Consider the following 144179-nt stretch of genomic DNA (forward strand, 5'->3'; position numbering starts at 1 on the left):
TTCAAGTGATGGTGAGCACGTCGAAGATCAAGGGGGTACAAGTAAAAAAAGCTTGCAAACATGGTAGGAATCTAGAAGTTGTAAATAACTTGCTAATGTTATGAATACCATCCAGAAGATGACACCTCTAATCCTCTTTGCCATTAAGCTCTTGACTGCTTCTGCACAAAGTTCAGCTAAAGGTTTTGGCTTATTTGAGCCAAATTTGAGTTTGATGAAAAAAATCTCCTTTTTTGATCTGGTCCATTGTAAACTACCATACAAGTTATGCTGTGTACTAGCCATTTATGTACCTCATGTTATGTTTTCATTAGGGTCCATGGGTGGCACGGAGGAGCAGTGGGTACCACTGTTGCCTCACAGCAAGAAGGTCCTGGGTTCGATTCTGGCCTGGGCCTGTGTGGAGTTTGCATTTTCTCCCCCTGTCTGCTAATTGGAGACTCTAAATTGCCCATAGGTATGAGTGGGTGAGTGAATGGTGTGTGTGCCCTGCGATTGATTGGCAGCCTGTCCAGGGTATATTCCTGCCTCTGTGTGCATTCAATGCCTGCTGGGATAGGCTCCAGCACCCCCTCTGACCCTGCCCAGGATAAGCTGGTATAGATAATAGATGGACGGACTATGGTCCATATATTTCGTTATATTTTTTTGTGTTCATATTTTTATTTACGACATATTGAACCTCCATATTCCAAAGAGCACATTGGTATTCAGTAATAAATCCCCAGTCTGCACTTTAAGGTTTATATATTTCATTGATTTATTGAGGAAAATGTGAGGTACTCTTAAGAGCTGCTGTTATGCAGAGATGGGAAGTGCCAGTGGGAACAAGGCTTTGCTGAAGGTAGGAAATGTTTGCAAGTTGATCTCATATCGTAAAATAGCACGATGTATTGAACAAAGAGAGCTGATTATTGACCGAGGTGTACAATCAGGGCTGGGGCTCTCTATGCTAATCGAGTAAACTAATCAGGAGGAGGAGTGAGCACGTGCACCTTCTGGCTCCATGAGAACCTTGGTTTTTGTGCAAATCATGGTAATGTGCTCCATTCGGCTGCTTGACTGCATGTTTGCTCTTTATCGTTCTGACTCACCAACAAGGTATTGCTCATTATCAAAAAATGAGGTTATCATAATGACAAGTTTCAAGAAAGTCAATCGCTGCCAAGGTAAACACACACTTTTAATTGCATAAGGAATGACAGTGGGAGAATGGATAATGTCAAAATGTCAGATTTAACACTGACGTGGGATCCTCAGCAACAGGGTAATCAAGTTAGCGGTGCTTCAGAAAAATAAATAAATAAATAGTTAATGGGAGCCCAGTAAGGGACAAAAGATCTTCAACAGTGCCCCCTAGTGATAAGCAAAAAGAAAACACGCAACTAAAGGCCATGACAGTCAGAGCACAGATGTTGTATGGATTCTGAATTTTAAATAACAAAGTTGACCAGTGATACTTTTTGTTTTTGTGTGTTAATGCTCCTCAGAATACGATCTCGACAAGTCTTGTGTGGGAAATTCTGAGTTCCTACAGATGGAGGTGATTCTGTTTAATCCGTCTATTGTGTTACTTCACTGTTTTCACGGTCACTGAAATATTTTGTGAAGTAGATAAGACAAATGAATGCTTTCCAGAAGAAAAATATCACTCCACTGTATCACAAATTTTGGAACCTACACTTTCTGCTGCTATAAGATTCATCTATTAAATATGTATGGAAGCAAATAACCTCTTATGCAGAAAAATAGTTTAGCCTATAAAACAATATGTTAATTTACATTTATATTAAATTAACACAGTTTTTACAGAATACTAGAATCCATCTGCTGTGTTGAAGGAATTATCTTGTCTCTTATTTTGAACTATTTTTATTCAGTACAATCAATATCAGGAACTAATGGAGCAGTAACTGAGGGAATTTAAGCCCACTTTACTTCAGTCATGTACCACTGCAGCAGACTTCCATTCACAGTCAGCTGAAAACAAGGCCGAGGCTAACTTGTGACTATAGGACCCAGACTTGTGATGGACGCTCAGACTGAGCTACTTAAGAGCATTCAGACTTTTTAATGAACACAAAATATTGGCCAATATTGTTCCACATGAGTAATCTTCCATGGGAATGTCAATGTGAGAGTGAGGGTGTGAGTTTGACTGTGAATAAGTGTGAGTGTGTGTATGTGAAAGTAAATGTTAGAGTGAATGTGAGTGCACCAGTGTGAGTATGAATGTGAGTATGAATATGAATGTGTGTGACTGTGCGTGTGAGTTAGAAGCAGATACAGAGGGACAGCCACTTCAAGCTCGAAGCAGGTTTACCCTGAGGGAGAGTGTAAAGTGCCACAGTTCAGTTTATAAGAAGTTTATAATGGCGTGGCGTTGCTGAGGGTGGCAAATACAGCGTGAAGGATTATCCAGCCTGTCGGGATGCACACCCGTCCCTTTGTAATCCTGCAAAATTTCTCATGTAAAGCGCAATGATGAGTGATAGAACGATGCAAATTTATTGCAGGGTGCTCCTGAGTAATAAAATGGGCGAAGCAGCAATAAAGCAACTCTGGATCGATCCGGCAAAAGCCGGGGACGGTGCCTGCCGAAACGACAGGCAGGAGACAGACGGCTCTCTGAGCTTCACTCAATCAAACAGCAAAACAGGACAGCGCCTTCCACAAGCATTTCCTCGTCCTGTGAATCAGCTGATCCCCACATCCGTTTAGCATTATCCGAAAGCCCAACACAATTACAGCAGAGCCCTGAAGATTACAAGGCTGTGGATGTATGCTCTGGTGTGGAGAAGCTGAAGAGATCCCTATGATTTCTTAAAATCTCTTAACATGGGTAGCTCCTATTGTGGATTTAGGAAAATTGATTTCCCCCCCCCCTTTGTTCGCAGTATGAATTCCTTTTTTATGTGGGCTCAGGCAAGCGAAAATGGTTTCCCTGACTTCATGAACCACAACATGGGTGGAGCTACCGTGTGTTATAAATTTGACCCAATCATAACCTATTCCTATGGAGAGAACAGCTCTTTGTTCGATTGGAACTAGAATTGACTGACAGCACAAGGCAGCTCCACACATTACGGGGTTAATGATGCCCCCTTCTGCTTAAGAGCTACCTGTGGAATCTGTACGTTTAAACAGGAGCCTCTACTGTAAGACATGATGCAGTGAAGAACTATTCATTTAATTTATGTTCAAAAACAAAACACTCAAAATGATCTTATCTTCAAATAGGGAGGACAATGAGACATCCCGTATTCACAGAAGAGAGTTGGCCTTTCCATTTTAATGTCAATTCATTCTACAAAGATAAGGACTATCCAGCAACGCAAACAAAAACAATGGCCGTCATGCAGAACCTTTACGAGAATCTGCCGTGTGCTTCCCCTGTGAGTCCTTTGGGGATTTAATACATCGGCTCTCTATAAATAGCTTCATCATTTAGGGAACGGCAGGGCTACAGTGTGTGGCACAGAAGATAATTAGCATTAGACCCGAGGAGGAGAGTATCTATTGTGATTAACATAAGTAAATATAAATTGGGTTGTGGGCGCATTAGATGGACATACCCCTTGGGAGAAAACTTGTGGGTGCTAGTATTTGTAAATGATTCATTGTTAACACATAAAAAATAAATAAAATTTAATTATGTCAGCATTTCATGTCAGTAATGCATGCGGATGTCAGATCACACTGTGCTTTATAAACCAGTAAAAGTATCTTAAAATCAATTCTAGAACTAACAGGCAACCGGTGCACGGCTGAGAGGATAGGGGAAATGTGGGCGCTCGCTTTTGTTTTTGTCAGCATTCTGGCTGCTCTTGCAGCCGATCGATAGTGTGCTTGGGAATTCCGCAGAGCAGTGCATTGCAATAATGTCGCCTACTTGCAACAAAAGAATGCAGCATCTGCCTCTGTGAGAAAAATGTAAACCTTACGTTAGAAATATTTATTAAATGAAAGTGCACTTTGTTCACATTATTAACATGAGCTTGAAAGTTCAATTCAGAATCTAGAAGAACACCCACATTTATGACTTGAGATTTACTACTAGAAACCAGAGACCCAATTTACAGAGTTAACTGTCCTTGTGCATTTTGTAACCAATGACCAAAACCTCAATTAATGAAAAGTTTTAGATATCCAAAGCCCGTGAGGCACCTTTATAAAGAGCTGACAGCACCGTTTTCACCAGGTAAGACAGAGATACACAAGTGGGTGTCATCAGCATAACTGTTTAAGGTAACACCATGTTAAAATTAACTGACCCAGGGAAAACACGTACTGGGCAACATATCTCGATGCATGAGGTCAACTGGAGAAAATGTCACTTTTACGAGCAACGCTATCAAACCTGTGTGTGTGTGTGTGTGTGTACTTCCGTTTGTTTAAAATTCAGTGATTTGTTTCACATCACAAGTGTGAAGCTTCTTAATCCAATTGTAAAGCTGACGCACATGTATGTGTTGAGGACTTACGTAACAATGAGGTATTGTCTAACAAGTTGTTTTTGTCCTCACGATCGAGATGGCTCTGTGCAAACCAGGTGTGTTCAACTGTGGCAGGATGCTCTTTGATTACGGTAGGGTCTGTCGCTTTAACAACAACACGTTCGCACCCATGTAGCACGTCTCATTAATTTGTCTGAGTGTACGAAGGGACAATGGAGCCTCTTCAAAACAACAGCTAGATAGCACTCCAAATTAACCTGTTTATACCTCCAGGGAATGAAAAGCGGTGTTTGCTAACACACCATATAGAGATTAACGTGTAACGGAGTCATAAACCCTGCTTAAAATAATGCTGGTAAGCTTATCGACAATGTGTATCCTTACAAACTCGGTGTGGACTATATACTGCATTGAGGGCTGTTTTTCAAATTGTATACAGTATGTTTCATTGGCATTTCAAATGTTTCATTGCATCTTTTTCCTTCAAATTTTTCTTTCACTTCAGATTGCAATACATGTTGCAAATATACAATGAGCTTATGGAGGTCTGGTTAGTCTATAACTCTGGTGCTCTTAAATGCTCCCCACTTAGAATCATTGTTTAGATGAAACCACTCCAATGTCTGAAAACCTATTTCAACCTGACCGCAATGCATTTGTCCTTAAAATTTAAATTTAAAACACATTCCTATGACTCAAAATTATTTTTCAATAGCCTCTTAAGCATTAAGTATAACCAACACCACTTCGAGTAGTCAGAACAATGGCTACACTCTAGCTGTGCTGTAATTTCATACTTTTTTGGTCAACACACATCGTAACAGCCTCTCACAAGCAATGCCTTGCCCACAGTTCTGCACCGTGGTTCTATTTTTTTATATCACTTGCTATGCATTACGACAATTCAAACTGCCCTCGCTGAGTCAGCAGTCAGAAATAACTGACTATCCATTCCCAAACAATGGACGATCGAAGATAAAAAAAAATAATGTCCCATTAAAAGCCTCTCCTCCTTGTCAAGCAAAATAACTTATTATGAATGGATTTCATCTCGGCCTGAATTATCACCAAGACTGTGCGGCAAAATAATTTATTAGTAATTTTTTTTTTAATGCTTGAGATCAATTGGCTTTCAGCACGAGCATTCATATATCGTCTTGTCCCCTGTAGTAACCCCTCTGCACCTCGACACTCCACACTCAAGCTTCAGCAGGGATGATCTAAAAACAAATGGAATGTCGCAATGGCGGAACTGTCAAGCGCGTCTTGCCGTTGTATGCGGCGTAAGCACACTACATCATCCCATTTGGCGGAGAAGTGAGAAGAAACAAAAGAATGTTCTCTGACATTTTTTTGGCTGGACCGCAACAGCGGGGCCAGCCCTACAAGCGCGAATGTCTGTGAATGACTGACTGACTGAGTGATGAAGTTACACCATTGGTCGGCCGAGTTATGAAGTTACACCATTGGTCGGCCGGATCACGTGTGTTAGGTCCAGCCATATACTAGGTTTTAACCTGGTCTTGTTTTTCATTAGCCGAGGCAAGGCGCTGAAGTGGCAGAATGCAGCTTGATGGACGATCCTTCCCCGCAATGTAAAATGGCAGTGTTTTAGCCGCCCACTCAGTTGCGGAGTGGGACGATGTCAAAACCCAGGACACCTATAAACGATCTCCCGACTGTGAACAGAATATATGCGTCTGTGCCTTAACCATTAAATCACAAAAGATCCCTTGTGCAGAGAATATGGGGCTGCATACAGTTAAATGCAAAAGTATTGGGACAGTCATGCCAAAATGATTGTTTTTCCTCCACTACTGAAATTAGTATTTCAAACCAAACAACGGCTAGGAGGCTAAATTCACGTGTCTGCATTTATTTCATGTGGTTTTTTAAACAGAAATTGAACAATATTATAATAATGGCATTCAATTAGCCAAGTTCAATGAGCATAAGTATTGGCACAAATGACCGTCAGCTGTTTCAGATTCTACACGTTTACCATATTACGCTAATTATTTATAATTGGAAAGCTGTGAGTGTCAGGGCATTGGTTACATCCTTTGGAAGCATCTGTAGAGTCCACAAGTTTGATCTCTTGGATTGCTCTCACCACAATTCTTGACAGTTAACATAACAATTTCCTTAAAAAACTAAAAACAAACTGGCTACTGAAATTTACAAAGTACTTATATGTCTGCTAGTGAAATGACAGTTTGTTGATCTGATTAATGCACAGGCTATAATTTCAGCTCTCTAATGACTCTTAAGCGTTGACTTTACAAACACTGCTTTCACTGTGAAAGTAATGTAGAATAATGGCAATAACCTATTATTTAACAGCCATTCCATAAATTAACAAGATTTCTACAGGGTTTTCCCTTCATAAAATGGTTTCTCATGGTTTGCAACATTGACTTTGTGTCATGGTTCCATATTCCGTTTGCTACTCGGCGTCGTGGTTTGTGCTAATCGACACCTTTTCGTGCTAATCGGCTACTCAGTATCCCTGTAGAGGAAACTGAGTGCTTATTCAGGGAATTGAGTGTGGTAATCTTCAGGACCACCTGAGGGCACTCCGTGATTGCTTTTGGTTATGACCGATTGTTTGCACCTGATTGAGAGAGCTTATATACGCTCATATGAGATCTGTTCTTCGCTTTAGTGTTTACTCACATTACACGAAAGCCGGTAACAGTGAAAAGCTCTCTTAGAGAAAAGTGTGGTAAGGAAAAAGGTATAGGATTTTGAATATAGCTTTTTGTTTTGACTAGTAGTAAGACTTTGGTCCTACTAGTCACTTAGCTTTATTCCTTATTTTCCTTAATACACCTTTTTGCCTTCCTCGTTAAGAGGCACCTTTTCTTTTGCTTTTCTCCAGACTGCAATGCAGTCTTTATTCAATTCTACTCACTCCTTACACATTAGTTTCATTCTCCTGCTGAGACATTTACTTTGTGTTGGGATATTCTCCCTTAGGAGTCGAGTCTTTTCTTTTCGTTATCCCCTCCTTAAGTCTCTTACTGAGATCTAGTGGTTTCCACTTCGGGGGTTAACTTAAAGAAACCCCCTTTTAAATTCACTGTAGTTGCGTGTGGTCATTAACACTTCCCCACCCTCACACTTTGTTGGCAGTCTTTTCACCGTTTTCACAGGACATTTCTTTACAGTGGTTTGAAAGCCCTGATTTTGATTCATATTATAACTGTGTCACCATTTATATTAAAAACTAATATTTTTCCATTCACTCATTAATTATCAAATAAATTAAAAAGACAATTTGTTTCAAATATTACATAAAATTCTCCTTGCAAGAATTTCTGATTAGGCAGCTACATATGGAAAGGCTGACTTGGAAAGCAATTTCCTCACTTCAGTGGCAACACCTTCCCCGAACACTACACCACTGAGCAGATTTAGTGTTGTTTTACAGAAACGGAAGGGTCCAAACAAACAGGGCTTCAGAACATTCTAGATTTAAAATGATTTAAACCAGAAAGGATAGGCCTAAAGGATAGGCCTCCTGTATGAGTGCACAACAGTGCAATAAGCAACTTTCAACAAGTAACATATATAGTGTATGTCAGTCATTAATTATAAACATATAACTGTGTATCAATGATGGATTATAAAAGGAAAATATTTGCAGTATTGATTACTGACTCATAAGAGTCGGTTTTGAATGACTGTTCCAAAAGCACATTATAACTTGTTTTCTTAAAATGAACCTTTTAATGTAACCACAAATGAAATCTAAAAGTAAAATGTATTATTTTAGACAGCATACATGCACTATATATTAGATACAATTATAGCTGGATGCAGATAATGGCATAGATAACACACAAAAATGAGTTTTGTGTCTAAAGTAACACACCAGCTAACTACATTAGTCTAACAGGAAAACTGTGTGTAGATGCCCTTCTGTTCTTTTGACAGAATGTACTGTGAGGAAAAGGCTATATTCTCAGAATGTAATTAAAGCTACAGTAATTAAACAATGTCAATCAAAATACTGCATGAATCCTGAATGAGCCCATAAATGGCTGCCAAATGAAGAAGCGTATTAACCTCAGATGATTTCGAGGAGCACGCCAGTGTCACTCCATGACCTCATTTTGAGGTTTTTAACAACGTAAAGACTCTCCAGATTTTAAACTGACTGAAAGCAAATGTGTCTGGTGGTAGCCAGCGCGCAATACTGAACAAACGTAGCATTAAGCAACTATAGTAGTGCTTTATTAGCATTTTTCATTCTTGAAAACTAAAGCCGGTCAGTAACAGAAACGCTGATTTCTCTCATGTTCATCATGCCTCCACCTACCCTCTACAGCACATTGTCACCAGTCTCAGCCACAAGGCCTGTTACTGTAAGGTATGTGAAGTATCCAAACCCACTTGTTTCTTGTATTTAAGAAAACCACTGAAACAAAGATGTAACACAGTTAACCAGTTATTTAGCAGGTCTACAGTAAATATACCTGTTGCCATAACTACAATTGGCAACTGCTGCAAGCAGTATTCCAATTTTGTTCTCTTTGTAGCAAAAACTTCAACATACAGCACAGAAAAATATACCTCCAAATGGTTAAACAACAAAAAATGGGCAATGTGACTAATGGCCACCGTTTGAATTACATCTGAGGTTAATCTTCATGTTAAACACCTCAAGTCCCCTTTCTTCAATTTTCACTACAGACAAGTTGATACCATCTACATTATTGAATGTTGTACCAAAATAACAGGCTTAGCTTTTATATAGATTGCGGATTTAGGTATTTGTATTCAGATTCATGCCATATTGAAAGCACAGAACAAACTAGTAAATACAAGTAGCTGGATTAATAGTGTGCGAAAAGGAAGAACAGTACATTCAACAGCTTACTCCGGATGTATCCATGCTAAAAGAGGGCCCAGCTGTACAGTGTGAAATTTATTATGGAGTGAATTGATATGTAATATGAAGGGAATAAAATACATTGGGTGTCCTGCCGAACTGTCTCGGACAAATTTCTTTTGGGAAATGAATTCAGTTCTCTGCCAATAGGAACATTGGGGGAAAAGGTTCACATTGATTTACATGTACCTTTTTCTGTTTCTTCATCTCCTAAATGTCACTGCATATATTTCATTGTTGTTTTTCCAGCAGTACCTGTCCATCAGAGACAATTGTCTTTTTTATTTAAGAAATGTAGCCTACATTTGTAAACAAATAAAGAAAACCTCATGTGTAATAAAACAAAATATTGCAATGTAAACTTGTCGCTTCAAATTAAGGATGAAGTAACATGTAATATAATGCAATATTGGTTAAGCAACACCAGCAGCCAGATTGAACCACTTGTCTCCTTGGGTCACAGGATTGCATTATTCATGATTGCATTGGAGCAATACGGATACTACTTAACCCTCTGAAGAGTAGTTTTTTTTTTTTTTTTTCAAAATTCAAAGTCATTGTTCTACAACTCCATTGCTTTTAATTAACAATAGTGATAGCCACATCAGCACTAGAACATTCAGTTAACATTCTAATCACATAAAAGGGTTAAACACAAATGAGCCCAAGATGGAATCTGCATTTCAAAATGAAAATGTATGTCACAGTACATTTAAACCACATGGTCATCTGCAATGCTGCCTCAAGGTGGCAGCATTACACTATGTGAGATGATATAGCCACTTTTAATAAATTACTGTTCTCACTGGACTCTGCAATACATTGGCAGCCAGTCCAATCTAAACAAGGTGTAAGTTCAAGATGAATCTAAATAATTCACTGCCTCCAATTCCGGCCTCTCACCCAGTGCATGCAGGGATAGGCTCCGGCACCCCCGGCAACGCTGTCCAGGATAAGCAGGTATAGATAATGGATGTTCTCATTGAGCTCAATAAATAAAAACACAAAAGAAGAGTGGGCCTAAAATGATGTGATTAACCTGAAACATCATACACAGTATCCTCAGACATTGGCATATGGTATATATTGGTTATACTTCTTCAGGTTATTCTACTTGCAAGGAACTCATACCACAGGTTACATTCTAGTTATTCTACTCTTGCTAGGTAACAGATATGCTATTCTACTCAGACTAGGTACTCAGCATATTCTGCTTATTCTACTGAAACCAGATTTGTGACATATTTTCTGCTAGTTCTACAACTGCAAGAAAAGCATTGATTATCAGCCCCATTGCTTTTCAGTACATAAGACAAAGGAGGAGGGAAAAATCTGAATACTTCCTATTCATGAGCTCATAAAACAGCAAGAAATAGACAAGCTAGTTTCCCTTCAGACGTACACTACAATGGTCATTTCACATTGGAATTAATTATTTAAAATGGCAGCATGTTTACTTAATCACAGGACTGTTGAGCTCCTGTTCCAGCACTTAGCTTGACAGAGGTTGACACAAAATATGAGTGCCACCAATGTCACTGAAACTAATCATTCTCCTAAGATCCCTGAAATCCCACTCGTGTATACTCCAATGCCCCATGTACTCATAAAAGACAGACATTTAGGACATGATTTTCTTGTCAGTGCTGGGGCCACTTCAATTCTTTAGAGACCACCGCAAACAAGTACACATGTAAAAACATTGTGGTCTATCACAAAAAGGCGCATAACTCCCGAATGGGTTCACAGATTTGCACAAGATTTTTTGGAAAGGTTAGTCATGAACCAAAGAAGAGGGAGTGTGCATGAATGCATGCACGTGTGCGGTCGCAGCTACTGCGGATTCGCGCTTGTTCTTGTTGTTTCCATGTCAACCGCATGCCTGGAAGATGTCACTGCAAAGAGAAGAAAGGGGCCTGAATCAATAGCCTCCTGCTCAAGAATATCGAACATATTTCATATATTTTATCACTGTATTCAATTATTACAATCTTAAGTGGCTCTGACATGGGACACAGTCAATAATGATTTTAAAAGGATGTTTTTCAACTTTACAGTTTCTAGCCATTTCCTTTGCTAACTTATTGATGGTGGAATTACGGGATTAGTTACCTAGGTTTGCAAGTCTTCCAGCTGACAATATACATCTGCAGAGTTTAAGTGTGCTTATCTGAGAATTACTGTCCAAAAGTGTCTATATAAAGAAGCATTAGTGTTTCTTTTGGTTTATCTCTCTTTTTATCCAGTCAACACTGAGACAAATATCCAAGAGTAGGAGCCTTTATATGACTTCAAGCATCGTTCTAATGCTCTCATCCTTCGAGAGCTCAAGCTAGTTACTGCTGTTGTATCTTGCATGTATTTCAGGGAACAAATTATTGCAATACATAACATTTTATGTTCTTTCATCTATTTCTTGCATTCAAGCTAATTCTGGTGACACGTATGACTAGGCTCAAATGGGTGTAGTAGTATATAATGTTACAGTGCAATTTGCGTGCAAGTTATTACAATATTATACCAAGTTTGCGAACTACACCATGTGAAAAACTAGTATGCCAATAGTACCTTAAGTACACTACACTATTTAACTAACATATACGTAACGTAGCTATAATGAAAGTAAATACTTAAAGTTTATAGAATTAAAATTCTGTAACGTTAGCTAGTTAGCCAACGTTAGCTAACATCAACATGGTCTGTACTCATTTGGACAAGAACATTAACAGTTAATGATTAACTTGCCCAGCTTTCTTATGGCTGTTGGACGTAGTCGTAAATCGGAAAAATCGTTTGTTGAATAGCGAGCTGCCACGAGTTCGCTACCCAGCTTTCCGACTTTTGTCAAGTTACTTGACATAGATAGCTATCTATCTAGTGAAACCTACTTTAAATGTAGTTAAGAGTTCATTCACAAGCTTTTTTTTTTTTTTTTTTTTTAGACAAGTCGTTTTTATATTTCTTTCCCCTGCAAAGTCTGGCAGTAGAGGTGGTTGGCTTAGTAAATGGTAGTTTGTCACCAAGATACGCTGGTTGAACACAGATGACAGCATAGTAGCTAGCTGGCCAGTATATTACGCTCAAAATGGCGCCAAAGTTTTCAGTTAATCTGGCTATTGCAGGTCACAGCGTAGTCCATATAACAAGCAGTTCACGATTCTGATATGTGCATGTAAATTAGGCCTATTACGTTTTAAAATTTTATTTTTTTGCTTTTGTTATAACTAGTTTAAATATATAAACAGTATAGCCTAAAATGCAAGCAAAGTAACATGGGTTGGGAAGTATAAGGTTGTGCTATTTGGTATAACTTAGCTACCTTAAAACTGACTTCGATTAGGAAGAAGAACACAATAGCTCCATCCATTTCAACCAAATCTGCAGTCCAATGACTGCTACATTTTTCAAATCAAACTTCCTGCAGAAACGTTCGATAATCCGTTGTATCAGCTCACAACAGACAACGTGCAGGTAGGCTAAGCGCTGTAATACTAGAACTAGGCTTAATGAATGTGTTATGATTGATTGAGGGTATTTTAGCTATCTTACTGTCATCCTCTTTTGATATTTTTTATTTATTTATTTTTTGTATAAAACAAACTATAAATGAATAGCTTGTTATAAAGCATTAATGCTTATGTGAACCATTGTAACGCTACATGTTTTGTTAGTCGTTCTTCTGCTTTTATATTTCCATCTTAAAACGAAAAGTTTAGTGCGATACGACCTGTTAGCTATCATAGCTATGTACTACACACTCCCATTGTGTAATTTAAAGGTCATTAAGCGCTTTTGCGGAGCTTGATCGAATCCTGTATCATAGCCGGCTGATTGCTGTTGCATGGAATGCAATCAGAATGCATGGTGACGGCGTAGGCCTGCCTAATTTATGACTGTCATATTTTAAATGTAATGTAGTCCTGAGATATTTCCACCAATGCTACATTATTTTAAACTAGATTTAGAGTTTAAGACGAAATTGAATTGGCATGCGATTGCACTTGCCATGTATAATGTGATTTGTATTAATGGGTCCTGTGTGTACTGTATAATCGGAAGAAAAACACGTTTTCAGCTAACAAAAATGCCAAGGTACTCACACATACTAAGCACTGCTAATAAGTCATTAATTAAAACTTGCAAAATCTAGGCCTGGCATTGAAAGTACTGACATTAAAATTGGGCCAAGTTACAAAAGACAATATTTTGCTATCTTAGCTCACACAAATTAAACAACCTGGCTGTATTCCAAGCAGTGCTACGCAATGTTTCCTAAATTATTTCAAGTAACTTGGCCCTGTTTTTTCATCTTACCATCTGAAGAGAATGTGGTCATTAAAATGAGTAAAATGCATTATTATTATTGCTGTTAAGAACATTGTGTTCACAAATATTATTTTTAAAATTATTTTTCATTATAAAATAAACTGTACTATTGTACTTATATGGCTAAACTTTATTTGACTCTCAAGCATACAGTACCGTGGCATACCTTTGGCCTATTGTTGGCTTTATCTTGTTGCTATGGCGCAATGTCAGTTTTTGGTGGTGAAAGAATATTTTTATGAACTCGCAGATGGACGCTATTGTCCAGTGTGTCATTTGTGGTGTTGTAGTTACAGGTGAGACTGCAGGGAGGGGGTGCTTGTTAAATGGACAAACTACATGACAATGTTGACACTTAGAAACTCTGTATTTGGGGTAGTCGTCGTGTATCATCTAGGCCTACTATTAAATCTCGAACACAGAGTGTTATTCCATTAATAGTTGGTTGCAAGAGCTCTGAATTTTTGAGTTGAGCAATCTCAGGATACCGGCATTCCCAGCCACTAGAGGGCTTGTGTCAAATCATACATTCTGACAGCTAATATGCCAAACTAAGATTGCATATTTGTTCAGAGAATCGAAAATTGTATGCAGACACAAAAAGGGGTAGGGAAATGTTTCTTTGTTAATTTCACTGCCCGTGATGACATGACTTACAAAGAAAATAAATAAAAGATATAAAGAAGATTCCTTTCATATAGGCTACATAAATGTCTAGGTTGGGAAATTATATTTGGTAACTCCCATAACAACGTAACAGTATAATTTTGAAATTCTTATAATGTTGTAGTTTGTGTGTAAAATCATATTTGTTGGGTGTGGGTGCGAAAGCAACCAGTCCTGAAAGCTTTACAGATGGGGCATGCCACTTGAATAACTTGTAGTTGTGCAGTTTTCCTGACACTTCAATACGAAGATGACAAAATAGTGTCCTTAGATTTGGAAATATTTCAAGTTTTTATTTTTATTTTAAAAAATATATTATTTCAGTTTTACTGTATGTAGGCCTAATTGATTGGCCCAGACAGTTTTTGTGTGCGAAGAAGGATTTTTTTTATATATGAAAGTTTCTCAGGGAATGCCAGTTTCACAATGGCTGGTGTGCTGGCATCAATGGGTTTGTGATTTTAACTGCACTTAAAGTAAATCCAAAACTTTTTGTACAGTGACATTTGGTTTCTTAAAATTACATTTAATCTCAACTTTGTTTGAAAATCTTTCCTATAACGCATACGGCCTGAGACTGCCGCATTCGGTGGGAAAAGTTGCATAGCTTCCTGTTTCACAAGAACCACTTCAAAGCAGGAACTCAACAGGACTGAATTATTCTAGTGTATGGTGGGAACATGACAAAAAGTTCTTCATGTCAGATCTCTTGAAAATTTCAAGCAGGATGTCAATACGTGATTTAACCTTTGTTCTGTCTAGCACGATATTTGCTGCTACGCCACATCCGTTCATTGAGACTCAAAGCAAAAACAAATTCCAGGCTCAAAGCAATAACAAATGTCAGTGTAACTGAAACTCTTCTCGTTCATAGTCAGACAGAATTGTAATATTTCTGCTATCTAAACCATGCCTCTGTGGTCTTTGGGAGTGAAGAGTTCGCATTTTTAACTGAAGGAAAGATGTACTGGCGCAAAACAAACTGGTATATATATATATATATATATATATATATATAATATTGAAGCATAACATTGCTGGACAAGTTCCTTGGAGTTACTTAAAGTGTATGCATTGGTACCACTGCAACAGGCATTGTGGAGATGGCAAAATGTCTAAAAGTGTAAAATGTCCTTTATCACACACAGAACAGGCCAATAAAAAACAGAAAACAATGTATTAATATACAAAGCTGTATATTAATACATACCCCCCTCGCCCCCACCTCCATATTGTTTTATATGAGTTGTTGCCCACTAAATAGAACCTTTTGTCTCATATTTATCCAATAGAGAATGAATGAACTGAATTCAGCTGGATTGGACTCTGGAGTGAAGGGCCAGCAACATGAGGAGAAATGCGACGGCCTGAGGTCCAGCTTCCAGAAATTAGTGTCCTCAAAGCTGAGTGACGAGGCCCTGAGTGGCTACCGAAGGAAGCTGGAAACCCTGAAAAAGTGCTCCTTTTATGTCAAGATTACCTGCAAAGACCCGCCTCAGAGCGACCAGGGCTCCACCTTTTCTGTCCAGAATCTGATCGACCGTGGTAAGTTCCAGCAGCTGAAGAAATTTGGCAACGGCCAGGCAAAGATCCAGCTGTGCCTACTGGAGGAGCTCTTGGAGCAAGTCTCGAGAGAGAAGGACGAGGTCGTCGCCATCATAGACACCTACGATGAGGCCGCTTTCACTCGGGAGCATGACACCGTTCAGAAGAAGCTGGCTCAGGTTAACGCGGCCCTCCTGGACTTCAACTCGGCGCTCGATCCTGGGCCTCTGCACTTCAAGCACCGGCTCATCATGGAGCCGGCCAGCACCCTGGCTCTGCAGATCCAGCTGGACCTCGTCACCAGAATGCCGGTGTTTTTCGACCGGTCCACCTCGGTGGCGCTGACAAAGACCGTCCGACTCTACTGGCACGTGGCGGGACCAGAGCGGTGCGAGGTTGGGGTGAAGTATGAGGTCCACTACAAGCTCTGCCCAGATGAAGCGGCGGACACTCCAGCATGCGAAGATGAGCATCAGCCAGACGAGGAGCCGGGCATGTCCCCCGGGGAAGTTTCCGGAGGACCTATCATTTCAGAAGAGGCCCGCCAGCTGGTAATTATCACTTGCTCAAATAGCGTTAAGATCAACGGCTTGCTTCCAGACAGGAGCTATGAGTTTACTGTCAAAAGAGCCGATTCCTTCTGCTGGGTATATGGCTCATGGAGAGATACCATTGTCCTCAAGACTTTACCTCGTCCTGCGGGTTCTACCAATCATAAAAAAAAGAGGTGGGTTTACTACTTCTAAATAAAAATTACATTTATAATAAAATAATAATGAACTGCATTTATATTAATTTTCATCTGTTTGAAGGACCTCTAAAATCATTGTATAGTGTAAGTGAGATTGAGATTGTAAAAACACACAATGAACCCAGAGTTTTTTTTTTTTTTTCTTCCTTTGTAAAACTGGCATATATGTTTTCTGAGGAGAACCCCCCTATTGCATTACATGGAACGAAACATTTGATATTGCCTCCATGATAAATACATACAGTACTATTGAGAGGCCCAGAGTGTGTTTATTGATAAAACGAGTGGAGAAAAGTATTCGGTTTGGTCTTTTATGCATTTCAAATTATGCTGGTGAGGAACGTTGACTTGTCATCCTGGAGGATTTAGCTCTATAGTTTCCCTGGGGTTAATTACGCAAGATGGTACAGCACTGTGAAGGAAGGCCACACACTCATTGTGTAAATTCATAAATACCCACGCATGCCAAGTCCCAATACTTACTAAGGCTTAGTCCTGGGTGAAAGATCAATCTTCATTGCTGACGTGAATGCTCCCATGTAGTAGGGTAAACATTTTTTTGAGCAGATAAACAGAGTAATTCCCTTTCCATTCCATTTGTCTAGCGTTGTAATAGTGCAGCAGCATTTTTATTTTATTTTATTTGCTTTAAATTTTGTTTGTAGCACAAATGTGGCATAAGCAAGCTGTCATTACATCACGCTTTGTCCAAATAAGCTTTTTGGATTCAAATCCACACCACAGCTGTCCTGCCTGTTTGCATTTTTGTTAGCTTCCATGGAAATACCCTTCTGACTTTACAACCCGTTGTTACTTACCTTATTACCTTCACACCCATTTTACAATCAACGTTTGCCCCTACCATAAATTCTTTGGTCAGATATTATCACACATTCAAATTCAGTCATCTAGATGCAGCAATAGTTTTTCTTTTCATTCTTTCAAAACATGAATTTCTAACATAATCTTGAACTTTTTTCAGAAACTGAAGAACACATGCTACTACAGACTTACTGAAGGAAAGTCACACTTATTTGGAGTTGTTTGTGAAAGTGTTCACTAAAAGAATGTGCTGGGCTCCCTCAACACCATTCACAGTTGAGCCCCTATATGTTGCCCAGCACCAGTTTCTAGACAGTCTTAGCTTCCATGATTCATGTTATAGTAAAATAGGGAGGTGACTGCAATCTTTACTGGTCATATACACCTACATGTAGGTGGTTTCAGAACTTGTTCAGAGTCGTGAGTAACATGGGGTTAGGTTTCTGGGAAATAGGCTTTTTCAAGAAACGTATCAGCATCCACCATTTCCTTCTAATTATTCCAGTTTCCTGTTTTCTACAGGTGCAGATTCCAGTCTACCCTAATGTAAAATGAAAGTTCATTGTGAAGCTTATCTTGATAATTTTTTATGATCATCAATCATAAAGTCTGCATGAGGTGTTGTTTTGAACTGTAGATATGAAAAATAGTATACCGATAACAAGTATAATGGGGACATTTTCTCATTTTAAGAATGTACTGCAATAGCCCCCTGTCCCCAGAAAATGTTTTATTTGTGTTCTTTCATTAACTGGAAATCTTATGTGCTTTGTATATTACACATTTTAGCACATTCACTTCCATAGACAATAAAGGGACAGCTGATTCAGTTGCATTCAGCTGTATTGTGGAGTCATTGAGCACAATGGTCCATTCTTGCCAAATCAGTTATTTCCTTGTACTTACCATGGACATAGGTGGAGCATTCTGCAATGGGAGTGGCTGCAGGACTTCAGAACAGAGTGACAGGTCATGTAATACACATACTTAGGAAACAGCTGCCTAGGGCAACTTGCATACCAACACAAGTACCCAGCTTCCTGACCGTAAAACACTGCGCTTACAAACCAGATAGGAGTTTATTTTTGGTACATGTTCAATAAGCTGTCCATTATGGCATGTGCATAGTGTATAAAAGCCGCTGTTACAGATTAATCATTGGCTTTCATAAGTCCTCTCACTCTCACTGAAGTTTTGCAAACTTGTCTGAACAAAGGTCACCTGCTTAAGCACTGAGATCTTTTAGCACACCACCTGGCCTCGACAGTTTGTTTACTAAAAGATACTGAAGCTTGCTTAAGTGTCTTTGATGCGATACCGCAACACATTACATTGATATGGAGCAAAAAACATGTCATGATATAGGCATGCCTCTGGGGCATACAGCAAAGTAGTCTTAGAAATGCCAAAGCTGTAGTTTATTGATGATTTAGCACAGGTTTAACACAAGTTCCACATCACGTAAACATGTCATGCTATATGTACAGTTGACTTGAATAAATACTGGTATGTTAGTGGATGGAACAATGATGTTACAGTCAGTGTTGGGCAGTAGCGTCGCTACAAGTAGCGGCGGTACTAGTTTAACTACATTTCTCAGTAGCGTGGTGTTTTCTGAATCAAATAGCTTTTCAGTAGTGAAGCTCTTTTATTGATCAAGTAGTGTGGTAGCGTCCACACAAGCTACATTTCCCCAAGCATTTCTGAAGCTCAAGCACAGCGGCGCTTTCTGCTATGGAAGGTCATTTGAGCAAATAACGAAACGTTCTTCCATACTTGCTGTGGTCTGAAATAAAACTGCTAAGGATCAGTAAATGACGCCACCGCCATACACGGACCTTTATGTGTAGCCGACAGAAGCACTTCTGTATGACGGTGACATCACGTACCAGTCCTTGGGCTGATGCCTGGAATACAGACACATGCGAGCTTGAGTTTACTTGATGGAAAGATAGGTATGTAGCTAGGTAAGTTGTTTATTAGGGGTCCAAGCAGCGAAGCTGGTGGAACCCTATTGTATCTGTTAGAATTATTATTATTTTTCGCCGCTAAAAGTGTCTGAGGCTCAGCAACCATTAGTCCTAGAGCAACCAAATTTGGTAGGTGGATTCCTATGGCCCCCACTACTCAGGCACTACAAATCACCTATGCCGGCCAGATAGTGGTGCTATAACAAAGGGTCATACTTTAAAAGGCCATAACTCCCATACCATAAGTCAGATCAACACAAAACTTCATCGACCGATGCATCTGAATGTGCTCTACTTTGCTGTTGGGACCACCTATGTCCGCGATATTGTTTGCCCGCCATTTAGACTTTTTTATTAGTTGCAGTGCGAAAGAGCTGTAGCTCAGCATCTAAAGTGTTGCGACATATAGTAAACTCCTTTACGGCAAGCAGCAAGAAGACATCCATGGCGACGCAACTAAGTAATCCGACACCGTCGGGTCTAGTTTTTATCAGTGAGAGGAGGGTCTGAACTTCATAATGGACAATATTATCTATCTGGACATTCATAAAAATATTCTTTCACCACTCAAAAATCGTATTCCGTCATAGCAACAAGATAAACCCGACAATAGCCCTAAGATACGCTAATTCGGCAGTGAAAACGCTGCTCACTGAATAACGAAATAAACGAGACAAAGTTTTCAGAAATGATACCATGTCATTCTACAGTCAATATCTGGGACTAAATGTTGAATAAATATACAACCTTCCCATTGGTTTTATGCGTAGAGATGTCCCTTTTGAGACTGAGTGGTCATATTGTCTTGGACAATCCGTTTGTGAAATACACGTGCATTTGTGATGCCTGGGTACCTTCCAAAATAGCTGTGTGTAATACCACACCTGTTGTTTACGGCGTTGTCACCCTTTTTAGTACAGTCTGTTTTGATTGACAATTAATTTATTCAGTAGGTGAGAGTATAAGAGCTAAAACTAGAATAGAGACTAGAGAACCATAACCGTAACTATATATATATATATATATATATATATATATATATATATATATATATACTATTTGCTGAGGATACACGGTTCAATTATGTTAATATTAGGTGGAAGTCAGGTGGATATTGCTATGGTAGTAAGGTACATGATTGTCCATGGATGTTAGAATTAAGTGTGCATTGATACTTGAATTAGACAATATACTAAATTGTAGAATTTTATTTATTTTGTAGAGGATCCACCCAACTAAAATGGCCTCCTTGGAATTAAGTTGGTTCAATTTAAAAAAATAAATAAATAAATAGCTTTGATGTAGTAAACTACATTTGCTATGTTGCTGTAGCTTAGCTTGCTACATTTCTCTGGGGGGTAGCTTCAGTGTAGTGAAGCTTCATTTAATGTAGAGTAACTGGTAGCTTAGCTCACTACGCTTTCCAAGTAGCTTGCCCAACACTGGGTACAATGATGAACATTCTGTTTACAGCCAGGAAAGCTGTTTGAACAATCGACTATCCATTTAGAAATACATTAAGTGTCTAGATCTGTCTAAATCAATATGGTAACACAATGACTAAAATATGTAATTTTTATTAATCAGAGTATTATCTGAGATCCACAGATCTTTCATGTACAGTCAGAGGCTGGCATTAATTTTTACTCTTTCTTTTACACGAATGCATGTACAGTCTGGGATCTGATGGGAGGTTTGGACCAGGCAAAATGTGTTAAGGGATTTTCTCAGCGGCCTGTGAATGTATCAGTTGGTTGAGATATGCCCTGCCTGGGAGTGAGGAAAGCCCAGTGAGCTTTTGGGAACAAAATACCAGCTGATATTTTCAATTGTGATACTTCAGTGTCCAAAAAGACATGTGGACAGAAGCACATCTTTCTTTACCTAATGAGCAGTGTTGAAATTACTATGAAACCTTTCCTTTATATCTAGAACAGTAATCATTTTAAATTTACGTATCAGAGCCTGCCTTTATGATAACCTAATATTTGTAACTGACAATAAAAAGCATTAAAAATTTGCTCATATTGTAATTAATCAGTGTAAGTATATGGCACTTTTTTTTTTTTAAATAAATTTGTTTTGTGAAACTAAATATTAGTTGTTTTGATTTAAGTGTTCCTTTAATATGCAAAATGAATTTCACTTACTGTACTGAAAGAGAACCTACACTGTAAAATTGTTACAGTAACTGGTTGCCAGTAAATTACAGTGAATTAATTTACAGTGGTATTACTGTCATGTGAAACACAGTAACCACTACTGTAACTACAAAAAGAGTATAACACTAATGGCTCATTGTAAAACACAAGACTACTGTAAAATCTGCGTAACAACCAAGGACCTAACAAGGCTCAAACTGAGGTCTCCCAGGTGAAAGGCAGCCATGCTAACCACTGCGCTAGAGACAAATTCAGGTAGGTGGTTTGGTAGGAAAGTTTCTTCTGGACTTTCTGTCCGGTCCAATAGCTTGATATGGGCCTTTGAGAAACACTTCTTCAGTCAGTTTTTCAGTTTTCTTTTTTTTTTTTTTTTTTTTTGTCGGTTTTTCGCAGTTCACCAACATTTGCTATGAATGGTTTCACAGTACAACCAATAGTATTGTGTCCCATGCAGAGACTGTAAAAAATATGGACAAAGCTACTGTGACGTCACCCATTGACACTCCGAGGGTCTCTAAAACACGTTTTGAAGCTCAATGGCAGACGCAGCCATGTTGTTGATTTGGAGCCAAAACCATAGAGTTAAGCGGTCTTGTGATTTTTACAATGTGATTTACAGTCCGGTGCGGAAAAGCCCATCAACCTGAACGAACTTGAGGCTGGCTGACTGTCTGCCGTTATGTTTTAAAATATATGCCATGTATACAAAGTAGTTGCCCATAATGCATTGCCATTCACAGTAGTAAACCGTAAAATTATTTCACTTTATACAACGGCTTGCTGAATACTCGATTCTGTCCAAAGCCAAGGGTGTGCATTATTTTTCAGTAAAGGGACACATCAGGCCTTTTAACAGTTATAAACTCAACGTGCTACAAAATTCAGCATTCTAAAGCAGTTAAAACAGCAACATTATTCTTTCGATTTTCAATTGTTGTTACGTCCCGTCCCCTTTTCAGTGTCCAATTTCGCAATTGATGGCAACGTTGAATCATGGTTCTAGTTGCTGGCTTCATTTAGGAATGCCAACAATCCGGCAAAATACGGAATCGTCCCTTATTTTGACAGTAGAATAGGCATTCCATATTTAAGTCATGGCTACGGGGCGCATTTTCATCCGTATCTTTGTAAACGATCACATTAAGGGCGACATAGCTCAGGAGGTAAGACCGATTGTCTGGCAGTCGGAGGGTTGCCGGTTCAAACCCCGCCCTGGGCATGTCGAAGTGTCCTTGAGCAAGACACCTAACCCCTAACTGCTCTGGCGAATGAGAGGCATCAATTGTAAAGCGCTTTGGATAAAAGCGCTATATAAATGCAGTCCATTTACCATTTACCATTTACATTTGTAGTAACCGCTGTTATGAATACAGTTCAATAGTTAGCTAGCTAGCTAGCTATCTGGGATAACAAGCATGCTGTGAGATCATTCTGACCTAAAACCCAGAATTTTAATATTGGCTAGGTGACAGGTGACGGCGAACCTATCATAAAGTTAACTGGCATTCAAACCCGGTTTCAGAGTGTCTTGGAAAAACGAATGTCTACACTGCAAGACCGCAACATTTTAAAAAGCAAGACAGAGCTAGGAAGATAAATTTGATTGAGTTATGGTTTCATGTGGTTTTCTTAAATAATGTAATGACAAAAATGACCAACATTGATGCTAATTGTAGGCTATGGTATGAAACGAGAAGGAACTATTTCTCGATGGAATCGTTGTTTTCGTAGAATTAACGACCAGAGGTTTTTGCTTAACAACGGTGCAAATAGAACTAGCCTACCAACTAGAGTTTTGCTTGACAACGGTAAAATAATATGCCCAAACGGCCGCGGAAGAATATTTCACTTTCAGCCGATTAAGTCGATAAAAATCAATAAATATTAAAGTCACCATATATAGTTATTGTTGGCAACCCGTTGTATAAGTGGAATAAACCCCTCCGGGCTGTCCCGTTATTGGAAAATAATGTACTTCGGTGCTGGTTAAGCGACCCTCGGCTTCGCCTCGGGCGCATCACCACCCCAGTAGTAGCATACATTATTTTCCAATAACGGGACAGCACGTCATGGTTTATTCCTTAGCCTACGTATCATATACTGCCCAATATAATGTTAAACACTGTGCCATTTACAAAAATTGCTTACCGTGTAGAATTCTCCTCTGAAAATGGAAACTGCCTTGCAAGTGTTTGGGTGGACATTATAAGCATTTAAAACCGGCTTTGGTGATGTCATCTGTTTGGCACATCCATCCACCCCTTGGGTTTAATATCAATCACTGCTAGGTTTTTGGAAATTTGTTCAGAAATCACAAATTTTAGGAAATATTTTGCCCGGATTGCATAATCCACACTGAACGTTTTACAGTTAATGTCACATTAAGCATGTCAGGATTATAACCACCGTAAGAAAAATATGATTTACTTTTTCTAGGCCATAAAAAAGTCAAACTGATAAGTATTTATTTGTACAAGGAATTCAGTGGCATATGAATGAAACAATAGCAAAAATTAGATGTCTTTCAATAGAATTTTCTCTTATAAATCAGACTGGTGTGCCAAATGATGTACATGAATGTTTTAATAGTCAGAAATTGCCTAATAAATTTATGACTATGTCAACACTTATACAGAAATACACCCTCATCAAAGAGCTAACATGCACTTCACCAACTAAATTTATTTTAGAAAATAGAAATAAGCATTTATATTACAAAGGCCTGAAGACAGCAGAAGCTTAAGCCAGCAGAGACAACTGAAAAAGGACATTTTTCCTTTTAACAAACAACTGACAGGCAAACAATTTCCAAGCACTTATTAGATGTGTAGCTACTTAAGTAGGCATCCTTGTGTGCTGACTTTGAAAGTAACTTCACTTCAATACTGTGGTTACTCACAATACATATCAATAACAAGCATGGGCTAATACAAGTGCTAATTCCCTTTTTCATTTTTGAGTCCTTCAATAGAATACAAAAAATATTGTACAAACATACATGGGCAAACAATGTGACTTAAAGCAAACAGTTGTTCTTACAAAATCATTACTGCAATTTTACATCAAGTAGCAATCTACCATTATACACAGAGATTGGGTTGGCAGGTATGCCATCCCGCCAAGTTACGCTATACTTAACTATGGTTCACTTATATCATAGTTCCTCTGGAATCCATCGGGATGAAGTCAGGCTCGTTTGGTTTACGGTAGATAATTACACCAGCCATGTGTACAACAGACCTCCTTGCTCGTTTACTGATCTCATGAAAGCGCAGAAGGAAGTCGTCGTTGCCCACTAAATAAATTAGCGGGTTGATGGCGCTGTTCATGCACGCCAGAGCTCGGCTTACTTGGTAGGCGATGTAAATGTCTTTAAATCTTTCATCACATGTTCCCTCGTTTTTTAGTATCCGTGTCTTGAGATTAAGGTTTCTCAAAACGTGGTAAGGGATGAAACAAACGGAAAACAACACAACGAGCATAACTACGAGTTTCTGACACCGCTGCTTCAACAATGCATTGACGTTCGCTTTTGAGGCCAGAACCACAGCTACGTGTCCGTAACACCCCAAGATGATGAGCAAGGGAACGCAAAATCCGGTGAATGTCCAACCAACGCTGTATGGAAGGTAATCCGTGATTAGGTAGTCGGCAGTGGTGTCATAACATTTTTCGGAAGAATTCCCCGAAGTCTTGTCAAAGAACATGTCTGGAAGGATTTGAATGATAACTAAGAGCCAGACAATTATACTTATTACCATGGAATGTCGAGTGTTAATTCGTCCCATAACTTTCAGAGGATGAACAATCCCCAGGTATCTGTAAATGCTAATGCAAGTGAGGAACCCGATGCTGCAGTACAGATTCAGATTGAATAAAAATCTGGTTACCTTGCAAAACGAACGTCCAAAAATCCATTTGCCCTTCGCCGCGTAATAAACAACCAGGAACGGCAGCGTGAATACATACAGCAGGTCGGCAACTCCCAGGTTTAATATAAAAATGTTTATGCTCCCAAGTTTCCTCCAGCTCCGACACACAGACTTTAAACCAAAATAATTTCCAAATAAACCAATTATGAACACCAGAACGTACACCGTTGGCAAGAATATATGCGTAAATTTCGTGTCTATCTTTCCACAGTTGGTGTTGTTCATTGTGGTCGTCCCAGAAAAGGTTTAATGTTTTTCTTCATTTATGGAGCCGTCAGCTAAATGCGTTTAGGCATTACTTCTACTGCTACAGGAAAAAGTCCGTTGGCAATTGCCAGGTATTCGTCAAGACTGTAGCACGACCAACGCCTAACTTCCATGATTAATCTATGAAGCGCTTGCTGATGAAAATGAAATCACACAGTGAATATGCTACGCCCACATCCATAACTTAGAGTGCAGGACCACAGACAGTAAAATATGTTAATTAAATTCTTGCCGAGTACATGTGAGTCCAACCGGGATCATTCGTACACTGTAAGATTTGATTCAACACTGAACATTTTACTGTGTGAGGAAAAGTTACATGTAAAAATCAACAGCTTAACATTTCATATCGGGGTAGTTAAGTTAGCACTGAACATCAGTCTCATAATTGCTAACGGCTGACAACCCACATCCTGTCACTGTTCATTTATGAGCATAGCCTACTTACGGGAGTGAAATAAGTCAATACTTAAACTCGAGTTACAGGATCTGGTCGGATTTCCCAGAAATGCTAACGTAGAGGTCACACCTTAATGTAAAACCGTCGACTGAATTATTGCTCTTTTTCACCTGGTAAAATTCAGTCTAACAGTTCCCCTTCAAGTGACTGTATTTGTGATATTTATGTTTTTAGGAAGAAATACATTGACAATTTGATATTTTATAAGAACAAATTTTTCTTAGGGAAAAATGTCTTTCTTGCGGCAGGTCATTGATATTTTATTGAATCAACAATGGAAAATATCAGCTATCAGTAGGAAAATTGCATATGCTTAAGCATACATTTCATATAAATTGTAAATGTATATTAGGCATATTATTTGTTTATCTAAGCAATATATAATACAATACACTTTATGTGGATATGTAAGCATTTGGAGAGTGACACAATTTTGGCTCCAGCACAGTGGATTTGAAATATAACAATGAATATGAGGTTAAAGTGCAGAATGTCACCTTTAATTGGATGGTATCTCCATTCATATCGGGTGAACCATAGGAATTGCAGTCCTTTTTATGGGACCATAATTCCTATGAGGATCATACCCTCAAAGTAGGGTTCACAGGCTGTGTGTGTCTGGCATGATTGCAAATGTATATACATGTATGCACGGCACACACACACACACACACACATATGTATGTATGTATGTATATATATATATATATATATATACACACACACACACACACACAGTCTGTAACGCTAGCAGACACCGGGAAAAAAAAACAGTACGCCGCTCACACACAAGTGAGTTCAAGAGCGAGCCTGTTGCGTTAGCTCCGCATACCCTCTCTGGCGGACCAACCACTGATGGGTGATGGAAAATGCGTCACTAACTATGCGCCGCTTGTGATTTTTTCCCGGGAATGTCGCCACAGACACCCAGTTCTTTAATCATAAATTATTATAATAATAATAATATTAATTAATATAATAGGCTCAATCACCGTTGTGTTACCTAATTCAGCGATAGATAGTGACTTAACAGACATTTATTTTAATGAAAATCTTTGAGATTATTACTTTAAGTACCTTGCTCAAGGGTACAATGGCAGTGTCTCTCTAAAACATATTAAGTCATTAAAACGTAGGCGTGGGTGTTCAGATTGAAGAAAAAGATTTTTAACTATAATAGTGTAGGAACTTTATGAGGAACTTATTTGGAAACATTATCTTCCATGTAAGTTGGATTTAAAATTAACTGTGCATTTCGAGGTGTTCACTCTTTACAAGGCACTAGTGAATACACTGTAATTCAAAGTTTTTTTCCTATTTGGTTTTTGTTTTTCTTTTACGGTACAGGCATACATGGATGATGTAGTCTAGGGGTGGCCAACTCCGGTCCTGGGGAGCCGCAGGGTCTGCGGGTTTTTGTTTTGACCTTAAATACAACAACCACTTACACAAAATAAACCAGGTGAGATGAGTTAACTATGTAATCAACTGCTTTAATTGATCAATTAAGTGCCGAGTAAAAACAAAAGCCAGCAGACCCTGCGGCTCTCCAGGACCGGAGTTGGCCACCCCTGGACTACATCATCCATGTATGCCTGTACCGTAAAACAAAAACAAAAACCAAATAGAAAGCTTGGTTATAATTTTTCACCTTTTCTCATCTTTAAAAAAAAATCGTTGTAAACATTGAACATGAGTAAAGCTTAAAAACAACAAAACTAGGATGGATCATTTTAATGGTTATTGGTGCACTGTGTTAACTTGTTTTCACTGCTTAAACAGTATTATTTCCTCTCTGGCAGTGTGTATTCAGCTACACAGGAACAATAATAATGCATGTTGAGGTCAAAAGGAGCAAAACAGACATAATTGCTTTGAAGCTCATGTCAGGCCTTTCATTTGAGTCACATATTGATGTCTTATATACTGTAGCATGTAGTGTCCCTATGCTGCATGGAATGTCAGAGAACTGCATTGTTTATTGCCTTAACTTACTAAATGCTAAACGTAGACGTACAGGAATTCACCCATCAATAATTGGTAAATTGTCAGACAAAAGCTTATATGACTACTTAACCATGAAAAAATAAAAACACGTAAAGATTTGAATTTGAACACATTGACAAGTTTGTATTATCATATTATATCATATTGCAAGTTCATATTGTCTGAAATACCAGAAAACATTTACAGAACATTCATGATGTGCTCACCTGCAGGAATGCTTGGCATGTATTAGTTGCTATGAAAATGTTATTCTTCATAACATGTGAGTTAACTTGCATGTTAGTTAACCACATTTTTGTAGCAGCTTTTGTAGCAGCTTATGACTTGTTAGCACCATAGTTAACTTGACACTAAATTATTAAAAGCATTGGCTTTTCAAATAGCCTAGTTCTTCTGCCCTTGCCAGTTCTCCCCTGCAAAAAACTGTAGTTACTCTAACAAGCTTAGTTGCATCAGGATTCACCATTTTCCTTAAGCAAAGAATAGTGTGAAGGAGTGGCCCTTCACTCGCTTACTAATTGTTTCATTGATTTAATTTAATTGTTTAATTGAATTAAATTTCTTAATTTGAGGCAATTGAAACCAGGTGCAATTGATTGGCTCAACCTATTTAAGGACTATCAGTAGGGGCAGAGGAGGGAACGTGAGCCACTATGATCATTTGTTCTGCTGGTGCTTTTTAAAATCAATTATTAGTCTTTTTCAAGTCCTTGGTTTTCTCAGTTGTTTTTAAGCCTTTTTACAAAAAGAATGACTAATACCAATATGTATTTTTGACAGTTTCCACATATGACACAACAGTCATATGCAGGCAGTATATTTGAAAACAGACACTTCCTCTTGTAATGTCACATTCTAAAAATGCACAGAACATTAAAACCAGTCAGTAGAATTTATGAACAGTGCTTATTTTAAAATGTAGGCCTATTTGCTAAGACAAATACAACTACTAGACTGTCTATAAAACCTACTGGATATGCATAATCACTGGATGGGCTGTAGGGCCTAAGATATGCTTGACCCAGGACTCGTGATTAGTGTATCCATTTCATGTGAGATCAGGAAAATGGAATAGTATTCTATACATGAATGAATGTAGTAAACTCTGTCACACCAAATGGAAGCTTCAAGTGAAATACTTTGAGCAACATGGTCAGTTGCCTCAAGTCCTATATCTTCAGGGCCCATAAGGACTTTCCCCCAGGTTTATTCACTTATGTTGCTTTACATATTTTCTTTCAGGAGAAGTTTTACAAAGATGGTTATCTTCTTGGAGTATTTTATGCAAGGCAGTTTGCTGAGACATTCCGGTTCTGCAACCTGGTTCTGCCACCCATGCTATGGTCTACTCCTGAACTTCTTTCCTGGAGCCTGAACTTCTTACTTCTAACTCTTTTTCCCTCGCATTGTTTCCGAGTGTCTGCAAAATCCCATTTATTGACCCTGGCAGTCTGACAAGGGGCTTCCGAGACCAGGGGGTAAGACCCTTTATGGAAGGTGCCTTGTGTCTGGAGACCAGGGCTGTGGTAGGACCTTTTGAAGGAAGCACTCCTGTGTTTGGGGATGAGCAGCAGGGGTTTAACCCTGTGTTGTTAAGGGACCTCCTTTGTCGAGGGACCGGGGCCCTCTAAAACGGTTGTGTGGGGCCCCTGGGGGCTACGCGAGCCGGGGTGTATGGACGGGGGCAGTTGTAGCGGCAGGCGCAGGACTCGATTGCCATAACCGATTGGGCAACGGAAGGCCACCGGGATGGTGTGGGTTCGGCGGGGGCTGCAGCAGCGCCCGTCAGGGCAGTGGCCGCAGTACCGGGGCCTGTACAAACGCGCGCTCAAGCAGCCCTGGTGCTCCAGCCTCACGGGAAAGGCCGCCCGGTAACTAGGCTCACACCAGCCCGAGGCCTGCAACACACAGTTAAAGCTTCTATGTACCTTCACTCAGTTAGAGCTGTCAGTTCATAGTACAGCTTGTTGGGTCATGTTAGCAGAAGCAGAAGGTTGTTTTAGGAGAAGCAGTAAGAATACAGCCTCTTAAAAGTAAAAATGGCATTTCGCTTGAAGGCAATCAGTCTACTTTAATGACATTTTATGTATACATGCTCACCATGAAGGCTATTACATGTAACTTTAATGTTGGAAATGTTATGTTATGTGCATGCATGTAAAGTATTTCAATGAGTCCTGTTTGTTCATAATGTAGAACAAACTCATTTTAAGGACATTAAGGTTTTCTGCTCTATTGAATTCAGAACCAGTCTTGTCCCAGTGCTAGATAATCTCTCAATGGCATGTATAAACAGCCTGTTCTCATCAGCAAAAAATATTATATTGTTCTTAAAGAAGTTCCTATGTTCTTGTGTGGCAGGCATTTCTGTCCAAAGTGACTTCCAAGGCCATTATAGCAAATAAGTGCAAATAAACCAGCATAACTGTAATACTCCACAAGTGTAAAGCTAATCAGGTGCAGTCACTACACAAGTAAAATGTGATAAATCTGCCAGTGCTTGATACAATGTTTATGCATTGCAATTAGGGCTTTTTTATTATAATTGTCATAAGTCATATAAGGTTATGTCAAGTAAGTTCATTTCCTTGATATGTTGAGGCCTGAGCTGTGTTACAGTTCATACCCTCGATAAATTTGTAATGAGGTTGCACCTAATTTTAATATCATGTCAGATGCCTAGGTCCTCAACCAGCTATATTTCAAAATATTCATCATTTATTTTCCCATATTTATTAAAAAGTGCAGAAATGAATAAAGCACATGGGTGTTATTGCACTTTTCATTTAACAGAAAAATAAAAATGAATACTTAGCATCAAACTATACTCAGCTCATGTTATTCAGTTGGCAAATCTTGTGCTTTTGCAATACACTCAATCAAACTCAGATGGGTCCTTCTTTCTCAGTGTCTTCCTTCGGCACTGCTAATGTCTTGCTGAGAAATTACGATTCTGAGCTCCTGCCAGCAAAACTGGGCTGCTGTCTGCCACTGGCACAAAACACTGTGAGAACACAGCCATGTTTGTTTCACGGACACAGTCACTCAACCTCGTATGTTAAACTAGCGCATATGTCAAACGTATTAGCCTCACCCTTTTCTCTCATCTTAAAAAATAATAATCTCAGAAAGTTGTTGGACAGGATTTAGGATGCAGAGGAAGACGTGGTCGCTCACCGTGGGAGTGGCCCGGGACAGGGCATGGCAGACGGGTCTGTGTCTCCAGGCGGAAGGCCGGGTTTCCGTTAGAAACGCGGGTCGAGACCCCCGGGCCGCAGCTGTGAGAGCAGGCGCCCCACAGCAGGTGCTCTGCTGTATGCAGTCAGAACTGGTTCTGATCCATCATCTGCTGTCTATAGGCTGAAGACATGACATGACATGGAGCGAATTCATAAAAAAGTTTTTAAAAATGACTTAGGCTTAGATTCAATTAACGTATTTCCTGAACTTTAACGTATTTAATTAAATGCAAGCCCTAATTATTTTTCCTTCACAAATGCAAGTTCTTTTTGGTAATCGCAGAATTTGCCTATGCTAGTAAAAAACATTTGCATTTATTTGTAAGTCAACCGTTCTACAGTTGGGACATCAGACCCCACATTGTGCCCATAGAGTGCATTATTTCTTCACTGCTTCAGTCAGGGACCTTTATTGTGTTTCAGGAAGTGTGGACAAGTATCTGGAAGCAGCATAGTGCATGACTTGTGAAATCACTTCCTATGAGTCAACAATAATGTGATGGTAATACAATTCCATGCAGGTGAACACAGAGATGCAGATAACGGCAGAGTAAAATGGAAAGTGCTGTATTACTGAAAGCAAATTATTTCCCAACTAAACATTTCACATGATGATGTAGGAGAAAGGCCTGCATTTATTTGGCATCTGTCAAAAGCTCTTAACTCACAATTATAATAAGCAATGTAGCTGCAAGCAGCAATGAAGGGGCCAAGCATTATGATGAACAAGGTCACTGGGTACAGTGGCACCTTTATTATTATTATTATTATTGTTGTTGTTGTTGTTGTTGTTGTTGTTGTTGTTGTTGTTCTCCAGGCTTTGTCATGCATGTAATTTCAAGTTTGACTGATGCAGGATTTATGGAGCCAGAAATACAACTAATTAGGTTTTAACAACTAGATGGATTTACTGAGTTTGCCAAGTTCTGTCTGCACACCCCTAGGGCCTCTAGATAAAGATATACATAACGCTTATTAGTATCATAATAAAATTTTAAGGAATTATTTTTTATTTATTTATTTAACCTTTATTTACCCAGGGTAGGTTCACTGAGCACGGATGCTCTTTTGCAGGAACGCCCTGCTTCACACCTAAATACATGCACAAATTCAGGTGTGAATTCACAACTAAACCTCACTTCCTGTTTGTGCGTCTTCACTTTCTTTGCTGAGAGGAGGAAAACAAGCCATGTTTTATCTCTACAAGCAAAATGAGATAAGAGATTTGGCCATTTGAAAACTGCACATATGTGGCACTATAGAGCACCCCCAGCTGTAAAACTCTAGAGCATGGATCGTGGGGGAACAAGGTAATCTGGTAATCCAGGGGGGGCTGGTTTTTATTTTAATTTTAAAACATATTGCAGATTGCCAACAGGTAATTTTCAACTGTCATTAACAGAACATAGTAAGAGGGTTGATATGCTGTGTTCCCTCTTTTTGTCTTCATTGACAAGGCCAAAGGTTGGGGTGAACTGTCTTTTCTGTTAACTTATTTTCTTCTGTTAATGCTGAGTGTAGTCAGGTTGAGTTGTTTGTTATTTTTATTTAATTGTTAGGATAGTCTCTTTCCTTTCTAGGTATGAATAATTCCAACCATAGCCTGTTGGTGGCACTAGAGGGATTAATGTACTGACCAAATTTGACAAGGTGATACTTTGGACTGTCCTCTGTCTGTATGCCAAATTTCACAAAAATCCACAAAGCAGTTCTAGGGGCTGCCATAGACTTCCAATAATGGAAAAACGGTGCTTGGCCACAAATAATAATTTTACATTTACATTTTATTTTATTTATATGCTGTATAATTAGCAATCACAGTGTTTTACATTTTTTCTCAAGCACAATTTCAACAGGTGAGTTCCATATTCACCAAAAATTAAGGGTAGAAAAATGTACTTTCGATGCAAAACAAATAAAAGCTACAGCTACAATGTTGGCTTTTGTGGTTGGGGTAAGGGGGACAGCATGGGGCTTTGTCAGGAAGTATCACAAGTTAACAACCAAAAGGATCCTCGACTTTTGCTCTTTTCAAATTTGAGTTTTGTCAACACTGCATTGTCAAAATGTGGCTGTGTGGTCTTTGTAAACAGAACTGAACATACATTTCTGTGATATTTCTCTTCCAGCAAGGAGTCCAGAATGTTATTTGCTATAGATCAATCAGTTTATTTTTTGTAGTGACACCAATGTATTTCAGGCATTTTCCAATTACGGGTTTATTTTTCATTTAATGGTTGCATGGCACAAATATTAGCATTTCTGAAAATAAGTAAAATGTAGGAGTGGCATTTGTTTATTCCACGTCAATGATAACTATAACGGTACTGAAAGTAAAATTTGAATGTTTGTGCACATCCAATTACCCCCACAGGTGTTTAAAATCTTTATGACTCATTTTTCAAAACCAACATCCTTTCCGCCCACACAGTTGCCTGGTTACTGCAGACGTGCTTTACTCCTATTTAAACAGATGAATCTGTGCATCCGGTTGAGTAATATTACATGAAGTCACAGCTCAAAGCACTGCTTTATAAAAAATTGACTTGTCTTCAGATACTAACTCCAAGATCACAAATTTACTATGAAAGATAACGACTGCACTCTAGAGTATGTTGTCAAGTTCTTCATTCTTTCTGCAAAATACGTAATCCCTAAAAACAAATTTTTTCATTATATCCCAAAGTGAATGATTTTCCTAACTGAAATTCTTTGCCTTATCAAATCCTAATACACAAGGAGAATACCAAAAGAAAAAGTCTTATGAGCTTATCTTTTCAAATATCACAGTGTAACTTGGCTTGAATATGGAATTGACATAGAAGACAGATTTTTTTTATCTAATTTATTTTGATTGCCTTTTTCTTTTTTGTTATTAAAAATTCTGTGATTTGGTATTTCTTCCCTTCTAATTTTTATATAGTGATGTTTTGTATTGTGCTGAATCCAAAATAATAAAAATTTAAAAAACCAATGGCAATCATTTTGGAAGCAGGAGCATTAGCATATTTCTTATTGGCCACCATGTGAATCTGCAATGGAATGGCACCTCCTATGCCAGCACGTTCACCCCAGAGCAGCGCGATACGAACCCGCCAAAGCGCCGTGTAGCCCTGAGTTTTCACACACCCACTCCTTGCAGCACTTCCCCGCTAGCTGAAGGTAGCGGGGGTTGGGGCAGTCCGGGCTGGGCAGCCTCAGGCCATCGCTACACAGGCGCACGCAGGTCACGCCCCCTCCCGTGCACTGGCACCGGAGGCCGCAGGAGGGCAGGAACACCTGACCCTCCTCGTACGTCACACCGTTCAGCTCGCAGCCCAGCTCGTCTTGGCCTAAGACAGAGACATCTTCAGTGCTTCGTCTCACATCACAGCACACGTATCATAGGTTCCTGGCAGAAGCTGTACAGCAAGTGTGCTGCTGTAAATAGAAACTATGTGGCCAGTTCACACTTCTGTGAACTGCACAGATTGAATCTCGTTACACCTGTTACGGATAGCACATAGCATTATTCTGAAAGGTTGTGGTGAAAAACATTATTTTAGCAATGTTTCTGATGTTTCTTTTTACCCATACCAAACAGCAACATTGTGAATTAGTCTAGGTTATACTCTTTTCCTGTCTGCAAACTAGCATAATGATGAATCCGCAACATTTTCACAACTTTCCACAACCTACAAAAGCACAAAAGGCCGAATATTACTGAATCAGATTTCTAGGCCCCTGCATTTCACAGAATAAATGTGAAGACCTATCCTGTTTGAGGCTCTAGGACGCTTTGGAAACTGACTGCCCAGCTGTCAGTGTTCTTGTTGAGAAGCTCCTGTCCCTACAATCCATCATGTGCACAACATGGAAATGCATCATGGGTATACTCTGTACACTTACTTCAGATTTCAGTTCAAGACCTGCTTTGGCCCATTTAATTCAGAATTGTGCAAGGATTGTTTAGTTTATTTTCGTTGTTTCGTTAAGGAAGTGATTTAAGCACATTTGAATAACTGATACCACAAGAACAACGGAAATAGGGCTTGGTTTCCTGTCAAGGTCCCAACGGCACTTTTCACGTATAGCAGGGTTAGCTGATTTCGCTCGTAGAGCTTTCCTCTGCCGGTTGACTGCAGCAGCGTCGCATGCACGTGCGAGGTACCCACCGACACACTGCCCGGGGCCGCCAGGATAGCTGGCGCTGTGGTCGCACTGCAAACCCCGCCGGGCGTCGCACACCAGCTTCTCACTGCAGGCCTCGCCACGCTGACTGGCACACACCTGGCAGCAGCCACACCCATCCAGGACCCGCGGAACACCCGCGGGACAGCAGGGCGCAGACAATGGGCAGGAGCACGGACCCCCGCACTGCTGGCACAGAGCCTGCAGGGGGCAGCGTTACAACGATAGCACAAAGTGTCCTCGTCATCTTTACAGATGGCAGCATCGCTGGTTCGTTAATCCATTCGGGAATTGTAGAATTACACAGCATTGCGGGTCTGCCACTTCTGTTTCCTTTCAGTTTGCACATTGAATTATCAAGCAGGACAGCTGTGTGATCGGACTTCCTCTGATCACATTCTCTGGCCCTGTGACTTATTAAATTTTAAATAATCAGTACTAGATTTACAGTGCTATGTAAAACTTCATACAACATTCATTATTATGCAATGGTCCATCAGGCCAAGCAAACTTGGTAAACTGAGCAGTTGGCATTAATCAATTCTGAACGTGTAATTAAGGCTTAATTGTCAAAAAAACATTTTTTTTTTGACAAACTAATTGTCTATGGCTGGCTTTGTTTCACCAGTTCTACATTAGACATTACAAAAAAAATATGCCATTTTTATTTATTTCAGGAAATCACTCTGATCTTTGATGTTGTACCTTACATGCTGTGCCAGTAGCAAAATATTCTTAGAATATAATTCATTGTTTTATTTCCCTTTTCCTTTCAATATCTGATGAGGAGTGACATGTAAAGCTTTATTTAGCACATGTAAATAGACAGAACAGCCACCTCTGAATTCTGAGCAGTAAACACACGGCTTACTTCGGCAGAGAGGGAGAGAGAGAGAGAGAGAAAGGAGGCAGCCCTCACCTGTGAGAGCGAGCAGAGCAGCAGAAGGCAGACGGACGCACGCTCTCCCACTCGCCTCTCCATCTGCCGCAGGCCGGCCACCTGTTTCTCCCGCAGGAAGTCTGCCGTTCTGTTAGGTGCGCTGTTGGAAAAACTGCCCGCTGAGTTCATACATTTATAAAGCCTTGAGCTGTGATGTCACTGACAGGCTACTGCAGTGAAAACATCAGTTGGACATGGATGGCAAATGTTTCTAATTTCACATCCACAGTGCCTGTTGCCATTCTCTCCCAGCAATGTTTTTTTTTCCTTTTCCTTTTCATTTGGACTTTTACAAAGACTAAAATTTAAAGCAGTCTTGCATGAAAAGTAAAAAAGAAAGCGGATTAAATATTTATTGCATGTACACAACCCCACAGGGCACCTCAGATCTGCTGCTAGGTTCAGGAGTTGACAGGGATGGAGGAGTTGAGATTTCAGAAATTTTGTGGTCTTCCTCCGACTCATGCCTGTGCAAGCCCGATTTGAGAGCTGCAGTGTGATAGGAAGCGGTGGGTGACATCACATGCTGCACAGTAGAATACGTGCTTGTCTGCACTGCCCTGAACTGAGAGCCGTGGTTGACTCAGAATGCTGATACAATCAGGTATTGCAAATTCAGAAGAAAAGGGAATGGACAGGCATAAAAAATAACAAATTATTCAGGATCACATGATCCTGAATCACATCCATGACTGTGATTACATCCATCTCAGAATATCTATCTTGTTATACATCTATCCAAATATATAAATAATAATGATAGTATAGCAAATTACAGTGAAATCACCACAATTCATTAAGTTCCTTCTGGCAAATCACTATGTACATACCTGTTTGAGAATAATGTAATGTAATATGTAAGGTAATTTATAATGTAAAATTGTATCAGCAAATAAGCAACTGCCATGAATGAACACGATTTTAAATATAAAATATAAGAACCAGTTCATACACAGCTATAGGCACACACTTATATAGGCACACACCCACTCACACATGTGCATGCATGTGAACACATACACACACACATACAGACACATTCATCTGTAAAAAGCCATCTGTACAAAGCCACTAAAAACCTAAAAATAGCTTTCATGTATAGTCTATATTATTGCTTTGGAAACCTATTAATAGATTTCGTAAGTATACAGTTGTTCACCAGATGTGTGTGAATTTACCCTCTGAATTCTCTCTGTGCACAGTTTGCTTAATCACAGGTATGAAGTTCTTTACGTAACGCCAGATTTCTGTGGTTGCCAGTGTGAACTGTACACAGAATTAAACTTTAGCTATAACATTAATTAATGCAGTCAATAAAGATAAATGTTACATTATAAACTGTGACTCAATGTCGTTTAAATGTAGAAAAGCAGAATATTTATAGAATATGCATTGAGGCAAATGTCTAGAAATGTAATACAGAACTAAGTTGCAAGTTATTTTAATTTTTTATGCTAAGACAATAGCTCAATATTGCAGACTGCACATTCATTACTTATAACTGCTTCATGATTTTTCTCCAACTCACCACAAAATTTAGATTTCAAAACTGTAATTACTTAAATTATTTATATCTTCATAAGTAGTAATTAGTCGTATGAATCTTCTTCCAGCACTGTTAGTAAAGTGATGTTGAACAAGCATCTATAATGCTTTGTAGCTTCACTTGCTCATATCAAGTCGTAGCAGTTAAATATATTATTGTATTCTGTAGTATTGCAAACACAGACAGATATAAATTGTTGTAAGCCGCCTGACCCAGGAAAGCCCCGGGCAACTGTGTCGCAATTGAAACATGGCCTACACGTCGGCAGGCAGCGGTGGGGCACTGTTGCCCGGGGTCTGGAGTTTGACCCAGAAAGCTGTTGGTTTTTCTTGCCATTGTGGTGTACGGAATTCAGCTTGTCAGTTGCATCAGCGATTGCATCCAGATTCATTTTGTTAGTAGGTTTTGTGAAAGCGTTCAATTAAAATTTTCATCTTCTCTTTGCTTTGTGATCTGACAGTTTCAAAACAGGATAAATGGACATTACACCCTATCCTCTAATGTATTTGTACCCCAGACTCCCCAGTGTATTATGTGATAAATGTGATACCGCTTGCCCCAGTTTAGATGTTCTTTTCCAAACTAGTGTGCCATATATCTCTAATATGAACAGTTGTTTAACTATATCATGCACTCTTCTGACACCCATTTTAGGTCTACGTATTTGTCTAAATTAGTTAAGCCTAGAATAGGCTGCACCAAATGCTGTGGTTGCCAGTTTGAACTGCCTACAGATGATGTGGCTTGTTCTGGCGTGCTTAATAATAATTCAATAATGCAGTAATTCACTAATTGCCTGTACATTAGTGAATTACTGCATTATTGAATTATTATTAAGCACGCCAGAACAAGCCACATCATCTGTGTAATGATCATCTGTGACAATAATTCAATAATGCAGTAATTCACTAATGTACAGGCATATGGTGCACCATCTTATCCCACTGTTTACTCAAATTTTACTCACAGTGGAGTTTAAAAGCTTTCAGTATGACCAGAATAAACACCACGTATCCTTTCAGTGATAATAGTTCAGTCACCAGTTGTAAATAGCCAAATTCACTTATTTTCTGTTGGAATTAGGCATGGGTGAAAATGGAAGAGAAATTCATGAGTCAAGGGTAACAGTTTTATTGTTAATTGCACATAAATATTTGTGAGCACTTCTGAATTCTAAAAAATGTCTACTAAAACACAGACACACAGTCATACACAGACACAAACACACAAAACAATGATGATTGTCTAGAAATACAGTTAATTCTCTGCAGCCAATTCACTGAATGTTCACCAATAGCTCCCCCCCCCCCCTTTTTTTTTATAACACCAGCAGTTGACATCTGGTAGTTCAAAAATGTGTGCTTTTCCTGCCTCACAAAGAAATAAATCTAAAATACCCATCTGTTCAAGCCAGAATAAACCAGAAACCACAAAACAGGTCAGATTTTATGGAGTTATTCCCTTTCTAAAGCAACATATGATGGTATGACGTATTTCTCTCCCTGGGTGCGTTTTTCACAGGTGATCAAAATCTGAAAAGCAAAGTCTAAACTGTCCACGGATCCTGACAGGTTGAAGAAAAAGTCAGGGAAGAAAAATAAAACTGAAGAAAAAAAGGAAATGCGTATCTGTCTGATGCGTGTTTGCTGACCACAAGCCTGAACATATAGTCCACAATATGTTTTAGTTGATAACCTATTAAATATCATTTTGTCCTTTACAAGTAAAAGAAGATAAGGAACATTGTAGCAAGGTGAGTGCCACCGCTCGCGTATAGAGAGAGAGAGAGACGAGTTTGAAGTAATCACTTCTTTTTATTGTTGCCGAACACCCGGCTTCTCGTTTAACTGGTTACATGGGTTTTACACAGTACTTTCGCCCTGGCGCCGTACTTCCTCCGTCACCAGTTCCCCCGTCTGCCTCGGCGAACGCCTTTTAAAACACCCAGGCTCACTGTCAAGGTAATCAGCACATCGTTAAACAATTAAACATTTAAAGAGCGGTGCTGATTAGCAACCTCTAACAGCTGTGGCACAGAGTCCGAGAGCCGCCCCGCCCACTCTCTCTCTGCAGCCAACGCACAAACCACGCCCCCCCTACCACATACCCCCACCACCCGACTTAGGCTGGGGAGCCATCCGGCCGATGACCGACCCCGCCCCCCCCCCCCCCCCTTTCGGGGCAAGAAAGGAAGTCTGCCACCACCATCTGCGCCCCCGGCCTATGAACCACCTTGAAATGAAAGGGCTGTAGATCCAGATACCAACGGGTGATTCGCGCATTGGCATCCTTCATGCGGTGGAGCCACTGGAGGGGAGCGTGGTCCGAACAGAGGGTGAATGGGCGACCCAGCAGGTAATAGCAGAGGGAACCGACCGCTCACCGGATGGCAAGGCACTCCTTTTCAATTGTGCTGTACCTCGCCTCCCGCTAGGATAATTTCCGGCTGATGTACAGCATCGGGCGATTGACTCCATCCACCTGCTGGGTCAAAACGGCCCCCAGCCCTCTGTCCGAGGCATCGGTCTGCAGGGTAAAAGAAAGAGAGAAATTAGGGGTGAACAAGAGCGGCTCCCGACAGAGGGCTTCCTTTACCCTCTCAAACGCTCGCTGGCATGGCTCTGTCCACTGGACGGGATCTGAGGCACCTTTTCAAGTTAAATCGGTCAAGGGGCTGGTCAGCTGCGAAAACGCCGGAATAAACCACCTATAGTAGCCGGCCAACCCCAAGAACCTCCTCACCTCTTTTTTCGTTTTCGGTCGTGGACAGTTCGCAATCGCTGCTGTTTTATCCACTAGAGGTCGCACCTGTCCACTTCCTAAGTGGTACCCCAGATACCGTACCTCCACTCGGCCAATTGCACACTTCTTTGGGTTAGCCGTGAGCCCCGTCTGCCTCAAGGACTCGAGCACCGCCCCCACCTGCTGCACATGCTGCTCCCAGCTGCTACTGTGAATGATGACATCATCCAAATAGGCAGCAGCATACGCAGCATGCAGACGTGGCACCCGATCCGTCAGCCAGTTTTAGATCTTTTGTAGTTTATATTTCACTTACAGATTTCATCCAGATGTGTAGCACTATTTAAACAGACACACACTAACGCATACACACACAGACACATAAACACACACGCACACACATATAGACACAGACAGACAAACACACGTCAGGAGAAAAGGGCTGCAGAACATGCACGGAACAGTCGATTGGCCTGGGGTGTGGAATTGTGGGAGCAGTGCTGATCTGCAGTGACATGGCGATTGGGACAAATGGAAGGCATTAAAAAGGGTGGGGCACTGGCAGTCTCTGAGGTGAGGAAAGTTTTCTTGTGTGGAGCCAGCTGCAAGAATGCAAGCATGCAGGAACAGCAGCTGGGTTTTGTTGATAATTACATTTTGGATATAATTAAACCAGGCTGGGCCAAGGCTGGTGCCCTAGGCAACTGCCTATGTTGGCTATGCCATGAACCAGCCCTTATTTTATGTGTGAAATTATAATAGCTTACTGGTAATGTGTTGGTTCTCTCTAGGCTGGTGGACACCTGGTATTGTGGATACCAAGTATTTATTGATGAATGTAGTTGACCCACACACACACTAACACACATGTACACAGACAAGCACACACACACACGTGAGCACACACATGCGCACACACACACTTATGCACACACACGTACACAGACAAGCACACACACACTAACACACATGTACACAGGCAAGCACACACACACACACACACACACGTGAGCACACATATGCGCACACACGCACTTATGCACACACACGTACACAGACATTACATTACAGGCATTTAGCAGACGCTCTTATCCAGAGCGACTTACGCAACTTTTTTACATAGCACTTTACATTGTATCCATTTATACAGCTGGATATATACTGAAGCAATGCAGGTTAAGTACCTTGCTCAAGGGTACAACGGCAGTGTCCTCTCCCGGGAATCGAACCTGCGACCTTTCGGTTACAAGCGCAGTTCCTTACCCACTGTGTCCTACAAGCACACACTCTGTCCTACAAGCACACACACACACTAACACACATGTACACAGACAAGCACACACGCACACACACACACGTGAGCACACACATGCGCACACACACACTTTTGCACACACACATGTACACAGACAAGCCGAAACACGTGCGCAAACACGTGTGCAGGCTTGTATGCACACACATGCATGCACGCACACACACACACACACAAGCAAAATACAGCAGTGAACATTTTTATTCAGGAGCAAACAAGATTTGGACTCCGAGTGTTCTGTCTGGGCATGTGAAAACCCTGAAGCCAAGGCTTCTCCATGAAGATGTGTCTCGAGGAGCCTTGAGGGGTTAACTGATGACACTGGGAGAGAGGCATGCACACAACCAACTTCTAAAGAGGTTCTCATAAATTCGAAACACCAACACTGTTACACTGGCCCATTATAATAATATTCATAGTAGCTGTGATAACACTTTGTAGTTGACATGATGTGCATGGTTAACCGACTACTGTTGCTCTCAGATTTGAGAAATTGCAACGTCGTCTTCACTAACACCTTATGCTTTTCTGCATAAAAATGCACTTTTCTGCATTTTTGCAGGATTCTTGAGAAATATAGAAAAGCAGCTGTTCATGAAATGTTTATTGCAAAGATAAAACTGGCCTCCTGCACATTCAGGTAACACCTATAACAGGAAGGCATCTAGTAGGCTAAACTTTTGTTACTCACACTAAAAATAAAAAGGAGAACAAGTCATGCAGAATGCCTCAGAATGCCCTTCCTTACTTATAATGGCCTGCAGCAACGTCACTTGCTGAGGACGCTCTCTCACTCCTAAGCCAAACATTTTTGACACAAAATAACAAACCAAGAGAATCCTCTGTTCCTTAAAAACAACAGAGATTGAAGAGGCATTGTGTGTATAAATAGATACTTTCTTGTCTGTGTTTGCCAGTGAAGAGATTGCCTCTGTCAGACAAAGCAATATTTTATAGGGATGTTTGCATGTGTCTGTCGATCCCAACCTTGACCAGTCCTCAGTTGTGTCTGCAGACACAATCATATCAACTATAAAAGTTTTGGAACCCTGGAATTTGATATTGCCTTCATCAACAACGAATTGCCTTTCCTGTCCACAGTGTGGTTCTCATTTCATTATTCATTATTTTCCAAATGCTTTTCATTGTAAATCCTCCAGTCTTTCTAGTAAATGCTGAATCAGTAGACATCTGTATGGCGATGTCCTGTAAGCAAACCAAAGCTTGTGTTGCCGGTTTTGTCACGGTACGGGTGGTGGGACCCAGGCGCAGAGTGGGGAAAAAAAAAAAACACGAAACTCAAAAAGGGAAAATTAACAAAGACTTTACTAACGACAGGTGAGCAAACAGGGAACAGACAAGGCCACAATGGGCAAAAACACAAACTCAAAAAATAATCTAATGAAACAGAAAACAACAGGAACTCAAAAACACAGGCAGGGCAGAACACGGGAAGGCAGAGCACAAGGGAAGGTCAAACAAAACACAAGTCAGGAACAAAATACAGGCAGGTACATACGGTTTGCAACAAATAGAATTCGGGAACAAACACAAACAGGTAAAAAAAAACACAGGCAGGTATAAATGGTCTGAACATACATCGGAAACAAACACAAGGAACCAGCACCTGAGTCAAGGGGACAAAGAACTTAAATAGACAGGGGGTAACAAGACACAGGTGAACTAAAAAAACAATCAAACCAGAAGGAGGGGATAACAAGACACAGGTGGGAACAATGATGGGATAACGAGACAACCAATAATACAATTAACAGGGGGGAACAGGACACAAAACAGAAGTGCCGCCATCTGGCGGCCCAACAGGGAAAACGCAGACAGGAACACCGGAACATGACAGGTTTGGCATAAGGTTGTAAGTAACCCCATACTGTCTGGAAAAACAGACTGCCTCTCTATCGCGGGATGAGCATACACCACTATTGAAATCTATAGCAGGCTAATTACATGCCAATAAAGGGTTCACACTTTCTCTTAGGAAAGTTTTTAACCCCATTATAGTTTGTCCATTGTAATTTCATATAAAATTATATTTAATTGGGATTTTTTCTACTCCTATTTAAGTAACTATCTATAATATCAAAATGCTATGAAGGATTTAATGTCTTTGACTTTGTATTAAAAACCTGAATCCTGAAAACATGAAAACTTCCAATCAAGGAGCAGAATTTCATGTCTCTACCATTTACCATCTCACGGGAATTTGCGTTCTCACGGTAACATTTCTGAAGAAGATTAATAGTAAACCAGCACAAAAGCAAAAACAATAGGGTTTCAGCCCTTTGAGCTTGAACCCCGAATAATTACCCATTAACACCAAATAGAAGTATGCTACCGATTTTATCCATTGCGACCGGAAGGTGTGCACAGTACAACTCTCTAAGGCACCACGTGAGGGTGCTTTTCTACCAAGAGTGAGCATTTAAAAAGCATACCCCTGGTCGGATAGGCCTGTGTGTAATAACGGGTCGATGGAAGAGGAGGCTGCTAAAGAGCAGGACTTCGGAAGGGAAGCGAGCAGGCAAGTCTTTCGAATTGTACTTGGAGTATTTACGTCGCCCATAAAAATATGGCAGGGAACTGCGTTGAAGTGGCATTTAACAAGCCCAAGGTAAGTAGATTCCAGCTTGTCAGGAACGAGCGGTTTAACGTGGAATTGAATTTACACGCCAAACTTTAGACGTAATCTACATCTTGGCTGAAAACTATAAGCACTTTTCCGATTGGACATTTAGTGCAATGTGTATACATATCGATTTATTAATGGAATTCCTACTGCTCACTAATCATTCCTGATGAAAAAATGACTGACTTGAATGTCATTGCATTCACTGTTCATACTCAATACCTTTTGTGTGTACAGTATGCGTTCCAATTGCAAAAGTATTTTTTTTCTTTTGTACTCTAATGTATTAAAGACTCGTAGCCTACGGCGCCTCCGCGTTGTCGACGTTGAATTGATTCAATTGTACTAAATTAGAACATAAGGACTTGGATGCTGGTTTCACTGTGTAAACTTGGCGGTATTTCCCGAGTGAGTTGGACTATTAGATTAAGTTATTTTCAGATCCCGTGCGACGGCCAGTTTTAATGGTCCTGGTCTTCAGGAAGTAGGCTATCTGTGTCTTAACAAATCAGCCTTTAAACGAATGAGATGTGCCATGCCTTATAGGTATTTGTAATAACTCAAACAACCTGCGAAAATCCTTTCAATCACACGTGCTTTAATGGTGTACAACAGTGGTCGGGTCAACAGCGCTTAATTTGGTGTTTTTAGTGTGTTTATTAAAATAATGTACAGTATGGATTCCCGTCAGCTGCTACTGAACAACTGGCATGAACGTTAAGTTTTAAATGTTTATCAACCAGCACTGAAACTAAAATTCCTCTGCTGCATGGGATGAATGGGTATATTTTGATGCTGCCGTGTCAAGGCATTATTGTGGCCTTTGAGGTCACCAGGAAGGAGACCTGAATGCTTATTAAAGCTGTCCTGTAATTCTGCTATATAAGCGTTGGCCAAGCAGCATTGGCCAAGAGTGCATAGATTCCCTGTGGAGCCTCTGTCAGCACATAATTGACATGCACTGAAGCTAAATAATGGATCGCTGATTAGGTGAAATCGTATAGGCTAGGTATTGTAAAATGAATGTGAATTTGTGAACTCTAGGTCTCAGATGTAAAATTACTGGGATTCCCAAGGTGAGAATGAACTATTCTGAATATTGTTTAACTTATATATTTGAAATGTCACATAGTTCCTCAGTTCGCATAATCCATTTTAGATGGTAGAACATTTATAACATGTCAAAATTGGCTATCTTTATGTTATATGCGACCATCATATCAGATCAGGATTTCCTACTCATTTTCATGTAATTTCTCACTAAGATGGCCACCTAGTGAGGCTGAAAACTCCAGTTCATAAAATGGTTTGTATTTTTATCTAATGCTCAACTGCAAGAGGCAATGCACCTCCCCCACTAATCGACCCATATCAATTTTCCTACCAAGCCAACCGGTCTGTTGAGGATGCAGTCAGCATAGCACTCCACCATGCCCTGCAACACCTGGAATCACCAAACACCTGCACACGCATCCTGTTCATGGACTTTAGTTCCACCTTTGACTCCATCAACCCACTCAAACTCTTTACCATACTCTTGGACATGAACATTGACCCAGCCATATGCCACTGGATTAGGAGCTTCCTGTGGAACAGGCCACAGAGGGTGAAGGTTAACCTAACCTCACACCCTCTTACCCTCAGTACAGGAGCTCCTCAGGGCTGTGTTCTCTCCCCCTGGCTCTTATCACTGTACACCACCCACTTTACATCCAAGGACAGTTATGTAAAAAAACAAATATGCAGACGACACAACCATTGTAGGCTTCATCTCCAAAAATGATGAAACCCAGTACCGCATTGAGGTCACAACAATGACCTCCTGCTTAATGCAGCCAAAACCCAAGAACTCATTGACTTCCGATGCATGCCGAATCCCAAAATACCCATACAAATAAATGGAGACCACGTCACCACCACCAACTCTTTTAAATTCCTCAGAACATACATTAGCAATATCCTGAAGTGGAAAACTAACACTGAGCACTGATCATTGCAAAAGCTCAACAACGACTTTACTTCCTTAGACAGCTTAAAAAATACCGGATCAAGCATCAACTTCTCGTTCTGTTCTACTCAGCCATCATCGAGTCCATCATCACATCCTCTATTACAGTATGGTACGGCAGCACGGACAGTCAAACACGGAAAAAACTACAGCGGATTGTCAACAAGGCATCCAAAATCATAGGCCACCCACTTTCAGGGTGCGTGGGGGGTTAGGACCCAAATGCAGAGGAGGAAAAACTCTAACTCCAAAAGGCAAGAACAAAAGACTTTACTTAACAAAAAGGGAACAAAAGGCCTCGCAGGGCAACTCTTCAAACAACACAAGGAAAATTTCAAAAACACAGGGAACACAGGAAATTCAAAAAATCCAAAAGCGCGTGGAACACAGAACATGGCAGGAACACACAGGGCAGGAACATGAGCGACCAGACACAACCAAGGATCCAGCACCTCAGTCAAGGAAGAAGGAACTTAAATAGAACAGATACTGACGAGACACAGGATGGCACCATGAACAATCAGGCCACAGAGAGGGAAGGGAAAACGAGACAACCAGGAACCAATAATTGAACAATTGAAGACAATCATACAATTACACAGCGTACAAGCTGGACACAACAGAAGTGCCACCATCTGGCGGCCCAACAAGGGAAACACAGACAGGAACACAGAACCATGACACCCACTCCCCTCAGTTGAATCTCTACATACTCACCGAACTGTAAAGCGAGCAAAGAAGATCATCTCCGACCCCTCACATCCTGCTCATCACCTCTTCCAGCTCCTTCCCTCAGGGAGGCGCTACAGGCCATTGTCCACTAGGAGTAAACTCTTCACTAACAGTTTTTTTCCCTTCCCTTATCAGGACTCTAAACTCCTCCCAATAGCCCCCTCTTCACATACTGCTGACATGCATTACCATGCACCTATTATATATGGTTGTGTGTACTGTTTTATTATTATTTTTATTTATTTATTTATTTATTTGTGATATGTTGACTGTACCCCTGTATTGTGTCGTGCTAATATGTGGATTGTCTGCTGTTGTCCATTTATGTATTGTGCTGCAGAGTATAACATAACACACTGTACCGAAAACAAATTCCACCGGCCTTGGCCGTGTGGCTAATAAACTATCTATCTAATCTATCTAATCTATCTAATCTATCTATCTAATGCTGTGGATTGCAATGTATAAATGATTATTTGTTATATTATGGATGTACTGTATATGGGATATGTAGCTGTTAAGAGCAATATGAAATTATAATTTAAATTATCATAATATATAAACTATTACTAAAATGCAAAGTATTTTTTTAAAACTAATAAACAAGAATATGTTACCTAGCATTCTCACTTAAAAGAAACGTTTAAAGGGAAGTAACAGGAATGTACCTACACAGTAAATAATGTAAGACTCCTGAAAAAAATTGATTACAATGTACTTTTTAAATTGGGTTAATTTAGGTTCTTTGGATTACAAATTCTAAACTCTGGTGACAAGATTTTTATGTGGGCACAGCAACTATAAATAAGTTGTATTAACTCGTATTATGCAGTTCTTCTGGCATGACTAATAGGTCCGGTAATATATTTGCAGTTTTGTGAAATAAATTTTATTACTCTGTTCATATACAAAGTCAAAATTGCCAGGTTTGTGTAAGAAAGAATTTTAGACTGGGCCGATCAGGATTCAAACATGCTACCTTCTTGCTGTGAGGTGATGATGCACACAAAATCATCAAAAAAACAACCTTCCACCATTAAAAATTAAGATCACTCCAAGTGTAAATGACACCAAAAATTCTATCCTTTATTTAGCAGAAAGATCCCATTGAGAAGATCTGTTTTGCAAGAGGCCGAGAGTGATCTCATCCTTTTTTTTATTTTGCATTTATTTCGTCAACACGCATATCCAAAGCAATTTACAACATTGTGTACATAAGATTAGATGAACACTAGTACATACATTAATAGGGTTTTAACGATACACTCGGCTCACGATTCGTTACAATACACAATACAGGGTTCACAATTCTATACACTCGTGATTTGAATTGAGATTAATTAGGACTACAGAAGACTCCTTAGTTATTCCTGAGTCATAAAATGTGCACTATTTAAATGTACTTTTTTTGTTTCAAAATAAAAAAACTTATAGTTTTCAAATAATAAAATCTCTTAAATTAAATAAAAAATGAAATATTTTAATTCCAGTGGCCACAAACTCAATTTAACTTAAAAAAAGGAAATCTTAAAATTTTTTAATGATTTGAGACTGATTTTCTGTTTCTAGCCTAGAATAAGAATAATAATAAGATGTCACCACAGAGAGCCTGGGCTCTTTGGTGCTCTGCCATCAAACAGCCAGTTACTGTTAGAATGGAAAGGACATTCGTGGAATATTTTAATGTCTGCATCTTCTTCCTACTGGATAAGCTGAGTGTGTTTTGTGGAATAAAAATGTTTTCTTTCGGGTATACATTTAAGTGTGTGTGTGTGTTTGTGGCTTGGTGTCATTCGTACTGTGCACTCATTGGGGGTTGAAGTAGTCCCAGAGTACTGCATGAATTCTAATGGTCATGTAATTGTCATCTTCATGCCCTCAGGTGGAGCTGCATGTTCACCTTGATGGTACCATTAGGCCAGAAACCATTCTGGATGTTGCAAAGTAAGTGAGTGGAGTGGGTGTGTGTGTTTGTTTGCGTGTGCGTGTATGCGTTACATGTATACAAGATAAATATGCAACGCTTCAGAAGATGACCAGGAGTCACAAAGGCCGCGTCACATTTAATTACGCGTTGTGTGCTCACTAATTTCTCAGCTCTGAAATGGGTTAATGCGTGTATGCCTTCTGTATGACAGTTTGCTGTGTGTGTGTGTGCATGCATGCAGGAAGCGGGGAATGGCACTGCCCACAGACAGCGCTGAGGACCTGGCATGCCTCTGCATGTTGTGCAAGCCCGCCACGCTCACGGAATTCCTCTGCAAGTTTCACCACTTCATGCACGTGATCGCGTGAGTCCCTGCTGTGCATCAAAAATGGCGCTCGTCTTCTTTTGTTTTTTGTCAGTGTTTTTGCTCAGTGGGAAGAGAAATACTAGCGACTAGAAGAAGAAAACCACTGCAGCTAGCACAAACCTTCAGACAATCAAGTCAGTGGCCTTTATTATGTATACTAATGGCATGTGGTTTAGAGCACTTGGCTCTATGTGGGATCATAGGCTAGGTCTCAGGCAGGAGAGTGATATTATATTTATGCACTATAGTGACAATCCGCTTTAATACATTAGTTGCCTAATATATCTGCAGGAAAATGATACAGTTACACCCTAGGCCTGTTACTGTTGGGTTGAGGGAAAATCCACACTTGTCTTGTAATAGAGAGGCAATCCAGTCAGGAACAGACTTGACACTAGATTCAATTATAAGGGCCTTTATTTCTGCAGAAAGAGTACGCCTGCCAACAGAGCCAACATTGTACTAAAGCATTATTCGCATCTTTTATACCAGGCATCTCAAAGTGAAATCCTGGAAGGCCACAGACTCTGTTGGTTTTTGATGTGTTCCTGCATTTAAATGCATAATTTAAGTCATTGAGTGGCTAAAGAGTCACCGTGCCTTGTTTCCAAGACCTGAATCAACCGCTGATTGAGAGGAAATCACAAAAACCAGTGGCCCTTCACGACTGGGTTTTGAGACCCCTGTTTTATACCCTCTACAAGGCTGTGCAAGCCTGTGCATGTATCAGTACAAGGTCAACTGCCTCATAAGGTAGGAAAGTAAAACTTAGTGTACCACCATCCAGCTACATACTCCCTTTTTGCTTTTTGCTCAAGGCCAGTAGGAGTAGACGATTCTGGCCTTGGTGTAAATGTAGGCCAAGATATTCTGGGTGGTCATATGTTTTGATAACAGTAAACTTGGCCCCAAGAAAAGGCAAAACAAGAGCTACTCTTTCCCCTTACGTTATTGTAGTTTGACTGTAAATAAAGGCTCATTGCTCAAGAGCAGATTACAGTAATTTAGGTGAGGTTCTAGGTGAGGCATTATTTAAGTTAGAAAGCCAACCATTTACCAGCATAGCTTTAGTCATGACGGTATGTTTGAACATGCTTGAATAGGAATTAGTAAGTAAGAGGAAGTAAGAACATAAAAATGTTTTTTTTATATTTGTCATTCAATCAGCTAGCTTGTTTGATACTTTCAGCAGCATACTGTATAAATCACCCCAAAGAAACTGCATGAATAGGCCTAATGAATGCTGCATTTGAATATTGACATGAGAAGGGTTGTAAATGTCTGTGAGTGAAGGAAACACAGGTGGTTTGATGTGCCTGGGGTAAAGGATCACTGCTTGAAACCATCCTGAAACTGGTGAACTGCCACTACACATCTTCTTTTGTCTACAGGGGTGACCGGGAGGCAATTAAAAGAGTAGCTTATGAGTTTGTGGAGACAAAAGCCAAAGAAGGAGTACTATATGTGGAGGTTAGGTACAGTCCACACCTTCTGGCTAACACCGAAGTGGACCCTATACCATGGAGCCAAAAAGAGTAAGTTGGATGTTTATTTAAGTGTTTTTCTTTTTGGCACATAATTATCCAAGATGATTGATTGTCCAAGTCCAAGGCAGGGAAGTACATGTTGGAAGTTGACGGATGTATTTAAGTTCAGTGCATGCTGAAGTTTTAAACAGCTTGTAGAAACTGGGAAACAGAGAAGGGAGTGTTATGAAACTGCTGTTGGGAAACTCTGGCAAGTCTGGTCAGGCTGCTGTGTGCTGCTTTCCCTATTGGATTCCTTCCCAAAAAGGCAAATAGAAATTGACAAAAACAAGTTGCTCTGAAAGTATTTTTTAAAATATGATTTTATTATAAATATATATTTATAATTTCTATTGAATGTCCCTTGTAGTGTACAGTGGGTTTTTCAGCAGTAGTAGAATTCACACACACACACACACACACAATTAATTGCCAAGTCTTAGGAGGATATACCCTGCACACACTGTAATGCTTCAAATGAAAATTTACAGGTTGCACAATAGGCATGTTTCATCATGTACTGTCACTCTTCATTAGGTAACACTTGGGAGTGTTAAACGTGTGAGACAGTACAGTATTTCCATTTGAAGTTCTAACTGACAAGCATGACCCTTGACTCCTCCCACAGAGGCGACCTGACTCCAGATGAAGTGGTGGACCTCGTGAACCGGGGCCTAAGAGCGGGAGAGAACACCTTCAGAATAAAAGCCCGGTCCATTCTGTGCTGCATGCGTCACATGCCCAGTAAGTGGGCATGTGACGCATGTGGATTACTGCTGGTTGTCCTCTTCGACATAGGGGCGACATAGCTCAGGAGGTAAGACCGATTGTCTGGCAGTCGGAGGGTTGCCGGTTCAAACCCCACCCTGGGCTTTTCGAAGTGTCCTCTGGCGAATGAGAGGCGTATGTAAAGCGCTTTGGATAAAAGCGCTATATAAATGCAGTCCATTTACCATTTACCATTAAAGCGCTATATAAATGCAGTCCATTTACCATCTTCTGCAATTGGTGTTTTATTGTGTGTGCGTGTGCGCGCGTGTGTGTGTACGTGTTTGTGTGCTATTCAGACTGGTCCATGGAGGTGGTGGAGCTGTGTAAGAAGTATCGGCACAGCGGGGTGGTGGCCATCGACCTGGCAGGAGACGAGTCTCTGAACTGTGAGGCCCACCCGGGGCACAGGAAGGCCTTTGAGGTACTGAGGCTGCTCCAGTTCCACCAGCGTTGGGCCTTTAGAGACCTGCCGCATCACTGCCCTGGACTGGATCAGCATTCATCCTTAAATCTGGGTTGCAATTGCTTTTCGGTTTTCACAAACATAGTTTGGCGAGCTCAGTTTTGTGACTGCAGAAACCTAATGAAAAATGAACGCATTTATCATTGAGTCAAAGTTAAGCACTGTTGAATCCAGATAGGTTGTCTTGCCTGGCTTTATGCAGATGGATAATTCAGTCCTTAAACAGGAGGGCATTCTGGTCTCACTCATTCCTCTTCATTGTGGCTGCAGATGAAATATTGCGGAGTCGTCAAATTTATTTCAGTGACACTTTGCTATAACATTCCTATTTCTACATTAAATGTAGGTATTTTGACAGTTACTTACAAAAGTGCATATGCAAGGTTTTTGGCAGCAAGCCAAGCTGATCCCAACTCCTCAATATTACAGCCAAAAGTAGCCAGTATATACACTTGAAAAATAGCATTAAGAACACAAGAGCAAGACTGAGGCCCAGGTTCTTAAAGTAGCAGATGGGTTTGAAAATACATACGTGTCCTTTCTAGTACTGGAAACCCATTAATTCCCAGAGTTCAGTGGTAGTTCAGCCAGCATGCATTGTAAACGGGTGTGTTTACAGATTGTGATGGAAAATGGCCAGTGGCCTGGCTGTCCTGTCTGCAGTTGAGAGCTCGCCATCTGTGGCCCTGATTCTAATATATAATTACATTTTACCTGATTTTTAAAGGAAGGCTCAATTTTGATACAACTCACAATGTGTTTTGTGCTCTAATAATGCAGTGGGGATTAATCCTTGAATAATTCTATAATTTCTCAAGTTAGTATTTTAAAATCACATTAAAGTAGATTATAAGGAGGGCATTGTCTTATTAATTTACAAAATAATTGTTAACATGATTGCTGAACTTTTATCAAGTAGTATATTGTATTAGGAAAAATTAACAGCACTTTCTTTTGATGTATTTTTATAGAAGCCTGTGCTTCCAGTGTGATAGTATTACCAACATAAAAATGATGTTATGAAAAGGCACATCAGAGTAGCTACTCCTACAGACATCAATCCTGTAAACAAATTATGTGATGGTTGGTCACATGATATGGGGGAGGAACACCTTGCATTGAGTTTGACAGCAAACCTGATTACCTTCCTTTTTAAGATGACCAATGGGTTATAACTTCAACAGCTCCTTGGAAATCAATGTATGAGAGAGTGTTATGTTTCTAACCCACATAAGAGCAACAGCTGCTACAAGGCTGTTTTTAAAATGTTATTCTTGTCAAAGTTTAAGAACCAGAAAAGCCATTTTAGTGGATAACTTCTGAAAAAATTGAGAAAGGTCCCAAAAATTCCATTGCACTGTTGGCATGGGTTTATTTAGCTCTAGACTGTGTATTTGTATTATGTCTAGTACATAGCAACATCTGTTATCATTGCTAGTGTGATGAAGAAAAGTGTAATCCAAAGATTGCAAGGTTTCCATTCCATTCCAAAATGTAACTCTCGGTTTTTTGGTCCATTAATGAGTTGGATGGTTTCAAACTCAAAAGGGTTATAACCCTATCATTTTGATTTGTGATTTGATTTAAAGCTTTATTCATGATCCAACATGTTGAACATGAACATTGAGTACTGGCACACAAATGTGGAAAATCTGAGTTAAAGGGACACAGTGTAACTCTTAATTCATGTCTTACCAGGATCAGGTTGCTTAAAAATAAATGGTCTGAGCCACATTTATTTGGATAACGTTTTAGCTGACATATATGGTTCGTGTAGAAGTACCACTGCATGTAGCACAAACAGAGTTTCCACTGGATTTTATTAGACTTAAAAAAAAATCTTTTGTTTGTAGCCCTTGATGTAAACCAGGAAATAAAGTAGTATTTCATTCTGCTGGAAAGGTGTACCACTAATACTGTTAGCCCCATACAAAAGCAAGGAAAATATGTCTAATTTTAGTAGTGCTTGATAGAGAATGTGCTTTAATGATTAGCTTGTACGGTCACTGTTGTCAACGTGTCGACAGGAAGCGGTCAGAAGTGGGGTGCACAGGACCGTCCATGCAGGAGAAGTGGGCCCAGCGTCAGTGGTGAAGGAGGTGAGAGTCTTCCCCAAAACCGGCTGAATAAATCAGAATCCGAAAATAACAGACAGTGGGAGATAAATAGACAGAGAGAAAAGACAGAGGGAAAAGGCTGGAGGGAGCAATAGGTATAGTAGCCATTAAACTCTTTTTCTTTCACATCAGTGAGGGTTACCTACCCAGACACAATACGACTTATCGGCAGACTTCACCTCGACCCGCATTGCTGCCTAAGGACGACTGAGGTGGAAAGGTGTTGTAAGCACCTGAGTGCATATAAGCTGAGTGGCTGTGTTCTGTGCTTCGATCTTTCAGCGATCACTTTCAGCGATCACATCAGCTTTTGAGCCCCATGAAATCAATGAACCTTCCCCTGGTGTAATTCTAAGCTGGCTCCCTCATGGTTTAAATGGGTCAAGGCCAAAACTTGGGTCTGGGGACACCCAGGGCTCAATGAAGGCGTCCCAGGGGGTATTTGGCATCAAGTGGAAAAATACAAATTTTCAGTCTTAATATTATTTTATGTATAGTTCCATATTTCCTGAATGATGTATTTAAGACTTTCTGATTTTCAGTGGTTGTGTATTTACATTAATATGGTATTAAATGCCTATCCAGTATAGATGGTCCTATTTTTGGCATGTATCCACTTATCGGCGTGAAAAATCACCACTGCAGTGTTGGCTGTGGTTAGTGTTTGATAAAACTGTCTTTTTAGGGGCCCATGTAAACTTTTGTCGGCCTTGGTGTAAGGCACACTTCTTAGAGACCGTTTGTTATGATGAAGCAGCTTTGTGACTATTGGCAGAATAACAGCGCAGAATTCACAAAAGTGAATCCACATTTGTGGGACTGTCTCTGTGATTATAACCAGGCCGTGGAAGTCTTGAAAGCGGAACGCATCGGACATGGCTATCGCACTTTAGAGGACCGGACTCTCTATGAGCAGCTCCTTAAAAAGAATATGCATTTTGAGGTGAGTTATGAGTTATGTCCTGGCTTGTGTTGTGACCTCAATTCCAAGAAAAGTCTGCTCCTCTGATTCATGAGAGCTGTGAACACCCTCTCATTAAGTGAGGTAAGTCTACACCGTATCATTTGTAGTGAATCTGTGTTAGGAGACACCTGATCTCCATTTGCCGCTGCACCCGAGGATAAGCTGCTACCTGAGCTTTGAGGGCTCAAATGCATCGCTAACTCTCTGCACCCTGTATATTTCACTATGATGTAATATTATATGATACATAATAAGATGCGTTTAATGTATTATTTATTAAAGTTCATAAATTATGAAATGGCAAATTACGAATTCCAGTAAGGGGATTACCTGTCTTGATTAGAAGAGTTTTAATCCTGTTGTAACTTCTGAAAAATTATTTTTTAATTTGTACAAAATCTTTTTTTTTTAATTAAAAACATTAGCTTTTGTTGCATGTATTCCTTCTTGATCATGTCATATTTGAGCTCAATGCTCAAGGTATGAAAATCTTGCCAATTGTCAGTTGTGCAGTGACCCCTGGTGGAGTGTTGTTGTTGCATGTTAGCCTCAAAAGGGCAACCGTTTGATGCTAACATACTGTACTTGCTGGGTAAGTGTGACTTGCCTTCATTTAGTTCTATCAATAGAGCAAAACATTTCTAATATAATTCATCTATATTCTTAATGAGTCTCATATTATGCTGCAAATCTGTATTTTTTATTATTTTTGCTATTCCATTTTGTTCAGTTAACATTGCTATATGGATACTATGCTCTTGAAATGCAAATTCTGTGTGCATTGACTGTGTTCAACTGGCCATTGCAGGCCATGTCTGCAGACCACTGATTTGCAGTGCCCTTTGTCACATGATCTGATGTCTGTGTTGGCTTGTAATTATTAATGATTCTTTAACCCAGGTTTGTCCAATGTCCAGCAAATTGACAGGGGCATGTGATCCAGATTTCACTAAACACCCCCTCATTCGGTGAGTTTGGTTCTACATGTCATGGTTTTGGGTGATAACACCATTTCTTTTCCATCCTACATCATTCTTTCATTTATTACCATTGGCCATTGGTTTTTTTCCTGCGCCTTTTCTTCAGTTATTACGACCATTTAGTGTCCTTCATTTCCTTGTTTGAATTATACGCGTGCAAATCCCTTTTTACAATTTGCACCTGTTGGCTTTCTATTTAAACCCCTAGCAAACCAAGAAGCTTTGCTTCAGCGTCAACTTGCATTACACGAAAGCCGGTAACTTTTGTTTTGGTAAGAGGTTTGCTTGTTCAGTACTAGATCAGGCCCTCTTCTGTGTCTTTTGATTTACGAAGACTTACTGCGGAACTGAATTTTGAGGTTATTAGATTTGGGACTACGAAGTTAGCACTAATATCTTTACTCATTTCTACAACTCATGTGGTTCTTTTGACAGTCCTCTATGCGAGGGCTGTTCTCAAAGTTCTCACGTTCACTAATCTGTTCAGACTGTTTTGTTTTAGTATACTCAATACTCCTTAAGCCTTCATTTCTTCACCCTGTACTCGGGTTATTAAAGCTTTTTCTCTGGGATAGTCTCCCATAGGAGTATTGTTTTTCTTTTCTATTTTTCCCCTATCCTTTTATCTCTAATGAGACTTAGTGGTTATTCCGCCCAGGTGGATAACTTAAAGTATCCTGCTCAGTCGCATTTGGTCTCCCTGATTCCCCACTCCCACAAGTTGCACTTTCTGAATTGTTTTAAGGAAACTACCCATAACTAAAATCAGTGTGAGTCCAAAATAGCAGCAGCCTACCTGTGGCGTAAAAACGGCATTCTTTATATTTTAACTGATGTTCTTGCAAATGAGTTTACATTTTAATTTTAAAATAAACTATTGAGCTTAATGAACCATCCATCCATTCATTATCTAACTTGCCTGTTCCTGGTTGAGTGCACAGGTGTTTGGTGTTTTGAACCCTTAGAATTGACTTCCAGGCAACTGCTGCCTGTGAGGCAGGTCCCGCCCTCCAAGAGTATGATCCAATCACCTCAAGGGAGGAGGTGGGGTCATTATTCAATGTATGCCTAGATAACAAGCTTGTATGCCCAAGTGGTGGCCTAAGTGCTCCACAGATTTAGCGCAGCTGTAGTCTCTCCTGCTGGAGACCTGGGGTCCTCTCCAGATCCTTCCCAATATTCTTTATTTCACTCACTTAAAAAAAAAAAAAAACATTAGGCTGCTTGGCAAGAAGTATGATTAGATATGTGGCATAATTATTCAATCAAATGTTAGCCAATTCAGTTCAGGAGAAGATGGTTTGGGGGAAGGCGATCTTAATTTCTTATCTTGTTTTTGTTCATTAATTTTAGTTTCAGGCATGTCCTAGTCTATCAAAATGTAAAAATGGGTTGTTTGCCCAAATGTAATATTCACATCTGTTCATTTGTGTTTTGAGCCCTCAAATAATGTTGAATAATAACTCCACCTTGAGGTGATTGGATCATATCTTGGCGGTTGGGATCTGCCTTACAAGTCCAAGCTGAGGGCTCTTCATCAGCAAGCAGGGTCACTGGAGCCTATCCCAGCATGCATTGGGAAAGAGACAGGAATACACTGGACAGGTGCATCGCAGGGCACCCTCTTACCAACGGGAGATTTAAATTCTTCAATTAGCCTAAGAGGAGGGAGGAACGCGGAGTACCCAGAGGAAACCCACATGGACACAGGGAGAACATGCAAACTCCACGCAGAAAAGCCCTGGTCGGGATTCAAACTTGGGATTCGATGTCTGTTTCTAGGTTTAAAGAGGATAAGGCCAACTACTCTTTGAACACAGATGACCCTTTGATATTCAACACCACTTTAGATGTGGACTATTCGATCACACAGAAATACATGAACTTCACAGAAAAGGAATTCAAGAGGCTGGTAAGAATTGATTTGGATTTTCCTACAATGTCCCCTGTAGATCTGAACAAAATTGTAACTTGTATGCATACAGAAACATCCAGGATCTAGTTTGATAGTGGATTTTTTTCTTTCAATCCATATAGAACATAAATGCTGCCAAGTCCAGTTTTCTGCCAGAGAAAGAGAAGAAGGATCTTCTGAATCGTCTGTTTGATGCCTATGGAATGAAAAAGCCAGCCTTGAAAGGAGGTACTGAAAACAGCAGAGATATCCAACTAATTATGTCCACACACAGTGAGTAGCTCCTTACCTGCAAACAGAAGCACAGACCGGGCAGCCTACATTTCCCACAATTCATCACAGAAGAGAATACTTGCTGCCCATACTGTCAGAAGGATACACACCTGTTCATGCATTTAATGAACTTTGGTAGTGTTTGTGTTTGGAAATGCATATAAATATATTTTCTGCAGCCACATTAAGCGCCACGTGACGCTTAATTCTAAAATGTATTAATGTAGACAGCCAAAGAACCCAAACTCCAAACTCTCGATGCTGCATGATAAAAATATATCACATGTATAACTATATACTAATATAATCAATATGTAATCCAATAAACCTATATCAGTAGTTGCAGCAAAGCTTATGGAAACGCAAGAAACCACAGTATCCACTGTAGAAAAAAAGGCAAACGCAGAAGGCTTAAAAAACCATACTTACTCAGCAGAAAATTATTGCCAAATAGAAGTGCTAGAAGACTAATACTTTACAGTGACCCCTGTGTAACCTGAATACAGTAGAAAAGTACAGGAGGCTATAACTCTGTGAACTTGTATGCGTAATAGAAAAATACAGAAAGCAATGACGTGTATGCATAGTGGAAAAGTATAGAGTAAGGGAAAGTTGGGGTAACTGTCCACTACGATAAGATTACCATAGAACCGAAAATCATTGATACGATAAGATCACCATAGAACCGAAAATCATTGTGGTGCCCAGAAAGTCAGGTTGACCCACGAGCAAGGAAACTGAAAATCCTTACACGGCCAAAAAAAGATCCTTACTGTGCCAAAAAAGACCAGATGGCTGGTATTTTTAGAAATGTGTTAAAGGGGGGTTGTGGGGCACAATTTGTGTATAAAATGTATGCAAAACTGACAATCGAGGTTCAATTCGGCTGAATTGTTCCGGCTTTGTGCACCTGTGCAATAAAGTCTAAACTTTCTGAAGAGCTTGCTGCTGTGGGGTCTTTTCCCTCGTGAAATTGTTTTCTACAGATTGACGATTGGCGTTGAAGTATGTCGGTTCCTAGACACGACAGACTTAGTTATTGCACTCATGCCTACTTAATTATTTCTTGTATTATTTGCATAGACTGCTTTGTTGGTGCTTTTGTTTGTGTTGATCAGATTAACCTACAGGGTCCAAGTACGCGGTTGTTCCCTTCACTTGGTACTGTACTTCCCTCTAGGGTTTTCAACACACTTGTTCCTGGTTATGGTTATACACTTTGTTGTACCTTGCTCTGGATAAGAGTGTCTGCCAAATGCCTGTAATGTGGTGTAATCCAGCACAATATGGGTTGGCTTAATATGGGTTGACAGTAAATTAAGTGAATAAAACCTCTGTTGCCTCATTGTTTATTTGATACAAGTAAGGATCGCTGATTTGTGACATATGATGTTTAACAGTATATTGTATTTAAGTATTCAATATTAATGTTTAATCATAATTCTATGTAGGTATTCAGTATTAATATTTAATTGTTAAAATGCTCACAATATTGCAAAGGATGTGTAAACCAGATAAGCCTAAAGTACTGAAAAATATGAAAGTATGAATGTTGAAAGTGAATTTTGCACCCAATGTGGGGCTGTGCATATCTAATTCTCACCATAATTTTGAATGTCCAATTATCTGCAACTGCAGCAGCTGCCTTAATGTGTGAACCCCATTGCCGATTCGGCAGCGTAGACATCTGCAGTTCTCCTCCCAAACACTTGGTGTCGCCAGCTGCCTCTCTTCATGCACAGACTGCAGCTAAGCTCACACAGCGGCGCCTTTCATATGCAGCTTTAGCATGCAGTCCAGGGGGGCCCAGTCGACCAGTAGATAGTGATGAGACGCAGAGCCCTATCCTGCCATACCATGGGCGACTCAGTTGGTAATCTCGTATCAACCTATGGAGCGACTGGCCACAGTCAGCACTGGCACGGTCTTGATTTGATCCAAGACCGTCTAAACTAAATAGTTTCTTCAAGTACCCCTGGGACTCCTCAAGGGTTTTAAGTCCCGATTTGGAAATCCCAGACCTACGGCATTTAACTGTTTTTTTGCCACTCCCCTCCCATCTTAACTAACCATGTTAAACCATGTTTAACAAGCATTTTACAAATAAAGATACATTATTCAGAGTATCTGTCTTGCTGTATCACTAGTATTGTCATTTACAATACAATTTAGCAATTCCTACAAACTGATATTGCTGAACAGTCTGACTACTTGCATCTCAACAGAAAATTGTGTGAATAATGGCTTCTGTTGTGTTTCATCACAATATTTCCAAAGTGAGGTGAGGTGATATAAACTGAGACCAATTGGACCAATTGCACAGTTGCTCAATACCACATCAAGAAAGCTTAACAATGTTTTCCACAACTGTGACATTTCTCGAAGGCTCCAAACTTTATCAGTACATGTTGATACTTCAATAAATGTATTTAAAGATACTACTCGGGTTTGTTCCCTAAAAAGGCTTCCTAAAATAATGATGTACTAATTATAATGTACTTTCATAGCCTTTTCAGACGTATTGGCTGTATTTTCATTTAAGAATTAAACAAATGTGTTATTTGTACACACACAAAATGAGGATAGGAACCCATTTTTAATTACCTTGATCATCATTAGTGGAGGGATAACAGATATACATGTGTTATACAAGTATGCAGAGACCCAAAGTGATCAATTTTCTTTACTTCACCAAACCACGTAGAGAAAACTTCAGAGGAAAATCAGAGGCAAACAGAATTTCTGTATAGTTTGGCCTCCAAGCTAAATATGCTGGGAGCCCAATACATAGATGTATAAATATAGAAGAAAGGACACATCCTTACTTTGAATGCATAGCTAACATAGCCCTTTGTGCTCTTGTATATGTTCCCCTTTTTGTGTGCCCTTGTACAGCCATGGCACACTTTTCAGATCAACATTTTAATTATTCATTCATTCATTTGTCAGGGAGAGTGCTCAGCCACTCTCCCGACCAGAATTAGCCATCATGCTAAATACAATTTTCCCTGGCAAAATCCAGGTTCAAAAAGGAAAAGTTCTTACCGGTATTTTGTTCCAATCACCTGGAATTGCTAATTAGCACAATCCTTCAGCCAGAAGGGAACTAACTAGTCAAATCAGCCGGCTGATTTCATGGGTGGAAGAAACACATGGCAGTACTTTTACTTTCTGCCGCCTGGACTTTCCAGCTCTGGTCCCTATGCCAGATCAAGGCTGCTGCTGTCCTGTTGGGGTTTAGTACATGAATATAACTAAATATGCTTTACAGTATGGCCTGTACGAGCATGGCATTTGTGTCATTTAGTTCTTTTCTCCCAATTGAAAATGTAGCCGAAACACCACTCAGTTGGAGTGGTGCCATCTGATCACATTATTTTGGAGCTGTCGCTCTACCATCTTGGAGGAATCAAATTTATAAGTAGTACCGTTAAGAAGCCTTGTTATATATTATATACACCACTTTAATAACTGGGTAACCGGTTTTCTGTAATACATATCTTGTTGTCATTTTGGCATACTTTTAAATCACACTGTAGTCCAAGGGTTTTCACACTTGTTCCCGAGGGACCCCTTAAGTTACAAAACCATGACAGTTTCTTTACACAAGGTTTTGATTTCTTTGTTATAAAAATAAATAAAGCTTGATATCTGGTACCATAAAAGGTTAGGAACAACATTAGCAAATGTTACATTTTCATTAAAGTTCTGCATTGAGTTCTCTGCAAGGCAGTGAACAGTGATATGGAGCAGAAGCTGGCTCTTTCCGTGCTTCCTTCAGGGGCGCACATTTTAAGAAGGATCCACACCTATACTGGCCTCCACACTCCCAGAACCATGACCCTCTGGAGTATGAGACATCGTTGAGCTCTCTTCCTCTGAAAGACAAGCACACACACACGCATCAGTTTCAGTCGGCAACATGTCTAAATTCAGAGGTAAGGAGCTACACTGTCTTAAAAGTGTGTAAATACCTGTACATGTGTTTCCACCTGCTGCTTGTGTGTCCATCTGAGCTGTGTCTTTGCTGAATTCGCTAGTGCTGCCAACGTTTCCATCACCTTTGATGTCAGGCACTGCATTCCTGCGACCAGTCCGATCACAGGATGAGAAATCCAAGGGCACAGGCTCCACCTCCATCATCTCACCTGGCCTGAAGCTGTCATTGCACCTGGTGAGGACAAACAGGGTAAGAGAGAGAGAGATGTGCAAGGGGACCGTGCTTAGCTGGATAAGCCTTGCTATCTTCTTCCGTATTCCAGAAACCGTCTGGGTGGTCATACAAGTAAAGCTTTAAATATACTGTTATACTGCACTGCTGTGGTTAAGGCTGCTTTGGGAGGACTGTGAATGCGCAACAGGACTGACAGGCAGATAGGGAAGCCTCCTTGACATGATGAAATTTGGAGTGTCTGTTTTCAGAACCTGGGGCAGTCGGTGATCGTGTTTTTTTTTCTTTCTTACAGCTTTTAATTAATTGATATCTGTCATGATGTGAAGGAAATTTAACGAAATATGAACAAAAGTGTTCTAAAACAAACTTACATACCACACCTTTAATAAGTGTAAACCAACACAAAACAACATTTGGTATTGTTAGCAAAAGGAACCCCACTACACTGCCTATTTATTGTTATATTCAGGGCCACGTGACCAGTAGCTGATAATTTGAAGTTTGAGACTGCATTTATCTTTTTATACTTCTAAATGTTACTGTGAGCTGTTCACCTCCCTTGCAATACAGCATCAGTCCCCTGTGCAGAGAAATCAGAAACATGATGGAATGTTTTGTTTTCCTACTAAACAAGAAAGTTGGCAGCTGTTCTTTTCCCAGTGACACAATGACCCTCCAGACCTAGTTCCCAAACACTCATTTCACATTCCCCAATGTGTCTTCAGCTCTTTCAGACTGGCTTCTATTTGTATGCAAATAAAGTGCCACAGGGCAAAGAAAATGTATACTTCTCAGTTTTTCCCAGTCCTGCTCAACAATCGTCGTTTTTTAAAACTGCAGCTATATTACGAAATAATTAGAAGCTTTTATTCAATCTGATATATTTAATTTTTTTCTAAATTAAAAGAAATATATATTTTCATTGACCCCTGTTTATCATCACCCTGAACTGGATTATTAACACTGGCTGGTTTGTTTACTGATATAAAAATTAAAAAAAATAAAAACCACTGCCTTTGTCTAGTTGACAGGCCAGCCATATTTAAACGGTGTAGAAAAATCCAGCATTGATTAATAAGATCTTCCTGTTTTACTGTTTCAATCTACATCCCCACAGACCAGCTGGTACGGACATACTGCTGCACCACAGAATGGCAAAGAGCAAAAGTTAATTAGAACAAAGTATGGCTGCTTCATCTTACTGGGATGCCTATTCACAATGAACCGCGCCTTGAATTTCTGATGTTCCTTCAAAATATTCTGCAGCAGGAGATTGGCTATTTCAAGTTCTTATTGATTGTAGCAATGAGAAGTATCCATTTCAGAAAGCCAATATCAATTCAGCATGAATCCAGAATGCTGAATGAACTGACACACATACTAGGTGCAAGACTCTATCACAACCGAATTGTAGGAACTGAAAACAGTCCTGTGATTTATCACACGTGCAAGCAGACCCTGTATAACCGTGAAAGCAAAGATAATCTAAGAAGTAAAGACATGCTCATACAATCTCTATATAGCATGAAGGTGTACTACAACTTTATTAGGAGCACAGTGACAGTGCATAAAGCAACTTTATTAGAAGGGCGAAGCATGCTACAACTAGTCGTCTTTAAAGCTTTCTTTGCCATTGTTTATAATTCAAGACACTAAATAAATGACACCTCCATAAATTTGTCACAGCACTGTTCCATTTCAGTGTTAAAGGTAAAGAGTCCATTAATTGTCACAAGGAATGTTCCTGTGTACACAGTTTAATGGGTCTACTATCCATCTTCATAAAGCACGACAAGCAGATTTCTCTTACAAAGGAGAGTGCAGAGTTGCCTCTCTTCAAATGAGGGCATTTTAATCGCACAGAGAAAGACCCTAAAGCCAGTCAGACCATATCCATCCCTGGGTCTCCATTTAGCTGAGAATGTATTATATATTTGGTCTGTATTGCAGCACTTATTTGAATACTGAGTTAGCACTTTTATTCATTACTTACAAATATTGTTGGCACTATTAGTTGCACATGACACTAGTCTATACAAATGGACTTAAATCCATGAAGTAGAGACTTAGTGGCACATAAATTATAGTGCCTTCCATGTTTTGTTTTGTTTTCCCTTTAAATGCATTTCTTTCAGTCCTAATCAGGTTTAAACTGAGAGTGAAGGACTAAGGATGAGTAAAATGAACAATACATACACACAATGTGATAACATTTTACAATAAGGTCACATGAATTGGCATAATTAGTTTAACCATTAACAAATACATAAACTGTTGTTTTAATCCCAATATGAACTGGCATTAACTAATGTATTTGTTAACATGCATTAATGATGTACAAATACATTACTAAGGCTGTACAGATGAACTTTTCAGCAGTTAGTAGTTAACAACTACAGAAGTTAATGGAAATTCATGTGAACTTATTGTAAAATGTTACCAACAATGTTTCCTCGGGGGCTCTGCTTTCAGAGATAATTTAGAGAAAAAAAAGAAAAAAGAAAACATTTTCCTGTCTAGTCATGCTGCATGAGCTCATACCCTGTGAAGGTATAGATAGGCTTATAATGAGAAATCAAATATTTTCTTTACTGCTTGTGATCACTGCACATAATATAGTCATGTTTATCATACAATTCACAGAAGCACACCAGCAACAAAGCATTTAAACTTACCAACATTCAGTTCAAAAACAACTCAATGTGAAGCTGAAAAAAAATCACAGAGAGAGAGAGAGAGAGATGAGAGAGAGAGAGAATAAAGATACAATCTCGGCTACACTGATCAGTGCCTCCTCTCTCCTCCTCCAACTGCAGCCGTAATGAGCTCAACAGAGTAGTCGCATTTGATGTCATCTGCTGCTGGTTTAAACGTTATCCTACTTAAGATAGACAATTCTTTTCTGTCCTAATCTGTACAGCTTAAAAATAATAATCACTGTATATTGAAATCAGGTCAGATTGCCTCAAATACCCAACCTCCCTCTCCCTCTCCTCCCCCACTTTGGACCAGTGCAAACCGAAGCTCTCCAAATAAACACAAAGGCACACAAGACTAATGTTTTGAAATGAATGATGTCTTCCTCATAATCAAGACTTCAGTAAAGACTTATGGAGTTCAATTTAGGCAGAGGCACAGTACATCAACAAATGGTTTGAGTTTGGGGATTTGTTTTGGAACTTGCTGTGTAATTTTACTGCAAACGTTAATGAATGAAGTAGCTTGAATGTAGAAACATTATGAAGTTTAACTATAGTGAAATATTTAATTAACATATTAAATGCATGTCCAAACTGCCTGTGAGTCTATGGGCCCTGTTTTCGCACTCAAGGCGCAATTGTCGAAACACTAGTGGTAACTCAAGGCACTACTGAATTAGTGTGCGTCCAACTCATTTTTTGTCTTTTTCGTGACTCCAGGCATGAGCACAACGTGGCGCAGTTGTAAAAGGGGCTGGTTCTATATGTTTGCACAACTTTTGGTTAATCTATAATGGAGGTTTGGTTTTACTATTGCCACTTGGATCGCCCTATTTCTTCTCCTTTAGAAACAGTGTGTCAATGCAACTCCAACTGCTAATGTCATCATGGTCAGAAGGACACTCTTAACTCCGTACAGATGCATTGCCTAAAGAGTCAGTATTGGACTGCATAACTTAACACAGCTTACATTTCAAATAGTCAAATTGATTTTTTTTAATTCTCGCATTTGTGTTCATACATTCATATGTGAGGCACATTCATAAAGCCACCAAAATGGCACAATGTGCCAGTGTTTCATTAAAACTTGGTCTGAATTGGTTTAACCCCTTCAGATCTGAATTATATTATCAGGATGAGAAAAATAAAACTAAGCACACCAGAAATAAGATTCACTCAAAACATTTAATTGCCAAACTTTTTTGCCACATTCCTGTGGATGCTAGGCCCAAACACTTGTGATATATAAAATTTGATGGACTTGTATTGTTTTGTAATAGATTAACATCTTGGAGCATTAACTTTACTTGTTTTACATAGCATAAGTACATCCTCCCTTTGATGAAAATGACAATCAACTTCCACAAGTCATAAACAAAAAATCCTGGGAAAGAGGATTTTCTTCAAAATTGTTCACTGATTCTCAGATTTTGTTTTTTGAATATAGACTTTACTAGACTTTTTGTAGTTTTGTAGAAAACCAACAAACAATTTAATTTAAATTATTTTTATTAAATTATATTTTATTTCAATACTTTTAATTTTCATTATTTTTTATTTTATTTTACGTATTCTATTTATTTATTTTAATTTGATTATTTTGTTTTATTTTAATAATTTGATTTAATTTTAAACACAAATGCATTTGTCAACACCAGGCTTCCACATTGCTAAATATTTCCATTGACACATCCCTTATTGTGCCACCCATCACATCACATGCAGATGGGTTTGCTGCAGGCCACAAAACTGCAGCAAGCAAAAAATATTCAATTTTCGAGAGACAGAACTACCTATTTCACCTTTGCCCAGGTGCAATTCGGCGTGCGTTGTCACCATTATAGGGCCCTATGATGCAATTTGACTGGTGGTGCAAACTAAGCTCCAGTATTTTCCTTCCCTTAATCACTGCCTGTGTACAATATCCCTACGCACTCTCTCATCTCCGCATTCCAAAAGCCCCATTGGGAACACACTGCTGCAGAACAAGAGGATTTATTTTCCTAATTCATGTTTATGTTTACACTGGGTTTATAATGGAAGAAGCATCCATCTTCATAATACAAGTGCCATGTGAACCCTACATGTTTTCTCAGTACCACATGATATGCACATGGCTTTTTCCATCCGTCTGTAGCTTGAGAACTGACAGAGAGCAATCATGCAGTTGTTGTAGTTGTTGCTATTAATAATAATAATAATAATAATAATAATAATAACAACAACAACAAAGACAACATGAGAAATCTCCCTGTTCTCATGTTAATATAGTACTGAATGCCAGCATGTCAAAAATGATTTTAAAAGGACAAAGTATATTATTATTATTATCATTATATTTGCGACTTGCATTTTACATATCTGTGAACCCAATCTACATATTTGTGAATCCATTCTACATATTTGTGAAACCATTTACATATTTGTGAAATCGCTTTCATATTTCTGAAACAGTTTACATAGTTTGAAACCCCACTTACAGATTTGTGAGACTATTTACATATTTGTGTCTTTTGCTACAAAAATACCTCCATAGATGAAATACCCTAATAATAATTATGATTCATCATTATCAAATATGCATAATCGTAATGAAGGCATTGTACAAGAAGCTCTCTCTAGCAGCAAGAGAGTGCGCTTATAGTGTTATGGTAGAAGATGATAGCCAGACCCAATGGAAAATAAAATATTTCTCTGTGGCATGGGGCTTCTGTGGGTCTCATTCTTTAAATTCTTTAGTATTGCATAACCTTCAGCAGCATTGGCACCCGTTTCTTCTATTTCCACTGAACGAATAAGTAAGTCAAGTAAGTAAATAAGTAAACATGTCCATTGTTGATGGTAATCTTTGTGCAAGCTGTAACTGCTAATAAGGAAGTGCTGCAGTAAGGTGGTTATAAATTCACTGAGAAGAATGTCTAGGATAAAAGCAAATGTTTAAGGCATAACATATTCATAGGATTGGTTTCATTGGTTTCAAAGCTTAGAATACATGTTTTCAGTGAAATCAGTGATCTTCATTTTAAATAGATCCAAAGTAGAGGAATTGCATTTGTTCTTCTGTGCAATACCAAGTGTAAGGTGTCAGGAAAGTGTGGTTGAGAAGAACTTGAGAAGAAGAAAGCTAAAGAAGAGAACAAGCCATAGCCCAGGCCTGTTCAAGCTTTTTTCAGACCAACCCATTTTGAACTACACAAGCTAACTGACAACTGTCAATATGAGGATTGCATGTACATAGCAAAGTAATTTTCAACAAAGTCATTAACTTTGTGATACACAATAATTTTGACTGAACTCTGTTTGTGTATAAACTATGTTCCTTGGTATCCGTTGCACAATGCATCCCATTGTGCACTGTGAACGTTCCATGACATGCATTTAACAAATAACATAATAGCATTTCTCACAATGTCTGTAAGGCTCAGACACTGTAACTGTTCAGCGTAACGACCGCCAGGGGTTGTGCTGCTTAGATGAAACACAGTCCATGTCTGTTTCTGTTCTCTCAAACAACAGTGAAACTCAGCAGGAAACAGGTGACTGCCTAGAATGTAGATATAAAATATGTGTGTATTTTTGGGCTTGCGCACGTGTGTGTGTGTGTCTGTCTGTGTGCGAGTATTTGCATATGTATGTCAGCAGGACCTTGAGCAATGTTTCCTGTTATTAGTTATCAAGGCTATTAAATAAAATTCTATGCAGCAGTTTTATTAGTCTTTTATGTACCAGAGCCTGCTGTAGATAAGAAAAATGGAACATCTGAGGAATGTAACAGGCCTGGTTAGTATAAAGTAGGGTTGCCCAACCCTATTCCTCGAGATCTACAATCCTGTAGGTTTTAACTCGCATCTCATTTGACAACTAGAGATCTTGTGGATCTGCTAGTTAGTAGTATCGGGTGTGCTAAATTATTGTTCTAATGAACACCCACTAGACAGTAAATCTCCAGGAACAGGGCTGGGCAGCCCTGATCTACACTAGAGATCTCATTGAGCTGCAAATTAGTAGAAACAGGTGCACAAAGTTATGGTTGAAATGAAAACCAACAGGAGGATAGATCTCCAGGAACAGGGTTAGATAGCCCTGCACTGAAGAACCATGCCACTAATGGCACCAAGTTTTATTATCTTTAAGCCAAAATTTGTGTTCAAAAGAGCGTCTTAGTCCCTCAAGTGTATCATTTCATCAACTCGTATTTTTGAAATTGGCACACAGATCTTTGTCAAACTTAGAGAAAAGATGTCCATACAGTAGACAGGACATACAGGCATGTGACAAATTAAAGGAAAAACCTAAATGAGTGGAGAACCATAACAAATTTGGATGCTTCCATACAGGTGTACTGCATGATACAGTTAATCAATTAAAATACTATCATGCTCTGTGGCATGTATAATATGCTAAGTAGGCCCAGTTGGCCTTGATCTAATATTTTAACTTAAGGTAAAATATTAGATCAATGAAATATCTACACATAGGCCAGTCAGTTATGTGGGTAGGTTATTATTTGTTGCCCACACATTGTTGCCCAGGCACAATAATATGTTTGTTGTCTTGGACAAGGGCGTGTGCTTGGGAATAAACAAAGCTTTTTAAACTTTTTAATCTCATATGGGAATCCACAGTGAGATTACACAAGTATATGCAGTAGATGGAATAAGTTGTATAGCTGTCAAGTAAACTATGGATATAAATCAACAGGGCTTGTCTTTGTATTATTGCTCTCTCCAATAGATTTTCATGGTCTTAACTGGCTTAGTCAGTGATATAATATATAACAAGGACACACAGGCAGAAATCTCGCAGACATTATTTTCATGACAGAAATACGAGCACAAATAACAAGGTGGAAATGATTGGAAAAGGAGAGAGAAATCATCAGCAACAAAGCAGTGCTGGATTTAGTAGTTAGAGAAGTTAAATAACAGTCTTTTCACAATCCAGTGCAGGAGTCTACTTTAACAGAGTGTCAGCAGGGTGAGGATTAATTGAAATATGTTTATTGAACATCAATTGAAATTAAATATAGAACGCCAGACCTAGATGCAGGACTCACCCACATCCAACTAACTGTTACAAACTTCTTCTCAGGTTGCCCAAAACTGACTTAACTCAAAGTAAGCCGCATGTTTTAACTAGAGAAAAAGTTAAAAGGGGCACATGCTGGGTGTCAAGGAGACAAAAAAGGAAGTTAATGGCCCGTGGCTTGTTTTCAATGGTTACTCCCCTTATTAGTCTGAAAACAACAGACATCACAATCCTGGTCTTACAAAGAAGAGCTGGGAGACTGAAAACCAATAATCCCCGCACACAGTATTCATCCATATAAGTCTCTCCCCCTGCACTGATTAGCAATCAACCTCAGAGGTGGAAAAATCCAGGTTGAGAAAATACAAGTCCTCCCCATCTGGATTTGCTAATTAGCACTATTCTTCAGCCATGAGGTAGTTCATGCGTAGAAGGCAGAACTGTTACTTTACACCTCTGATCAACCTCAGGTTTTGAGCCAGCCAGGTTTTTTGAGGCCAAAGGCAGCTCTGATGGTGGCTGAAGAGGAGTAGGAGGAGGAGGAGGAGGAGGAGTAGGAGGAGGAGGAGGAGGAGGAGCTCTCCTCACCCCTCCCAGTCTCACAGGAAAAATGGGTCCAGTTACTGAAAGAATTGAGTTATTGTCCTGAAACGGTCAGGACTAACTGAAAGTACTTTGCTGACATGGCTACAGAGGAAATAGCCTCCATAAAGGGTGTTAAATTAGACTTCCACTTCAAATTGTTAAGGCCACGGGCATATAGAGGGTGCTCAACAGCGTGTTTAGTAGCAGTGTATTTACCCGGAAAGATTATGAGGTGACTAGCCTGCCGTGTTCAACAGATCCACAAGCCATGAGAACAACAAAATAAACAAGATCAAGAAAAAAGTTTTGGTGTTAAATGGGTGGCCCTGTCTCTTGCACTCCTGACTTTGAAATAGTGTATAACAGTGTACAACATCCAATGATGGAGAATCCTAAAAAATTCAGCATCACTGCCAACTGAGATTAATCAGGGAGGCCCAACTCCCTACATCCCAGACATCCACAGTGAAATACAGCAACTCACACACCAGTGAAGTGCAAATCCATCCTATGCAACAGGTGATATGCTGCATCTCTTGGCAGAGATAGCATGCACACAAACCATAACTTGCCAGAGCACACTGTGTTTAACTGCTGGAGACAACACACCAGAGTTGTCAAGATGATGTCAAAATTCCAAACTAAAGTGATGTAATATGTTTGATAAAGAAGCCAAAATCCATACGTTGCTGAAGAAAAGCCAAGGCCCTCAATAGCATTCAATCTAGGAACAAGATAATACTACCTACAGGCAGAAAAACCTTATAATAAATGTATACGCATGGATTTAACTCCCATACAGCTGTATCAGAAAGGTTAATACAGATACACCAAGCTACATTATTTCAATGGCCCATAGCTTTGTTTCCTTTCAGAAGTTACTCCCCTTCTACAGTTCATAAAACACTACAGAAATGTGGGTCACACCATGGACAGCTTTTCAGATTGAAGAACTTAAGAATTCTTGAAGAATCTCAGCACCCTTGGATGCCACTCATACCGCTCCCACTCAATAAATGGTACTAAAATTAGGCTGTCAGAACGTTTATTTTCACTCACCGCATTCATTTGAAAAAATGAAAAAAATTTGAGCCAAACCACCGTCCAAAAAATGATCTTCTGAATGGTAAGGTATCCACACCGATAACAGACGCAATTCAGTCCCGGTTTTGAATCTAGAGAAAGAGAATCTGCCCGTCTCTATGCTTTTTTCATCTTCCTTAGCTCTCTCTCTCTCTCTCTCTCTCTCTCTCTCTGCACAACAGTCCAGCAGATCCCAGATCTCACAAAGCTGGGTCAGGCCTGTCTCGATCTTAAAGGATGTGGGCGTGATGTCACGTGCTGTGCTCCAAGTCACAGAAAGGAAAAAAAAACACAGTCCCGGGCAAGAAGCATAAACATGAAAAAACATAGTTTGGAAAACTTTTTATTTTTTCGTATGTTTTATAATCAGTATATTTGTTGCTATATTTGGTACAAAATGTTCCATTATTTCTTCTTGTTAGGGATGCAAGCACGGCACCTGGTCCAAAATCGCAAATGTTGCTGTTGAGCGCAAACACTGACTTTTGTTGTTAACTAAAGCAAAATGACATAAAATAAACTGTGTTATCACATGATGTTGATGAGTTTCTCAACAGAGAGCCTATAGAGGAACTTTGTCATGTTTTCCATCACAATCAGAACATTCACAAGATGTCCGGCTGAAGTCATCCAAAAGGTAAATCACACACATATTCCTGTGCCTTCAATGTCCATGTTGACATGTGGAATGGACAGGAAGTCGTACTCCAGCTAATAAATATATAACATTCAATGATATCTTATGTTATAATTATGTTATCTAGTGGAAATATTTAACCAGCGTGATATACATTGCATAAGACTATACACCAAACAAAATCAATTATTTATGTGTGACACCCTATATGCCACTTGCAGTTGCTTTAATTCAGCTGTATACAATCCCAAAAATAGCCATCGAAAATGGGTAAAAACAGGCTATTTTTGCAAACTTGAATACATTTATAAATGCTCAATCAGACTACTGGTTTGATCTCCGCATGACTGCTCCTAAAGAAATCCTCTTACAGCACAGGAAAATTTAACAGTCAATGAGACCCTCTATTCTGCGGTGGCTGTTAAGAACTTCTTCACTGTAATGTCTTTGTGAAGCAAAAATGTGGCTCCTCCCAACCCGCCAACTGATCACAAGCTTGCGTGGGTAACAACTCCATCAGCAAGAGAAGGAAGCGGGAAAAGACCTTTCTCTGTCAACATAGCTCTAGCTTGTGGTTAGCCATCAGTGAGGAGCGAAGGAGCCAGCAAAAAGGAGACATTTAAAACAAACATGTACATCAGACCTGAAACCTTGTCCAAGTTACTTGCTGAAATAAAGCACATTTTAATTATTGATCGATGTATGGATGAAACATATTTCTACATCACGCTGCTTCAGCATTGTCCATGATATCATTACATAATGACATGATATTACATTGTCATTTTATGTCATCACTGCTCAGAGGAGAATTGTACTGTGTAATGTGCGTGTCCAAATAAAATCAATTTTTTAGCTTTGCACCATCCTTGTCTGCCACCTAGTGTTGAATGTGCAACATCATTATTCATATTTGAGAAAACCGGAGTAGTTTCCCATTGACTTCACTCAGTAGCATGTCCTATGTGAGACAAAAGGAGGATATTTAAAAGCTATATTTGCCATATTTAAAGTGGGCCCCGTTGTACACGGAAAGATTCCACACACATAAATCACTGAGATTTTTGGAAAAATTGAACTTTCTGAGTAAGGATAGATTCCAATCTCTGGTTGTGTGGCCACAGGTTTCTCTCTCCAATACAAAAAAAATAAAATAAATGCTATTATGATTTCCTCGTTACGTGGGAATATGTATGTATAAGGTGTTTGCTTGAGTGTTGTTGCATAATTATTTACATTCAAGTTTTATTTTCATCATAAAGTGGTATTATAACGCTACACACACATTGGATTTTTATTATTATTTTAACGTTAAAAGTGTTAAAATCGGGATTATGGATCTGCGGGATTTTATGATATCAGAGGTCAGATCTTTCCTCTGCAATACATAAGGTTGCTAAATATGTCATTTTGTTGTTGTTTTTCGGAACATGTAGGAACGTGTAGCTTTGGGTATACTATCATTATGTCGCGAACTTAAAACACGACCGGACACGACCGGATAAGTTGCAATCAAATTATCAGCAGTGGGTAGTCTAACAACGCGAAGAGGGCAACGGGGGTCAAGACAAACAAACCCACCGAGAATGGTTTGCGAGCTTGCACTGCGCAGTGCACACACTCTCAAACAGCAGCCTCTCGCCTGCCGTCTGAACCAAAGGTTAACCTGCGGCATAAATCGCTCGCGTCGTCGTTGTCTTTGGTGCTCGTGGGGAATGGATGCAAATCCAGCAATTTCCTTGTCACTGTTATACAGGGATGATCCGATTTACTCATTGTGTGCTTCGGACTTGATGACTGCATCTCAAACAGTGAATAATAATTTCATTAAGGAACAGAAGCAACTGATTAAGGTAAGGCTGGTGATTATCAAACATTGAAAACGTTATTTTGATGTAGCTATTCGTAACATTACAATGACACAAATTAAAATTACATTCTAATTTTTTTTTAGACTATCTTTATTTATCTATTTATTTATTTTGTCTTATCTCGTTCTAGTTCTGGCCCGGTAGCCTATGGGTTTTACATTAAAAAATAATCATGGCAAATTTACGACGGGATTGCATTTTGGTCTGGTTTTATTAAGTCTGAAATAAATTATCCATGTTGCTATATTTAGGATAAACTAACTTAAATAGTTTTACCACCTAGAGATAGGACAGAAAAGGAAAACGGTATCCCCCTCAGTTCCCAACTGTGCGCAAACCAAGGAAATAATTACCTAATGACTAACTACTTTGCGAAAGAAAATTCTGTAGAAGGAAGTGCAGAATGAATGTCTTGGTAACACAAATTAAACATAATTCATTAACCATTATACATTTGGTTGAGCTCCTGAATGTTAAGAATGTTCAAGAAAGTACGAAGTACTGCTGTTAAATTATGCTAATAAGCTTACTGATTCAAGGCCTGTGTCTCCCATCAATGGTGTTTGTAAAAGTTTCCATTAAAATGAATAAATACAATGTAATAAAACGATCTTCAACAGATCTTCAAACTTTGTCAAAAATAGCCATCTGATACAGTGAACAAGTGGCAATTGCATTTAAGTCCAAACATTTAACAGATTCAAAGGAATCCAATCTCTCATATTATTCTCATATGCCATGCCTAGTTTAATTGTGTGTAGCAACCCCACTGAACAGTTTAGGAATTCAGCTGTCCTCTACTCTCAAAGGCAGTGTGGCTGCAAGCCATTGTGAAATGACAAAGAGGCGAGGAATGCTCTTTGATTCAGCATCCTTTGTCCTGCGCCGTCCAAGGCAAATGATAAAACATTGATGTGCTGGAAAGATACCAGAACAACAAATGTAGAACTTAGTGTCCATGCCAGGATTTCCAACATTCATTTCTTGATTCATTAAGCTTTTTAGGGCTCATTTTTGTGCCAGCTTGCAATTTACAGTAACACACACACACTCACACACATATTAAAGAAATTCCCATATCTGTTCTTGTGAATGTTCCGAACCCTCTAAATATTTTGTACTTGTCAGCTGACTTGCATTGGATTTAGGCATAACCTTTACAGAACGTATAAAGATCTTGGACTGGAATACAGCCAGCACCGTCAAGTCTGGCCTTATGAAAGGGTTCTAACTTGTCATGTCAATCTGCCCCATAGACACTAAAGAAACTGGAACAACAAAAGCTTCTTCGCATGCGCCAGCTCAATGAAGAGAAGAAGCAATTTGCTGCCCTCATGAGGAGGAAGCTGTCCCAGAGGGGGAGCAGTGCGCAAACAGCCTTTGGCCCATCAGCATTCATGCCAGAATGCTCCAATAGGGCCTCCTCTGCCCCTGTCTGCCACTTCCCTGCCCCCAGCCACAGGGAGAACAGCGCAAAGAACAGCACAATCTCAAAAACCAGCACCTACAGTACTTTGTCAAAATATTCCCCTTCCCCACAGCAACCACTGTCTCTGGATACACAAAGGAGTATTGTGAGTTTGTTTCTTGTGCTGTACTCTTATGCTATACTGTACAGTATCTGGCACTTAAGACACTATTCAGTCTTAGTCCTTTAGTTGTAGTTCAGTAGTCTAAGTATTTTAATTAAGAAAATGCACTGTGTTCACTTGCAGCACACGTTTCATATTTATTGCTTTTATCTGTGTATTGTCATATAAAAGTAAAAAAGTTACATATAAAGTTACTTAAAGTTGACACAATGTTAAGCATAAGCAGTATTGTGAAGACAGTTGTAAATGATAGCTAATTTAAATGTTTGCAGAGTAATTTTTCTGAAAGGTATTGTATAGACTAAAATGTTTTGTCTGCAGTAATATGTCTTTGGTAATTTTCACGTTTCTTTTATATCTAGGGGGTGAAAATGTATGTTAACTCAACAAGAGGTGTTTGTAAATGTGGACACTCCTGTAAGCTGTTAACAAGGAGTGAGAGCTGTCTTCCGGTACTGCAGTAGTACCTTTGCCGTGGGAGAGACCCAGCAAGAATATTATGGAACTTTGGATGCATGGGAGCTTTAGACCAAGCAGCAGAGACATGAACCAACTTCTGCTGCTCTTTGCTTGGGTCTGCTTTAAGGGTATTGTCACTGTCTCACAGATAATATGAAATGTAGGCTAATGTGCATCTATTGTTACCTAAATGGATAATGTAAGGAGAATGTCAATATCTAGCTGATTTGTAGATAATCTGTGAGTTACTAAGGTTTTTTTGTCTCAAACTGCATATATCCTGTTTTGTCTGTGCACTAACCTTTTGGGCTCATGCTGTGTGTGTGTGTAACTTCACCATGCTGTTTGAGGGCAGGTGGGAGGCAGGTAGACAGTACTGAAATTAGAAGGATCACAGTTTCCTCTCAATTAAAATGTAAAAATTCCAATTTGACAGAAAATGGCACGTGCAGCTCAGGACTAATCTGCACACATTAAAGATAGTTACATATTTGACATGAAAATAAACATACATCGTTTTATATTTAATCAAAATGTATATATAGGCTATATATACATATATATTTTAAATGAAGGTCTTAAACTTCAACTCAATGCCATAAATCTTTTCAGGAATGGCTGCAGCACGAGAAGCTGTTTCGCCTACAGTGCGTAATTATAGATGGCATTAACTATCCCTAATTATAATGGTTTTGGTTAGAAAATAAACGGTGTGTGTGTTATTGTGTATGGTCTTGCACAGTACAGTAGGCTAAGTGGTTCGATGACATCATCGTACACATGACGCCGTTAATTTCGCCATGGATTTCATGGGCTGAGGTCCGCTACACTTGCATTGTACCAACAGGTGGACAGTAATGAGATTAGAAGGATCACACAGTTTCCTCCCAATTAAAATTTATAAATTCCAATTTGACAGAAAATGGCACGTGCAACCAGGAGTGCTATCTTCACCTTTTGACGGTAATAAAACAAATGCATGGAGTTAAAGTTAATTATTTTACTATTGAAAGGCAACATACATCGTTTTTCATTAAATCAGAACGTACATACATAATTATTATTTTTTTAAATAAAGGTCTTGCACAGTACAGTAGGCTAAGTGTTTCGATGACATCATCGTACACATGACGCAGTTAATTACTCCATGGATTTCATGGGCTGAGGTGAGGTCCGCTACACTTGCCTTGTACCGACAAAGGGAAGTTAATCACAGTGAAGTTGCAATAGCTAATCGTCAAGGCTGTTGCGTTTCCACAGAATTATGTGAAAATAACAAAGAAACAAAAATCAGGGGACTAAAAAAAATCTCTGAGAAAAACAAACCGCGGAATAGACCGAAGATCGGCAACCTGTTGGGAAAGAAAATAATTTTGAGAGCAGAGTCCTGTCTAGAGGTGAACGATGGGTGCTGTTCTGGGGGCCTTTTCTGTGGCAAACTGGGTAAGCGAATTGGTTCACTAGCTAGATAATGATTGTGTTGCTCTGACAACAATGGCTGTTTCACGTCTAGTTATCAACAGAACTAATTAGACAGCTTCATTATATCTAATTGACATTGCCGGCAACAGTTTTTCAATTTAGATCGTGTCGTGTAGTTTAACCGTATTGACAAACAATTAGCGTAAGACCTGCGTTAGCATCGGAGCTAACGTTAGTACGAGTAATCAACAGGTTTAGAGTGCCAGTGCAGAGAAGCTTACTGCTTATCGATAGTATTCTGCGCAACAGGTAGCCGGGCGCTAGCAAGGTTGCGCTTAGTAATTCGTCGAAGGGTGAAAGAAAACGAAATAAACGATTTGTCTGGGGGTTTCCACATAGCTCACTGAAACCGGTGAGACATTTTCGTGATGTTCTTGCGCTAGCAGTAAACCTATAGCACATGGAAAGAAATTGCGTGCAATCCAGCAGCATGATAATTATAGTAACGTTTGAAAGGAAACGAAACTAACGAGCCCAAGAATGTGGATTTTTATTGTTTCAAGTTCAGACGTTAGCTAGTTAACCGCGATATTTTCTTTTAGCCTTCATTTGTGCTTTCAACTAAATTTAGTAACATACAACTCAGTTGTCCTGTTTTAGCTAGGTAAATAGCAAATTAACGTTATACCATATTAACAATGTGTATTTTGTGCTCAACTATCAAATACAATTATATATTTTAATGCAATATAACTGGTAGCTGGGACATTAACTTCCGTTAATGTTAACTAGCTAATTAGAGGGTTAATCGGATCCCCCTGAACAGTCATTCCTCGTGATCAAATTCGTAACAAAGCAATAGCCAAGTTTAGTCAAAACGATGTCAGCTATAGTTAATGTTAGTCAAGTTTAAAACCTTGCTGTTTTGCAATTTATGCAAAAAAGAAAAAAGGCAGCATGTCTACATTTCCAACACCTAATCGTTAAATAACTATTAAATAACGACAGTTGCTTGTAGTAGTTTATAAATTGGGGTAAAATGTGCCCTTCTTCATGTACACGTATGACACGCATGGATATTGTAATTTTCCCAGTGTTGGAAATTTATTATTATTTTGTAGCTAGTCCAGACCAGAGCTGCCCAACCCTGTTCCTGGAGATCAACCGTGCTGTAGGTTTTCATTTCAACCCTAATTTGGCACACATGATTCTGATAATTAACATCTCAACAAGATCTTTCGCTGCTGAATGGGGTGTGCTTTGTTGGGGTTTTGGGGGGTTTGTCATCCTTGGTCCTGAGGGCCCCGTGTGTATACAGGTTTTCGTTCCAACCACAATTTTACAATCCCATAATTTTAACAAGCTGTTAATTTTTCTTGTCTAGGTAGCCTACTTTTCATGTTTAGTGGGATTATTTACCCTCTTAAGCCACATTATGTCAGAAATAGATAAACATGCCATGAAGAATAAAAGTCCCATGTTCACATTGTGCTATATTGCAAAAAAACTACATAAAAAGAGACCAAAATTGTTTAACTGATCCAATTAAAGACTGAGATGAATCAGTAGTATATAATGAATTCAAAGACAAATGATAACAAGCCCTACATTGTGTTATTAAGTTTAAGATAAATTAAAAAATGAAAGAACGTAAACAGGTGTTCAACAACTTAAGGAGCCTATTGATTCCCTACAGTCCTGAATTTGATCAGTTGAAATTTTTTGTCACCTTTTTTTAATGCAGTTGTTAGCATAGGGCCGGCAGGTGCAGGTTTGTGTTTTAGCTCAGCACAATGACCCTTGATTCAGCTATTTCAATCAAGACCTTGATTTAGAATCAGGTGTATTCGTGCTGGGCTGTTACAAAAACATGCACCCATGGCATCATTTTTATTTTTATTTTTTTGTAGCCCTAGCCCATTGCAATCCATTGCCTTTCACCAGTCAAACAGCAGTTAATAGTTTAAATATTTTTTAAACCTTCAAATTCCAGGACACAGTGACATAAGGATATGCAAAAGATAATCGCACAGAAAGTATGCGTGTGTGTGTATTGTAACACACCACGCACAGATCAGTTTCTTAGTTTCACATCAAGACTTTGCACTGCTTTTCATTGAATGCTTATCTACACAGCAATAGGCTATGGCTGTTTGGTTATTTCAGTAGGGGGCCATTATGTCCGATGACAGCCTGGTACTGATTAACATGTCTGTGCCGAGTCAGACTAACGTTGATTCCTTACCGGTCTATTAAGTTGTTTACAGTGCTCACGTCGGTCTCCTTAAAGGTACAGTGGTGTAGTTCATCTTCCAGTCTGATCATTCCCTAATCCCTTTCCACCAACAGGATGTGGTTTAGGCTAAGCATGGCAAGAAGCATCTTTGTATTGGCTTGTCTATAAGTAGCTGTTAAAAAGCAAAAATTGTGAGTGTCAAAATTAACATTGTAAAACTACTACTTTGCAAAAGTAAGCCTGCGTGTTTTCAGTATTTTCACAAATACTGAAACTGAATGAATCCCAAGTGTCTAGCAGAAGTTTTCCCTCTAGGGGTCAAGTGTTCTCATGCTATTTGAAATCCAGTCATTTTGCATTCTTTTCTTCATGCTGTCCATTTTAATATCTTGGCTATATTTTATATCTCACTCGTGTCTTTAGATTGGTGGCATTCCCTGACATAATCCAATCTATAATCCATGTGAAAATTTGCTGAAATCACTTACACCTGCTATACATTTTTGTCCATAGGCAGAGAATAAAAAACAGCAGTCCATCCACAAAAAATGTGAAGTTGGCCTTTAGGTATTACATTTTTTTTCATGTACCTCCTTCGTGCACTTTCAGAAGCATCCATAATGATGTGGATGGGTGGATTATTTTTAATGTGGATGGGTGGAGCCAGGGGAGAGATATAGCTCAGGCCAGGGGTAGGCAAATCTGATCCTGGAGGGCCGGTGTGTCTGCAGGTTTTTGTTTCCATCAGTTACCCTGGCTAAATGAGCTGACTGGCTACATACACCAACAGTGGTTCACTTGTACATTAGATCACAGTAAAAGGCTTCATATAGGGACAGGAACTCTTGGCTTCTCGTTCATATGCTTATCCAGAAATCTAGTTAAAATGTCAAATGCCATAAATGTTATGGCTAATGAACGAATTAAGGATGGAAGTTGGCTTGAAAACCAGAAACAAATATGGCCTTCATTGCCCTCCTCTGGCTCAAACAGTGGGCACTGAAAAAAAATCTGGGTAGTATTAGGAATGCTGTTCTCAGGCAATTTCAATACGAGCTTGGGAGCCGCACAGAGCTTCAAAGTTCAGCAGAGAATGTTAATCGGCTCAAAGATGGCATGAGACACAGGCAGTTATTGTACAAACTCAAAAACAGGTAATATTTCAATTCTGTTACTCTGGTTGGTCAGGATGTGGCAGACTGGTTACTTGTCAGGTTGCTAGGCAATTATGCCTTGTCCTTTGTTGACATTTTTATATTAAGAACATCTCGTTTGGTGGGAAAAATAAATATTTGCCTTCCATGGCCAGCTCCATCTGTCTCTTGTACTCCCTTTTCCTTTCTGTTCAAGGCCTGGAGGGGGGAAAGATAGCACACAAAGGCCCCTTTAATGCGCAGATGAAGAGAATGAGAGGAAGGGTAGATCGAACAAAGAAGGTCATTAACATAGAACTGCACAAACAGTCCAATTAATACAGTAAAATGAGGCAGCAGTCTGGTTTAGTGTATTAGTAACATTAGTGATGGTTACTATCTTCTGTCGCTCCTTTGCCTGTGCATGAAGGAATGTGTGTGTTATGGCTCAAGGCTGCCGAGTTGCAATAACCAGCAGCCAGCCAAACACGTTTAAAAACACCATGGTGTCCTTTTGCAAAAAAAATGTCCATTTATTAAGAAGATGTGATACAACCAAAAAAAAACGGAGCGGAAACAAAAGGGGAAGGTGAGTCTTCCGGCTGACCTACCCTGACTGAAACTAAAGTCCCCCCCAAAAAGAAACCAACCACTGACCACACTGCCTATCACCAGTGCTAAACGCTTTAAATGAACACAATGATCAGTACAATAAAAACATACAAGGGACAAACGCCATTTTGCCTGAGCATCTGCATGCGTGCTCTTGGCTGGGGAGCCAGACTTGAACTTCGAGAGAGTACCACCGGACCCACCTTGAGAACGGTCTTTCGCGCACTCTCACGGCTTGGGGTTTTCTCAGGGGTGACGAACACGTCTTTACGTGTTAGGACATAGGCTACTCGTCAGCGATCACTGTAGCATCAGCTGCTTTGCTGACTTCACGCTCATTCATATGTAGTGACTTTCTCAGGCAGACAGTTTTTGAACTCCTCTAGTACAACCAAATCACTGAGCTGTTCAAAGACTGTTACGCCCTGTGAGGTACCCCACCGATTAAAGATACTCTTTCTCTCGGAAAAACTCCACATGTGATTGGTTGTCTGGTTTTCGATGATAGCAATATTTGTGCTGATAAGCCTCGGGGACAAGCTCATAAACTTTCAACACAGCAGCTTTCGCTAACTCGTAGTCGAGGGGTTGTTCAGCTGTCAGTGCTGAGTAAGCCTCTTGCACTTTGCCCATAAAATACACTGCCATTGGGCCATTACCAAATAACAAGCCAGTAGATCTATCTCTCTCAGACCAGAACCGATCTGAGCTGTCTAAACAAAGTTATCAGTTAAGTTCTTCTGACCTCACTTACAATGAAGACGGAACTGGAGACAAAAGGGGGAAAAGGGAATGTGAGTCTTGCGACCCACTGTTTGGCCTGCCCTGACTGTCTGAAACTAAAAAGTGCAACAAAAAAAAAAGAAACCAACCACTGACCTCACTGCCTACCACCTGTGTTTTTGTGTGCTTTAAATAAACCACAGTGACCCTGGTATAAATGAAAATGGGTCAAGCAAAACAGGAAAAGGATCAAAAGCACAAACCACAGCGTGCTGCGCTGCGTGCCTGCCGAGTCGGCTGCAGAGTGGCTGCCTCAAATCGCCACCTTGTATAGCACTGTATGCATGAGGCTTGCACCTGCAACCGAACATGTGAGCACACCCGGGAGTACACGCAACACAGAAAGCGCACTCTCACATGACAGAAAGAAAAAGAATTACAGCAAAATTCAGTTGTATAAAATAAATAACTAGGAGCACATACTTGTGGAATATGTTGTGTACTGACCCCATTTCACACTACAGACCATCACCTCTCCTGCTGGTGTTAAGCTTGAGAGTTAAACATCAGAAATCAAGTATTTAAGCATACAGCATTACATGCAGCACCTCTCCACGTGTCTTGTGTGAGCAATCGTGAAAGGTCACTGTGTGTCATTCACATAGACATGCCATGCGATGCCTAATACAAGGACCTGTACATTGGTGGATAGATACAGTCAGCTCCATGATGTTTGGGCCAAAGACATTTTTGCCTTGATTTGTCTCTGTACTCCACAGTTTTGTGTTTGGTAACGATGTCGGCCATTTGCTAACGGCCTCCCTTGGGCCTCCCGTCTCGCAGATCCCGTGCCTGTGCAGCAGTGCCACGTGTCTGCTGTGCAGATGCTGTCCCAGCAGCAAGAACTCCACGGTGACGCGGCTCGTCTACGCCTTCATCCTGCTGCTGGGGACCATCGTGTCCTGCGTCATGCTGTCCCCGGGCATGGAGAAGCAGCTGAAGAAGGTTCGGTCGCACGCTCTGTGCATTTCACTCACCCTCGTTTGGCTCACTTTTATTCTGCAGTTGTATTTATTGAACCACTTTCAGTTCCCAAGCCAATTTTTTTTTAGTTTGCGCAATTTGTGGGGTAGTCTCGAAACTGAAGCGTATTTAGCAGATTCGGGGGAGAGCAGACATGTCCGCTGAGCCGTTTCCTGCCAGCCGTTGTGTGGCTGAGCCGCGTAGTCATTGCGTCTGAGGTGGGCGCTCCGATTGCAGCTAGTACGGGAAAATCGCTGTCGCATGATTTGAACAGAAAAGGCCACTGGTGTGAACCGAGTGGTGTGCACATGTGCGCAAACGCACTGTCTGAATCTCTCCCTCCCCAAGCAATACTCTCCCTCCCCGAGGCAACTACGCCACCCCCTGGGGCAGGACTTGATACTAGAGACTATGGGGCAAATCCAGTTGTGTTGTAGTTTTGTGGCTGCCTTGTTCTCCTGGTGCAGATTCCTGGGTTCTGTGAAGGTGGAGCGGGCTCCTCCATCCCTGGAGTCCACATCGACGTCAACTGCGATATTTTTGTTGGCTACAAAGCTGTGTACCGGGTCTGTTTTGGCATGGGCATCTGCTTCCTCTTCTTCGCCCTGCTCATGATCAACGTGAAGAATAGCCGAGACCCCAGAGCAGCTGTCCATAATGGGTAAGCCCCTCCCTGACCGCATGGCCACACCCATTTTTCTCAGAACGTGATATTCCGTTATATTAAATGTATTGAAATAACTTCTTTGAACAGAGTGCTATGTTCATATATTATTTATGAATGTAGGCCCGACTTGTAGAATATAATAAAATGAAATGTCTAAATACACTTCCCATTTAAGCAAAGTATAAGGCTAGAGGCTTTTTGTATCTGTTCTTCTTTCTGGGGATATCTGGTCATTTATATGTTTTGAATGGGGATCTGATTTTGAAATGCAGGAAAATTTTTGAGCTGTCCTGTGATTGTAACATCGCAAGGAAAGATTACATTGGTATAATATGATATGATACAATGGGCTTTTGTAAGAATGTGTGTTAAAGGGCAGAGCTTTTCACAGCTTAAATGCAACTTCAAAAAGATCTCATATTTGTTCGGAAAAAGTAGTGGCTTTCTTGGAAATGCCAAATGTTCATAAATCAGGTCAACCAAGGCCACTGTGTGGTTGGTACATCCGATGGTACATCAGATAATACGTGTTCCTACAGGGTGAACCTACGGTGTACTGTAATGCTATATAGTAATATTATAATTTGATATTCTAATAATTTTTTTATTAGTAATTCTGGTAAATGCCAAAAAAATAAAAATGAACCACAAGATAGTGTTGTCTTCTCTGTAAGAAATTTCTTTTTTCAGGTTTTGGTTTTTCAAGATAGCGGCCATAATTGCAGTCACAGCCGGTGCCTTTTACATTCCAGAGGGGTCTTTCACCCGCGGTGAGTGACTTGTTGCAGTTTTGTGCGTTTGCAGAGGTGGATAGTCCAGGTTCAGAAAGTGAAAGTCCTCCCCGGTATTTTGTTTCAATGACCTGGATATGCTAGTTAGCACAATTATTCAGCCAGGGGGTAGAACTAACTTGCAAAATCAGCTAGCTGAGTTCATGGGTGGAAGAAACGCATGGCAGGACTTTTACGTCTGACCCCTGGACATTCCACCTCTGTGTATTTGACATTAAAATTTTGTGGCTCACGGTTTTTTAGCCAGTTCCTGACTCCTCTCTCTGCCCCTCCCCAGCCTGGTTTGTTGTGGGCACCGGTGGAGCATTCGTCTTCATCCTGATCCAGCTGGTTCTCCTGGTGGACTTTGCCCACTCCTGGAACGAGGCGTGGGTAGATAAAATGGAGAATGGCAACTCAAAGGCCTGGTATGCCGGTAAGACGTTCCCTCTGTTTGTGGAATTGAGGGCTGTGCAGCTGATGCCATATCTGATTGTGTATTTAAAGATGTGTTGTCCTGCATTGCGTTGCTGTGGCATGAAGCAGCTCAACATTGTCTCTCTTCAAATATGTCCCCCTCTACATGATCAAACAGTGAACCATCAAACAGTGACAAATAGCAACTTAGTATTCACAATTTTTACTGTTCTGTTTAGTGTAAACCTTAGTGTAGTGTAGTGTATCTATGGCAGGCAAAAAGAAAGTGAGATTTATTAACAGGATGATTTTGCTGTGGCTAAAGCATTAGGTTCGTCGATTGCCAGCTGAGATTTTCGCACACCTACATCAATGCGGAGATTGCCTACAACTGGTCTGCGTTGGCCGCGTCCCGCCTCCTCGTCCGATTGGGCGAAGGAACATACTGAACCATCTTCTCTTACTTCTTTACTTTTTTTGTATTGCTAAATACACTAAAGCAGTTTGGAAATTGACGTCCGCCCGTTGAAGTTCCTGCTCCTTTACCACAGCTGCGCTTGGTGCAGCGGGCATTGTCACTTCCGTCTCTCCCGCGGTTCTCAAAACCGCTGAATCTGAGTCTGTGCCTCCCGCTGGAGTGTCACTAAACAGACTGCTCAAAGCCACAGGGAGCACACACATCTGTGTGCCTCGTCAGCCTCCTTATCTTCAGTGTACTCCCTCCTTTCTGTTTCCAGGGAGCACCAGCAATTCATTTTTTTTAGGAAATTGTTACATTTATTGCTGGAGACGCACATGCGGCAACTTCTGGAATAAAACTAGGGTCTAACCTGTTTATATCAAGCAGTCATAACTGAAAGATTCTTGTTTTAACAATCCAGTGATCAAAGAACTATAAGCATAGTTAGCACTTTTTTCTTACAATTCCATAAATCTGAAATGGATGGAAAATTTACTTCCAGAACCATCACGTGACAGAAATAGGTCACTTGGGTACTTTGGACTGTGTTCATTGCCCAACCGTCAGTTGCTATGTTTGTTGCTACATTGATGACGCTGTTCTTTCATTGCATATTGACTTTTAACCAATTTAAAACCAGAATAGAGTTAAGTAAAGTAAAGCTGCCATTTGATTGGTTAGCATGGTTTCCATCAGAAGCCAGGGCAGATGAACAGAAATGATAGTTCATCTGCACTGTTCCCACATTTTATTTTCATTTATTTACAGCTATGTCCGTCTGTCTAGGACAGCGCTCAATTTTATTTCCAAGGTCATACTTTAAGACTTCATCTTGTTTGCAACAAAAAAATTGAGCCCTCTATATCTGCTGCCTGCGTATTGAAATAAAGTATATAATATAAAGTAATATAAAGTAAGATATTGCAATACTATACACAAACAATATGCCACCAAATATGCAAATTATTTCTGCTTTCAGATGTACAGCAATCTGCAGTGAGCTCTATAATCTAAAATTATGGAGTACAGAGCCAAATCAAGAAAAAATATCTTTGTCCCAAACATTATGGAGTGCAGTGTGTATCTGGTTCAGGCCTTCTGGTGTAAGTGCTGAGTCCTACATGGTTGTAATGGGCCTAGTACTTCCAAGGGAAGGAAAGTGGGCCTGGTGGATGGCACAGCAGGGAACTGGAATGTCTTGCGTGCGCAGTCTGTTCTTTTGCTACCATATATGGATATGTAATTTCATAAACTTGCACTGACGCATGTATATATCCCACGCATGCCATGCCGGTGTGAACCTAATTATTTTGGTATGGGGTTAAGGCCTGGTACTTGGGCCGAGGAGTAAGAGGTCATTCTTGGGATTGAATTATAGTTCCTCCTGAGCGTTTGTGAGCTCACTCATCTTTTACTGTCTTGATAACGTTTGGGGAACCAGTGTGTGTCAAGCTTCACCGATTCAAGGCCATGAGGGCAAGTCGACTCAAGGCACGATAGCAGGCACCTGAACATTATGAGGGATGGGGGGAGTGGACCCTGATGAGGTCATCGGTTCCCAGGGAGTAGAGTGAGTGTTAACACAGAGGGCAATAATTGGTTGGTATGTTCTATGGTTGTAATCTCCCATATTGGATTTTACCCAGCTGTTGGTAATAAACAGACTACAGAGCCAAGCTGTAGGATTTTGGCAGCCCTAAACAAGGATGAACCAGAGGGAACCGATTGTGGACCAGGGATGGGGGGTGGGTTGTAACCAATTGCGATTAGGTGGGGGTGGGGGGGGGGGGTTGTTGACAATTGTGGAACCGGGGACCAGCGCAAGAACAATAGCACCATGTGAACACTGTGCAATTAAAATGACATTTAAGAAAACACAAAAACATTTAATACCTGAATTGTGTGGCCCACTGATACAACAATCCTTACATTCCAAAAATACACTGTCCACACATTTACAGTATATTCCATTTCCATACATAATAATGTCCAGCTGTATAAATGCATATTCGAGTCGTACGAATGCTGTGAGGTCTTAGGGTGTCTGCTAAACATGCGCAAACACAGAGTGCTTCTTGTGTTGCAGCGTTGCTGTCAGTGACCGGCCTGTGCTACATCTTCTCCTTGGTTGCCATCATCCTGTTCTTCGTCTTCTACACCCAGCCGGAGGGTTGCGGTGTGAACAAATTCTTCATCAGCTTTAACATGATCCTCTGCATGGTGGTTTCTGTCGTTTCTGTTTTGCCCAAAGTGCAGGTGAGTGTGTGGTCTGCGTGGTCCATTTGCAGTATCAGCGGAACAAGAAACTATGTAGCAGTACGGTCGATAATAAACCAGAAATGCTTTTGCTAAGTTATTTACAGCTCTACTTTTCATCTCTGCCCCAACTGACCTCATTTTACAGGTTGTAGGTTTGTCAGTTATCCTAATAGAAGTAGAGTCAGTTGTAGAAAGCAGCTGATGATTTGCTAAACACAGAAAGGAGTAATTAAGAACTTTAAATGTGTCTAATCAGCTGTAGCAGCAGTTTGTGTGAAACCGCTTAAAAATTGTGAACTGATCCTGATGAGCAGTGGTCATGTTAACACAGGTTTCTGAGTTTTTTATGCAGGGAAAAAAAGGGCCAAAATGCAGGGGAAAAAAATACACTGCGTTCTATGATGATTACAACGGGCGATGACCCAGACTTGAACCATAAGATTACACCTGCTTTCCAATCTTCTTTTGGTGACATTTCTGTTGTTTATTGATCATCATGTTTACACAGACGTTGTTGTGTGTGTGTGTATATCTGGTGTGTGTGTGTGTGTGTGTGTGTGTGTGTGTGTGTATGTGTGTGTAGGAAGCCCAGCCTCGATCAGGTCTTCTTCAGTCCTCCCTCATCACTCTCTACACCATGTACCTGACTTGGTCAGCCATGACCAACGAGCCCGGTGAGAGCCTTATTTTAACCCTACTCAAAGTTTTATTAGAAAAATAACATCTTATTTAGAAATGTCATAACATTTATTGAATAAATGCTAGCAACTGGCAGGTCTAAGAATGATCATTTTAAGAACACCGGCTCTATGTATGTAACATCATATTGAATTTTCATGTTGTTGCGTTTTTTTTGTTTGTTTTTTTTTGTTTGTTTTTTGGGTGGGGTTTGAGAAAGTTTGAGAAATATGATTATACTTTCAATGATCATTTAAGAAATTGATAAATCAACCAAGAAAACATTAAGAGCAAATCACAGTGTGCGCTGTAGAAAGTGCATAGAGTTGTTATATTGTTATATTTAGTGTTTGAAGTGAGCTGGAAAATGACTCCAAGGTGTCAGTCCCTAAGCCCTTTTACATTCAGAACAGTTTCGCTTCCAGATTTCTCTTTAGTTCCCAATTTGAAATACCCAGCGGCGGTTGACGGCGCGTCCGCTCACCGCGTCCGGGTCCGTGGCTAACCGGCGGCGTCCGCACTGTCCCGCAGAGCGCGAGTGCAACCCCAGCCTGCTCAGCATCATCCAGCAGATGGCCGCTCCCACGCCCACCCCGGAGACGGCGGAGAATCAGACCGCCACGGTGATCATCAGCACCGAAGAGCCCGCCCCCACCGCCCCGTACCTGCAGTGGTGGGACGCCCAGAGCATCGTGGGATTGGCCCTTTTTGTCCTCTGCATTCTGTACTCGAGGTAGGACGACACACGGAAGCGCTTGAAGAGAAGGTTTCCATGCTCTTTGAAAATCCACCTCAGCGCTTAAATTGTAAAAGTCGTATCAAGGGCTTGGAAGTTCTGGAAAAAACATGAAGTGTTTTTGAGGTACTTTAAAGAGCCTGAATTTTTTCATCTTGAAGAATGTCTTTTTCACCTTTCATATAAATGACTCCCGTAGAAGTGGATTGTGGATCAGTACCTCACTGTGCTAGAAATCGCTAGTGGTCAGATTGGGTTGAAAAGGCTGTTTTTAAGGGTTAATTTGGCCGGTTTGGTTAGTCCAGGACTTGTGAAGTACTTCAGCTGGTGGCATTGATAAGCATGCAAACCCAGTAAGGACGTAAGTGTTTGGTGTTGAGGACAGGCAGAGTTACTCACACACAGATTACATTTGTACATACTATCCTTAAGCAATTCAGCTGGAGTAGCTGACCTGAAGGTGTGCCAGCACTACACCTTTGTTTTGAACCTGCAACCTCCAAGTTACGGGCCTCTTTCCTTGGCCACCACACTGCACTGCCACCTCATGACAAAAAAACAGCAATTCGGGAATAGAGCCAATTGTTTTCCGTACCCTGTGGTCTCTGTCTGCCAGCATCCGCTCCTCCAGCACCAGCCAAGTGAACAAGCTGACTCTGGCGTCCAAGGACACCGTCATCCTGGAGGAGACCTCGGTGGCGGCCCCGGAGGAGGCGGAGGACGGGGACGGGCCCAGGAGGGTGGAGGACAACGAGAGGGACATGGTGAAGTACAGCTACTCTTTCTTCCATTTCATGCTCTTCCTGGCCTCGCTCTACATCATGATGACGCTCACTAACTGGTACAGGTCAGTGCTGGGTGCGTCCCACCTACCTAAATCATGCTTTTTACAGTTGATGTGATATTTTATGTCTCTTGATTTTCATCTCACTCAGCTTTCTTTCCTGACAGCCCCGATGCTCACTACAACACAATGACCAGCAAGTGGCCCTCGGTGTGGGTGAAGATCTGCTCCAGCTGGGTCTGCCTGGCGCTGTACGCCTGGACTCTGATCGCTCCCGCAGTGCTCACCGGCCGCGACTTCAGCTGAACTCCAGTATGACGCACTCTGCACTTCCTCTCAAAGCCAAAGTTTCTCACATTGCACAGTTCTTACAATGTTCCCACCATCACTGACCATTTTATGAACAATTACCATTTTGCCTGCAGCACATTATACGGGTTTCCCGGTCAAAACTGGAATTGTTATATTTTGTAAAGTTTAAAAAACCTATATTGGTTTGTGCAATTATTTTTGTGGTTAGTTAAACCTAGATAAAAAGGAGCATCAGAAATCACTAGGTGTTGAAATGTTCACTTTGTCAGGGAAAAAATTATTTGAATTATGAAATTATGTTATATATATATGCTGGAATTCAAATTCAAGAATTGGTCATTATGAATAGTTCCTAGCAGTTCTGGCTGCTTTTCTGTAAATATTTCATTTCGGTGTTGCATATAGTGAGAAGTGCTGGTGCAATCTCTCGAAACAGAAAGAAAAATGTTGTCATTTTGATTACACAACGAAAGGCGCAGAGGAACGACTGGTACCTGTGTGACTGAAGATCACAGCTGTCTTTCAGAGATGCGAGCGATAAACAGAAAGATGGAAGATAAACATTTTGCACATACTGCAGAACTACTGAAAATGTAAATACAAATTTAAATGTGTGATTTATTGCAAGCAAAGATCCAATCGCTTGCTTATGCAAGTATAGCCGTAACACTACGATTGTGTCCTGTTTAGCCAACTAGCGATGCACACTGCCATAATTTCATTTTGTTTTTGTTGTTGCATCATATGATATTCTTAGATAAATATGATTGTCATGAATTTTTATATTTTGACTTCATAGGCTTAATTGAATACCATTCCTTATGTTGTGTAGTCTGTTTAGACCTGCACCCATTCCATTATGTTTTACTTCAGTGGTTCTGTTAGATACAGACATTTCAAACTTGACATAAAGTGGCTAAAATGGTTTCCACAGATCTGCGCAAAGCTGAAGGCTTGTGTACATGTGCACTGTAGAAATTAGCCAACAGGTCTGTCAGTCTTTCCTGTATGCTGTATATTAGCTTAAGCAATACGGTCTTGTTTGCTGCTGTTTCAATGTGAAGCTTTACATTGCCAGTCTTATAGTTTAAGTTGCACTAGTCTCAAATGTCCTATTGTGCTAGAATATTTTTTCAAAACATTACATTTCATATAACCGTTATCTATTACAGTATGATGCTGTTCACTGCCTTACATTTTCTATGTGAATTGTGCACTTCACCATCTTAATTTTAAAGCATGGCAAAACTTGAGAGAAAAAATCAATGTGGAGAGATCTGTAAATATTTGAATCGCTGAATTTGAGATGTAGATGCTTTTTGCCAAATATTTCTGAAAGATAGCTTTATAATAGTACATACTGTATTTATGTTTTGAGTGTAATATTATCATAGTTAGTAAATGGTATGAAGCAATGTTATAAGGGTGGATTGGAGATGTTAAAAGTATTGATTTGAATTGAATACCCTAGAAGGCTGGATTACCAAATTAATGACCAATGTTGATTGTTTTAAATGAGCTGATTTGTCAGCTCAGATGTTCCATCACGGAGTACATTTTATTGGCTGCACTGAGTCACATGTTTACCATCTGTATTCCCCATTAATGTAGAGTTAATAAAGAACATGGAATAGTTCATGGGTGTAATGTTACTCTAAATATGGCGGTGCTTTCAATTCGTCCATAGATAGAATTTACACTACGGGGAAAACAGGTTTCTTTAAAAAAAAGAAAAGTTTATATTTGACATGTTGGCTCTGAGAGATCAAAGAACACATTTTGACCACCTGCCAATGGTCATGCACTGGTGTCTGATCCACTTACTATGAATGCTTAGTCTGTACTTTATCCATTCCATGCATGTGTATATATAGATAGATGGAAAATGTATTGGCATCAGCTTGTAAATGTGCTAATGAAGAGGCTAAGCTGTTAGCTGTCAGCAGATTTTCATTCTATGCTTGTGAATCGCAGCCCAAAGAGTTGCTAAACTGTCACAGTGATTTGAGTGCAGTTCACTAGCATCTTCATTCTGTGTACTGATCCATTTTTGGTAGACAGAAAAAGCTCAAATTTTGCTCAGTCATAGCCAAGTGAGATCACTGAAATCTTTCATTTTGCGGACAAATAAGTACGTTGGTAGCTAGAAAACTATACATTTTTGTCAGAAACAAGAACATAAAATCTCAGGTTATCATGATGTGCTGCACTCCTTGAATGCTAAGAGCACATTTAATTTCCTCATACTGCTGAAAAACATCCTCTGAAAAATGTCTTAGGTTTTGTTTGCTAGCTTCCAGGTAAAATTGTAAATTGTATGATTGGTGTGTGAACCATTTGAAAAGTGAAGTATTGCTTGGATATGTATTACTTGGATATCCAGGTAAAATCCAAGCAATTCATGGATATATCTTTGTCTTTAATGAAACTACAAAAACACCTGCAACCACTTCTCAATAATGGCAGCAGTGATAAATTTCCTCTTGCGCTTAGAATAACTTTAGTTCCTGATTGCACATAGCGCTTAAAACGTTTCAGAAAATACTTCCAATGTGATGGAAATAAAGACTAAAATGCTTGATACCAATATTTTGTCTTTGAGTTGTTTTTCTAAAATATTTGTTTTGAGCACCATGCAGCAGCACTGTCAAGGGCTTTGGAGTCATTTATCAAATAATCATAACAGGTTGAGTAAATTTAGTTGTAATTTCCTCTGTAGGCTTTCTATGTCTTTCTTGTACCATGAATCCAGCAATATATTTTTAAGATAAAATGAATTTTCTTTCTGGAACTTGCCACTCAATTTACTCAAACTACAGTCTCCCAAAATTAATAATTTTTTTATTGTGCTCTCAACCACCCAAAAACCACGTATTGGAAAATTGGAAAACACCATCTTACTATATGCATATTTACATGAATAGAAATGTAAATTCAGTTAAAATAATAAAATTCTTAAACAAATGTTAAATATTATTCATAAATATGCAAGAGTAGGATAAAATAACCTGAAAAGTACACAGGGATCTCAAACTCAAATCCTAGAAGGCTGGTGTTTGCTGGTTTTTGATGTGCTTGATTTTAGTCACTGATTGGCTAAAGAGTCTACACACCTTGTTTCCAAGGCCTAAATTGGCTGCTGATTAGAAGGAAATCTCAAAAACCAGAAGAGACTGCAGCCCTGTAGGATTGGACTTCCGGACCCCTGCAATACAGTAATTTATTTGGCGTGAAAATCTGCCACTTGTTATACCTGCTTGTCCACTAGATGGCGATGGTGTAGCAGCCACTTGATTTTTTCAATCAGTCCTTTAAATGCATGGCATGGTTAGAGTGGTAAGAAAAGCATATTTTGTGTCATCAAAAACATTTCTCTACTATTTTCATAATCTGCAGCTGGTGTCATCTTATCTCAATTTTTTTTTATTTCACTATCGATATCAATAAAATCTTCACCTAAGTGTGCAAGAAAATTTACTTTTTATACTTTTATTCGCCTTTCTCGGGATCCTGGAGTGTTGCAGAGAAGTAGCACCAAAGTCATTTAAGAAACACGTTACTGGAACGTTCCATTTGTGTTTGCACGTCTGTTTAGCTGTGGTAGGGCTTGGTGTGAGAGAGGGAATTGGGGTAATCTGGGGCCACACTTACTGAGCAGTCGCACCTGGGCTTAACTTCAGCCTAAATTGACTAAAAGTGTCCTTTTCTCAGGGAGAAAAACTGCAGTCAGTGTCATCTTGTATAATTAAGCTGTTCCTTTTATGTAAAACATGGTTAATAAAAAATGATTAACCATTCATATGATAATATGTTTCAATAAATCAAATCTTCCTTTCAATGTGATGACTAAAAAATGCAGCTTACCTGAATTGGTGTGTACTAGAAATACTCATTGAAAGGGTAAGGCTGGTTATGTAATGCATGGTCACATGAAAACATGGTCTGCATCTGAATGCCATTAAAACTTTACCTGCTTAATACTGAGCATGACCAATCAAATCTTCTGACCAAATGCAGGTTCGTGATGCAACCTGGTTTCACAGGAATCATGTAGAAATTATATATTTGTAATTGCCTGTTTGGATCTGTGGTAGGTGAGAGTTTGTCTGTGGGAGTGAGTTGAGTTTACAGGGCAAGTGCAGTCTTGCCCTGCAGAGATGAGATCTGTGTTTTTTTGTCCTAGAGTGGAGGGGTCACAGCAGGGCACCCAGCCAAATTCTTAACCTGGCACAGGTGTCATTTTCACTCAACATGTTCACATGCCTGCACACACACACACACACACAAACACACACGCACACACGCATACATGTACAAATACACACACGCACACATGCACACACACACACGCACACACATACATATACACACGCACACACATGCACACACATAATCACACACATACATACATACACATATATAGGCATACACACACACACATACACATATACACAGGCACACACACATGCACACACACATATGCACATGCACACACACACACACAATCACACGCACAATCACACGCATGCATACACGTGCACAGTCCGTCCAATCCAAATCTAGTATCCAGTGTGGATTTCATTGATGTAACTCAAAATAATATGAGATTAACTCTTCTTAGTCTCAGAGAATGGACAACTACAACTCAAATACGAACAGACATGCACTCTTCTTTTAGAGGGTAAATTTCTCTGGAAAAAAATGCCACATTTACTTTACAGTTGTCATTTATCACCCTGTCTTAATTTCAGTTAATCTAGTAATCATATGAGAGTGACCTTCTGGAGAAGTGTTTACTTTGGTCTGTGGAATGAAGAATAAATAGTGTCTGAGAGGATTATAAGGAGTATATAAGGAGTTTTTATGTTGATATTTTGCATCTTTTCTCCTCTGTGCAACACAATTGATTGTTTTTCATTTGTGTGTTTAGCTCTCAGAGAATGTCTCTGTTTCGGTAGCATTTTTTGTCCTTATTTGGGCACGTTTTAAGCAAACGGCAGACGAATCCGACTGTTCCAAAGGAAGCGAAGGCACACACTCAGGAAATCTGTTTTAACGTGACAGCTTTATTCCTCCCAGGGTTTAGCGCTGAAATAATATGCCAGGGTCCCTGAAATATTATTCAAGCCATTGGAAGATAACGCGTCTGTTTCTTTTGAACATTCACCAGTCCTCACAGGGAGACATTTTACAGGTCGTTAAGAGGTACTTTTTCTTTTTTCTTTTTCAGACTTTTACCAGTCTGGAAATGATAAATGATACAGATCATGAGGGGGATTATGTGTCTGTGTCTTCTGAACATTTACCAGTCTTGTAATTGAGTTCACAAGTTTGGAGTGCCTTTCCTCTGGGTTGCAGATTTTTAGTTCAGACACACAGCCCTGATAAGGCTTTGGGCGTTTTGTCCAGTAATTTGGTCTGTGCAGATACGTGACTTCATTTTTCTGCTGTTACGTCATTCTTTGTTAGGAAGACTGTAACTTCACCTTTGAACCGATTATCTTTTAGCAAAAACATACGCATTCTTGGCGAAAATTACATAGCCCGAGGCTTAATGAGGTTGAAAAAGAACATTTCTAAAATGAGCTAATTAGTGATTACATAACATAACATAACATAATGACGAGAACAGGCCATTCAGCCCAACAGTGCTCGCCATTTTCCTGACTAAATTAGTGCTCTGATTACCTACAGACTAGATAGTATCTAACACTGTACCAAGCCTCGCCTTGAAAATCCCCAGAGTTTCTGCCTGATGACTAATCCCGGAGCTGTGCTGCCTTACACCCCTCAGTTATAGTTAAGGCAACGCAGTTTCATCCCCCATGATTCAGTTCAAATTTATAATTTTCTGTGATTGTAGTTATTATAGTCATTTTGAGGGTGTCATTAAAACTTACAGGAAAGGATGACCATTGTTATAAGGGATAACAATCACAAGAATCTGCAACTTCAAACATTCATTTTACAATATAACTTTGGACAGTTTGCTCTGTGAGCATTTCTGATTCAGTATTTCCTCATTAGAAGTCTACGGGTAAAATGTTCTACTACTGGTAACTCAGGTGCAGTATTATTGCCACATTAACACGAATCCTGTGGATAAAACTTGAATAATGTTTGTGGCTATTGTGAACCCAAAAGGAATCACATGAAATTAGTAATGGTGTAAAAGCTAAATGAGACGATTCTGATACTGCAGTGGGATAACTGTGCAGGATGTCTGGATAGGTGGTTTCGTGTTTAAACCATTCTCCCTACTTACAGCGATCATGACTGCGCTACAACACCGCAAATCATCATCGCGCTGTCATCGTTACTTTCTTAAGGAGCCCGTCTCTTCATGTGCTGCCTAATGTGCTGCCTGTCTACTTAAATCTGAACTGTGCCAAAAATCCTCTGTGTGCTCTCAGGATTTGAACCACGCTGTTAGCAACAGACACCCACTCACCCCAGCGTATGAGCTTGCCTTTAAAAATGAGTTGTTTTTTAAAATAGAATATCTAAGCCAATGATACAATCTTTCAGATGAAGAACAAAAGTAAATTAAAGTGAAATTTTAAAATGCAATCGGTCACCTCCTGTGCGTTTTGAAACACGATCGCTGTCAGTCTCTCAACTCCAGTGAGCTTCACGCTATAGGAATGGCAAACAACCTTCTTTCAACTTGAGCTCACAAAGTGAATGACGTAGATGGCCAGATGTTTTGTGTTCACAGTTCACGTACGTTCTTTGCGAAAATCAAGCTGCCAACCATTAAAACAATTTGTGAGGAGCAAAGCAATACACTTGACTGCACCTGGCTTTCTTCAATAGCTCAAGCCATTTAGAACGGCTTCACAGAATGGCTGCTGGGGCCTTCACGGTCCGCTGATACAGACACAGAAACACAAAAGGGTAGACTGGCACTTTTCCTGTGTCCTTCGTGGAGACGGGAGATGAACAAACACGGCACTGTTGCCCCCAAACACAAATCGTTTCTACGTTCACTCCAGACCAAATAGTAGGATCCATCTGCTTTTTTTTGGTGTTTTAAATTCCACAGACTCTGACAATTAAGTGACTGAAAATGAAGTGGTTGCAAATGACATGTTTTCAGTAAAAACAGGGAGTGAATGTTTAACACAAACAGTTGTATGAAAGCTGTTGTTACGTGCTGTGTGGCACCCCTGGGAGGGACAGAACAGATAGGGAGATGTTTTCCACCCAGTTTGGACCAGTATTTTATTCAGCAGCAAAAGCAGGAAAAAAAAACTTCCAGTGGTCACCCTCTCCCTGGATCCTGGTCGCAAAATAATGAATGAAAACAGCAAAACCAAATAAACTGAACCTAATTAAAAAGGACACTTTTCAGCAGACTTGCAGGGTTTGGGAGTTTTGTTTATCTCTGGCTGTCTTGCATGGCCAGTAGTGTTTCCTCTTGGTCTAAGACATCTACTGAGAAAAGAAGGACACTTAAAACTTTAGGCTGAAATGAAGCCCAGATACGTCCAACTTACACCAATTCCCTTTTTCACACTGAGCCCTGCTACAGTTAAATAGATATTCAAACACAAATGGAATGTTTCCTGTAACATGTTTCTTAAAGGCGCTGTTCACCCAAAAATAAAATAAAAAGGCACGCTACATTTTCAAAAGTGTGTGGACACTTGTTGAGCATCTCATTCCAAAACCATGGACATTAATATGGAGTTGGAGCCCCTCTTCTGGGAAGGCTTTCCAGTAGATTTTGGAACATGGCTACGGGGATTTGCTTCCATTCACCCATGAGAGCATTAGTGAAGTTTGGAACTGATGTTTGGTGTAAGGCCTGGCTGACAGTCGGCATTCCAATTCACCCCAAAGGTGTTTGATGGGGTGAGGTCAGGGCTCTGTGCAGGCCAGTCAAATTCTTCCCCACGAAACTCAGCAAATCATTTCTTTATGGACCTTGCTTTGTGCATGGGGGTATTGTCATGCTGAAGCAGGAAAGGGCTTTCCCCAAATTGTTTTCACAAAGTTGGAAGTGCATAATTTTCTAGAATGTCATTGTATGCTGTAACATTAAAATTTCCCCCTCACTGATTTCCCCTCAAGGGGCCTAGCTCAAACCATGAGAAACAACTCCAGACCATTCCTCCACCAAACTTTACAGTTGAAACTATTCGGGCCAGTACAGTTGGCACTATGCATTCTGCCAAACCCAGATTCTTTTGTCAGATTGCCAGGTAGTGAAGCGTGATTTCCACTGCTGCAGAGTCCAATGGCATGCATTACACCACTCCAGCCGACGCTTGGTAGTGTGCACGGTGATCTTAGGCTTGTGTACGGCTGCTGCTCGGCCATGGAAACCCATTTCATTAAGCTCTTGACAAAAATAGTTATTGTGCTGATGTTCTTTCCAGAGGTAGTTTGGAACTCTGTAGGGAGTGTTGCTACTGAGGACATATGATTTTCACGTGTTACTTGCTTCCGCACTCAGCGGTCTCATTCTGTGAGCTTGAGTGGCCAACTGCTTTGCGGCTGAGCTGTTGTTGCTCCTATACATTTCCACTTCACAATAACAGCACTTACAGTTGACTGGGGCAGCTCTAGCATGGGAGAAATTAGACGAACTGACTTGTTGGCATCCTATGACAGTGCCAAGTTTAAAGTCACTCTTCAGCACGACCCATTCTACTGCCAATAATTGTCAATGGAGATTGTATGACTGCATGCTTGATTTTGTGCACCTGTTAGCAATGGGTGTGGCTGAAATAGCCAAATCCACTCATTAGAAAGGGTGTCCACATACTTTTGTAAATATAGTGTATGTTTCCTCATACCCAGAGTAGTACCTGTCCATGAGGAAACCATGCAGAAATTAAACTCTGTGGATGTTCGTGAGTAACCACAGGATTATATTTGGAAATAGATATTACTGTTGAATTTTTTTTTTTTTCCAAATGTTAATTTTTGGCACTTTGAAGCCACATGAAGATGGACCCACAAGGTCCATTTTATCAGGACAAATATCTAGAAAAATCACATTTCAGTCAAATTATTTGGATGGACAGATACTACTCCAGGTAAGTGGAAACATACCTTAATTCCATTTTTGGGAGAGCTGCCGTTCTAAATTATACAACTTCGCGCTATTTTCACTGTGAATCAAACAATAGGGTTTCTTATACACTTGTGTGAAGATTGATATCGAGTCATGTTAGTAGTAGAGAAATGTTTTTCATGGTACAAAAAATATTCTTGTGTGTACATGTGTGTTTGTGGTTACTGGCAGCATTGTAATCATTATGAGCGACCATATTCTTAATTTGTGTTCATAATGTTTCACTAATGTCCTGTTTCCTAAAACACTCTTGCTTTATAACAAAATTCTTTGTTGGGAAAAAAAAGCATGGTAATTATTTTAATTTTATGGTTGCAGTACAGTACAGTTCAATTCCACAGAGGGTCACGGCAACTTGTACCCTTGAACAAGGTGCTTTATCCAAATTTCTTTAGTAAATGTCCAACTATAAAAATGGATTGTTCAAAGAATGTAAGTTGTGTCACAATACATAAAAGTGTTTGCTAAATTCCTAAAAGTAACATTTTAACCCAACAAAAGTACCCTGGGAGTGTATTGCTGACTCAAGTCTCCTGCTGGTACCCCCACCATGCGGAATGCCAGGTATGCAGTGGGCAGTGCTGGGAAGTTCTGATATACTCCATGATATGCATGTCCGAGCGGATAACACGCTGCAGCTGCATAGCATTATCTGCTTCTTGCATAAATCACTATGGTAACACAGAACCGGAGATGGCGGTGTGTTTTGCTGTTAGATTCTCTGTTGATGGATTTTGTTTTCACATTGTGTGATGCGTTACGTAACGTGCAGAGTTGGAATGTCCAGGGGTCAGAAAGTAAAAGTTCTGCCGTGTGTTTCTTCCACCCATGAACTCAGCCGACTGATTTCACTAATTAGTTTTACCTCCTGGCTGAAGTCCTATGCTGATTAGGAAATCCAAGTGATTGTAACAAAATACAGGGAAGGACTTTTATTTTCTTAACCTGGATTTTCCTCCTCTGATAAAGTAGGAGTGCCTAATCTTGACAGATTTACTAGCACTGGAGAACCTAAGCCCCCTCTCAGAAGGCCTGGGAGTTGGGTGGACCCGTTCAAAGTCAGGCAGTCACACCCAACATAATTTCAGGCATATGGAGTGTGTGTTTCCGGAAGACGTAGTCAGTTTGTGAAAAACAACTACCATGTTAGAGAGAGAACATCATAGCTATTTCATTTACAGTATAATAGTACTTATCTATCAAGGGGTTTCCCCTTGACTGCCCATGCATACTTCTTTAACTTAGATGCGAAAGAGATATTTCCATATGGAACATGAAAATAATGTATTCAAAATTTCAGCCACCATGAATGAAATACTGAAAAGGATACAAACAGTAACATCATATTTGTTATAGTATTAAAAGCAGAATATCATTCTCCTATTTATCAATATCACCTTTGGCTCTAAAAGGCAACCATTTTCAATGTTCTCCTCCGTGGGCTGAGGGTGATGATGGCATAGATTGCAACCTTGCTAATACTCTTGCTTTTATTTGTCCAACAGCACAGTTGCAGATATGCTGGTCGTCACCTTCACCTCCAGCCTCATTATGAATATTATGTGATGAAACTGAAGAACTGGCTTCTCTGAAGTGTCATGCAGTTCGCTGTCTTAAGAAAAGCACGTCTGTCCCTGGCCACTCTGCTCTGGTCCGCACAGCGGGCGCTGGGAGGGACGCGATTTTGTGCTTCGGCTTTGGACGGGTAAAGCAGTGGTTAGCGCACCCCTGTGGGCCTCCTGGCGCACAGTTCCAGGTGGTGAGAGCGGCCATTTTACCCCCAGAAAACTCACCAACCACGGTGGAGATGGAGGAATTATTAAGATAATTATTCTGGGATGATGATTAGGCGACCATAGCAAGAGAGGTCATGTCCTGTGATATTCATTTTGCTTGTATATTTTGCTGTATGTGTTGCAATTTCATGCATAAATCTGCTGCAAGTACAGCTAGTACATTTTGAGATATTTGTATATTCATACTTTGACCATTCTGTCTCCTGGCAGGTGCCTTCAGGTCTCTCACGTTGTGCTTTCCGAGATCAATAACTCAGCCAATAACATGAAAATGAGAGCAACTTTTATTGCATACGGAGTGACAGGGAAAGTATGACACAAGAGCTGATGTCACTGGAAAAACTGCATGTAAAGGAATGATGTTCTGACTCAGGCATATCCAGAACCCACATATATTCCTGGACCTTGCACAAGAACCTCAGTTTCCTGAACAGTCAGAGGATCCCCTGCACTGACTCTATCATCAAAGGAGATGGAAACGAGTACCCTTTTTTTTTATTGGATGTAGGAAGAAAGGAAGGTGTGACAGAAGGTGCATGTGCTTAAAAGGGTTTATCAGGACCTAAGGGATGGGAAAGGTCCGGACTTCTGATGGTTTTGGTGCTTGTCCAGGACACTAGGATCTGGAGGTTTCCAGTCTTCATTTTTCATCTTTCATGCCTTTAGACCCTACGAGAGCATCCTGGAGCCTGGACAGGATAGACAGTTAGAGGGGAGATACAGGTTACTGCCGTAACAGGACTCTGCAGAACAGGGCAAGAGAAGCTGTGAAATCTCTGGATTTTTCTCTCCTGCCTTTCTCCTCACCGTCTAAAGTGCTGTGCTTCTCCGCCTCTTTGGCCTGCCTTCAATCAACATTTTATCTTAATTTTAACTTATCACATCTAAAGTTTCGTTCTTCAAACACAGTTTGATGAGGTAAATTCCATGGCCTGTGAACTGATAAAAAGGAACATTTGTGTAGAATCGAGTCGGTGTTATGGACAAATGTTTATCGAGTCCTGGCTGTTGTCTCCCCTCGGAGCCAAATGTATCCCACCTCCTTGCTTCACCTCCTTCTCTGCCTCTCCTCCCTTCTCTTTGATCCTCACCTGAAATCCCCGCCATCCAGCAGGCTCCTGTAGGTGGCGATCTCGGCCTCCAGCTTGACCTTGATGTTGAGCAGCGCCTCGTACTCCTGGGTCTGGTGCTGGATGTTGTTGCGCAGGTTTGTAAGCTCTGCCTCCAACTGCAGGATTATGGTGTTGTACTTCTCCATCTCCATGTTCTGGCGCATGTCTATGTCCCTCAGAGTGTCCTCTAGGGAAGATTTCTGAGGGGGAAAAGACAGGTATTGAGGCGTGTATAGAAAAAACACAGCAGGGAAAAGGGGATCGAGGTGCTGCTCTGATACAGTAAGATAAGATATACTTTACTGAACCCTGTGGGGTAAATTTTCTTCTACATTCAACCCACCCTAGTTTCTTAGGAGCAGTGGTCAGCCACAGTGCAGCACCTGGGGACCAACTCCAGTTCTGAAGCCAATGCTTTGGCCAAGTCGCAATGGCAGGAGTTTAATCGGGTTTAATTTACCATTTAAGAAAATATACATACTGTCAGCACCACACATACCACACTATTGCAAAGCCCACTGCAAAACTTACCAAGTTCTTCTGTGACATGAGTTCAATCTCCAGTGTCTGAACTTGTTTCTGTAGGTCGCCCATCTCTGTCCGGGCCCCTTGAAGGGCCTCGGTGTTCTGAGATACCTGCACCTGCACCACTGAGATCTTGGAGGACAGGCAGGAGACAAGTTAGGCGTTACCATCACTTGGGGTTGGGGTTTGATTTTTAAACAGCTGGGTAAAATCCATAGAAATAAAAAAATGGAAAGGAAAAAAAACGAGGAGGAAAGGAGAAGTAGAGGTACCTGTGATTCGTGCCACACTTTTAGCTCTTCTGCGTTCTTCATCGCCATCTTCTCGTAGTTTGCTCTCATATCCTCCATGACCTGAGATAGGTCCTGCCCCTTGGGGGCGTCCACGTCCACCTGAACTCCCGAATGAGCGACCTGTTGACGCAGCTCCATGACTTCCTGTTAGAGGTACGTTACATTCATCAGGGATACTTATGAAACCAAGTTCTTTTAGAATAGGTGAAATAAAGACTACAGAAAAGGACAACTAACATATAATATCGGTAACAGTGTAGAAATAAGTATGAGCTTCAAGTGGAGTGTTTCATATTCAAGTACCCTGATTAACTATATGTTGATGACAGTACTTCAGAATAATATCGGTGCCTGTGACCTTTTGTGTTTGCACCTTCTAAATGTCTGCTGTCATTAACACACTTGAGCCTGTTTCAGCTTTGAAACAAATTATAAACCCCAAACTCAAACCAGACTGATAGCCCAGATGCACACGGTGCAAACATAAATGGGCCGCATTCACGTATTTTCAAATGGCAACATAATTTCATTTAATTTTTAAGTATTCTTTCAAAACCATGTGGCAGCCATTTGTCTTGGTACTGAAAGTTGACTTGTTTGTAAATGTGCGTAAGCTGAGGCCTTACGTTATCGTGGTTCTTCTTGAGGAAGCTGAGCTCCTCGTTCACCGCCTCCACCTCGCTCTCCAGGTTCAGACGGCCCACGTTGGTGTCGTCGATCACCCTCCTCAGCCCGGCGATGTCGGCCTCCACCGACTTCCGGATGGTCAGCTCCGACTCATACCTGCATGAGCGCACAAAGCATGACCAAAGCGCTCGCATCCACAGTCCAATCACTGAAAAGAGATCCTCATACACTAGCCAATCATTCATTCTGGTAAATTGCAATTCTATTTTATCCAAAACGCTTTACAATTGATGCCTCTCATTCACCCATTCACACACACACTCACACACCAAAGGTGAAAGGCTGCCATGCAAGGTACCAATCATTCTCATTCTCATAACGCAGGGCTGCCCAGTCCTGTTCCTGGAGGTCTAGCGTCCTGTAGGTTTTCATTCCAACCCTAACGCCTAACTTGTCTCCTGCCTGTCCTCCTATGGGGGCGACATAGCTCAGGAGGTAAGACCAATTGTCTGGCAGTCGGAGGGTTGCCGGTTCAAACCCCGCCCTGGGCATGTCAAAGTGTCCTTGAGCAAGACACCTAACCCCTAACTGCTCTGGCGAATGAGAGGCATCAATTGTAAAGCGCTTTGGATAAAAGCGCAATATAAATGCAGTCCATTTACCATTTACCATTACAAAGCATACATCATTCAATGGATAGAGATCTCAGTGAGCTGATAATTAGTAGAATCAGGTGTGCCAAATTAGGGTTGAGATGAAAACCTACTGGAGGGCAGATCTGCAGGAACAGGACTGGGCAGCCCTGGCATAATGGTTTTTACTCACTTCACTTTGAAGTCGTCTGCTGCTAAACGGGCATTGTCAATCTGGAGCACGAGGCGGGAGTTGTCCACCGTCATATCAAAGACCTGGAAGACACAAGGAGAAGGGTTTTAGGTAGAGACAGAGTGGCCAATACGATCTCTGATCTAGTGTAAATATGTGCATTGTCACTGATGACAGATTTGTCAATGCTCCAATTCTGAGATGATGTGTAGTGCATGCTTTTTAAATACACTGCTTTCTTGGACAAATCTCCCTGAAAAAGAGATGAAAAACCTAGTGGATAAATAGAAGGTAAATTAAATAAATGTGTGTTACAACTTTTTTAGGAACTTTATCAAAATGTGTACCTACACTGTAAAAAAGTGTTTTATTTTTATAATGAGACATAAGTATTTCTCAAGTATAAAATATTCAAGTTACTGTTCGCTTGAAAAGTGAAATAGAAATGTATAAAAAAGAAAAGTATAAAAAGAAAGACTAAAATACTCGTGGAGAGTGACTTATTTAGGGTTTTTCAGTGTGGGATCCACCCCATCTTTTTGAGGTCAGGCCAGAATGGAAAAGCTTAATTTGCTTTGTCCAGCGGTCCGAAGCGCTTGGCAGAAAAAGGCCTCAGTGGGGAACGGTTGGTCTGGGTTTCCTGTCTCTCTGTCCCTGAGAAATGTTTTCTTTTCCAGACTGTGCACTTAACGAATGAGTCACGGCCAGACCAAAAATCGAGGAAACTACTGGAACAGTGTGGGCACATGAACTACAGAGGAATCAGTACGAGAGCTTCGTGAGTGAAAACAGAAGTTTGAATGTTAAAATGAATCTACTCTGCATCCACAGACATTCCTTTGTAATCATACAAAACATCTGTTTCAATTTTAGGTCTCCAACCCAGATTTTTTTTTTTTAAACTCAACTGACTGCGTGGAAGTCTTTCAACAAATCTTTTATTCTTTATATACGGAAGCTTCTACAGCTGACATTATTCCACAGTTTACTGCAAGTAAAGCTGTACTACCAGTGGACATAATAGATAATCTATTAATTTAGTTTAGAAAATGGATAATCCAGGTTTCTGTCAACCTTTACGAAACAGTGAGGAGAGTTACATAAACACACCATGCAGAAATAAGCACAGCACAACAAGACTTAAAAATCATGAATCAAAAATCTACAAAATCTTTACATTTTAATGCTTCATTGTTTGTAAATGCAGTGCAGTTTTGACTGAGGAGTAGCAAATAACTGTATTCCTTCAGTACAGTAAAGCCTTTCATTATTTTTTAAAGTTGACTAAATATGATACAATAATAATGAAACTTATGAAAACCAAGCCTTCAGTTGTGCATTCTGCAGGCGTTTTCCATCACAATATATCCAAAGCAATGCATCTTCCCCGCCCAGTTCTGAGGCCTGGAGCCATTGGGTGAATCTCACTCACACTTTGCATTACTTTTCAAACATTGCATTACTTTGCATTGCCTTTCCATACAGACGTTCTACTGGTAGAGAAGAGGCAAGCACAGATTATAATCTGGCATGGATAATGTATTCAAAAATATTTACAAATATGAAAATGCGTGTAATATTAACAGGGTAGACTTGTTCACACAGTCTTAGTTTACTTTCAAGAGGTCATTTTAAGAGCTAATGTTTCCCATTGTGCACCTCAAACAATTGCCCAGGCTGTTTCCCAGAGATGGAAGTATGACGTTAGGTAACCATGGGAGAGAGATACACAGATATACACGTTGATTCTTCACACACTTCAAAAACACCAAGAGAAGCCCTGCCATATAGACATAAGCTTTATTTAAACAATAATTCATTTCAGCTTGGTTATTCTTCAAACTTCCACACCCTCACTGTAATCACTTCTCTTCACTCATTTCAAACACCAGGTGTCGTATTGCCAAGGCAAATCAGCACAATCAGTCACAAGGGAAATTATGGGGGGTGGGGGGGTGAATTCTTTCATTAAATTAAACACTGATAATAACTTTGATAAGACCGATAAGCAGCCAATAAAATAAACTAATAATTTGCCTTTTATGGTTTTGTCATTCTGTAGTTGCCAGCTCACTGTCCCTAAAGCAATGGCACCCTGCCACAAATGTTCATTCTGAGTAATTAGCCCGAGGTCTAGTGAATAGGTACATTTTCATAAAACTGTCCAATAAACAGAAATAATCAAAATTTTACAAGTCCCAAAGGAAGTCTCTCTCTCTCACTTCCCTCCTGCCCCTCTCTCTCTCTCTCTCTCTCTGTCTCTCACTCCCCCTTCTCTCTCTCTCACTCCCCCCCACCCCTCTCTCTGTCTCTCTCTCTCACTCCCCCCCTCAGCTCTCTCTGACTGGCCCCCACCCCTCTATCTGTCTCTCTCTCTCTCAATCCCCCTCTCTCTCTCTCTCACTCCCCCCTCTCTCTCCTCTCAACCCCCCCCCCCTCTCTCTCTCTCTCCCCCCTCTCTGTCTCTCTCTCAATCCCCCCCTCTCTCTCACTCTCTCTCTCACTCCCCCCCTCTCTCTCTCTCTCTCTCCCCCCCCCCCCTCTCTCTCTCTCTCTCTCTCTCACACACCTGTTTGCGCAGGTTTTCCAGGACGTCCCTGTAGCGGTCGTGGTCGTGGGCGTCGGGGCCCCCCTTCTCCAGGGCCTCCCGTATCTGCAGCTCCAGCTTCCTGTTGGCCTGCTCCAGGTTGCGCACCGTCTCCAGGTACGTGGCCAGCCGGTCGTTCAGGTTCTGCATGGCGCCCTTCTCGTTGCCCATGATCATACCGCCGCCCCCGGCGCCGCCGGCCCCGCCGGCCCCAAAACTGAGCCCGCCACCGAACCCGCCGCCACCGCCGCCGCCCCCTCCGCCGCTGCTCATCTGGTAGGAGGAGAAGGAGGCCCCGGGGGCCGCAGCGCTGCGGAGGCTGGAGAAGGAGGCCGAGGAGATGCGCGCCCCCTGGCCCCCCGCCCCGCCGTAGATGCTGGAGGCCCGGTAGGCGGGGCCGGACCCGGAGCGGTTCATGGAGATGTTGGCGGACGGCATGCCGCCGCTGCTGTGGACCGAGTAGGCGGTGGACCTGTAGCTCATGTTGTCGAAGATGGCCGCTGAAGCGCTGGGAAGGAAGGCTGGCCGTGGATCGCTGGAGCGCTAAAGAGCAGGGAGACAGAGAGAGGGAGGGAGAGGGCAGAGTTTTTGTACTCGCTTTTCGGTCCACCTCACTGGCCTCTGAGGCCCCGCCCATGTGGCCGCTCCTCCCTCCCTCCCCCCTTCCTTTCCTCACGCTCTCTGCCTGCCAGTCTTTCCTCTCTTTGTGTGCGTTTCCATATAACGGACTCAGCACATATACATTCTGCTCTCTTTTCTGGGTTCTCACACGCTGTGCATGTCATCATAACCATGTCATGATGTATCATGTTTAAAGATTAATTTTTAAAAAGTAAAAGAAACTTTTATGCTTATGTCAGTTCACATTACAGAGGGAGTTAACCGTAAACACAAAGAGGGAACAAAAGGGGAAAATAAAAGAAGGTGAAGTAACAGCGTATGAATAAAACAATAAAGAAAAATAGAAAGGGTGAGATAGACTAAGATCCAGCAGATAATGTTCTTATGTTGCATTACATTACATGTCTTTATATCTGTACTCACATACTCACTAACCCTACCTTCTTATTTTTACTCTGTACCTACAATAACAAAATATCTCCAAATGACAGACAAATCAGTACTTTGCCTCGTCAATAGCCATTACGAACTAACCAAAAACAAATACCCAGCTTGCCTGTATCTCTACCACTGTATGGATACGATGGAGGACAAGTCCCCTGTTAGTAAAACACTAGAAAAATGTGTCCTTTTGTGTACCTGGGTTACAATCTGAGAATTTATCAAGTTTTTGAAATCTAAATTTAGAGCTCAGGTCATTCTTTCTTATTTTAACGTCTAACCCCGTTGCAACCCTGAATATTCAAGATATGTCTTACTGCATCCAACCTTGCATCCAAATATGGTATTCTTCTGGTCTTGTTTTAGTGAAATCTGGGTCTTTGCTATGCTTCTTCTAAAAGCCCTTTTGCAAACATTTTTAAGGCATCATTCCAAAGGATGATATATATGTGTAATGAATGCTTTTTAATTGGTTAATTCAATCCCGCTGGGACAATGAAAACTTATTCACATTTCTGTAGTCCACATGTGAGAAAAACCCTGCAACTCCACAGTGATTTGGAGCACTCCCAACCGAAACACACAAAGGGCAATACCCAGTGTCAAATCCACCCTCTCTTCTTGTTGGAAATTTGATACTGCCTCCTGCATTCCAGTAAGATAAGAGGGAAGGCAAGGAGGTCTATTGTCTCATATTTTCACGAAGCTGTACTTTACAGGGTTCTGACAGAAGTTGCAACGAGAACAAAAATTGACAAAAGCAAAAAGAGAAAAAATGAGCACACACTCACACACACACACACACACGCACACATTTACATTTAAATATCTCCACAATGCATGCACTACTGAGTGCATTCCACCACACCCTCAGAGACACCACCCTCCTGGTCTTATACACGGCATCAACAGACATCAGTAGTGGGCAAAATGGCTTAAAATGGCCTGCTCTCTGTGTTATCCACAGAAGCACTGCCATGGGCATGATCCCTCAGTTACGGTCTGTTCTCTCTGCTAAAAGTGTACAGTGCACACACTCTGGTCGAGGGGTGGGGAGGGACTTTGAACTCAAACAGGTATAACTTTTCATGTGTAACTCTGCCCTCAACCTCTCAAAAAGCAAAAAAAAAAAAAAAAGGAAACAGGAAATATGATACCCAGGAGATTTAAAATTAATCATGGATCCTACACAGCCTTTCAGGATTGCAAAAAGTCTTCAAATAAAATGGTCTTGCTAAATTAATTTATTTGTGTGTCATCACAAAAAAGCAGAAAGCTTAATTGTTTTCATACATTACCGATTCATACTTTACATAAAGTAAATTATGGGTAACATTAATAAAGTTTAGGTTAACGTGCATGCATGTAGAGCTGTACATGATAATACAAGTTATCATTACATATTGCACATATAAAGTATTTTGCTTGTATTAGCATTTTTCATATTTGTATTTGGAGCACTGATTTGGGGTGGGGTCCTTGTCAGTTGAGTGGTGGGTCATGGGGGAGGAGCATTATTGTGGATTGCACAGTAACAAAAATAACTATAAATGACATGCTTTCCAGCACAATATTTTTGCAAACTATTAAAAACTCAGCACATAGAATTGCTTACATGATTTCTCTTTAAAGGTACAGCTCTCCTTTTGCAGTTTTGTGATATTATTTAAGTTTTTGAGTGTGGCGGAGGACATTTTGTATATTTAGAGAAGTTTCTGATGAAGTTCACAATGGCAGCTTTTATAGCGATATTATGCCTCCAAAAGTTGTATGATTGTTCCTCAAAAAAATATGTTTAATATTATCTTTGGTTGAGACTATTTCCTGAGGCATGGGCTGGGGACCACGGCCCTGAAGAAAGGAAGTACCAGCACATGTATTATACATACCTGCATACATGTTCCTGTGGATGGATGTGTGTCCGTGTCTGTACGTATGCATGTGCATGTGAATGTGCATGCATTCGTGTGCGCGTATGTCTCTGTGTGGGCACATGCATAATTAAGCATGTGCATCTGTGTATGTTCGTGCATGCATTTCTGTGTGTGCATGCATTTCTGTGTGCATGCATGCATGTGTACATGTCTGCATGTGTGTGCATGTGTGGGAAAAACAGCTTGACAGCAGCTGTTCTTTGTCTTTCAGTAGTGACCTTTTGTCTCCAGTAGAGCTGACCTCGAGTCCTGCTGCATTTAAAAAAAAAATTAAATTCTGGCCGCAGTCCAAAGAAATCATAAGTCCTTCTTCCTGCTCTTTTCATAAAATCCACCCTTCCTTGTTAAAGTGCATACTACTCAACCTCGGAACCCGAGTCAAATGTGTTACCATAGCCTTGGAGCATATCTCCCTCCTTTTGTGCAAGGGCAAAAATGTGGCTTTGTTTACACAACCACAACTAGAAAGAGGCCGAAGACCCGAGCGGAGGCCAGAAAGGGCAAACTGAAACAATGAACGCGAAGGGAAAAGGCAAAACACGGCCCAAGCAATTCTCTTAACTTCACACCGAGCCTTGGAGCATTCCTTTATATCCAAAATAGTTAAATGATCAAATACCAGGCAGAGCATGCTTACTATGCCCTGTCTACTGTCATGTGTGCTTATTGTGCTATGTATTAGCACTAGACATTGACATTAACACATTAAAATTTGGTTGTATATTAAGAGAAGTATACTCCCTTTTTGAAATGCATTGTGGGTAAAGTCCTGCTATGCTTGTGTTCTTGTATTATTGTCTTAGGTACCTAAAATGGAGCCTTGAGTTGGAGTGCCTTAAATGGTGTCAACTGTCATTTTTTGTAAAATATTTGTGGCTAGCACAAGGCTAACAGGAAGAAAAGGCTTGTTGAGCAAATGGTGGTGATGGTTTGTGTAGGTGAACAGAGCTCAGCTGTCCTCAGTAGAACAGACTCTGCACTGATTTCTCAGCGGAGGCCAGCCTGGGAATTTGGAGGTCCACTCTTAAGTCTTAAGATGGCAGTTACATTATCACACTACTGGGCTACTGGGTCTGTGGAGTATTGGGGGCCATTTCTTTTTCATCCCAGTTTGTTTTAGCTGTGATATTCACACTGCTGAGTGATGTTTTATTGTCTCGCGCAGTAGGAGTACGCAGCGCTGCATCTTTCAGAGCCCTCTGTGCGCCAGCAGAGGGCGTGAGTTAGTTGTTGGCTGGCATGTGGGCTCAGTAGAAACAGGTGTATCAGGCAGGTAAAGCCTGGACAGTTTTGTTTTCCCTTCTATTTCTTTCTCTCTCTGCTATTAGTCTAGAAATGGGCTGGGTTGTCTGAAGGACAGTAAGAGCACATGTCATGACTTCATGGGTTTCTTCAAGGAAACTCTTGCCACTGAAGGTTTGTTCCTTCGGTGGAAAATGACCTGATTTTTAGTATTTGATTGAAATTCAAACTAATTTGGTGTTTCAAAAAAAATCCATTTTCACTGCAGCTCTGTTGGGACTGCTTGGTTAAAAATCTGGTAAAGAGTCGTTAACACTAGAAAAATCTCTCTGTCAGCTCAGTACCTTACACAATAACCCTCACTGAGTGATGTTTCATCAGCAGAGGAGACCTGCATTTCTCTACACTGCCATGGGTTCAACTCTGGCTCTGTCTGACAGCTTTAATGATCCCCAAACCTTTCATCTCTAATACCCTCCATCTGCTTCTCACAAGCTGAATGTTTGAAATATTTTGTGGAAAAGAAGAACATGGGGTGTAGTTCAGTGCAGATGCACAGACACACATGTAGTGCATTCTTTCAGGGGAGGGAAAAAAAATCCCACCAACCTGCCATCCAAAATCCCTCCCTCTGCTCCACCCATCCCTTCACTCTCGCATTTGCTCTCATGTGCACACATGCACGCACACATACACACGCACACACTCCTAATATACACGCACTACTAATACCACATCCCTGCAGCATTGCATAATGTCTAAACCATCTCAGGTTGCGAGAACACCTTTACAATAGCAAACCATGGTGTTAGAGGCCTGCATAAACAGAAAACAGCATTTTGAAATAATAAACATGCACTGTGTGAACAGAAAGATTATGAACTTATAAAAATAGAACCACAGTCATCATTTCGCTGTATCAGTATATTTGTCCTGCTGACGTAACAATGGGCTCACATTGCTATCCCGCAGCGGGGAACCCAGCAGAGAGAAACGAGTGAAACTAAACATTCGCCCAAAGCCCTCGTTCGTGGACGTATACATCCCGTAAATTTTTACAGCAGACATGTTCTCTGTCTTTGGTCCTGCTTCTTCTCCACCGGTAATCCATTTCTCTCTGTCTCCCCCCCAGCCCCTCCCCCCAATGGCTGCCGATGAGAGCACATTCCTTTCCCTGTCGGTCATACCTGCAGGCTTTTCGGACAAACCTAACTCCCCGCTTCTCAGTGCTGGAGAAGGCCGGGACAAAAGGCCTGGTGTTCTGCCCCTCTCTGGCCCCTGGCTGAAGGTGGGAAAGCACACTACACTCAGGCATGACTGTACAAAGACTGGCCCAGGCTGTTCGCTCAGGTATTTCACAGAGCCTTCCGAGGTTCCTTTTTTTTATTTCTACTTGCTAAATGGTCCTATTCCTGCGAGATATTAGTCATTCCACCCACTGAGGTTGTGAGTCCAATACAAATTTATCACACAACTCATTGGAAAGTACTCAAATTCTTTACCCTTTTCCAGTTTTTTCTAATAACGTTCTTAATTTGCTCTGTTTTTTAAGAAATAGGGCATTTCAGAGGATGAAGGTTAATGCCTTTAGTTTGGAAAAGCACACAAATATTAAAAGTTAAATGAAGCAAGAAAACAAAGAAGTTACCACCCAAGTGTCCTAGGTCTGACAGAGAGCTCAGGTTACATAGAAGGCTTTCCTTTATTGGCCTTCTCTTTATAGCAGGTGACTTATATTCAGAGATCACCTTGGGTAACAGCTCTGTTTTATCACCTATTTCCACAAAGATTAGGGAGCAGAGTGCATCAATATGAGTATTTCATTGTAACAGTCATAATTGTGGAGTACAGAGCCAAATCAAGAAACAATGTCTTTGTTATAGAGCTCACTGTGTATTGTGGCAAGGGGAGGGCTATGAAATGGGGACAAGGCTATTATGTTCTGTACTGGTGGCTCCACCCACTACCATATATGGACTTCCAGGCTGAAATTGGACACAGCTCACAGCACTCAGCCAATTAGTGAGTCAGGGATAAAAGTCCCTGGCTTCAATTATCTTGTTGTGACGTACCTGTTGGCACCAAGTGTTGAGGTTGGGTTAATGTGTGGGGGTTAGTAAATGTTGGCCTCTTTTAAAGCCAATGTGGGTGTTTCTGGCCTCTTTCTTGAGGGCTTTGCCTTGAAATCCTTTTTTTTTTTTTTGGTTTATTTTTATCGATGGTCTTGTTGCATCTAAAAATATGGTTCATTTTTACTAAAAACTCAATTTAGTTTTTAGTTTTGTCTTCATAACAGTTAAGTTTGACAAGTTATGTTTTTGTCATGAAACAAAATGCAAAAAAGGCTTTCTGTAACTAATGTAATCCATGTGTACATATTTCTTGCATGCGGGAGCCAATAAGTTTCATTTTATTCAAGCCATTGCCAACCAGTAAGTTTTTTTTTTTTTTTTTTTTTTAATTAATTTTTTTATTTTTATTTTTTCTCTCTCTCTCTCTCTTTCCCTCCCCCTTCCATTGAACCAGTTGTGATAGTGACCTTTACTTGAAGGTGAATGGTGTGATTTAAGACAATACTTCTAGTAAGGTAATTCCATTGAATAATGTCTTGCTGGTAACTGATTGATTGGAATGTTTCCAGGTGTGTCTAATTGTGGGCCTATTTAAGATCAGCTGTGTGGAATTAATAAGGGGTGATCTTTTTGGATCTAATTTTGGGCAATATGCTTGTAAAGCTTTTGCCAACTTGTTTCTAAAGGGTGAAAATAATTTAGATGTAAATGTCCTATAACTATGTAAAGTCTTCTGTGTAAATAAACAGTTTGATATTTATTTTAAAAAAACCTTTGGTTCTCCAAAGAATCAGCTGGCTTTGTGACATGGCCCAAAATAGGTTCTCTTCAAGGATTTACCTGTATTTGGCTCCATCCATTTTGATGCCAACAAGCTTCCTAGTCCCTCCTACTGAAAAGCAGCCCCATAGCATGATGCTGTCTCCACCATACATGACAGTCTGGGTGTTATTTCCTGGGTGACGGGCTGTGTTTTGTGCTCGTGTCAAAAAGGTGAATTTCATTCTCCTCAGGCCACAGAATCTTCCAGAAAGTCTCAGGCATGATCACGGACCAGGGGAAATTTAGCGATTGTCAAAGAGAGGATTTTGGGTAGCAATCACAGACTGGGGGATTTCACCGACTATTATTAATGTGTTCCATTTTCCCTTTTTTTCTCTTTTTTTTGGCACCTCCCAGGTGATTGTTGTTGTCCCATATGGTTGCTGCCCTAGGAGAACCATGGGCCCTGTTTTGTCCATGCCTAGAACCAGCCGTGGTCACACGCAACTCCAGATGTGACTTAATGTTGGCCTATCTCAGAAGTGGCTTCAGTCTAGCCACTCTCCCAAAGGGTAAAAATCTGTGAAATGCTAAAGATTGTTTATCTCTCACATAATATAAATCATAGCCACTGTATAGCGTCGTGAAATAGTATTTCCCCTCATCCTTATTTCTATTATTGCATATTTGTCGCACTGAATGGTTTCTTCACGGTACTGTAATTTTCAGTGTTGGGGGTGGGTACTCTCTCCCCTGTTTCTTATAGAACACCTCCAAGTGTCACCAAATGTATTCTGAATGGTGATTTATGGGCTGTTTGGCGATCACAGAAAAAATCCTGCCCACTGTAAAACCTTGGAAAGATAAAATGCTACCATTTATCATTGAATTCAGCTTCAGCATAAGAAAACATTACATCTATGTCTGGTGAAAAGTGAAGCATAGCTTTATCCAGCTATTTCCACCTAAGCTGGTTTTTCTGGAAATTATGTGCCACCAGTTATCAGTCAAGACCCTGCATCATAATGACATCACACACAAACACACATGCACACATACACATACATGCACTTTCTGGCAGGGTGGGCCAGACCACTAGGTGGTGCAGATAAAATGGGGTTTTTGTGTTTGATTTTTACAGTCCAAAATAAGGGTAAAAAACACAGCAACGTTTTTATCTCACTGGGAAAACGATTAGTGTTATGAATAGCATTATAAATAGCATTTTATTGTGACCCTGAAAATTTGGGTGAGGTACAACATTGTTAGTATTCACTAAAATCTTCAGTGCCAGGATAGGATCTGATAGGGTTTTCCATATTTTTCCTGGCATTGACTTAGTATTTGGGGAATGCCACACCCCACCCCTGAGACAAGTTCCATAAAAATAAGTCATATTCACTGTTATCTGTGAACCTAGGCATCCAGACTACTTTGTGAAGCCATTTTGAAGCGGAAGCGGCTGTCATGCAAACACTTCATTAGTTGTGAGCTGTGCTAAATCTTACGGTTGTCCGGGGGGCTGAAATTAGCGCATGTTAGTCTATTTGCTAATTGAAATAGAAATGGTGTTAAAATTAGGTGTTTCTTTCAAAATTGAAAAGCTGATGACTGTAATTTCAATCATGTCTATGCATACTAAAACTGATGACTGTAATTTCAGTACTCCCCCCCCCCCCCCACCACACACACATACCTCTCAAGCCACAAACATAAAGCAGAAACCTATAATAATCAATACGCATAAGAATGTACATAGACATACACAAACGGATACAGATTTACGGCCACGGGCTTTAGACAGGTAGAAGCATGTTTCAGTGACACGCCCACAGTGTCCAAGGTACAGGGGTCCTTTTGTGTACTGCGCCACGGCATAGTAAAGATGTCAATCACAGTCCCTCTGCAAATGCCTCTCGTGAGAGGTGAGCATGCACAATATCAGTCACCAGTCAAAGATTAGCTTTTCTTTCCTAAATCTTTTGGATGTTAAACCGATATTTTTCACACGCCGACTGCAGGTTACCGTGCGTTCAATGAGTCAGTTAATGGGAAATGTCTGAATGAGGTGGGAGAGCGGCAACAGCCTGTTTGAAAGAGCGGAGTTGTGTTTGTTCTTCAATCCGTAGATAACCAAAGAATGCTGCCTTTAATAGCTATTTTGAGACGTCTCGCTCAACAGGGATTGAGCGGTGAAAAAACCCCACAGGGGGTTGAAGCATTGCCAAGGCTACATGTTCCCTTTGCAGTTAACATTTATTTTATTACTTACTGAAACTTTTTAATACAAATTACTTGGATGTCGAATTGTTAGTGAGTAATGAAATAAATATGCAATATTTGTTTCCTCAGGGCCATTGTGTTGACACATGAGGACGAATGTCTCAAAATCTGCAGTCAAAGTTGTGAAATTGTAACCGTGTTCCATGAATGTTTATACACTTGATTGTATAAATGCACTTTTATGTGATTCAGTAAAATAATCTCTAGCAGTGCAGTGTGAGCTGGCCACCTTCTATACTTTTTCTGCAGAACATATTTGGTTCGTTACGCAGCATGTTGCTCTGAGGTATCAAGTGTCAGCCATGCGCATCCATTCACTGCAAGCACAAAGGGTTTTTGTCTGAAGTGTGCTCGTGAAGGACATAACCATACATTAACTCAAAATGGCTGGCAATCTTCCTCTCTCTTCCACTGAGACACAGTGCTGAACACAAAGGGAAAAAAATCACTTAAGACCACGCCCTTCTCCAAGAATGTTTTCAATTAGACCTCATTTTTTTAAATTCACTCCTGGAGTGGCATAACTTTCTGCAGAACTTTCACAACCCCAACACCCATTTTCCTCAACTGGTTTACAAACTCAGATTTTTCAGTGCAGTCATAAATTCCTTTGGCGCGCCCAAGCTATCCCACAGGAAATATGGTTATGAAGCCCCAAAGCGCTTTGGGGAAAAAAAGACTGGGGAAAAGTCGGTAAAGTAATAAAGGTTAATCAAAGTTTCCAGTGTGTGCAGTAACAAAGACCGGCGGTCTCGTTGGGAGAGGGGAAGGATGGAAAGCTTGGTCTGAAGGATGACTCACCGGGAGGAAATGCAGCCCGAAGAGGCAGAGAGCTGGGTAGGGCTGACTGCCCGACTGGCTGTTAAGGAGTGTGCTGGAAACACACCCCAAAGTTCCCCAAGAGGAGATATCCCTGAGCAGCGCGTGCGTCTCAGTGTATGGAGTTCAGCGCAGTATATCAGCTCTCGTACAGCGCTGTTCTTGCGGTATGCACTAAATATCTGGAGTGTTGTCGTCTACATTTTTCTGGTGCTTGTAGATGCTTTGGACTAAGTATCCTACATTTAAATACAAATATAGCAACTTCTATAGTAAAAAAAAATATTAAGCATTAAAAACTCCTAGTTTTAACTCCTGCTCAAAGTCAATCCACACCTCATTCACTGGAACATTTCCTTTCTTACTAACAGAACACAGTGTGTCTAGGTTAATTACTGTCTTTCTGCCTGCAAGATGACTAATTTTGGTGCCCCACAGGGCTGTGTTAGTTCGCAACTATGTTTCACTTTGTATACTAACTATTGTGTCACTTCTACACCAAATCATTGAATTATTAAGTATTCTGATGATTCCAGTATCTCTGATATCTCTTAGATAGGGAGACAACCAAACTGCTACCAGGAAGAAATAGATAGGCTCATTGATTGGTGTGACAAAAATGTATTGATAGTTAATACAGAAAAGAAAGCCATTTTGGCCTACCGCAAGATGAGTATCCTCCTCCAGTGGTGATTCATAGTCAGAGGATTAAACAAGTATCATCTTATAAGTACTTGGGTCTTTATGCGGACTCTATCTTGGACTGCACGCATTGACTATTTATGTAACAGAGCGCAACAATGCATTACTTTCTTCGTAGACTATCCTATTGGAGCAAGCAAGCAGATTTTATTATTATTCTATAGCTCAATTATTCAGAGATTTATGTTGTTACAGCTTGGGGACAATGGTATCTCAGTTCAATTTAAATAAACCCTTTTTAGCCCCTTTTTAAATGTGCGCTCAAAGATTGTGGGTGTTCCAGTGATGCAGATGTTTCAAAAGGACTACAATCAGAGAATATTGGCAGACAATAATGTTGGTGATAGTTCCCATGTGCTGCACTCTGAGTTCTTTTGCGGTTAGGGAGGAGGTGTAGGGTAGCGAAGCACAGACTGGAAAAGTATAAATGCACTTTTATCTTAATGTCTATTCAAATGCTAAATGATAGGTCCAGTGAGGGAAGATAATTGGGAACAGTTGCTTAGGGGGTATATGAGAGAACGTTTTTTTTGTTTTTTTTTTTAGTACTGTGCTTGTCTTTTGTAATTATATGGAACTATTGGCAAGACACATTTCCGAGTAATCAGACAATAAATTATTATCGTATCTTATTATTGTATCGCAAATGTGGAACTTCCTTCATGTGATTGCTGCATATTAGTGTATTATCACTGTAAAAGTACAGTATCTTACATCACCATCTGTTGAAAAGAATGACACAGTGACCCAAGTTGTTTTGAAGAACTCTCTATGAAAGCACATGTTGTTTGCCCACACACATGGGATATGCAACCACTCCATGTTTAGTTTACATGAGCAGAGGATGTGTACAAATATCGAACTGCTGGTGTATCTACAGATGTCAATCATAAAGCTGCTTTATAGTGGTTACTGAGTCCTGAACAGTGATCAGTGAAGAACGAAGGGCAGTTATTTATGAAATTACTGTGTTGGCAGATAATTTCTGCAGTTTTGGTTTCTAGTGCTTCTCCTAGAAGTACACTTGGTACATATCATTTTTCAACTACCCTGTGTGCTGTCATACTTATATAATCTCCAAGCATGGTTCCCCATAGCAACACTGAAAACATAAAAAGTAGGCTCCAAATACATGAATAGTGGCTAATATTAATTATTTTACAGTAAATGCTGTTTACTACACAGATCAACTGTTCATATTTGACTTGCATGCATATACTTTACTTGTTCTTTTTGTTTAATTTCTTTTTTTCATTGTTTTGGAAAGCGCTTTGAGCACCATGTTCTGAAAAGCATGATATAAAGTTAGTATTATTATTATTATTATTATTATTGTTGTTGTTGTTGTTGTTGTTGTAAATCTTTTGTGCTTTCTAACATTGTGTTGGTTTTTGCATTTTATACCTGGCATGTGTGTGTCAATGTGGCCACCTGGAAAGTGAAAAATATTCACAATAAAAAGTATTAAACAACAATAGATTCTCAAATATGACTACAGATAGAAAACTGTTCCACAAGTTTATTTTCATGCTCATTTCATATGGCAAAAAACTATTTTGAAAAGCTGGCCTGCAGGGCAAAAGCAATTCTTCATGGGGAAAAAAACCTGGGAGATATTTTTGAAAGTCCGGAGATTGTAAGACCAGGTGCCTCTCAGCCTTTCAGGAGGGGAGTGTTCCGCAGCTCTGTCCAGCCCACTGTTCCTCCTGACCAATCCTGACCAGTCAGCACAACACTGGCTCCTCCCCGCCCTGGGGAGGTTCATAAAAGTGGGACAGAGGCCAACACTCAGTCTGTTTCGAGTCCCTCCAATACAGAGCACCAGCCTGCCTGACTCTCGTACTCCCCCTCTTTGTAGCCCTTCTCTGTGAGCCAAGATGTCGATGAGAACCAAGAAGACCACCAGCTACTCGGTGGTTTCGTCCGGGACGGCCCCCCGCAGCTTCAGCAGTCTGTCCTACGCTGGCTCCGGTCGCCACGGCTACGGCGGCGGCGGCTCCTTCGGGGGCGCCAGCAGAGGCGCAGGGGGCAGTTTCAGGGCTGGCGGCGGTGGCGGGTACATTTCCAGCTCTGCGGCCTACGGAGGGGGCATGGGGCTGGGCATGGCGGCGGGAGGGGGTGCGGGCATGGGCATGGGCATGGGCACGGGCATGGGCATGGGCATGGGCATGGGTTTTGGTGCTGTTACCCCTGTCACCGCTGTCACCGTAAACAAGAGCCTGCTCGCACCCCTCAATCTGGAGATTGACCCTTCCATCCAAGTCATCCGCACACAAGAGAAAGAACAAATCAAGACCCTCAACAACAGATTCGCCTCCTTCATCGATAAGGTCAGTCCTCCTCTTCATCTACTCCCTGCCTGGTCTTGTGCCTGTCTGGATTTTTGAAATTGAAAAAAGCCTGCTTTAATCTTTCTCAGATGTACTTCATTCCATTGATCTGCCGATCTCTGGGCAAGTAGAGCCAATATCCTTCAGTTACTTGGAAGGAATAAAATGTATCTGCACAACACCTGGCCTGAGCTATGCACCGTGGTCACATGTTGAACCTAGAAAATGGCAACCAATTGCCACTGCATTCTTGTGAGGGCACACGCCTCATTGACTCTCTCCTATAGCCCGAGGATAACTATAAATGTACAGACTTTTACTGTGCTCATTGACTCTCTCCTATAGCCAGAGGATAACTACAAATGTGCAGACTTTTACCCTGCTTCACTGGTCTTTAGCTGGGAAATATGCTTGCCTCACTGGTTAATGTTTAAAGAGGTTGGCAGAGAGATGTTATAGTTGACACGGCGAGCCAGTTACGTAATATTTCAGATGATTGACAGTCTCAGACTCTCGGTTTACTTTCCGAGAGAAGAATCAAGGGATGATTGTTCCCCTCTCTGCCACGCCCCCCCGCCCCCCCCTTTACAATCCCACAGGCCCGAAATAACAATTTTCCACTGGTTCAAAAACTTTTAAGCTTACCCAAAAAAATTTTTTATATTTTGCGTGAGTTTTTTACAACCCTGTTTCAACCCTTTTTGTTTCAGTTCTGTCCCTTTCGTTTTATTGCTGCCTGTTTTTGGCAACTTTATATATTTTCACAACAGTATCACTGGAAAATGTCATTTCATTATTCCCTTCACTAGCTTCCTCTAGACAGTATCCGTTTAAAAAAATGAGGAGGGTCAGCATTTGCCAGCTACGTGTCCCTTGTTGCATCCTGTTTGAGCTATTGCAACTTCCGCCTTTTGAAAAATTATACTCTATGGAAAAATCAGATGGTAAAAAGAGTTTCCATGCCAGCAGATTGTTTCTGCATGAATAGCTGTGTTAAATTGAAGTTATATGGCCCTTTGATATGGCCTTGATTTCACTCTAAATTAACAGAAGGTTGAGATCAAAGCTACACATAGAGATTGTAAGTGTAAACATGCTAGGCTATTGACCCATAATAGCACACACAAAGCCTGAAGCCACATCTGCCCTCCTGCTCTATTTCCCTCACCGTGCATCTTCTCCCTCACAGGTGAGATACCTGGAGCAGCAGAACAAGATGCTGGAGACCAAGTGGAGCCTCCTCCAGGGTCAGACAACCACCCGCTCCAACATCGACGCCATGTTTGAGGCCTACATCGCCAACCTGCGCAGACAGCTGGTCAGCCTGGCCAATGACAAGGCAAAGCTGGAGTCCGACCTGGACAACATGCAGGGACTCGTCGAGGACTTCAAGAATAAGTGAGTCCTTCCCGGGTCCACGTGCTCAGTTTAACTTGGCGGAATGTGCTCTGTTTCTTCAGTGATGATCATCTGAAGAGAGCACCATTGCATCGAATAGACCTGGCAAACCTCCATATACCAAAAACCAAAAAGTGCCCAGTGTGCAACATGGTATGAAAACTAAAGAGTTTTCATTTGATTGTAGTTTTCTGCATTACTGTGCCACCTTTTACCGATGTTTCTTAAAATGGAACTAAAATCACTACCTGAGCAAAAGAATTAGTGGATATGGTTATTTTATTTGAAGCATAAATCACTGTCATGCCTGAAAGACAGCAATGAAACTTACAAGGATTTCTTCATTAAAGACATGAGTTTTAGAGTCTTCTGGCCTTAAAAAAAAACTTGTCCAGGCCTGAAGGGAGACAGTGAAATTTGTTGGCACTCAAAACACAGCAGTTCAACATCACTTGATTTACAAGCTGCAGGTTACATGATTTACTGTCTGCTCCAAGTGGTCTTTATGCCTGGAGAGAAAAAGTTACCAGCGCCACGCCCCGCTCCGCCGCCGCCACACTGCTAGCATTGCATGATGAAAGATCGCCCTCTAGTGTGAAAGTCGCAAAATGCATCTGTGGCAGAAACTCAAGGCCAAGTACTGTATGTTCACCAGGCCATTCTGAGAGACAAAATGCAAGAAGAAAATAAAGAATAAAGATTTGGTTAACTCTAAGAATTATTCAGTACAAATGTAAGCTCAGCTTTATGTGCAAATCTCATTGCTTGTGTGAGTAATTGTTTCCACTGATTTGTGGAAATCTGATTAAAATCAAATTAAAAACAGTTGCAATCGCCCTCAGAATATTGAATGGAAATATGTATCACCTTTAAAAATGCTGTTTATCACCTTTTAAAAAGTCTCTTTCTTGTGTTCGATGACATGAGTCTTTGCAGGCCAATTTTCGAAATGGCCAGACATGGAAAAAAGGCACAGAAATTTCGTTTAATTTCAGTTGTTTCGTTTAAATGTCACCTCTGATTAAAATACTTGCAAGTGGGAAAATGACCACACATTGTCATATTGTCTGTGACTGTCATTAGAGACTTTAAGCATTGACAGCTGCAGGTACGGGTACTGTGACCGGAAATAAATCTGTGCTCTTTTGCGCATGCATGAATTTGACTTGCTTGGTTCTGCACCGTAGCCTGCTCATCTGTGAAAGTAGTGTTTTCCCCCGTCATAGATCAGTAGGCTACGGCAGCAGACGGGAGCAGGTCAAATTCACGCATGCGCAAAAGAACACAGATTATTTATTTCCAGTCATCGTAGCCATACCCGCAACCGTTGGTGCTCACAGTCCCCGTCACCCCTGGAAGAACAGCTCTTTTTCTGCGAGTCTGAATTTGGTGGCTGACCTGTTCCTGCCCCCTTTCCCATTCAGGTACGAAGACGAGATCAACAAGCGCACCGAATGTGAGAATGACTTTGTGGTCATCAAAAAGGTCAGCGGCCCTAACCTTCTCCTGCATGGCCTGTTCGTCCTTCGTTTAGCCCCTCCCACATTCGACCCGCATCGCTGAAAAGAAGCAGGGCTCTTTTACACACGCTGTAAGCGCATAACCTGCGTTCCTTTTGTCGTCAGGATGTGGACGAGGCCTACATGATGAAGGTGGAGCTGGAGGCCAAGCTGGACGGGCTCACGGACGAGCTGAACTTCCTGAGGTCCATCTATGAGGAGGTAAGGCACCGGAGGGTGGCGATGCAGTCCTCTTCATCACCATTTATCCTTTAAAAGCACTCAAAACTACAGGGTCCCTGTGTCCCTGTGTGACCACACAGACAGAAATCCACCAAAAACACTCTTACCCCAGCAGGACATAACCTCATGAGACCTTACAAGAAAAAAAATTAAATTTTGACATAATAATGCAAGTGTCTTTGATGACAAAAACATGTTGCAGTGAAAATATTTTCAAAAATATAATTTATTTCCTCACAGGTTTTAGCATTGTAGAATTTATGGTTCTTGAGGTTAAGACCAGAGACCTACAGTATGTCCCCTATAGGGGACAAAAATGAATTGCAGGGTCTCAGGAGGACAATGGAATAAACCCAACTGTACACATTTATATAGTAAACTATTTATGAGCTGGTTATCTTACATTATGTTTAAAGCACTTTACAATTAACATAAAATAAGTATAGAAAAAAGAATACAAATAAAAATAATGAAATAAAATAAAAAGTACTGCAACAAATCTTTATGATAATTAAAGGTGATTAAAAGTTAGTGTCATGACATTTAATGACATGAAGTTAAGGAGAAAAGGAATTGAGAGTAAGTTTTAATGAACGATTTCCTCAGCTTAGGGGCCTGCACGTGGAAGGCTAGGCTAGGCCACCTGCTGTCTGTAAATGGGTAGAATGCCGCAGGCCGCGTCGCCACGTCCCTCAATGAAACAACTCTTCCCTCCGCGTCCTCAGGAGCTGCGTGAGCTGCAGAACCAGGTGAAGGACACCTCCGTGGTGGTGGAGATGGACAACAGCCGCAAGCTGGACATGGACTCCATCGTGGCCGAAGTGCGCGCCCAGTACGAGGACATCGCCAACCGCAGCCGCGCCGAGGCCGAGTCCTGGTACAAGACCAAGGTGCCGCTCTCCGCTCGGATCCTGTCTTTCTTGCGCACACGGCTGTAGAGCGCTGTGCGTCCCTGGCTAATGATAGCTTGGCTGCTACGGTGCTTCACGCATGTCCATTGCATTAATTATCACGAACGTTTAGTCAGCACGTTGTTGCATGCCGAATACTGAAACATATTTGTTGCTGTTTGTTTTCTTCGGACCAGTATGAGGAGATACAGACTTCTGCTAGCAGATATGGGGATGACCTGAAGTCCACAAAGGGAGAGATTGCTGACCTCAACCGAGCAATCGTGAGGATCCAGTCTGAGATTGAACTCGTCAAGGGGCAGGTAAAAAAAAAAAAAAAAGCCGCAATTACTCGCAAACGGTTTCCATAGCCCCTGGGGTCACTTTCTAACCCCTAGCCTGCAGTGTGGTGTAGCACAGTGGTTCACATGCAGTACAGGCCAGTTTCTTTCTCAGGGTTTTTTACGTGGTTGTCTCCATCCCCGATCAGCGCGGCAACTTGGAAAACCAGATCGCTGAGGCGGAGGAGCGCGGCGAAATGGCTGTGAGGGACGCCAAGCACCGCATCAATGACCTGGAGGAGGCCCTGTTCAGGGCTAAGCAGGACATGGCTCGTCAGATTAGAGAGTACCAGGACCTGCTGAATGTTAAGCTGGCCCTGGACATTGAGATCGCCACCTACAGGAAGCTGCTGGAAGGAGAGGAGGACAGGTGAGCTTTAGCAGGACTACAACTCCCAAGAGCCCCATCTCTCACATTATATCACAGGCAGTCATTACATCCTGTAAGAAGTAAAATATAACTAAACTTTATTTGTCCTCCAGGGCAATTGGAGCGTTTGTCAACTTCTCCCTATAGCTTTCTTCTGCTTAGGCTTGTAACAAAGGGAGGCTGGGCCTGGTTTTAAAAACAAGTTGCTGCTGGATGTGGTTTAAGTGATCTAGTAGGAGGAAGATTGACAGGGCAGATACAATCTCTCAAATGAGATTTAGCCATCATCTCCCAGTGTAATCTGTTAAATAAATAAATCCCTCCCTTTCCACTTCAGTTGACATGTTTTGCTTATTCTGGCACAGTATGCCTACTGTGTGTTATACATACTAGTGATGGCTGAGGTGAGCCGCTTTTTAAAAGCACTGTATAAATGTAATCCATTGTTATTATTAGTATTATTATTATTATTATTATTATTATTATTATTATTATTATTATTTTTATTATTGCTGCCAGGGCCCCCTTGAAAAAGGTGACAATATCAGTGTGGCTCAAGGGGGCTAAATCTTTAGGGGGATAATAATTTAAAAAATTTAAATTTTGTTATGATGAAAAATTATTATTATTGTTACAATGGCAGGTATCAAAAGTATAAAAGTATGAAGTGTCAATGGCTAGTAAATAACTGACGTTCATTTAAGCTCCTCTCTGCTAATCATAACAACTAAATTCTGTCCTCTCTGTTCTCTAACAGGCTGGCCAGTGGGATCAAGAGCATCAGCGTCTCCAAACAGAGCTATGCCCGTGAGTCGCTGCTTCCACATTGGCACTCTTCACAGCCTGCCGTGCTCCGATTGTGTTTCTGTCTGACTCTTCCTGTGAATCTCTTACAGCAAATTACAGCTCCTTCCCCATGGAGAGCGCCAGGACCAGCTACAGCAGCTACAGCAGCGGCTACGGGGGAGGCTATGGGGGCGGCTACGGGAAAGGCACTGGCGGTGGCTCTAGCTTTAGCAGCGGCACTGGCAGTGGTGTCAGCATGAGCAGCGGAACCGGTGGCGGTGTTAGAATTAGCAGCGGTACCGGTGGCGGTGTTAGCATTAGCGGTGGAATTGGCGGAGACATCGATGGCGACGATTACAGTACAATCACCCAGTCCAAGAAGAGCCTTGTGATCAAGATGATTGAGACCAAGGACGGAGAGGTTGTGTCCGAGTCCTCGGACGTCATCGAGGATTCTGAGTGAGCACTGCTCTGTTCTGCTCGTGGTCTAGGCTACCTAGAATGAATCCATTTTCACTCACTCACAGATTCACCAAAAAGGCCCCGCTGGTAACTTTTTGTTTACAAAATGAATTGCATCTGAAAAGCACTTAGCCAGCAAAGTAGCTAGCTACTGCCGTTACTATTTTGTCTCTTTTTGACAAACAATAAATCTAATGCTAGCTGCTGCTGTCTATTGCCGAGTTTGCAGTTACTTCAAGGACTTTGTCATGCAAATGAGCTAGATTACTTGCTACCCATTTCCAATGCTAAATCCTAATATCTAATACTTTTCCAGTAAAACTAAATCTCCTAACATTTTCTTAGCATAAATTTAATCCACAGACTAAATACCACCTGGTTTATCAGGAGAATTCATATTAAGCCATTATGCTTCTATATATTGTAACTACATAGGCCTATTACAGGTCAGGTCATGAGGAAATCTGCAGCATGTAGCTGCCTGACCAGTTACTGCAGAGCATTTTCAATTGCAATTCTTGCCTGAATGTCAGTTTCACTATCTTTACCTACTACTAAGTATTGGCATACAGGGAAAATGCAACCTCCCCTTTTCGTGTTTAAAATTATTTTGAGGCACTGATTGAGGTCCCCTGTTAAGGTTCTGTTCTTTTTACTCCATTTGATTTGTAAGAACACAAGAATAAAAAAGATGAGAACAGGCCATTCAGCCCATCTATATACTGTACTCCCAGTGCCTCACATACATACACAGGTCAGATCTAAAGCAATGCTATGGATTAAATCAAAAGCTCTTTTTCTGTTCTTGAAAGCTGCGTGCCTCTGTATTAGACAGGTGTCAAACTCCAGTCTGCTGGTTTTCGGGGTGTTTACAGCATCAGTGAATAATTTAAGTCAAAGATTGGCTGAAGAATCCACACACCTTTTTCCCAAGGCCTTATTTGGTAGCTGATTGAAAAGGAAATCACAAAAACCAACTTGTTTGACACTCCTGCTGTATTTGATGCTGGAAGCCTTTCTGTAGCTGTTTCTTCCTGTCAGTCTACGTATGGTGGCAGTCTGAACAGTCCACAGACACAGGGTCCGTCATCTTCATTGTCCTCTCTATCACATGCTCAGTCATTCTGTGTGCCCCCCCCCCCTTCTGCTACCCAGAACAATAAAACAGTTTACTGTGACATCACAACATGCCAGTCTCCCTGTGTTATGTATGGCTATTGTTTGCGAACATCCATTGCATCATATGACGCTGCTCAAAGACATTCTTTAATGTAGAGAGTTCCTGGGAGGCCCATCCAGCTACAGCGCACTGTTGAAAGAGCGAAAATGTGTCCTACGGCTGAGACCAATCACAGCAAGGAATCGCTGACAGCGTCGCCCAGAGAGGGAGGAGCCTTATTACAAACCAGGGACACCCCTGGTTGGTCAGGTGCCAGCAATCTACCGGTGACATTGGTTGGGATGTGTAGCTTGGGTGGCTTAGCTTGCAGCCTGCAGCCTGAAAGAACACTCAGCTAAATTCATAAATTTCAGAGGGCAGACATCCCCGTCCTCCCCTCCTGAATTGGGCTGAACAGATGAAAGATTTCAGTTTCAATGATTCTATTAGTTGGAATGTCCACAGGAAACTAATGTTGCACAAAGCACATTCACAGGTCTTTCTACATTGATTTTGTCCATGAAAAGTACAGTCGTTAAAATCTCAGATAACTACACCACTTTGAAACTGTATTAATTATGCCACTAGCTATTCAAAACCGTGATGTTTCTAATCATGTCCTGGCAGTACACATACAAGCTAGCGCTGTCACGATCTGTTAAATGCGAGTCTTGGACGGGCATATGTTGATTTCACATTTCTCAACAACGGGGGAGTCGGTTGGGACAGCTCTCTTTTCATGTTTCCCTATGTTATCCACTAGGGAGCAGTATGCTCTTCTCACAGTCATCATAGAAACCATCACATTTTCCATCTATGGAGTTTTCAAGGCTGGATTTAAAAGAGGTGTGTGCCAAATTAGCAGGATTCCGGTTATCATTTTTATTCTATAGCTGTACTTCACAGTTGTTGAATATTGTCTGGGCTTGTTATATCTGACACACAACATGAATTCATGTGCCAACTTGTTTTACTGCACAAGCACAAGTCACATTTGCATTTAGGTTATGCCTTTAATCAACCGTCAACTTTGGGAAAAATTGTTTACACTTAAATAATAATGATAGTAATGGATTGTATTTATAACATACAGTATTTGATTTCACGTTCATTTCACTACCTCAAAACTAAGCTTGTCAATGTGAGATGACGAGATTGCAGAATCACACTGAAAATCTGGCCAGGAAACCAAATTAGAAAAAAAATCCCATTTAGAAATGACAGTCCTCAGATTCACTTTATATTTGAATTAAGTGGCTGACTGAGAATTTTTGAATGAATTTTGAATGAGAATGATTTTGCATAGTATTACTCGTGGTGTATTTTATGACTTCACGATTTGCAAAGGCGGATCTGTGCGACACATCCAACGTGTTTCCAGAATGTTCAATATGTGGGCATTTTGTGGAGCATCGCGTTGATGCCATCAGGCTTTCTCAGGGAAATATAATAATAGAATCTGAAAGGTGTTATTTAGCATGATTTCACGTGAAAAATTACTGTACGGATGAGCAAGCATAATCCGCAACATGAAAAAGAAATGATTAAGCATGACTGTATGTTAAACATTCCTTTCAACTGTCATGCTTAAGTATTGCCCCAGACTGCCACGGGGCATTGTTCCTCATTTTGACAGGTGATGAGCAACACTGTCATCCTTCCCCTGCAACTCAGTTCACACCCAGATCAAGCTGCTTTTTCTGGCTGGTTGCTCCAGATCTGCAGTATATTCCCACAATGGGAAAGCCATCCACGCATAACCTTAACTTCTTTTTTTTTTAAATATTCCGATTAATATCATTGATTCATTCACTTTCACCATCAACTATTCTCCTGTAACCTTAACTTCACCTATTCACCCATACATTTAGTTTCACCTTATCAGGAGGTCAGCACCATCATCCTTCATAATGGGCACTTAAAAAATTTATGGAACTCTTTTTTTTGTTGTTGCATTTTTCAGTTGACGGTTTCTTACATTCAAAAAGATTTTTAAAATAACCACGTACATCAAACGCTTTACCATGGAGACCCTACACTTAATCAACATCACCTATTTTACCTGTAACTTAGCCATGACCTATTTGACTCACCCATGGCCTCACCCGTTCATCTGTATCCGTACTACCAGCTATTCACCTTAACCATACCTCACTCTCACCTGGTGATCATGTGTGTCTTTGCCATTACCTAGTCATGTTAGAGAACAGCACGTCATCCTTCCTCTGTAGTGATGACTGTGCATTGTGACCTCACCAGGGAAATTAGCACTGCTTGTGCCAGACTGACCACGGCAGCTGAAGCAATGCATAGCAAATGACCGGCCACCAATAGCAGAGCTCACAAAACGTTTTCACTCCATGCCTGTGCGTGGGTAAAACATCCTTAAAGATGTTCTGTTTAGCTGAAACCTGTTTAACTGTGAAGCTTTACACATATCATAAGTGATGTATATATTATCCCTTCTTGGACAATTACTTGGTACTGGTCAGGCCTGGGTCAAATACGTATTTGTTTTGGATTCAAATACTTTACTGTGCTCTGTTGATCTTGCCTGGTGTAACTGTGCCTGCCAATATGACCAGAAGGCAGGGTTGGCACTTTTTGAGAGTATTTCATTGGTTCCAAATACACCAGACAAGATCAGTAAAGCGTAGAAAAGTATTTGGATCCAAAACAAATACGTATTTGACCCAGGTCTGGTACTGGGGAATTAATAAGACACTCTGGCGGGGCTTGGTCTGGGAGAGGAAATCAGGGCAATGTGGGGCCACACCTACAGGTGAAGTGGGTACACACCTGGGTTGCATGAACTAATTAGTTGTGCTACATCCTGCATTAGGTGACTGAGCTGAGGATCTTACTGGATAAAAAGCTTTTGTTGTGTATTGTTTTATTTCTTCTTTGTTATTTTAGTGTATTATTTTTACTTGGATACCATGAGGGTGAACAGAGAAGATTTTCATTTGTTTAATTTGTTTTATATTTTCGCTGAAAATAGAAACACCTGGTAAAACCCAGAATTGCTATATTTACATATTTTCCAGCTGCTCTATCCCTTGGCATGTGACATGCACCATTTGCAACAACAAAAAAATCATGTTGGGTCAGTCCTCTTGTGCATGCATTGCTTAGTCAACTCTTCAGAAAGTAGCCAGCTGTTAGATGGCATTGGTCTCTAGTGTGAAAGGTGGCCAGCGCATTAAACCACTTCTGTGGAAGTCGCCCATTGTTGGCACCTTTAGTGACTGCCATGCCGTGCTACGCATTCAGATATGGAGACACTGTGCTGAACTCTTACTAACAAGCCTTAGCCTGGCACAGTTTGACATTCAAAGGAGCCCTGGATCAGAAAGTGAATCCCAGTTTTTTTTTTTTTTTTGACAACCCACCATTCTCTAATGAATAGTAAAATCCTTAAGGGATCAGAATGAAAGGTCAAAGTATTCCTTTCAAATGTCAGAATATTTGCACACTGCGTCCCCAAAGCAAATTACTGTTTTGAAAGTGGGCACAGTGTGCCTGGGAACGTCTCAAAGGTAATTGCTTTCCTTGTGTGATAATTATCACCCAGCCTGCGAGGGATTCTTAGCATTTGAAGCTACCAAGATCGTTCTTGTTGAAAGAGTTCTGTCAGCCGGTCCATCCAACTAACCCCACTTTGAAATTAGCTCCTCATGCTGTTCCTGTGCCCAACATGGCCGCCAGTCCCACAGGGTACTGGACGGTGGGCCACAGCGTTGCCCGGGGAAGAGGGGGCAGGTCGTCGTGCTCCTGTGTCTGAGCTCGAGCAGTCTTCCTGCACCGTGTCAGCACAGTTCAGCTGGAGGAATGCAGACTGAAATGAAGTGTGCTGCCAACTCCCCAGGCAGTGCTTGATGAGCCATCGAGTAAATCCTACACAGGAATACAAATTGCTTTTGTGTGCTGTGACTTGTTGCATACGGTTTGCATCATTAGAATCATCTCTAATAGTTATTTGCATTCCCTGGAGTTAAATTCTGTCATTTGTATGTGTGATAAGGATTTAAAACATTTCTTGGATTAAAAAAAAAATGTTGCACTTGAACTTACTTCTAAAATAAATGGAGAAAGAAGTATTGGTGGCTAGCTTATGATCAGTTTTTGGATGATCAGCTGTTTAATTATGGTTATCAATCACTTTTTGCTTAGTGTCACTTCTCAACCCCAAAAATTCAGATAAGCAAATAAGGCATGGATGTCAAACTCCTGTCAGGGCTTTTCCTGGCTCAAAAAACTGTGTGTGACAGCGACTGCAGTCGATCCAACTTCACTGCAACCATCAACTCAATGCGTCGTCTCCCTATATTTAGCTACATTTAGAATGTAAAGTTCTGGTCTTTCAGAGAACACCGCAATGCACTGAGATGTCGGCTATATAAAAGGAGAATGGAACTATTAAAATATTTATTGAAGAGTTACGTATGGTTAAGTTCCTGAATTGTGGGAAAAATATAGCCTGTATATATAATATAATATAGCCTTTCTCAGTTCAATCTGCAACAGGTAGGCAAAAACATTGTTGATCAATACAATAAAATCCATTTAACTGCACAGTGGATCATCGCATAATTCAGGTATTTGAAAATAATTGCCAAGTCTTGAACTAGTTCCCATTCATTCCATGGTAAAGAGATTGCATATTTGCATAAACCATTATTGTGTACTTTAGATATTTTCATGGAATTATGTCCAATTACATTGCATAATAGATATGCAATAAAAGTCAGCAGATGTGGCATAAATGAACTGACAATTGCCCTACAGACACAAACCACAAAAATTTTTTGAAGGTAAGCAGTTTCTTTTGAAAATCAGAGGACACCTGAGTCTGTTTCATTCTTTTACATAATTAAGTGGATTCTGCTGTTAGTGGATTCTAGTGAATTTGGCATGTCTAAAAGCTCTCAAAACTTTAAAAACTTGAAATGCAGTATCATTACCAAATTGTACTAATACATTCACTGACCTTTTCTAATCAGGTTTTTCGCACAATTTCTCCAATAGGTGCCTTAGGCGGAATGAATAAAGAAGCTTAGGTGGCCCGTCTAAGATATTTCAATGCAGGAACAACCCTGCTTATGCTTCTATGACATTATTGGCTGCTCTGCAAACACCCAAAAGCATTTAGTATAGGTCTCGCTGTCAGTTGAGGAGCATCAAATGGTATTGAACACTCGAAAAGCACCCTAACGGTGAAAGCAGAAGCCTCCAGCAAAAAAAATCACAGGCTTCAACTTGAATTGAGGAACTGACCTTAAATACCTTGAGTCAAGCCTACAACAGCAGTGCCCCACCACCTGGGGGCCAATCCTACAACCTTTGACAGACAAACTCACTTCTTCCACCAGTACACCACCGCTAGCATTTATCCGGCCCTGAATTTGTGCGTACACTCTCACCGGCGCGAGTGGAAAAACAGGAAGGCCGAAAGCCACACTCTTCAGACAGGTGCCACGCTGAGTGCCACGCGGCTCCACCAATGCAAAGCGCAGAAGGGCCTGACGTGGATGGGCCGTCCCCCTGCCATTTTCGCCCAGAGCTCTCACAGCTCAAATCAGCAGCTCAGAGCAGGCAGCTCAGCGATCCGCATGCCTGTTGGGCCTCCCACCCCCCGGGGCGAATACTTCTGTCCGCAGCCAGCCAGTAACCTTCCAGCTAATACCTTAGAGTCAAACAGGGTCTACCCGTTACGTCAAAGGCTGAAGAGGAATGGAGACGCAAACAGACACTTTTAAATGTTCTTTTCTTTTATTTCGAAGGAAGGAGACACACAAAGCCTAGATGCGATGTGGCGTGGCATAAAAAAGGGAGAGTATGGCATTACAGGAAAGAAAGAGAAGTATCAAAATCAAAGCGCTCGAGGCATCATCTTGGCATCCGCCACTCAGTCATATGTCTTTGCGTGGGTGCTAACTGAAATCTATGGCATGCCAAGTTTCTGTGGTGGTGTGACATTTGTTTGTTTCTTCATGTATACCGCAGCAGAAAAAATTCTGATAAAAAGCAAAGATAGACTTGTAACCCACTTGTAGTCCACTCCCGTCAGAAACAATTACATCACATCGATGCAAGCCAGTGCCCTCATTCTGCTTACTGAAGCGTGAAATCAAGACGCTAGAACTCCAGTCGTTGTTCTCACAGTGCAAACACAAAAAAATTCATTTCAACACCACTGAGAGCTATCTTCTTTTACTGAACAGGGCCCTTCTTTTACAGATCGATCCCACTTTATCCTTCTGCAGCCTTTTCCAGTCATTGTTGAGCTCAGCTTTTTGGAAACACCCAGCCCAACAGATTTAACTCCAAGTTTAGGCTTGTCAGTAGCCAAACCCAGGCACGGTGTGTCAGCAAAGTGGAGAGGCTGGTCTTCCCCTATCACCCCTTAATGTCCATCTCTCCTTAATAGCCATATGACAGGGCTGCCCAACCCTGTTCCTGGAGTTCACTCCAACCCTCATTGAGCAGCTAATTTGTAAGATCGGGTGTGTCAAATTAGGGTTGAAATGAAAACCCACAGAGCAGTAGATCTCAGGGAGCTGGGTTGGACAGCCCTGAGGTATAATCTCACTGTTGGAGGACTTCATTACAAAATGTAATTCTGGGAGGCCAAGGGAAATTCAGGGAGATTCCTGACTAATCCAGGAGACTTGGCAAACCTACTTCAAGGAAATAAGATTTTCTTCCTATCTTAGTAGATAGCTATCATGAACAACTAAGGAAATATACTTATTTTGTTTCCATTTATTATTTCTTAACATTTCCCTCACAGCTTGTTCCTTGCCTTTCTCTGCATCAGATCATTGAATATTTGACCACAATTATAGCAAATCACTTGTCCTTTCTTATGAAAAGAAAATGAGTGCTTCTGTCACTGGTTTTAATCTTATTTTTTTGTTGTTGTTTTTTTTCTTCAAATATTGACCTCTGTTGTTTGCCAGCATATATACAGTATATATATACAGTATATATACAGTATATATATATCTATATATATATATAAAATATATATATATATATACAGATGGGTGACAAATTAAAGGAAAAACCAACATAAAGTGTCTTAGTAAGGTGTTGGGCCACCATAAGCCACCAGAACAGTTAGGCCCCTTAATACCAGTTGTGTCATTTGAATGCCACAGCATACCCAGACTTTGTGTGTTTCAGGAGTGCATATGTGGGTGTGGCCAATCAGCTGTGATTGCTGATCAGAAACACCTGGTGGGAGCTCTATAAAAGAGCCTGTTCTGCACCACTCTGTTCCCTCTCTCTCAACCAAGAGGACACTGGAGGAACAGTGTACTACTAACTGCCACTTTTTCTTTACTCTGCACTTTGCATTTTTTGATAGTTTAATAAACCCATTTTTAATCAATCCCATTTTGTGTTTGACCCCTTTGTTATGGTTCTTTCGAACTGGGGTCGTTAACATATTGGGGGCCCGTCTGGGATTGGTAACTGTTAGATTCTTCTAGGCTTAGGTGGTGTTTGATTAGCCCACTACTTCATTATTTAGCCTTTTTTTTATTTTGAGGTAATCCTGGGTGGGGACTTAAGTCCCTGGTGAGTGTTCAGGGCTTTTGGTCTCAGTCTTGTAGGCCTAAGGTTTCTGAGTTATGGGTTTCAAGTGGCCTCGAGCCCAGCACGGCTCAAAGAAGACTGTTGGGTATTAGTAAGGTTTTTGGGTAGGTAGTCAGGAACCAGGGTGCTATTTGTTAGTTGGTATTTTTAGGACTTTCTCACTGTCAGTAGTAAGTTGATGTCAATGTGGTATCCTATTGTTTGTGAACTTACAACTTTAGTTTAAGTTGCGGTTTTGTGTTTTCTGTGTTTTTTTTGGGGGGTTTTTTTGTGTTGGTAATTTTAGTTTTAATAGTTTTCCGTTGTCATCTGTGCTTAGATGTATCAGAGATACTGGGACTGCAGTGCAAGTGGAATTCCAATGCCAGCATTTTGGTCCACCCATGGGCGGGTGCTTAGTTGGAGAAAATTAAAATTTTTCCGTACGTGCGAGTGAGCCCGTTCCCATACCTGAGATGAGCGGCAGACAAGGCGGGCCTGAATATTTGTGTTGAAAAGAAGCATGACTTTGCCTGGGCCAAAAGCACTCCACTGGCGTAAATTTAAATCTTCTGAGTACGAATCGCCACATGCAGTCTCAGTCTATACTCAATGGTACACTCACATCCTTGCCTCCATACAAAGTACTATTTAAGGACATTGTTGCGTTGTACCTTGTTAAAGGCTTTGGGCCGCTGTATTTGAAGGAAATGTAGGTGGCGTAGGAGCCTTTGTGTATTATAACAATCTTGCTGTGGTTAGTTTGGTTCTCAGAAAGAAATAGCAAGGAAATGAAAATAGGGCACATTCTACAGAGACAAGTAGACTCCACAGATAACATCATGTTATCACAAATCATAAATCTCAGTCATGCAATCAGTCCCACCCAAAATATGATCCCAGCAAGTCCAATGACGTACAGTAAACATAATTTCATGAATTCAGTGAAAGTGCCGGCATACTAATTTACATTCTTAAGGGAATACACAATACATTGAATGTGCCAGCAAGTATTTTTGGATCTTTAATCAATGTCTGCAAAATGACTTAAATTTGCAATAACACATCTTATTAAAAAGGAAATCTACCATACCTACATGTGACAAAAACGAATTTTGTCCAGTTCACGTAATGTAATCCAGTACCAGAAGCCTAATCCCAAACTCCACACTTCAAACCCCAAACCTCAAACCCAACCCTAACCCTTTATGTAGTTATATAAGTTGCATAATGATACATGCTTTCATGCATCTATGCATGCCATTCCAAACATATTTTGTTTTGGCCCTCTTTCCTCTTCATAACTTCATACTGAAAAAGTGAAAGGCAGCAGCACATAGACAAGTCACATTAAAATTAATTCTGGAGTTTTCTGTGCATGGGAACCTTGCATCACATACCTGTACAGAACCCTGCCTTTCTCAGTTGGTGTTCTGAATGAACAGCAAGTATGTAATTCTTTGTAAAATGTTACCCCCTGGAATGTACAGTCATAAACCTTTTGGTGATAGACATTTCTCTTTGTCGTTTACACACAGGTCATGTGACATCCCTCATTCATTGTCGCATGAAATGTCATACATCTAAATAATAAAAAAGCAAATAAGGAATTTAGTACTGTAACAAGTGAATTTCAGTTGATTTTAGAAGGACGGCTAGTTAAGTGCTTAGCTTTTGCATTTCCTGAAATATAAAAAACCTATATAATATATAATACCTGTCATAAACTATAAAGGTTGTTCCCTCTTTGTGCCCATGTTTGTAATGCAATGACACACTATGTGACAAGTCAGAAAATATCCTGTCCGTGAATACCACAAACAGGAGGGGAGACAAAAGCGTATCCTTGGCAGAGTCTGACACCCACTTTGCACAAATTCGAATTAATGCCGAGAATGCAAACACAGCTTGTGCTCTTGAGTATACAGGGTGGCATACAAGTGGCATGCCAACAACATCTAAAGCCTTTCTGGACAAATCTCATCCACCCCTAGTGCTCTGCCACTGAGGAGCAATCTTATCACCCCAGTGATTTCTGCCACAGAGATGGACTCTGATCCCCAAGATTGCTCTATCTCAGCCTCCTGAAAGGAGGGTGTGTCTGTCGGATTGAGGAGTTCCTCAAAGTATTCCTTCCACCTTCCGACAATATCCCCAGTTGAGGTCAGTGTTTCATCATCCCTGCTAAGAACAGCCAGGATAGTAGCCTCTTTCTTCAGTTTGACAGCCTTCCTCACCACTGGAGTCAACCAACGGCTCCTTGGGTTGCCGCCAGGACATGCAACTAAGCAACTTTTGACCACAACCCCTTGCAGCCGCTTCCACAATTGAGGTTTTGAACAGGGTCCATTCAAACTCCATGACCCCCAAGCTCTCCCAGGATACAAGAAAAACTCTCTTGGAGGTGCAACTTATGTCCCCTGCCAGGGTCTCCCAAGGCGAACAGTTCTGGGGTGGCTCTCGCCCAATGCACACTGGGAAAGGCTCTAGCACCCCCCATGACCCTGACCAGGATAAGTGGGTATAGATAATGGATGGATGGATGGAATCCACAATTTTAGATTTGTAATCAAACAACTGACATGTGGTTAAAGTAGCAGATTGTCAGCTTTTATTAAAGGGTATTTTTATAGTATACACTTTGGTTTCACCATGTAGAAATTACAGCATTTTTTAAAATAAATGTTGAATTGCTTTGCTTGATTCCAGGTGCAGAGGGATAGCAGAATGGAGAGTTCTGGCTGGTGTTTAGGGTCTAATGATCTTTTAAATATCACAAAGCGGTCCTTTTAACTGCTCAATATGCTAAGACTAAAGTTATGAATTTGATGGAAGCCAGCTGGTGGAGGGAAATGAGAATTGTGAAAAATATGTTGTGAATATGTTTGCTCCTATTGACATCAAAGGTTATAGCCAATTATTTGTTAACATAAAAAGCTGCTTACTCTTAGGGTGTACCACACAGCTTTTCTTGTGATGGTGACTTTAAGTAGCACCTCTTTTTGTAGTGCTATACACTTCAAATGCTTCCATTGTTTGATTTTCTTTTTTGATCTGAATGTTTTTTTTTTTTTGGTAGATACGCCCTTGTCAATCTTTGCATATGCATATCCTAAAAGGCTTGCATACTATTCTTGAGAATAGTTTATTTAACCTAGTTAATTCCCTTCCTTGTGTCTCAGAGTGAAGATTTCATTCAAGCTTCCTAAATGCTACTACATTGGGGAAAAAAGCAACATCTGGACAAAATAGCACGTTGTGGGCGGGTTCACATTACCAAAATTACCCAGGTTTTTACAAGTGTCATTCATTAAGGACAATGTAAAGGCCATTAGTGACAGCTGTGACAGCTGTGGCATGTGAAAGGTGGCCATGCAAGTTCAACAGCATCAGAAGAAACACTCCCAGCCTGAGAGGTCAGAACACTTCAGACAACTTATTATGACATAATTTGCACTTTTAAAATGCCGTTTTTTACAACTCTGGACCTAGGGTATGCATACAGTAAAGCAATCATGCAACCAGATCACGATCTGCTCCATTGTCTGCACGCCCTCCACAGAAATCCGGTTCCTCGCTCTTCACCTCGATATGTTCCGACATTAGTCCATCAATGTGAAGGGCATGAGGCCAAATTGTTTTTCACATTGCCTTTTTTATTTCTCATTTCTACGTTTGGTAAATGAATAAGATCCTCACTGAACTGAAGTCATTTCTTGTTTTGAATGCTTAATGGAATAATTCAGGTGAATTATTATTGTTTTGCTATTCATTACTTATGATCAATGCAGCTGTTTTACCTACATGCTTTCCTTAGTTCTTACAGTAGTATGCATGTATACAGGTGCATTTGTAGGTTTAAGAAGTACTCAAGCTAAAAGAATAGATGCACTATTTTTTTTTACGTATATCCCCCCTCCCTGACATTTTCATTTTTCAATTTAGTCAAACATTAGATTAGACTCAGCAAAGTCACTACAAACACACATGCTGTACTAACACCTCCCACACCAGTGTCCCACCCAAAGTTTGACATCATATCTGTCATGAACCACTTTTCAGCACAACGGATACACTAGAGAGGTATTCTGACAGATGGGCAGACAGATACATCAATAGACTTGACCTGAAGGCAAACATACAGAACTCTTGTATTGTAAGTGACCCTGGATAAGAGTGCCTGCTAGATGAAATAAGTCAAGACAGCTGGGTCTTACCATTTCAAAACCAAAATTTTGGCTGTGCTGGACTTGACAGTTGAGGATCTTGTTGAGTTTTAAAACAAGAAGCAGAGATAAAAAGGACTGTTTTTAATAAATGACTATTTATTAACAAGAACCAGATTGAACAATGGCTGTCTGTTTTTTTTCATTGTTAGCGCTCTTGTGCACTAGCTTTTGCATATGCTGCAAAATTATAATGGCTAATTCTAAAATCTCCCTGCATCCTCCCTGCTGTCGGCCCCTCTCCTGTGATTGGTCAGGAGTAAGGCCAGTTAAACACAGGGCAGGGATAAGGAAGTGCATGGCTGATGCTGCTTAGCTCACACAAACGCTGAAAACACACACAGAGATGGGATCTGCTCCGCTTCATTAATAATTTGCCAGTGACTTGGCTCCTTACCAGTTTGCAGATACAGTTTGTGCATTTGTGTAGTAGTAATGGGCCATTGGGCGTGAGTGAAGTATTGTGTTACGATGGGACACAGAGAATGCAGAGCTGCCTTATAAGGAGAGCATGATGGCCATGTCAGCTTTTGCTGGTTTTGCCCTCGCGATTTTGAGATGGGAGGGAGAGAGAGAGAGAGAAAGGGGGTGGGGTATGAGGGGCATAATATTTATTTGGAAACTACTGTTATGGAAGACACCCTTCTTATTTATTGGGACTTTTATTATGAAAAAATTCCTGAAAATTCTGACTGTCTCTGTCTCAGTCCCTACCCTCATAGTAGAAACGTCTGCCTAAACAAAAAGACAATTGCTACCTGAGAACGTGGCCAAAAATATCAGAGGTATTCTATAAAACAGTAGTTGAGGAGATGTAAAATTATGGGTTGATGAGCACACCCTACATATGTCTGTTTATACAGCCACAAAAATGCCGCAGTCATTCTCGCCCTTCCCTCTGTGTAAACCACACCTGGCGTCGCAGTCTCTAAGTCAGGTCTTAGAGCGATCAAGACTACCTCACCCTCAATGAAAAAAAAAAAAAACCACAACTGCCAGTCTTGTGCAAGAAAGGCGGGTTCACAAGGGGGGGGGGGGGGGGTGGGTAGAGAAGATGTTGTATTTGATTCGGTCGTGTAGATGAAAATGTTTGAAATTGTTTACCGGTTATCCCCAGCCATCTGAGATCCTGTCAGTCTGCACTGAGTGTGTGAGAAGGAGGCATGAACGAGCAACCCGTGATCAAGGCTCACTCTACGGTGGACGACTTCAGGGTTTACGATGTGGTTATGACAGTTGCTAGGCACCACAGAACAACACACAACAGAGCTCAATTCATTAAAGGTGGCTCAAACTAAGAGTGCTTACATACTGATCTGCAGCAGTATGTCATATTGACTTCGGGGGTTATTTTTCATTTCCTGCACAATAACAAATGCTCAATTAAGAAAAATGGACATTCCAGAAGCATACCTCTTCTCAGGGACCGCCTACCATGGAGAACAATTGTATTCTGTCATCCTCTTCATGTTTGTTCGTGCCATTGCCCATTTTGATCCCTCGAGACAAGCCCAGAGATTTAAAAAAAGGCTAACTTCCTTTCTGTCTGGTCTGCGTAAACATGAGATCAACCAAGCATGCTTCAACCTGTCCCTAAAAAGTATATTATTTTCTGTTCTGTTCACCTCTCGGTTTCACCTTTACAGAGCCCTTTCATGGAAAAACCCAGAAAAAACTGGACGAGCAATCAATCAAGCAGATGAGCAACTGGATGAGCATCTATCATGCATACACACACTAGTACACACAGGCCTCCACAAACAACGCGCCTACCCTTGTGCACACATAAACACACACATGCGCAAGCACACGCACACACACACATATGAATGCACGTGTACACACATACACACACATACTCACACACACACACACGTGTACACATGCACACACACATACTCACACTCACACCCACAAACACACACACACACACACACACACTCACATACACACTGAAAACTTTCCATTGCAGTTGTTTCTGACGGTGAGTCAGCCAGCGCGCCCAAAGGCGAGGCATCTGTTCTTCCCATTCAATCCCTGTGCAGAACAGGGACCTGCTGAAGCACACCGCAGGCGTGCCGGCCCAGGGTCCTCCTGTGTCATGGATGTACCGAAGCCAGGACATTCTCAGTGACTCACAGCAACATGGGCCTCTGCATTCGCTTCCCTTTGCAATAACAATCTCACTCTCCCTGCTCACACTCCCTCAATGGTGGTAGTTTGGCAATGGGAAGCCCTGATATTTTTGTTGTTGTCCTAAACCTCTGAGTTTCGTTGAATGGTTGACTTGCAGCCAAACTGGCTTGAAAGGGTGTGCCGTGTAGGCAAATAAAAACATAAAACACCGCAGTCTGTCTGATCATAACCCCCTTCTACCTCTTACCTCGAAAAAGCCGTGTTATGCAGCACTGGTCCTCGCATGAAACTGGCTTAGTGTAGAATTCCTTTTGTGATGTGAGTCGCCCAGCCTGGTAAAGCGCTCTTCTGTGGCTGTGACCATTGTTAATATATCATTGCACCTGTCATGAAAACTGAGGGGTTCACCCTTCACATAATGGCTTATTGCTCCCTGTAGGAGTTTTTCAATAAAAAGGGGCTTAATGCTCCAAATTTGAGATATGTGAGTGCACTTTCAAATTAAGGATACCTTTGGATAGATACTGCCATTGTACATTTGGTCTGAATGGCTTTATTTCTTTCAAGGAGGCTAGATTTTAAAAAGACCAAGAGGTTGGCGGTAGTTAAAAAAAACTGTTTGCAAACCTGATTGGCAGATAAAATCACACCTTTTAGGGCCAGAGTTGGTTCATGCATACTCAAAGTAAGTCCAAGATTTCACTTACATTTAAGGATTTGTTTTTCACACCAAAAAGTTTTGCAGAATTGATAAGAAAACAAAGAATAATGTTAAGCAGACTAAATATGCCTTTCAGAAAAGGCACTTACCCACTACTATTTACTTTGTAATTTAAAAAAACGTTTAATCCCAAGAGTCTGGCAATTCTTCATTTCATTCTTCATTTATTTGTAGGTCACAGTTAAGGGCAAAGATTGATCAAATCTAAAACTGACAATTTAGTGTCGGGAATACATGGCAATTGATAAAAGAACTTTGCGAAATTTAAATATCATGGGTTTTTCGATGCCTTTAAATGAACAAATGGGGGGAGGGCGGGTGCACACTACAACTGAGGCAATGCAACATGCACGGAGAAGGTGGAGGAACAGGAGCTTCAGGGTATTACTAAAGAATAGCATTGTATCAGTCCTTCCTTAGGCACAACCAGCTGCGAAAGAGAAAAGCAAACACGCCGTTTCTTTCTCAACAGTGGCTAGTGTCTCGTGAGCTGAAGGGAGAGACTGGTTGTGTGAGGTATTGCTAAATGTCTTTTTTCCCCTACAGCTTGTCCTTAAACATTCTTTAGACTGTTCATGTTTGCATAGATCATCTCTTCCCCGAGGCTGAACAGATAATGTGTGCCCTGTGATCTCTCGGGTTAATTAAATTGGAATATGCCATTTTGCTCATAAAGCCACAGATCTCGGGGGTGTATGTTATGCCATATGAAAGATCTGAATTTACAAAAGGCTACAGATATAGAGATGTGTGGAGAAAATGTATCATCAACCACATAACATGTAACTGTCACTTTCACTTATGGAATGGGCTACATTTTGTATATTGTACATCAGATGCTTAAAAAATATATTTTTAGATAATAATATTTTTAGAAATCATTCAGATGTTTAAAATATGTTCTTTTTTATAATATACAGAATGATTTCTGTAGTGGTATACATGGAAAATGTGTCTCTTCACAGTCTGCATGGTTTTCTGAGAAAAGACCTGTACTGTGTAGTATCGATTTTTAAGTTAAAATGTGTACATAGTAAATGCACTGTATCTATG

General features: G+C 40.7%; 8 protein-coding genes and 1 long non-coding RNA gene across 11 annotated transcripts; 4 read left to right on the forward strand and 5 right to left on the reverse strand.

Annotated features, from left to right (window-relative positions):
• Window positions 1-9879: 9879 nt before the first annotated feature.
• Window positions 9880-12173, reverse strand: LOC118210836. Its single transcript, XR_004761918.1, has 2 exons — window positions 11467-12173; window positions 9880-11249 (listed from the first exon to the last, which is right to left on the reverse strand). It is a non-coding gene; the product is annotated as an uncharacterized LOC118210836 (long non-coding RNA).
• Window positions 12174-12323: 150 nt separating this feature from the next.
• Window positions 12324-18320, forward strand: LOC118210835 (fibronectin type III domain-containing protein 11-like). Its single transcript, XM_035387291.1, has 3 exons — window positions 12324-12825; window positions 15639-16618; window positions 17987-18320. The coding sequence occupies exons 2-3, from the start codon at window positions 15642-15644 to the stop codon at window positions 18012-18014; spliced, it is 1005 nt and encodes a 334-aa protein (XP_035243182.1). The 5' UTR covers window positions 12324-12825; window positions 15639-15641; the 3' UTR covers window positions 18015-18320.
• A 5718-nt stretch (window positions 18321-24038) lies between these two features.
• si:dkey-78k11.9 (P2Y purinoceptor 1) lies at window positions 24039-26151 on the reverse strand. Its single transcript, XM_035386977.1, has one exon. It carries the CDS (start codon window positions 25751-25753, stop codon window positions 24746-24748), a length of 1008 nt encoding a protein of 335 aa, XP_035242868.1. The 5' UTR covers window positions 25754-26151; the 3' UTR covers window positions 24039-24745.
• Window positions 26152-29854: 3703 nt separating this feature from the next.
• LOC118211390 (CCN family member 5-like) lies at window positions 29855-36740 on the reverse strand. Its single transcript, XM_035388567.1, is given in 7 exon segments — window positions 29855-30182; window positions 31212-31266; window positions 31404-31563; window positions 31566-31596; window positions 34635-34833; window positions 35656-35872; window positions 36591-36740. Coding segments are annotated over 7 exon segments (1140 nt in total).
• A 7927-nt stretch (window positions 36741-44667) lies between these two features.
• On the forward strand, window positions 44668-59667 carry LOC118211093 (adenosine deaminase-like). 3 transcript variants are annotated; one of them, XM_035387928.1, is made up of 11 exons: window positions 44668-44750; window positions 49478-49539; window positions 49764-49886; window positions 51281-51424; window positions 52044-52159; window positions 52483-52607; window positions 54677-54748; window positions 55608-55709; window positions 56631-56698; window positions 58493-58622; window positions 58748-59667. In XM_035387928.1, the coding sequence occupies exons 3-11, from the start codon at window positions 49774-49776 to the stop codon at window positions 58904-58906; spliced, it is 1029 nt and encodes a 342-aa protein (XP_035243819.1). In that variant the 5' UTR covers window positions 44668-44750; window positions 49478-49539; window positions 49764-49773; the 3' UTR covers window positions 58907-59667. The 3 variants fall into 3 exon arrangements, with proteins under 3 accessions (XP_035243819.1, XP_035243817.1, XP_035243818.1); XM_035387926.1 differs by having other exon boundaries at window positions 44685-44840; window positions 49734-49886; XM_035387927.1 differs by having other exon boundaries at window positions 44685-44840.
• Window positions 59668-61475: 1808 nt separating this feature from the next.
• LOC118211094 (cAMP-dependent protein kinase inhibitor gamma-like) lies at window positions 61476-72666 on the reverse strand. The gene is made up of 3 exons (XM_035387929.1): window positions 72444-72666; window positions 62873-63069; window positions 61476-62776 (listed from the first exon to the last, which is right to left on the reverse strand). Exons 1-3 carry the CDS (start codon window positions 72446-72448, stop codon window positions 62691-62693), a joined length of 288 nt encoding a protein of 95 aa, XP_035243820.1. The 5' UTR covers window positions 72449-72666; the 3' UTR covers window positions 61476-62690.
• Window positions 72667-74696: 2030 nt separating this feature from the next.
• LOC118211297 (serine incorporator 1-like) lies at window positions 74697-93845 on the forward strand. Its single transcript, XM_035388396.1, has 12 exons — window positions 74697-74957; window positions 76232-76549; window positions 76930-78469; window positions 83996-84157; window positions 84643-84836; window positions 85533-85612; window positions 85911-86048; window positions 88576-88745; window positions 89332-89422; window positions 89958-90159; window positions 90779-91009; window positions 91114-93845. The coding sequence occupies exons 3-12, from the start codon at window positions 78431-78433 to the stop codon at window positions 91250-91252; spliced, it is 1446 nt and encodes a 481-aa protein (XP_035244287.1). The 5' UTR covers window positions 74697-74957; window positions 76232-76549; window positions 76930-78430; the 3' UTR covers window positions 91253-93845.
• An 8560-nt stretch (window positions 93846-102405) lies between these two features.
• On the reverse strand, window positions 102406-108684 carry LOC118211710 (keratin, type I cytoskeletal 18-like). The gene is made up of 7 exons (XM_035389120.1): window positions 108091-108684; window positions 105522-105604; window positions 104696-104852; window positions 104049-104213; window positions 103783-103908; window positions 103231-103451; window positions 102406-102828 (listed from the first exon to the last, which is right to left on the reverse strand). Exons 1-7 carry the CDS (start codon window positions 108589-108591, stop codon window positions 102780-102782), a joined length of 1302 nt encoding a protein of 433 aa, XP_035245011.1. The 5' UTR covers window positions 108592-108684; the 3' UTR covers window positions 102406-102779.
• Window positions 108685-120762: 12078 nt separating this feature from the next.
• On the forward strand, window positions 120763-128491 carry LOC118211516 (intermediate filament protein ON3-like). Its single transcript, XM_035388781.1, has 9 exons — window positions 120763-121314; window positions 122504-122712; window positions 124137-124197; window positions 124338-124433; window positions 125180-125344; window positions 125542-125667; window positions 125835-126055; window positions 126813-126862; window positions 126952-128491. Exons 1-9 carry the CDS (start codon window positions 120862-120864, stop codon window positions 127302-127304), a joined length of 1734 nt encoding a protein of 577 aa, XP_035244672.1. The 5' UTR covers window positions 120763-120861; the 3' UTR covers window positions 127305-128491.
• The last annotated feature ends 15688 nt before the right edge of the window (window positions 128492-144179 follow it).

Source organism: Anguilla anguilla, chromosome 13, assembly GCF_013347855.1.
Source record: "Anguilla anguilla isolate fAngAng1 chromosome 13, fAngAng1.pri, whole genome shotgun sequence".
Classification (NCBI taxonomy): domain Eukaryota; kingdom Metazoa; phylum Chordata; class Actinopteri; order Anguilliformes; family Anguillidae; genus Anguilla; species Anguilla anguilla.

Excerpts from the sequence above, each read along its gene's own strand:
- LOC118210835 (XM_035387291.1), top strand. The coding sequence starts at position 15,642 with ATGAATGAACTGAATTCAGCTGGATTGGACTCTGGAGTGAAGGGCCAG. Across the intron at positions 16,619-17,986 it reads ACCAATCATAAAAAAAAGAG|GTGCAGATTCCAGTCTACCC; the intron begins GTGGGTTTACTA and ends TGTTTTCTACAG.
- si:dkey-78k11.9 (XM_035386977.1), bottom strand. The coding sequence starts at position 25,753 with ATGAACAACACCAACTGTGGAAAGATAGACACGAAATTTACGCATATA.
- LOC118211093 (XM_035387926.1), top strand. The coding sequence starts at position 44,799 with ATGGCAGGGAACTGCGTTGAAGTGGCATTTAACAAGCCCAAG. Across the intron at positions 52,608-54,676 it reads GGCACAGGAAGGCCTTTGAG|GAAGCGGTCAGAAGTGGGGT; the intron begins GTACTGAGGCTG and ends ACGTGTCGACAG. Across the intron at positions 56,699-58,492 it reads ACTAAACACCCCCTCATTCG|GTTTAAAGAGGATAAGGCCA; the intron begins GTGAGTTTGGTT and ends GTCTGTTTCTAG.
- LOC118211094 (XM_035387929.1), bottom strand. Across the intron at positions 62,777-62,872 it reads AGGTGGAAACACATGTACAG|AGGAAGAGAGCTCAACGATG; the intron begins GTATTTACACAC and ends CTTGTCTTTCAG.
- LOC118211297 (XM_035388396.1), top strand. The coding sequence starts at position 78,431 with ATGGGTGCTGTTCTGGGGGCCTTTTCTGTGGCAAACTGG. Across the intron at positions 84,158-84,642 it reads TGGAGAAGCAGCTGAAGAAG|ATTCCTGGGTTCTGTGAAGG; the intron begins GTTCGGTCGCAC and ends CTCCTGGTGCAG. Across the intron at positions 88,746-89,331 it reads CTGTTTTGCCCAAAGTGCAG|GAAGCCCAGCCTCGATCAGG; the intron begins GTGAGTGTGTGG and ends ATGTGTGTGTAG.
- LOC118211710 (XM_035389120.1), bottom strand. The coding sequence starts at position 108,591 with ATGAGCTACAGGTCCACCGCCTACTCGGTCCACAGCAGCGGCGGCATG. Across the intron at positions 104,214-104,695 it reads TCAAGAAGAACCACGATAAC|GAAGTCATGGAGCTGCGTCA; the intron begins GTAAGGCCTCAG and ends TACCTCTAACAG. Across the intron at positions 103,909-104,048 it reads AAGTGTGGCACGAATCACAG|ATCTCAGTGGTGCAGGTGCA; the intron begins GTACCTCTACTT and ends CTGTCCTCCAAG.
- LOC118211516 (XM_035388781.1), top strand. The coding sequence starts at position 120,862 with ATGTCGATGAGAACCAAGAAGACCACCAGCTACTCGGTGGTTTCGTCC. Across the intron at positions 121,315-122,503 it reads TCGCCTCCTTCATCGATAAG|GTGAGATACCTGGAGCAGCA; the intron begins GTCAGTCCTCCT and ends TCTCCCTCACAG. Across the intron at positions 125,668-125,834 it reads TTGAACTCGTCAAGGGGCAG|CGCGGCAACTTGGAAAACCA; the intron begins GTAAAAAAAAAA and ends ATCCCCGATCAG.